This window comes from Cryptomeria japonica, chromosome 6 (genome assembly GCF_030272615.1).
Source record: "Cryptomeria japonica chromosome 6, Sugi_1.0, whole genome shotgun sequence".
Classification (NCBI taxonomy): domain Eukaryota; kingdom Viridiplantae; phylum Streptophyta; class Pinopsida; order Cupressales; family Cupressaceae; genus Cryptomeria; species Cryptomeria japonica.
In genome coordinates this window covers 604,903,395-605,047,573 of record NC_081410.1, presented here as the reverse complement: position 1 = coordinate 605,047,573, position 144,179 = coordinate 604,903,395, and the positions used below count along the sequence as shown (strand labels likewise).

Below are 144,179 nucleotides of genomic sequence, written 5' to 3'. Positions count from 1 at the left end.
TTTTCATGTTTATGCAAATGACTTCAGGATTTCTGTCCCAATTATACTCTGTTGCTTTTCATAACTGATTTAGAGGAGGTCGAGTTTTTAGGGAGACCTCCTCTATTCTAAAAACTATAAATTAGACTAAGATAGAAGGAAGAAGGGTTAGATTTTGGTTAGAATTTTGTTGGTTTTTACTTAGTTTCTTTATGGTTTGAGAACTTTTGTTTTGTTGAAGGAAGTCATCGGACTTTAAAGATCTGGAATTGAAAAGGGTTTTATACATGTATTGATTGTGTCTTTGTTACATAAGATATATATATATATATATATATATATATATATATATATATATATATACATATATATATATATATACATATATATATATACATATGTATGTATATATATATATGTATATATGTATATATATATATGTATATATGTATATACATATATACATATATATATATACATATATACATATATATATATACATATATATATATACATACATATGTATATATATATATATGTATATATATATATATATAAAGGATCGTATTGTTTTGGGAGAAAGAAAACCTTTGAGTTTTGAATCTGCATAGTGATATATCTTTGCATATGTTGATCTAATTAAAGGACAGTGATCGGCTTTCTAGTGCAGAATATTATTATTTTTCTGAGATTCCTTCCTATGAGTTTTTAAAAGATACATGTTTGAAAAGAGATTTTGACTCTCTTATCTAATTTTTTTTATGAATTGTAAAAATGGCATTCTGAACTTTGTTTCAGTCACTTCTATTTCTCATATTGAAGCATTTAGAAAACTTTTTTTTCGTTGAAATATGTGTAAATCATTAGCCTCTTATCTAAGAATGAAGTAGGTAGCCTTATGTGCTTTCAGGTTAAAATTACACTAATTGAAATTAATTAGATTATTCCCTGAATAACTAATGGAGGGAGTTGTACCTATCAAAAATTCAGAGGGAAGTAGTATATGTTACACTTACCCAACTGTATAGTGAACTTTTGTCTTTTAAGGAAGGCGATAGAGTGTGAAATTCACTAATTTAAAGAAAGGCAAAATCTGTTCACTAACATAGATCCAGCAAGATTTTGAACCATTTGATTGAGGCGAAAAGGATAAGGTCCGAATTAGGGTAGAATCAACAAACTATTTTCGAAAGCCTATATGATGTGTGGATGATCTGTGGATCTTGTAATTGTGTTGTAAGCATTATTTGTATCTTGGACTGTGATCCAACATCTAGCATGTGTAACTCTTCAAATTGTAATAATATTTATTCAAGTTATTTACCAGTTATGTGTTCTCTGTTATTACTAGTTGTTCTTGTTGTTGTTTTGTTACCAGTTACTAGTATATCATGCATGGTTTATGTTTTAGGCTGCAAGGATGGGATGTCCTTCATTGGATGTCCCTACCTTGAATGTGACACTTTACCTCTTAATTGATAGGTGGTTCTCATGGTTAGGGGTCATCCTTCCGCTTAACCTATGGACTATGAGGGCATCCCTTTCTATTGTCACCACTAATTTTTTACTTTACATTTGGATTTGGCTTGCTCTATGGGTCATTGAAAGAGGATTTCTACTTGCTGGAGTATTGCTTTTGATGATCACTTAATAATTGCAAATATGGCCTCTTCTATGGATGCCTCTTCTCAAGATTCTAAGAGATGCCTTGTTAGGGAGCCTCTTGTACCTTTTGTGGTTAATTCTTCTTGTTTATCTCATCCTATAAAGCCATAGGCTATTGTTCTTTCTCTATTAGTAGTTGATTTCCTCTCACCCTCTCCTTCTTTTGTTCCCCTTTAAATAAATGCTTGTCTCCCTAAGTGAGGAACTCTTCTCCCCCCTCATGGGAATTTACAAGATATCATTTCTTGGATTTTTTTTGGTGGATGGAGGAAAGGTCCTAGTACTTCTTCTCTACCTATTACAATTATTCGAAAAGAGTGCCTCTTTTTTTAAGGTCATGACCCTTCCTCCACATCAATTATTAGCTCCAATTTAAAATGTTTTGTTTTTTGGTTGTTTCACCCCTCATGAGACCCCTCGTTACTTCTTGGAGGGTTGTTACATATATGAGTTTAGACATAATTAGCATGGAAAGACATAGTTTTATCATTTGTCATCTGTCATAAGATTATGTAGAATGTTCATTATATGTATTTTTTTTTAATCTTAGGTATAAATTGAGTAGATTCTAGCAATGAAACATATCTTTTGCAAAAAAGTACATCCACATTTTTGTTGTAATCACATTGTTTTGTACATATTTCCTAAAATATTTGTTCAATATTGTATCAATGACATTTATTTGTTCATTTTTCTAACAAATTGTTAAAAATTCAATGTGTTTTTTTGTATTTCAAATCATATACATTTCTTTTCTTTTAAAATATGCACCAAGAAATAAAATTAAGGAGAGACATTAGTGAATGACTACACCTATTTATTTTCTATGGGTAGGGAATGATAAAATGTTGATAACTTGGTTCCATATATTAAAGAGTGAATTTAATATATAATATATCAGACTAACTAATGGAGGCTCCTCTTGTAATATTAACAATAAATTATTCATTTTATTAGTATTGGAAGATAAAAGTAAAAGTACCAGCCTTAGGGAATCTTAGAACCAATTTCATATTTTTGAAAACAGAACAACGAATATCCCCAAAGTCTATTGTTCACCATGTCTTGATGTTACAAGATAAAATTAGTCCTTAAATAAGAACAAATATCTAAGGGTCTTTTTTGGAATCCTAATACATGTAATTTAAGGTGAGCTTGAATCTTAGGTTTACAAGATAAAATTAGTCTTTAAATAAGAACAAATATCTAAGGGTCTTTTTTGGAATCCTAATACATGTAATACAAGGTGAGATTGAATCTTAGGTTTGTAATAATGAAAACCTAAGAAAAATATGTGGAATTCAATGCTAGTATATCAAATCCTAACCAACATATACACTTGATAGAGTAACAAGTACTTGTAAGAATACAAATTGAATATTCTATAGTGCTCATAGACAAGAAACTATCAATAATAATTGATAGAGTCACTCAAGGACTGAAGTTCCTAAGATCACCAATAAAAATCAAACTAACCTTCTATAAGAGAGAAAAGAAAGAGAAAAAAAATTGTGATAATGGATGCAAAATATATTAGATCAATATGGTCAATGAAGTGCATATGCAATGTATGCAATCAATAAAATGTACATATGACACCTTTTTTATATAGAAAAGGTCAACGAATAGGACAAACTAAGATGATGATAAGTGTCTTTATCCTATGTCATATGAAAACTAGAGAATAAGATTGCATGTCCACATGAGACTTCTAGAATTATTCCTCTCACTATGTATATTTAATATGTCAATATGTATGAAAAAGTACTAACTAGGAACTACTTAGATAATGTGCCTTTTTGACATTATAGAGCAAGTAAATAGATAACAAAAACCCATATTCACATCAACACCCCCACTTAAGTGCAACTTAGAGAGCATGATGAACAAATACAAATGATACAAAGATGCAAAGTTGGGTCTTGACTAGTAGGTTAAGTTATGTACCCATGTATAAATTCAATCTCTAATAAATAAAGAAGTGGAGAAAACCTAATAGGACAACACTCTTCCTCAAAAGATAGAAAAGACTAAAAAAATGCTCCCATAAGATGTAAAGGAAAAAACACCACGTGAGGGAAATTTTCTTCCCATAAGAGAGTAGAAGAGATGTCATGAAGTCGTTCCTCAATGTAGGATCAATACCAATTATAGATTATAAAAAATGGATTTAGAAGATGGTTTATGGTCATCAAACAATATTCCTTCCATTAGATAGAAATAAAACCAAAAGTGTATAAATAATATCTTCTGATTTTTGAAAGAAATATGTAGGAAGACAACTTAAGATGTATGAAGTCTCTGGAAATTGCCAAGTGTTTCCATTTTTATGATTAAATTTTATCCTTCCAAATCAAACATGTTAAGCCTTTGATGAAATAGATAATAGACAATCTAGTGAAAATATATGCAAAACAAGAAAATATATGCAAAACAAGATTGAAAGACTTAGACATCTCCTCCAAATAATGCTCAAAAATATCCATGCTCATATCAAACTATCGTTAATGATCATGTAGAAAATGAAGAAGAGAATTAGCATGTCTCACGTTAACTACAAAAGAATCATCTCCATCAAAACGAAGATAAATATATAATTATTTTGATGTCTCCCAAATCTTAAAAAATGGAATTTCGTGTTTATCAAATAGTCATCTCATGTCAGTGTATTTTGAAGACAATGTATAATTTAACACATTGAATCATATAACTAATCATGACTATAGCCATTGAGAAGAACCATCAAAACTCGAATGAATTCAAATTAGCATGGGTTGACCCACACGTATAAACTTATTCTTTATGGGCAGACCTTACATAGTGCTGGACTAACGTGCACGTCTCTATCACTAATAAATAAAGAAAAAGATGAATCAAAGTTGATCAGATTTATAATTTCTGATCTATCACTAATAAATAAAGAAAAAGATGAATCCCGAAATGCCAATGGACTAACGTGCACGTGCTCCTCCTTTCACAGACTCCACCAGAAAACGCCATTCATAGCCATTTAAAGAGTCTTTTAACCCGTCGTATTTATAGCCATACAAAAGCTTTAGCTAAATTTATTAGGACACCGCCGTGCGAGAGGAGATTATATAGCCCATGTTATAAAGGCATCAGCAGTAAGAAGAATAAAAGAAGATTGGTTGCTAGAGCTTCCTTTCTGATCTCAAAACTTTACATATAGATCTGTATGTTGTCTTAAGTTTTCTGAAAAAGGCTTAAATCACACACAAAATTTATATTTTTAGGTTTAAAAGTATTACTGTAAAATGTGTCCTTTCTATTATGTTGAATAACGATAATAATAAGTTATATTCATAAAAAAGTGGCTGGAAAAGTTATAATTTATATAGAGAACACTAAAACTAAATAGATTTAATTGAAAAATGAAGGGACAATTGGATATGGTAATATTAGGTTGAAAATAAAAAAAGGTTGTCTAATGGAGGCTAATAATGCACTAGCAAGGAAAACAATAGCAAAGTGATGCAATATTATCATGAGTGTTTTCATTATTATGATTATTATTGAGCTAAGTGATGTACCTTTTTTTTTTTTGATAAAAGTGGATAGAACCACTGAACTATATTAATTTTTAAAAGTATTTTATAGTGTCTAGTTCAAAAAGAACTGAAGGGAAAGAACTAGTAAGAAAACCCTTTATTATTGCTTAAGTAACACAAGCCTATTCTACCCAATACCAAATGCCCATTGGCATAGTACATCGAAAAACCCATCCCAATTACATAAGCCACATTAGAAATAAAGGAAGCCGCCAACAGAAGCATATAGAAGGAAGATTAAAGTATGATCACAGAACGATGCATATCCATTGCTGCCAAAAACTACCAATCTAAACTACCCCTGTCTATGAAACACAATTCTCCAAACAATTGGTTAGGATGATACCACATAGAAGAAAGAAAACCATAATCAAAGACCCTGTCAAAATAAACATTGTGATCAAGCATAGCAGAAACCACACCAAAAAAAAGCCACACCAAATAAGGAGGTTGGTGAAGACTACAACTATGCCCTTCTTTACTTCAAATATTTTAAAACCGAGGAAGGGATCTCATCCACGCTTACCCCCTGCATATTAGCATCACTGTCAATGGCTAAGTTAGCCAAGAAATCTACAATCTTATTCACTTCCCTATAACAGTGGGAAATCAAGAAGGAATAAAAAAAATCTAATTTTTGCAAAATATGATCAAGTATATATTGTAATTGCCAACAATTCGACTTCTTTTTCATGACACTTTTAATAATAACCATAGAATCATCCTCAATTATCAAGTCCTTAATTCCCAAAGATATAGCCATATCCAAACCAAAGGACAAAGCAAATAATTCTGCACAATTATTAGACTTGAAACCAATCGCATGACAACGAGCCTAAATAAATCTTACCTTATGATCATAAATTACCATACCTGCCCCTGCTAGGCTAGGGTTCCCATGAGAAGCACCATCAAAATTCAATTTAAAGTTCCCTTGTGGGGGAGGTTTCCAACAATCGAAATTCCTCTTACTTATAACATTAGTCTTATTTAAAATAGATCCATGAGAAGGTAAGACTGATAACAATCTCCAAACACTGTTGGTGTAAATAAATATTTATTATGAATATTATTACACTTTACTTAAGTTAACTTAGGATAATGCATCTCTTTGTAGTTTGGATTTGAGACACTTTGGGTAGTGTGCACATAGGGATAGAGCTTGTAGGAGAAATTTCACCTTTTGTGGTCTTATTTTGCTATTACACTCTACATTCGGTGGGTCATCCACCTCTTGTCGAATATTATATTATTTCTCCTATCTACCCCTACTATTTTTTACCTACCATTGTTTCTCATTGAGCCACATGTCATGATTGTGTGCATGTACATGCATATGGTCTTGCCTATATAAGCAGACCTATATTCATTGTATTAGCGAATCCTACATATTGATGAGAATACAGTTTGTTCTTGTCATTCTTTTGTCTCTCTTTTATACTTTTCATTGTGCCCTTGATCTTGGCAAAATATCACATGGTATCAGATCCACTGGAGCTTCATTGATTGGTTTTTTGAGACATCATTGAAGGCTTCTAATTTTGGATTTAAGGAATTGCACATTTTGGAGGCATCTTGGAGCATTTTTTTACCTCACCATTGCGTCTGGGAGGCCATTTCTATAAAAATTGAGAATAAATTTGACCTATTTTGGTGAAAATCGATTTTTGGGTGTGGAGGAAATTTTTTGCCCAATTCGAGTGATACGGTACGAAATTTTCAGATACTTTTAAAAAAAAAAGAATTTTTTTTTTCTGAAAATTATTTTCCAGTTTTAAAAGATTTTTTTTTGGAAAAAATAAAAATAAAAATTTGAAAATTGTTTTTGGGATCTATACCTTCTTCCCAGTCAGCAGCACATAGTCAGTGCCTAGTCAACACTTAGTCAAGATTTTCTTTGGAAATTTTTAGACCCCTCTCCATTGAGCAGTTTGGATTTTTGGGTCAACTTTGGATGCCCATAACTTGCTCAATTTTTTGCTCTTTTTTGGGTGCAATTTTGTTTTAGTTGGGCTAATTTTTGGTGCTCTTTGCAGTGGTGTGGTTATTTTCTGTGTAGGGGAAAAAGCGAGACTAGGTTAACATGCCCTAATCCTACCTTTTGACACACATTACGGAATACGAAAGAGCCTAGAGATATCGCACAATTGGCTACTTCTTTTGGTGAAAGAGAGAGCCATGGGATATCTATTAGGATTTCTATTCCCTTGTTGAAATTGAAAGCTAAAAGTTCAAACCCTAACCTCGAAATGTAAGTATGAACTAGTAACAAGTTTGCAGAATTGAGATTAAACAATGAACAGCTGTAAATGTAAGGATAAAATAAGAATGCAGATATGTACCTGGAGTCGAAATCAGACTGAAAATGTTCGGGATGGGGGCGCGGGCGCCACTGTCCTAAAAACTGCACTGGAAACCACTGTTTTGCACCCTGAAACACTATCTGGAAACTATCGGAAAGCTGTCTGTCCGGAGGACCAGGGCGCCCAGCGCCTCTGTCCCAGGGACCAGGGCACCTAGCGCCCCTGTCCTGGCAGGACCAGGGCGCCCAGCGCCCCTGTCCCAGTCTTCTGAGCTGCAATTGCACACAGAGTTCTGTCTCAGTCTCCTCTTTCCGGATCTGTGTCCTGCGGCGTCGTCCGAATCCCGAAACCTGCAATAATATCTGAAAAGGGGGAAGGGCGGCTATATAGGGTTTTGCCTTAGTCAAACCCCCACTTTGGTGATTTCCACCTCCACGAATAGCCAAGTTGTTTTGTAAAATGTATTGTGTGTGCAGACCTAGTGTGTGTGCAAGGTCCAAAATGCAAGAAAGCAAACTAGAGCAACCTAGAAAGTAAACCCTAATTGCTTGTAAATGATAATGCAAATGCTCTAAATCAAGATGCAATGTGATCTAAAGCATGAATAAATGATATATCAAAGCTTATGTAAGGACATGAAAACAATATGAATTCATACCCAACCCTCAAGGGAGGAGTACAAGCCAATCTTCAGTCGGTAATCTCCTATTGTTCTTCAATGTCTTCCAAGCCCTAATTGGATGAATGAATGAATTTGATAGATGCTTGATAGAATGATGTTGAGTGTTGTTGAAGTCTTCAAAGATCTGCTCTTTCGCTGCATATCAAGTTCCTGGAAACAAAAATGGGATCCCTTCAAATGAGGAAAGAGAGCTTTTCTGTATGAAACCCTAGGTCGTAAATTCGTATTTTGGCCGACCTAGAGATTGAATATCCCACCAATTTCTTGGGGTTAAGCTTTATTTTATGATTGGATCGCGCTCCCAAAATTTCGGGAAAAATGTTCGGGACCATGTTGCACGGGCGCCATGGTCCCGACAACTTTTCACCAAATTTTCAGGGCCGTCAGATATGATGATTTTAGAGAGAATCCCGAAGTTACAGGTGATTTCGAGATGTTTTGACCCCCGAAATCAAGGCCCCAAGTTCAAAATAGGACCTAATTAGGGTTTTTGATTAAATGATGTATTGGAAGAATAAAATGAAAGGGGCACACTTTAATGAAAGGGCCCAACTTTATGATATGGGAGATGATAAAATAGGACCTTAGACCTAATTAATTTAATTAATTAAGTGCTAAAGGGGAAATGCAATGCAAAATGCAAAATGCGCCAAGGCGGGTGCTAAACTAGGTGTGAAATTGTACCACCCTAGCAAGTGCGTACAATTTACGACGCTACATTTAGCCCCCACTTTAGCGGTCATATGAACACTGCATGCATATGCAAGCTAAAGTACATAAAAGTAAACATTATTTGAAAAAGGATATATCCATAAGTCTGTCAAACGAAGCCCCCAGCGGTATCTGCAGTACACAGTTAGGAACCACACCCTACAAAACACACGTTAGATCACAAAATCACCTAATGCTTACTAAGGAAGGTGATGAAAATTCGAGGGTAGCTATATGCCCCCCCCTATTTCGGCTTGCTAATTTTAGTGAGTTGAAACAGGGTATCATGTTTACCACTTCGAATTGTTAAAGAATATTGATGACAAATGCTCACAAGAAGATTTGATATGAGATCAAAAACTAATGGAGAATCATTTGGTAAGAAAGAGGACTAAATCTCAATTTCAACACAACAAAGAGTGTGAGGATTTGAGAGTTCTCTAACACAAGATGAAGGATGTACATGGAAACAAAATGCAAAGAGAAGAAAAAGAAAGGAAAAAAAAGGCATGAATACACACATTGGTGATCCATGAGTTAGACAAATATAACATCTTCTAGAATAAGACAAAGAAGAGAATAAGAATGCAATACTTCCTTCTTTTGCGAGGTGAAAGTGATTCTTAATGAAGGATGATGCTCCTTTTAACGCAATTAGGAGAGTGAATTCATTATAGATGTATTTTACCAAGTGCAAAAGAGGTTGTAGTCAAGGACTTACACCTCTTGTAAGAGAGAATCCTTGAACAAACAACAGCAAACGCATACAAGGAATAACATCAAGTAATAAAGTTCACACCATCCACGAAATAGGAAAAAAAAGTGGATCCTTAGATAAAAATAAGGAAAGATCATTGCCTCAATGAGAAGGACTTACACAATCTTCTAGGGAGAGATTTGGACATAAGCAAAAGAAGAGATATATGAAATCACTCTTGTCCCCATAGGAACAAGAAAATTAGGCTATTATGTTGCTTCAAAAAATATGATTGCACTTGAAATTGTACCATCATGAATGACAATGAGCCCCCAATAAATGAGCTACCAATGTCACATAATGATGAGCAACATAATAGCCATTAATGTTATTTAAAGACATGATAGATTGAATGAGGTATTTGAATATGACATGCTAAATGCTCAACTATAAGTGAGATCAAAAACATGTATAAAATTGAAGAAGAAAAATCACAAGAACTCTTAGAAGAGGGATGAGTGTAATTTATTAGAGCCTTATCCCTGGAGGAAAGGACTTTATGATGAATAGGAGATAAAGATTCATAAGTGGATTTAGAAATTTGAGGGGATTCATAAAGAGATTTGTTCATCGCCAAGATTTCCTTATGAAGGGAATGAGAGTTGATAGAAGTAGAAGATGATTCGTCACTACTAAATATAGCATTCACATTAAGAGATGGTCTTTTAGATGCTTTAGTGCGTTTGCAGGGATTATAGCCGAGTCCAAAGGCATAATTGTGAAAATTAGTCTCTAGAGGAACTTTTATCCCTTGTTCATGAGCGCCACAACCATTTCCATGATACCCATGCTTAGCAAAAATGCGAAAACCATGACCATAACGATCAGCCATTTCAAGAAGAGAAGGTGGTTTTTCATAAGACAAAGAATCAAACTCTTCATAATTAGAGGTGTGAGGAGAAGAAGTTTGAGAAGTGGCCACAAAATTATTGCTCATAGATTCAGGTAAGACTGATTGATCTCTAGTTTCTTCCTTCTTTTTACCTTTAAGATCTCTAGGAGGAACCCTATATTCACCTACAAAGGTGGGATTAAAATCAAGAGATCCCCAATCGTCTTCCGCGAGAACCTTCTCAGGATCAAAAGCCTTTTCATGTGTAGACTCAAGTCCAGAAGGATCTTCTTCAGGAGCTTTAGGCTCATCCAAAGAATTTTGATTATTAGAGGGTGATGATTTATCCATAGGTATCTTGTTCAAAGAGTCATTACTAGAAGAGGAAGGCTTAGAAGAACTCCCTTTGGAAGTAGATGTTTGCAAACAAGCCTGAAGATTAGTATCGCCTATCAAGGTATATCTCTTATTGTTATAAATAAATTTAACTTGTCTATGCAATGTAGAGGGGACAGCTTGCATACTGTGAATCCAAGGTCTCCCTAATAACAAGTTGTATGTTAGATTTCCAGACATAACATGGATAGGAGTAGGCAAAGTAACAGGTCCCACTGTGACGGGTAAGGTGATAATACCTAATGAAGACTTAGCCACATTATCAAAGCATCGAATGGGATGAGAGTCAGGCTCAATAAGGGATGTATCCACATTCATCTTATGCAATAGATTAATGCTACACACATTAAGGCCAGAGCCATTATCTACCAATGTTCGTCTTATAGCAGTGTCATTTATGATAACCACAATCATCAAGAGATCATATTGTTGTTGAATTTCACTAGTAGGCAACTCATCTTGGGTAAACACAATTTGAGCTTTAGGATTCATCACAGAGTTAACCAAAGACACTATATTACTAGATATATTAGGTGGAGGAACATTCAAATCTTTCAAGGCATCTTGTAACATTCCATGATGAGCAGAAGAAGTTTGGATCAAATCCCAAAGGGACATCTTAGCAGGGGTAGCTTTAAGTTGTTCTATGAGATCATAGTCCTTACTAAGCATTTGTGAAATACGAGGCGCTTGAGGAAGAATAGGTTGGGAAGGAGGAAGTGAAGTGGGGATAACTGGAGGAGGACTAGGTTGCCTATTGTTTCTTGTGTTATAGGTATGAGCAACCGCATGATAACTCTCTCTAGTTAGTTGCTTAGCATACTCATAAGGGCTCTTAGATGAATAACCTCCTTGCACAGTAATAATGGGTTTCTTAGGAGTGCAAAAAGAATCATTAGCATAACCACCTTGAACCACTAAGATAGGCTTATTTAAAGGTTGAGAATTTTGAGAAGGACAAGCACCTTGGACAATGAAGAGAGGTTTGTTAGGTGTCTCATTCACATGTATCAAATTGATCGAGGATGGTTTAGAGGAATGAACAAAAGTGTTGGAAGAATTATTGATAGTCTTCTCTTGCACTAAAATCTTATCACGGATTAAATCAATTTTAGGAGAGAGACAAGGGGTAAGCATTGATGTTCTAGTAGGAAGAGGAAAGGTCATATCATCCTCTATCATCAAAGGATCTACATGGGGAATAAACTCTCTAGGAGAAGGATCAACACTACTCTCTAAAGTCTCACTTTTGAAAGGGAGATCTTTGAAAGAAATGTTAACCATCTTGCTTTGAACTAGGGTTTCCTTATGAGTAGAACCAAGTTGAGGAAAGGGAGAATAATTGAGATTCAAGGAAGGTGAGAAATTATCAAGGGAGAGAGAATAATCTACACCTTCTTCTAATGGTTCATCCCAAATAGTGAAATGGTTGAAAGGAATGTTTGAAGTATTGTCAATTTCGGGAGAGGAGATAACACTGTTTATTAATTCCTCATCCTTAGAAGGGAGAGCATCAATAGATGTGTTAAACTCATCCTCTTTCCTCAAAATATGTTCAATATGATCTTTAGGGGAGAGAGAATTAAGGAAAGTGCTTATTATTTCATCTTCTTTCTCTAAGGGATGCTTATGGGTAAGACCAACTTTAGGAGAAGGGTGAGCATTTATCATTAATTCATCATCTCTAGTGGGAATTTTGTTGGAAAAGGAAAGGCCATCACTAGGAAATGTAGGGATAATGTCATCTTCTTGCACACAAGGATCCTCATGAAGGGAGCATTTTTTAGGAGACACAAAGGCATCAAGGGCATCATCCCACAAAGCATGATCATATCTATTAAAAGGTTTATCTTTTGATTCAAAAGGAGATAATTCCTCATAGAGGGGATTATTGAACACAACCATGTTACTAGATTCAGTGGAAGAGTTGATAGGAATGTACCCTTGAGAGGAACCATTTGACTTATCTTTCTCATCACATCTAAATGGCATAGTAACAAGGTTTATGAGTTTTTGGTAAAATGAAGCTTTGGTACATTTAGGTTTCAAAAATTCATCTAAAGCTTCATCTAACTCATAATCATCACAAATATGATCATCTTGCAAATAAAAATCTAACATTTTGAAATTGCATAAAATTTAAACACACAATGCAAAGAAACACACTTTTTTTTTTTTTCTTTTTAATGAAAATGAAATGAAAACACACTAAATCTAGATCTAGATCTAACAAATGCAATGTAAGAGGAAGCAATGATAGATTCACGTCGGGTTCACCAAAATGTGTAGGGGAAAAAGCGAGACTAGGTTAACATGCCCTAATCCTACCTTTTGACACACATTACAGAATACGAAAGAGCCTAGAGATATCGCACAATTGGCTACTTCTTTTGGTGAAAGAGAGAGCCACGGGATATCTATTAGGATTTCTATTCCCTTGTTGAAATTGAAAGCTAAAAGTTCAAACCCTAACCTCGAAATGTAAGTATGAACTAGTAACAAGTTTGCAGAATTGAGATTAAACAATGAACAGATGTAAATGTAAGGATAAAATAAGAATGTAGATATGTACCTGGAGTCGAAATTAGACTGAAAATGTTCGGGACGGGGGCGCGGGCGCCACTGTCCTGAAAACTGCACTGGAAACCACTGTTTTGCACCCTGAAACACTGTCTGGAAACTATCGGAAAGCTGTCTGTCCGGAGGACCAGGGCGCCCAGCGCCTCTGTCCCAGGGACCAGGGCGCCCAGTGCCCCTGTCCTGGCATGACCAGGGCACCCAGCGCCCCTGTCCCAGTCTTCTGAGCTGCAATTGCACACAGAGTTCTGTCTCAGTCTCCTCTTTCCGGATTTGTGTCCTGCGGCGTCGTCCGAATCCCGAAACCTGCAATAATATCTGAAAAGGGGGAAGGGCGGCTATATAGGGTTTTGCCTTAGTCAAACCCCCGCTTTGGTGATTTCCACCTCCACGAATAGCCAAGTTGTTTTGTAAAATGTATTGTGTGTGCAGACCTAGTGTGTGTGCAAGGTCCAAAATGCAAGAAAGCAAACTAGAGCAACCTAGAAAGTAAACCCTAATTGCTTGTAAATGATAATGCAAATGCTCTAAATCAAGATGCAATGTGATCTAAAGCATGAATAAATGATATATCAAAGCTTATATAAGGACATGAAAACAATATGAAATCATACCCAACCCTCAAGGGAGGAGTACAAGCCAATCTTCAGTCGGTAATCTCCTATTGTTCTTCAATGTCTTCCAAGCCCTAATTGGATGAATGAATGAATTTGATAGATGCTTGATAGAATGATGTTGAGTGTTGTTGAAGTCTTCAAAGATCTGCTCTTTCGCTGCATATCAAGTTCCTGGAAACAAAAATCAGATCCCTTCAAATGAGGAAAGAGAGCTTTTATGTATGAAACCCTAGGTCGTAAATTCGTATTTTGGCCGACCTAGAGATTGAATATCCTGCCAATTTCTTGGGGTTAAGCTTTATTTTATGATTGGATCGCGCTCCCAAAATTTTGGGAAAAATGTCCGGGACCATGTTGCACGGGCGCCATGGTCCCGACAACTTTTCACCAAATTTTCAGGGCCGTCAGATATGATGATTTTAGAGAGAATCCCGAAGTTACAGGTGATTTCAAGATGTTTTGACCCCCGAAATCAAGGCCCCAAGTTCAAAATAGGACCTAATTAGGGTTTTTGATTAAATGATGTATACGAAGAATAAAATGAAAGGGGCACACTTTAATGAAAGGGCCCAACTTTATGATATGGGAGATGATAAAATAGGACCTTAGACCTAATTAATTTAATTAATTAAGTGCTAAAGGGGAAATGCAATGCAAAATGCAAAATACGCCAAGGCGGGTGCTAAACTAGGTGTGAAATTGTACCACCCTAGCAAGTGCATACAATTTACGACGCTACATTTTCTTGTTTTGTTGCACAAGTTTTTCGGAATTTTCTAATTCTCTTAGCTGTACCTATTCAATCCTCAATTTCGCAACTTTGAAGGCCTCGTTTGAGCTCATATGACCTCCTTTTCAGGTGTCATTTTTTTTTTAAGTGCATGTTTTTTCATCTAGTTTCATAATCTATGATCAGATTTCAGATATTTTTAGTGGAAATTGTACTTTCCGATATTGGTCTTATTTGGCCTATTTGGTACTTGTAAATTGCTTGGATCTTAGTTTAAACCTCTTGCACTATTATTTTGAGTCTCTTTTGGCCTTATTGAGGCAATTGTAAAATTGAAATCAGAAGTCCACTTTGTCATTTTTTGCAAGTGGCCCATTGTACACGCACTAAGTATAAAGTGTCAAATCATCACTTTCTGGGGGGGGGGGTTCTTTAAATGAGTGAATTTGGGGGGGTGTCTTGTGTGATTGTGCCTCTCTTTCCTTGTGCTCTTTCATTTTTGTTGCAATGAGTTCTCATAAATTTCCAACTTTAACTCCACAAAATTATGCATCATGGAAAATTAAAGTATGGAGCAAATTAATAGAAAAAGGTCTCATGCATTACATAGATGGAACAATAGCAGCACCACTTGATCCTAAGGTTGATCCTAATGCTCAGTTAGAATGGCTCACTAAGAATTGCATGGCTCTTGGAACTTTGCGCAAGTATGTATCAGATGACCTCATCTTTCATATTGAGAAGTGTACTGCAATCAAAGATTCTTGGGATATGTTTTAGAAATTGTATGGTCAAGTTGATGAAATCAGAGGTTATAAGATTGACAATGAGCTCACCAACTTGGATCGCAAGAGTTTTGATACAATCCAAGATTATGTCACCAAAGCAAATGAGCTACAAGCAAAGCTTGAGGATTGTGGAATTGACAAAAAGGATGCTCAGTTCATATTGAACTTGTTGGACAAGCTTGCACCAGAATATGCAGCATTTGTGTCTAGCTTCCAAACTCATCATTTGATAGTGGGGAGTTCCTTTGTTATGCCTTCATTTGATGCTTTCATAGAAATGTTGATATTGGAACAATCTAAGTTGTTGAACATGGGGCTTCTCAAGTCTTCAAAGTCCCAGGCTTTGGTGGCTAATCAAGGGAATCAAGGAAGTCAAGGCAAAGATTCCAATAAGAATAAGAAGCAATCTAAGTCAAAGCTACAATAGGAAAAAGGACAATCATCCTCTCCATCAAAAGGTAATTTTTCATCATCTTCCAAGAAGGGGACACCACCTAAGAAGGATAAAGCAACTTGTGCATATTGCAAGAAGTATGGTCATGATGAGCATCGATGCCACACAAAGCAAGTTGATGCGTTAACTAATCTTATTAAGAAAAACAACATCAACTTGACATCTACCTACACAAAGAAGGATTCATCTCCTTCCTCTTCCTCATATTCTAAGGGAAAAGGGCAAGCATTTGTGGCTACAACAGGTTCTTCACAGCAGTGGCTACTTGACTCAGGTGACTCATATCACATGGGTTCTACAAAGGAGTAGTTTTCTTCATTGGAGCCATCTAAGGTACCTCACATTTACATAGGTGATTATACACAAGTAGAGATTGAACAGAAAGGTTCAGTTGACATGGATGATGGAACATTTGAGAATGTTCTCTATGTTCCTAACTTGTCTACCAACCTTCTCTCTATCTACCAAGTCACTCACTATGGGAATGGGAAAATGGTTGAGTTTACACTAGATTTAGTGGTGGTAAAGGAACTTGATGACGATGCCTTGGTAGAAGTGGGACAAGTCAATGACAACTCAAGGCTTTATTCATTCTCCCACTTTGTACCAAGTTCTCCTTCTAGAGCCTTGCTTACTCATTCAAATTCAGAAATTAAGCTATGCCATGAGCAGTTTGGTCACCTCAACTACCGCTATCTTCAGCACCTCAGCACTAAAGACATGGTCATAGGTTTACCTTGAATTAGTTTTTCAGAGGGTGTATGTTCAGGGTGTTCCATGGGCAAGCATCTCGAGGAGAAGTTTGATAAGGGGAAAGCTTGGAGAGCTTTGGAAGTTCTTCAACTTGTTCACAGTGATGTAGCAAGTCCATTTCCAGCACCTTCATTTAGCAAGGCTCGCTATGTCCTCACCTTCATTGATGACTACTCCCGCTTCACTTGGGTCTACTTTCTCATTCATAACAGTGAAGTATTTAATAGATTTGAGGACTTCAAGACTCATGTGGAGAAGCAATGCGGGAAAGTGGTCAAGATTCTTCATACAGATAATGGAAGGGAATATGTGAACAAGAGACTTGAGGATTTTTGTACATTTGAGGGGATTGATCTTCAGCATTCTATTGCATACACTCCACAACAAAATGGAGTTGCAGAGCGCAATAATAAAACTCTCAAAGAAATGGCTAGTTGTATGGTACATGTGCGTTCTCTTGATCCCACCTTTTGGATAGAGGCTATCAATTGTGCCACACACATCCAGGATCAGGTTCCTCACAAAGCTTTGCAAGGTATTACTCTTTTTGAGGCTTGGGCTGGTAGGAAACTGATTGTCTGACATTTCAGAGTCTTTGGGTGTCCAATATGGGCTCACATAACTCTGCACAAATGCAAGGCATTGGAACCTCAGAGTCGGCCTTGCATATTTTTTGGATATCCTTAGGGTGTTAAGGCATATAGATTGATGGATCCTCAGACACATGAGGTGTTCATTGAGAGGAGTGTTCACTTAGAGGAAATCTCTCCTAGCTTAGCCTCTCTACCTCCTCCACCTTCCTCCATTATGGATAGTGATGCTAGTGATTCAGGTGATGAGACTCCTTCAACTCTGACTCGCAGGGTTACACCTCCATAGGGTCCACTTGTAGTTCAGGAGCCTCATTCTCCACCTCCACCTAGACCTCATTGGGCCTGACATACACTTGATTCTACGGGTTCTCTTGTTCGGGATCCTTCAGATACATGGAGGACTTGATCACAACATCAAGATCTACCACATGCATTCATTGCTACCGCTTCTAATCCACATACATTTTAGGAAGCATTAGGGGTTCCTAAGTGGGACCAAGCTATGGAGGAAGAGTATAGTTCCTTGATAAGGAACAACACATGGGATTTAGTCCATCTCCCTAAAGGGAGAAAGATGGTTCAATGTAAATGGAGCTATCGAACCAAGTTTGCACCGAATGGTAGTGTGGATAAGTATAAGGCTCAACTTGTTGTGAAAAGTTTCTCTCAGGTTGCAGGTGTTGACTATACTAAGACCTTTGCACCTGTAGCTAGGATGAACTCCATTCGCTTGACACTTGCTATTGTTGCAGCTCATGGTTGGGTTGTACATCAAATGGATGTTAAGAGTGATTTTCTTCATGGTGACCTTCATGAGGAGATTTATATGGAGCAGCCACAGGGATTCATCTAGGATACTTCCTTGGTTTGCAGACTAAGGAAATCTCTCTATGGCCTTAAGCAGGCCCCCAGGGCTTGGTATGCCAAGATGGATTCCTTTCTTCTCTCAGCAGGGTTCACTAGGTGTCATTCTGATCCGAATGTCTACATTTTGTGACAAGATGACTCTTACTTGATACTTGTGCTCTATGTTGATGATTTGATCATTACAAGGAGTACCACATCCATCATTAGCGGGATCAAATCTACTTTGCATGAAACATTTTCTATGACTGACTTGGGTCTTTTGCACTACTTTCTCGGGATAGAGATTTCACAGTCACCTTTCAGGATTACACTATCATAGCCCAATTATGCTCTTGATCTACTTGCACACTTTCATATGGCTGATTGTAAGCCTGCACTGACTCCCTTTCTTTTAGGAGTCAAGATTGAGGCTTTGTGTTCTTCTCCACTAGTTGATGCCACATTGTATCATTAGCTTGTGGGTAGTCTAATCTACTTGACTCATACACACCCTGATATTTCATTTATGGTTGGCATGGTTTCCCACTTCATGTAGGAACCACATGAGCTTCATTGGAAAGCTACCAAATGCATCCTTCATTACATCTAGGGTACACTTCACTATGGGATTCACTATGCAACAGGCACAGGACTTCACTTGGTTGGTTACATAGACTTCGATTGGGTTGGCAATCTTGATGATCGTAAGTCTACTTCAGGTTACAGTTTTTACCTTGGTTTAGGCCCCATTTGTTGGTAGAGCATGAAGCAACATGCTATTTCTCTCCCTTCGACTGAAGTTGAGTATCAAGGAGCTATTAACGGAGTGCTTGAGACAATTTGGCTTCAACATATTCTCATCAAGTTTGGGTTCATCACACCATGACTGATAGTTCTACATTGCGACAATCAGAGTGCTATTGCAATCTTGAAGAACCTAGTCCAGCACCAGTGAACCAAACACATCGAGATTCATATGCACTATATCCAAGAGCTAAAGCTGCTCTACCATCCCAATGAGAAAAAGAGGTAAGGGTTTCTAAATTCTTATAGATAAAAGACAAAGTAACTTCAAAGATGGAAGATTCAATCCTCAATAAAACCTCAACCAAGGAAGAACTTGTTTGTTTAAAAATCCTATTATTATTCTCTAACCAAATATTCCAAATCATAATAGATGGAAAAATAATCCAAATAAATTTATAGAAAGATGAGGCAAATAGGAGAGGCCAGGTTCTAAAGTGGGAAAGGAGATACTTACCAATAACAAAGGATAGATTAAGCTTTTCAAACAACCATTGCCGACAAGCATAGGCAAACTCACAGTGAAGAAACAAGTGTGTAGAGGATTCTAAATTTTTATTACAAAAGACACAAGAAAATACTGCAGTAATACCCAACCTATCCAACCTCATTCGTGAAAGGACCCTATCCTACAATGCTAACCAACCAAAAAAACTATCCTTTGGGAGGCAAGCCATATGCCAAAACAACTTGTATGGCCAAGTAGATAAATCTTTAGCAGCCAAGAGAGAATTATAGCCATCCTTAACTATGTACTTACCAGAGATACTCCTTGTCCAGATAAGGTCATTGTCAGCATTAGAAAGAATTATTACTCTCTCCCCCAACATCTTTTCATATTCCAATTTCACATTTTGATCAATATCTAAACACTCAATTGATTTCCATTTTGCCACCTTAAGATTCCTACTATACTCAATTTTAAAATAATTAGCCACAAAGACACCCCAAAGGGAAGAAAGAGTGGAAATTAAAGGAGACCAATCCCTCAAGTTCACCAAAGGGGGATGTCCATTCAAAACTTCCTCCCAAAACTTGACCTTTCTACCATTATGAACAATCCATGAGAGATGAGGCAAAATCACTAATCTATATTTACATAGAAAATTCGAAATAGTTGAACCGGACGATAAATTAGAAACTTGAAAAACATACTCTCTTGGTCCGTTATTTAAATATTTAGAAAACATAATCTATGCCCAAAAAGAGAATGGTCTCTCATATAATTTCCAAACCAACTTAGCACCTAAGGCTAAATTCTGACTTTCCAGAATCCTAATGCCTATGCCCCCAAGGTTTTAAGGCAAACAAAGTTCATCCCATGCTACCAAAGGGAGTTTCTTCTTACCATCTTTATTATTACTCCAAAAGAAGGACCTAAGAGTATCTTGCAAACTAACAAGAGCCGCTTTCAGAGACTGCAAAACAAACATGAGATAAATAGGAACATCATTTAGGATAGACTTAATAAGAAAAATCTTACCAGCCAAAGATAACCATCTATGATTCTAGGATAGGATCCTTCTAGAGATAACTGAAATGATCTTATCCCAAAACTCAACTCTATCCTTCTTAATGAAGAAAGGTATACCAAGATAAGAACAAGGAAGATTTCTAGATGCAAATCCCCAAAAAATCTTCAATCTATCTTGAACCAATTGTGAAGCATGAAGGAAAAGGATGCATAATTCTATACTATCCCCTTTATCACTCTTGCCTCACCCAAAGAAGCCTAACCAAATAACAAGGTATCATCTGCAAACAAGCAATGTGAAATTATTTTTGGAACATTCTGAATCCTAATTCCCTTCGAAAGCCCTCCCAGCTTAGTGGCTCTTATAGCCCAATTAAACATTTCAGCTAGAAGAATGAGCAAGAAAGGAGACAAGGGATCCCCCTAACTCAAGCCCCTAGAAGACAAGAAAAAACCACAAGGGGAACCATAAATTAGAACTGAGAACCTTGTAGAAGAAATACAAGCATGAATCCATTTGACCCATGCCTTGGAAAAGCCCAATTTAAGTAGAACAACACACAACACCCCCCATTCTACTCTATCATATGCTTTCATCATATCTGATCTGAGGATCATGGTTGGGATTCTTTGAGTAGAAATAGAATGCAGATGCTCATGCGCCACTATAGCTCCCTCAGTCATCTCCCTTCCTGGAACAAAACCACCTTGTTCTAAAGAAATGATGCAATATTATCATGAGTGTTATCATTATTATGATTATTTTTACTAATATAATGAATATTGATCTATTACTGTAAAGTGTGTCATTTATATTATGTTGAGTAAAGATAATAATAAATTATATTCACAAAAAAGTGGGTGGAAAAGTTAGAATCTATTTATAAATTATATAGAGAACACTAAAACTAAATAGATTTAATTGAAAAATGAAGGGACATTTGGATATGGTAATATTAGGTTGAAAATAAAAAAGGTTTATCTAATGGACGTTAATAATGCACTAACAAGGAAAACAATAGCAAAGTGATGCAATATTATTATGATAATTTTTAGTAATATAATGAATATTTATCTATTACTGTTAAATGTGTCATTTCTATTATGTTGAATAAAAATAATAAATTATATTCACAAAAGGTGGGTGGAAAAGTTATAATCTATTTATAAATTATATAGAGAACACTAAAACTAAATAGATTTAATTGAAAAATGAAGGGACAATTGGATATGGTAATATTAGGTTGAAAATAAAAAAGGTTGTCTAATGGAGGCTAATAATGCACTAACAAGGAAAATAATAGCAAAGTTATGCAATATTATCATGAGTGTTGTCATTATTACGATTATTTTTAGTAATATTATGAATTTTTATCTATTACTATAAAATGAGTCATTTCTATTATGTGGAATAAAGATAATAATAAATTGTATTCACAAAAAAGTGGGTGGAAAAGTTATAATAAATTATATAGAGAACACTAAAACTAAATAGATTTAATTGAAAAATAAAGGGATAATTAGATATGGTAATATTAGGTTGAAAATAAAAAAAGGTTGTCTAATGGAGGCTAATAATAGCATTTTAGCATTTTGCATTTTAGCACTTTGCATTATGCATTTTAGCATTTTAGCATTTTGCATTTTACCAATTTAGCATTTAGCATTTTTTATTTTTCATTTTGCATTTTTGCATTTTGATTTTTGCATTTTAGCATTTTGCATTTAGCATTTTTTCATTTTAGCCTTTTGCATTTTGTATTTTGCATTTTGCATTTTACATTTTGCATTTTGCATTTTAGCATTCTGCATTTTTGCATTTTTGCATTTTAGCATTTTCGCATTTTTGCATTTTGCATTTTAGCATTTTGCATTTTAGCATTTTAGCATTTTGCTTTTCCATTTTAAATTTTTGCATTTTTTATTTTTGCATTTTAGCATTTAGTATTTTACATTTAGTATTTTGCATTTAGCATTTTACATTTTACCATTTAGCATTTTTGCATTTTTTCATTTTTTCATTTTTCCATTTTGTATTTTTGCTTTTTGCATTTTGCTTTTTGCATTTTAGCATTTTGCATTTTGGATTATGCATTTAGCATTTTACATTTTAGCATTTTTCATTTTTGTATTTTAGCATTTTCGCATTTTAGCATTTTAGCATTTTGCATTTTAGCATTTTGCATTTTAGCATTTTGCATTTTGCATTTTAGTATTTTAGCATTTTTCATTTTAGCATTTTAGCATTTTAACATTTTGCATTTTAGCATTTTAGCATTAAGCATTTTTTCTTTTGCATTTTGTAGTTTTGCATTTTTATTTTTGCATTTTAGCATTTTTCATTTAGCATTTAGCATTTTGCATTTTAGCATTTTGCATTTTTGCATGTTTGCATTTTTTAATTTTGTATTTTTTAATTTTGCATTTTGCTTTTTGCATTTTAGCATTTTGCATTTTCCATTTTTCATTTTTTGTTTTTCATTTTTCATTTTTCATTTTTCATTTAGCATTTTAGCATTTTGCATTTTTGCATTTTAGCATTTTTGCATTTTAGCACTTTAGCATTTATCATTTTAGCACTTTGCACTTTGCATTTTAGCATTTTACCATTTTGAATTTTAGTATTTTAGCATTTAGGATTTTTGCTTTTGCATTTTAGCATTTTAGCATTTTGCATTTTTGATTTTGTATTTTGCATTTTTCCATTTTGTATTTTTGCGTTTTAGCATTTTGCATTTAGCATTTTAGTATTTTACCATTTTGCATTTTGCATTTTACAATTAGCATTTAGCATTTTAGCATTTTGCATTTTTGCATTTTAGCATTTTGCATTTTAGCATTTTGCAATTTAGCATTTTGCATTTTGCATTTTACATTTTAGCATTTTAGCATTTTGCTTTTGCATTTTGCATTTTTGCATTTTTGCATTTTGTATTTTTGTATTTTATCATTTTTAATTTAGCATTTAGCATTTAGCATTTTGCATTTTATATTTTGCATTTATCATTTATCATTTTTTCATTTTTGCATTTTTCATTTTTGCATTTTGCATTTTAGCAATTTGCATTTTGCATTTTGCATTTTGCATTTAGCGTTTATCATTTCAGAATTTTGCATTTTAAAATTTTTGCATTTTTGCATTTTAGCATTTTAGCATTTTTGCATTTTTGCATTTTAGCATTTTAGCATTTTTGCATTTTAGCATTTTGAATTTTAGAACTTTGCATTTTGCATTTTAGCATTTTGTATTTTGTGTTTTAGCATTTTAGTTTTTTGTATTTTTTCTTTTGCATTTTGCATTTGTTCATTTTAACACTTTTCATTTAGCATTTAGCATTTAGCATTATGAAGTTAGCATTTTTCCATTTTAGCATTTAGCATTTAGCATTTAGCATTTTAGCATTTTGCATGTTTGCATTTTAGCATTTTTAAATTTTTCCATTCTTGCATTTTAGCATTTTTGCATTTTGCGTTTTAGCATTTTAGAATTTTGCATTTTAGCATTTTAGCATTTTTCATTTTTACTTTTGTATTTTGCATTTTTATATTTTGTATTTTTCCATTGAATCATTTTGCATTGAGCATTTTGCATTTTAGCATTTTGCATATTTTAAAATTTGCATTTTTGCATTTTTGCATTTTACATTTTTACATTTTGCATTTTTGCATTTTTCATTTTGCTTTTTTCATTTTAGCATTTTGCATTTTGGATTTTGCATTTAGTATTTTGCATTTTAGCATTTTTCATTTTTTTTATTTTAGCATTTTTGCATTTTAGCATTTTAAATTTTTGCATTTAGCATTTTTGCATTTTTGCATTTTGCATTCTAGCATTTTAGAATTTTGCATTTTAGCATTTAGCATTTTTTGTTTTTTATTTTGCATTTTTGCATTTTGAATTTTTGCATTTTTGCATTTAGCATTTAGCATTTTGCATTTAGCATTTAGCATTTAACATTTTTCATTTAACATTTAGCATTTTAGCATTTAGCATTTTACCATTTTACCATTTTGCATTTTAGCATTTTTTGCATTTTAGCATTTTAACATTTTAGCATTTTAGCATTTTGCATTTGAGCATTTTACATTTTGCATTTTTACATGTTTGTATTTTAGCATTTTTTGCATTTTAGAATTTTTGCATTTTTGCATTTTGCATTCTAGCATTTTAGAATTTTGCATTTTAGCATTTAGCATTTTTACTTTTTTATTTTGCATTTTTTCATTTTGAATTTTAGCATTTTTGCATTTAGCATTTAGCATTTTTCATTTAGCATTTAGCATTTAACATTTAGCATTTAACATTTAGCATTTTAGCATTTAGCATTTTACCATTTTACCATTTTGCATTTTAGCATTTTTTGCATTTTAGCATTTTAGCATTTTAGCATTTTAGCATTTTGCATTTGAGCATTTTACATTTTGCATTTTTACATGTTTGCATTTTAGCATTTTTGTATTTAGCATTTTGCATTTTGCATTTTAATATTTTAGCATTTTGCATTTTTGTATTTTAGCATTTATCTTTTTTGCTTTTGCATTTTCCGTTTTAGCATTTTAGCATTTTTTCATTTAGCATTTAGCATTTAGAATTTAGCATTTAGAATTTTGCATTTAGCATTTTGCATTTAGTATTTATCATTTAGCATTTAGCATTTTCCATTTTATCATTTTTCCATTTTGGTCCTTGCATTTTAGCATTTTAGCATTTTGCATATTTGCTTTTACATTTTGCATTTTTGCATTTTACTATTTTGAATTTAGCATTTAGCATTTTGCATTTAGCATTTTAGCATTTTGCATTTTAGCATTTTGGATTTTAGCATTTTGCATTTTTGCATTTTAGCATTTTTGCATTTTAGCATTTTAGTATTTTAGCAATTTGTATTTGAGCATTTTGCATTTTGTATTTTAGCATTTTAGCATTTTAGCATTTTACATTTTAACATTTTAGCATTGTATTTTTTATTTTGCATTTTGTATTTTTGCATTTTGCATTTTTGTATTTTATTATTTTGCATTTTTGCATTTTGCATTCAGCATTTTTGCATTTTTGCATTTTGCATTTTTGCATTTTTTATTTTTGCATTTTGCATTTTGCTTTTTGCATTTTAGCATTTTGCATTTTGGATTATGCATTTAGCATTTTACATTTTAGCATTTTTCATTTTTGTATTTTAGCATTTTTGCATGTTAGCATTTTACATTTTTGCATATAGCATTTTTGCATTTTTGCATTTTTGCATTTTGCATTTTAGCATTTTTGCATTTTGCATTTTAGCATTTTGCATTTGAGCATTTTGCATTTTGCATTTTTGCATGTTTTCATTTTAGCATTTTTGTATTTAGCATTTAGCGTTTTGCATTTTAGCATTTTGTATTTTAGCATTTTTCATTTTAGCTTTTTGCATTTTAGCATTTTGCATTTTAACATTTTGCATTTTGCATTTTAGCATTGTACATTTTAGCATTTAGCATTTTGCATTTTCACATTTTCGCATTTATCATTTTTGCTTTTGCATTTTCCTTTTCAGCATTTTTGCATTTTACCATTTTACCATTTTGGTCCTTGCATTTTAGCATTTTAGCATTTTGCATATTTGCTTTTGCATTTTGGATTTTTGCATTTTGAATTTTTGCATTTTACTATTTTGCATTTAGCATTTAGCATTTTTCATTTAGCATTTTGTATTTTAGCATTTTGTATTTTAGCATTTTGGATTTTAACATTTTTGCATTTTAGCATTTTTGCATTTTTGCATTTTTGCATTTTAGTATTTTAGCGTTTTGTATTTGAGCATTTTAAATTTTTCATTTTAGCATTTTAGCATTTTACATTTTAACATTTTAGCATTTTTCATTTTTGATTTTGCATTTTGCATTTTCCATTTTGCATTTTGCATTTAGCATTTAGCATTTTAGCATTTTGTATTTTTACATTTTAGAATTTTTGCATTTTTGTATTTTAGCATTTTAGCATTTAGCATTTTAGCATTTAGTATTTTGCATTTTAGCATTTTGTATTTAGCATTTAGCATATAGCATTTAGTATTTTTGCATTTTTGCATTTTTGCATTTTGCATTTTAGCATTTTAGAATTTTGCATTTTAGCATTTAGCGTTTTTGCTTTTGCATTTTGCATTTTGAATTTTAGCATTTTTGCATTTACCATTTAGCATTTTGCAGTTTTGAATTTAGCATTTAGCATTTAGCATTTAGCATTTTGCATTTAGCATTTTAGCATTTTAGCTTTCTGCATTTTAGCATTTTTTGCATTTTAGCATTTTAGCATTTTAGCATTTTGCATTTGAGCATTTTGCATTTTGCATTTTTGCATTTTTGTATTTTGCATTTTTGCATGTTTGCATTTTAGCATTTTTGTATTTAGCATTTAGCATTTAGCATTTTAGCATTTTGTATTTTAGTATTTTGCATTTTAGCATTTCACATTTAGCATTTTAGCATTTAGCATTTTAGCATTTTAGCATTTAGCATTTTGCATTTTCACATTTTAGCATTTATCGTTTTTGCTTTTGCATTTTCCATTTTAGCATTTTTGCATTTTATCATTTTACCATTTTCATCCTTGCATTTTAGCATTTTAGTATTTTGCATATTTGCTTTTGCAGTTTGCATTTTTGCATTTTGCATTTTTGCATTTTACTATTTTGCATTTAGCATTTAGCATTTTGCATTTATCATTTAGCATTTTAGCATTTTGCATTTTAGCATTTTGGATTTTAGCATTTTGGATTTTGGCATTTTGCATTTTTGCATTTTAGCATTTTTTCATTTTTGCATTTTAGCATTTTAGTATTTTAGCATTTTGTATTTGAGCATTTTACAATTTGCATTTTAGCATTTTAGCATTTTACATTTTAACATTTTGGCATTTTGCATTTTTGATTTTGCATTTTGCATATTTTCATTTTGCATTTTTGCATTTTAGCATTTTGCATTTTAGCATTTTGCATTTAGCATTTAGCATTTAGCATTTTTTCATTTTTTCATTTTGCATTTTAGCATTTTTATATTTTGTATTTTGTTTTCTGCATTTTTGCATTTTGCATTTTAGCATTTTGTATTTTGCATTTTGTATTTTAGTATTTTAACATTTTGCATTTTAGCATTTTAGCATTTTTCATTTTTGCTTTTGCATTTTGCATTTTTTCATTTTAGCATTTTTCATTTAGCATTTTAGCATTTTGCATTTTTGCATTTTAGCATTTTTGCATTTTGCATTTGTGTATTTTAGCATTTTGCATTTATCTTTTTGCATTTAGCATTTTTGCATTTCAGCATTTTGCATTTTGCATTTTGCATTTAGAATTTTGCATTTTACAATTTTGCATTTTTGCATTTTTTATTTTTTCAATAAAAGTGGATTATTCCACTAAACATTTTTATTAATTTTTACACAGGATTCAAAGAGCATACTGGAGGAAAGAACCCTGTAAAGAAAACTTCTGGTCATAGCTCATAAAATAAACCTACAGTATCTAAAAGATCAGTTTATATACCCTACCCAAAACCACATACAAAATGCGGTCACAACACATATAATATCAGTTTTGCATAGAGCCCATATGACAATTTGCCAAAAAAAACCCATCAGATAATTTTCAAATGTAGACTCCACAACTTCTATCAATGGAAGAAGACAAAATTTTCCAAAGCCTTGTGCCAAATCCCATGAGCCCAAAACCTTCCTGCCAAAAAATAAATAATCAAAAAACCTTCAAAAAAAAACTATTGTATCAAATACCATGAGCTCAAACTCTCCTCCAGACAATGAACATGAATACTTGAAATGAAAGGTGAAAGTGGGAATAATTATTATCATAAAATTTTACATCAACATTACTCAAGAAAATCACATAACTATTGCTGCAAACCTTCTCATACCCTACAAGGAATTTCATCAAAACCCACCTCTCGTTGATTAGCATTGCTATCAATGCCTAAATTTGCCAAATAATCCACAATCTTATTAACTTCTCTGCAACAATGGGATACCAAGAAAGATTCAAACAATTCTATTATTTGTAAAATGGGATCAAGTATATACTGCAAATTCCAACAATTCAATTTCTTTTTCATAACACATTGAATAATCACCATAGAATCACCTTCAATTATTAAGTCCTTAATTCCCAAAGAGATTGCCATATCCAATCCAAAAGATGGCATGAATTCCACATAATTGTTAGTTTTAAAACCAATAGCATGATACTTAGCTTGAATAAAATTTGCATTGTGATCATAAATTACCATGCCTACCTCAGCCGGCCCAAGGTTACCACGAGATCCCCCAGCAAAATTCTGTTTAAAGTGCCCCTGCAGAGGAGGTTTCCATCTAGTAGAGCATCTCTTACCTATTGTATCACTCTTTTTTAAAATTGAACCATGAGAGGGTAAAACTGACATCATCTTCCAAACTCTAGTAACTCTACTATCCCAATGCGAAAAAGAAGTAAGATTTTCCAAATTCTTATAAATAAATGACAAACCAACCTCAAAGATTGAAGACTCAATTTTTAATAGAACCTCAGACACAAGAGACCTTGTTTTTTAAAATATCCTATTGTTTCTCTCTAGCCAAACATTTCAAATCACAATAGATGGAGATATGATCCAAAGGCATGCATAAAAAGATTAGGCAAACATAAAGGGCCAAGATCTAAAATGGGAAATAAGATCCTTACCAATAACAAAGGATATATTTAGCTTCTCAAACAACCACTGCCAGCATTCATATGCATAATCACAATGTAGGAACAGGTGTGAAGAAGATTCCAAATTTTTGTTACAAAGGACACAAGGGAAAACATCAGTAATACCAAGCATGTCTAGTCTCATACCTGTAAGGACTCTGTCCTAAATTGGCAACTAGGCAAAGGCTCCAGCTTTAGGAAGACAAGCCGAATGCCAAAACAACTTATAAGGCCAAGATGATAAATATTTAGTAGCCATAGGAAAGTTGTAACCATCTTTAAGAGTGTACTTACCAAAAATATTCTTTTTCCAAATAAGTTCATCCTCAAAATCAAAAAGAAATACAATTATATCCCCCAAAATCTTCTCAAAATCTAATTTCATACTTTGATCATCTAAGAAATCAATCGACTTCCATCTACCTAGCTTAAGGGGTCCACTAGTCACAATTTCAAAATAATCTACTACAAAAACACCCCAAAGGGAGGAAAGAATAGTGATTAGAGGAGACCAATCCCTAATATTCACCAAAGGTGTGTGTCCATTCCATACTTCATCCCAGAATCTGACCTTCTACCATTATGAACAATCCATGAGAGATGAGGCAAAATAATTTATCTACATTTACAAAGGAAATTCCAAATAGCAGAACCCGAAGGCAAATTTGAAACTTCAAAAATGTACTCTCTCGGTCCATTATTTAAATATTTGGAAAACATAATCTATTCCCATAAGGAGCTAGGCTTGTCATATAATTTTGAAACCAACTTAGCACCTAAGGCTAAATTTTGATTCTCTAGACTCTGAATTCCTATTCCCCCAAGTTCGTCAAGCAAACATACCTTATCCCATGCAACTAAGGGAGTTTCTTCTTGCCATCTTTATTATTGTTCCAAAGAAAATCTCTGAAAGTATCTTGTAAACTAACAATAGCTACTTTTGGAGACTTCAAAATAGACATGAGATATATGGGAACAATATTCAAAATAGACTTGATGAGAACAATTTCACCTGCCAAAGTTAACCATCTATGATTCCATGAGAGAATTCTTTTTGAAATGACCGAAATAATCTTATCCCAAAAACCAATCTTATCCTATTTAAAAAGGAAAGTAATCCCAAGGTAAGTACATGGAATATTTGCAATTTAAAATTCCCAAAAGGATTGCAACCTATGGTGAACTAGTTGTGATGTAGTAAGGAAAAAAATCTTTGATTTATCACAATTCACTTTTTGACCAAAAAATGATGCATAATTCTATATTATTCCTTTAATCACTTTTGCCTCAACTAACGAAGCATGTCCAAATAACAAAGTATCAAATGCAAAGAGACAACGAGAAATACTTTGGGGAATATTTTGAGTCCTTATACCTTTCCAAAGCCCCCCCACTTTAGCAGCCCTAATAGCCCAGCTAAAGGTTTCAGCTAGGAGAATAAACAAAAAGGGAGAAAGGGGATCTCCCTATCTCAAACCCCTAGAGGAAGTGAAAAAACCACAAGGAGAACCATTAATTAAAACCGAGAATCTTACAGAAGAAATACATGCACAAATCCATTTGACCTAGGCCTTGGAAAAACCTAACTTCGCAAGAACAACACATAAAGCCCCCCACTCTACTCTATTGTAAGTCTTCATCATGTCTAGTTTAAGTATCATGGCCAAGGTTCTTTGGGTGGAAATAGAATGCAGCACCTCATGTACTACAATTGCACCCTCTATCATCTCTCCTCTGGGAACAAAACCACCTTGCTCCAATGAAATGATCCTAGGTAGAATTTTTGCCAACCTAAGGGAAATTACCTTCGTAAATATCTTATACAAAGTGTTATGTAAAGCAATGGGGTGGAAGTTAGCAAAAGTGTTAGTATCCTCTTTTTTAGGAATAATTGCAATCATTGTAGTATTAAGTTCTTTGAAAATAGACCTATTTCTCCTAGCTTCATCGAGAGCCAGTAAAACATCATTTCCCACAAAATCTCAACATTTTTGAAAAAATAAAAAAGTAAAACCATTTGGTCTCAGAGCTTTATCTGGATTCATGGAAAAGACAACACTCTTAACTTATTCTAAGGAAAAGGGAGACATCAACATCTTATTGTCTTCCAAAGATACTAAAGGAGGAATATTAGATATAATATCATTGCTAAGATTTCCATTTTCCAAAGATAATAATGACTTAAAAAACTTAACTGCCTCTAAAGCAATGTCCTCTGGCTCTATCAATAAATTCCCATTCTAACACTGAATACAAGATATCCTATTCCTACATCTTTTAATCTTAGTTGAAGAATGAAAAAAAATTGTGTTCTTGTCACCATTTGAAAGCCATAACTCTCTAGATTTTTTTCTCCAATAGATTTCCTCTCTAGCTAACACCTCCTCAAGCACGTGAGTATTAAGACACTCAATCAGATCTTGGATCCTTTGTTTCTCCTGAAAAATGTTCTTAAAATGCAAGATAATCCATTCCCTAATATTCAATTTCAAATAACTCAACTTCTTAGCAATCTAAAACATACGGGACCCAAAACAAAAAGGAGGAGAATTCCACCATTTAATAAGAAGAGGCAAAAAGGAAGAATCCCTAAACCACATGGGCACAAATTTAAATGGAGACTTAAAAAAAATCCCTATCCTCAATAAGTGAAAGGGAAATTGGAAAATGATAACCCGAGACCGGTAGAATAGAGGAAAAGAATTCAAAATCTGAATCAATCCAATTCTCAGATAACAAAATCTGATCTAATCTCTCAGCAATCTGAGAAAAATCTCTTCTCATGTTTGTCCATGTGAAAGCCCCATTCTAAGACTTACAATAAAAAAGGCTCATAGCAGAAATGAAATCCCCAAAGTCATCCATAATCCTTTTATTAGGGAAAACGCCTCCTCTTTTCTCATCTAAATCAGTGATATCATTAAAATCACCCCTAAAGATAATAAAGAAACCATGTTTTAAGGGAGAAGAAATCCTCTTTAATTCACCCCATAACTTACTCTTCCCTTGAATTCTTGACAGAGCATAAATGTTAAAAAGCCAGAATTTAACCTTCGAAATCTTGCTTATAACTAAAGACAACATCCAATTTGTAGCAGATGCCACTAACTATACCTCAATATTATAATTATTCTAAAGCAATGCCAAACCTCGTGAAGCACCACAAGCCAGAGAAGAAAGAAAATTCCACCTTCTCCAAGATGAAAAAACCAAATCAGCAGACTCCTTTGATAATTTTGTTTCTTGCAACATAAAAATATCACACTTAATTAAGTCCATTTGGGACTTAATTAAGTGCCACTTGTTAGGGGCATTTAAGTCCCTAACATTCCAAGAAATAATTCTCATTATCCTTGAGGGGAGGTCAAAGCTCCCCTCTTCCCATTAATCGGAGAATTTTTGCTTTCCCCAAAGCAACCTTGCAAATTATGTTTCACAACCCCTGATCTTGTCACAGGAGGACTAGTCACAAATCTTTTACTCCTATTTCTTTTTACACTTACAAGAGTTAGGCATATTTTCTTAGGCCTACCAAGAGAGACCAAATGCCTCCCTTGCCCACCAGCAGGAGAAAGGGACAAAGTCTTTTGAATTCCAGCATCAATTTCCATTTGAGTCTTAAGATTATTTGGAGGACTACCTCTCCTAGGAGAAACCACCGATGGTGAAAAAACTGGAGTTGTTTGGACAATTCGCAAACTCTTGCATGACTTTGGAGAAGCCAGGATAATTGGATTATCTTCAAAACCCAACTCTGTTGTAGCCAAAACCACAAAAGGGTTAGTAGATGCAGAAATTGGAAGGGTAGAGTTTATACCCCCCAAATCATTCTCAATTGAACAAACAACTCTATCAGTAATAACCTCATCCATTTGATGTGCATGATTGTTAAAAATATCATTTACTTGCTGAGCCAGATTCTCATCTAACATAATAATAGGGACAACCTCTGACAGATTACTATTCCCTAAGGAAGATTCATTAGCCATATTAATTTAACATTAAGAGGGGATTTATTAGACACCAAATTTTTAATTTCTTGAACTAAAGAAGCATCATTAGAAAAACCTATGGTAGGTACCTGTTTATTAGTTTCCACACCAACCACTGCATTTTTATCTAAATTCGCATTCTTTGAAGAATCCAAAACCTCCTTTTGAGTGCATGAAGACAAATTGTCATCCTTACCCTTTGTGTGATTATTTGTCATCTTAGGGAAATATATCATCAATGGATGAACTCACATATTTTATAACGCGTAACTTACATGGAGATGATGAAGATGTCAATAAATGCAATTAATGTATAAGTACTTTGCATGATGCAAAAATAGTGTACCTTACATCCAAGATTAAGCAAGATTTATTCCTACCACGAGAATAATTAATTATAGAGTCACCGGTTCCAAAATAATAATTAGTTTAGACAGACAAATTTGGGGTCAAATCATAATAATATGACTTAATTGTTTTAAAAGAACCTAAATTTACCGACCAAGTAACACAATAATTCCAAATGGATTGAGAGATTCCAATTGTATTCCTTAATTTAAATTATAAATTTATTACACAAAAATCCTAATTGTTTATGAATTTTTTTTTTTTTCTAAGTTTAATTTACTTAAAATTTAAGCTAAGGCAATTATTAATCCCTAAGTTTAATTTTACTAACTTAAATTTATAACAAATAAACTTAAAATTTAACTAAGCAATTATTAATATTTCTTAAATTGCAATTTAAATAAAATTAAAAACTAAATAACTAAAAAGGGGTATGAGGTTTGTTGAATTTAATGGGGAGTGGAGTGGGGCCCATGGATCCCATCATCACTGTGGACCTAGGGGTGCAAGCCTGTAGTGATGAGGGCACTATTGTGGTCCCCTCCACTACCCTGCGGTCACTGTCGTAGCAGTGACCATAGGGTAGTGGGGGGTACCACTCTCGACGGTTACCGCCTCCTCTGCACGCTTCCCTATTCAAAATACATTCAAAAATGCTTTACGATATTCATTTTTATTTTGGTATAAGTTTAATAATATGTATATATATTCATTTCAGTATATGTTTGATAATATATATATATATATATATATATATGTTTATATGTGGGTTTTTTTTTTCTTATTTCCAGTTTATTTAAAAATATAAAGATATATAAATATGAATAAAAGAAATATGTACAAAAGGAATATTAATATGGGGATATGAATTTAATGACAAAGATGAAATAACACAGAGGGATTAATACTTTTTAGCAATGTACAGATAACCAAAAATTAGATGATTATGTTGAGATAACAAAGCTTTCAAGAAGATTTCCAGGAGCTAATATTCACGGAGGGATTTATATTTTATTTCCACAGAGATTAATGGATACAGCCAAGTTTATTTCTAGACGTTTTCCTATTCACAGAGAAGTAGGACCATTCTTAAGGAATTAAGATTTATGATTGCATCTTCATTCAAAGAGAGAAATGGATTTTTGCTCACAGGAAAAAAAAAAGAAATATTTAATTAACTTTATATGCAGAAGATCAAACTTGTATTTGCACAGAGGTATGATTATTCATAGGGAGGTAAGATTTAATTAAAGAAAATGAGATTTACATTTTGTTTTCCAATCCAGTAATGAATTTAAGAGAAGAATAACAAGGATAAGATTCATACACAAATTGCTATCATTTAATCATATAGGGAAGATTTTTTTAATCTCAGAAAAAGAATTTTAAATAAAGGAAATATGATTTTTGCACATATCTAGAATCTTTGGAAAGAAAAATCAAGATCATATGTATATTTTTCTAAAGGAAATAAAATAAATAATAAAGCTATATTTTACATGCATTATGTTTAAGTATTTTATCAATATTTATTACTAAATAAGAAGAAAATATTTACAATAAAGGAAGATCTAGAAACTATATTTATTTGATAATGCAAATTTCTCATATGTAAATGAGAGATGACAAAAGGAGAGAACCTGGCTTATTGAAACTTGATGTTGAATCCTCTAGCTATCCTTTTTAGATCCTTCCTTGCAACTTGAGAGAAATCTTTAAGAACAACTTAACAATCCTACAACAAAAAATGAGACTACCAAGAAGATGCTACTACTAACAACAAGGAAACTTGGAATTTTTTTTCAAAACATAATCAACCTCCTCTTTTGAAAACTTGCATACAATATATAGGAAAAATCCTTAAATTCCACTATCTAGATAAATTAATTAAAAATGAGATTCTTTTCTCATATTGGACTCATGCAAATTGATTAAAACTTAGTGGGGGAGTTACATGCAAGGTATTGAAGATTCCTCTAGAAGCTTCTAATTCCTCCTACAACATATGCCATAATTGAGTGGAAAAATAAAAATAAAAATAATTATATTCTCCAAGTGTGTGTCTGTGTCCATTTTTATTCTTTTATATTATTTATTCAATCATTTTCAATAGCTCAACCAAAAATTATATAATAGAATTGTATGAAATCAAAAAGTGATAAGGGAGGGTTGTGACATCCTCCCCCCCTTAATTTGTGCATCATCCCGATGCATTTATTGAATGTATCCAAAAGAGTCTATAGTTCATGATTAGTTTAAAACAAAAAGGAAACAACTATTTCAACTCCTTAGTATCTTCCCACGTGGCATTCTTTTCATCATACTGGTTCCATTGTACTTTGCATTGAGCAACCTCTCTGTTGTGCAATTGGCACTGGCATCTCTCCAAGATTTTGAATGGCTCTATCATTATTCCCCCCATTTCCTAGACCTGTAAAACATCCCAATTCAAAATATGTTTCTCATCAGGTACATACTTTTAAAGAAGAGATACATGGAAGAAATCATGGATTTGGCTCAACTGGGGAGGTAAGGCCAACCGGTATGTAACTGGATTAATCCTTTCCAATATTTCAAAAGTTCCAACATAATGAGGTGCAAGCTTGGTCTTTTTCCCAAACCTTATGGAACTCTTGTGTGGCCTAACCCTTAGGAATACTTTCTCTCCCACCTCAAAATTCCCTTAGTGTCCTATTTTTGTCTGCATAAGCTTTCTGCCTATCTGAGTCTTCCTTCAACCTTTGCCTAATTTCTTTAGTTTTCCTTTCCATTTCCTTCAATATATCTAGTCCAACAATTACTCTATCTTTAAGATTATCCCAACTCAAAGGTGTTTGACATGGTCTACCATACAATGCTTCGAAAGGTGCCATTCCCAAAGATGTTTGATATGTATTATTGTAAGCAAACTCTACCAGAGGTAGGTAATCTTCCCATTTCTTCTATTGGTCCATGCAGTACATGCAGAGTAGGTCTTCCAAAATCTGATTTGTCCTTTTTGTTTGATCATCCATTTTAGGATGGTATGCAGTCCTAAAATTTAGATGAGTTCCCAGAGTTGTTTGAAGAGTTGTCCAAAACCTTGAAGTGAATCTAGCATCTCTATCTGATATGATTTTCTCTGGCATTCCATGCAACCTAAATATTTCCTTAACAAAGCGCCTAGCCAAGGTAGGTGCATCATCCATCAGATTCCCCAGAATAAAGTGTGCCACCTTAGTGAGTTTGTCAATTACCTGGAATAAGGGACATTATGAGCCTCTGACAAGACTACTTCCCTTAAGTCTCTTGAATTAGGAATATAGATTCTATTATTGTATATGAGCAACCCATCTTCGTCTAATGTATGCCCTTCAATCTTAGGATCAGTTGGATCATACTCTAAAGTCAATTTGACTTGTCCATACCATGGGTCATGTTCCTGCTCATCCATTGCTTGTCTTTTGAAAGAAGTTTTGAATGTTGCTATAGTCATCAAGTGTCTCCTCCTACTCAAAGCATCTGCCACCCTATTTTCCTTCCCCTTAATATATTCAATTTTAAAATCATATTCACTTAGAAACTCTAACCACCTTCTTTGTCTAGCATTTGAGTGGAGCTGGGTAAAGATGTACTTTAGTCCTTGGTTATCTGACTTTAACTCAAAGGGCTTCCCTAGTAAGAAGTGTCTCCATTTCTGTAGAGCATGCACAATCGTTACTAACTCTAAGTTGTGGGGTGCATAGTTAACCTCATGATTCTTTAGCTTCTTGGATTTGTAAGCTACTACCCCTTCATCTTGGATAGGTACTCCTCCCAAACCTTCGATAGAAGTGTTAGTTACAATTGTGAAGTGTCCATTCGGATCTGGTACTTTTAGAATGGGTGCTGAAGTTAGTTTCCCCTTCAAAATTTGGAATGCCTTATCACTTTGTTCTGTCCACACAAACCTTTTACCCTTCCTCTATAATGAAATGATGGGGTTTTCTATCTTAAAGAATCCTTCCACAAATCTCCTATAGTACCTTGCTAGCCCCATAAAGCTTCTACCTCCGAAACATTTTTGGGGATCGACAATTCTACTATTGACTTTATCTTATCTAGATCAACTACTGTTCCTTCCTTTGATATTATATGTCCAAGGTAGTGAATCTTTTCCTTGAAGAAGGCACATTTTGACAATTTCCCATATAACTTATGTTCCCTCAATATTTGCAAAATAATATGTAGGTGTACTAAATGTCCCTCCTCATTCCTAGAGTAAATCAATATGTCATCTAGAAATACCAAAACAAATTTATCCAAGTAGTCATGGAGTACACTATTCATTAGGTTCATAAATGCAACTAGGGCATTGGTTACACCAAAAGGAACTACTGTGAATTCATAATGCCCATATCTAGTCCTGAAAGCTGTCTTTGGAATGTCCTCCTCCTTAATTTTGAGTTGATGGTATCCTGAATGGAGGTCTATCTTCGAGAAAACTGTTGCTCCTTTTATTTGGTCAAAAAGATCCTCTATTCAAGGTAAGGGATACCTATTCTTTATTGTGACCTTTTTCAACATCCTATAGTCGATGCATAGTCTTAAGGTTCCATCCTTCTTCTTAATGAATAAGACTAGCTCTCTCTATGGTGATACACTTGGCCTTATTAATCCCTTAGCTAAGAGTTCCTCTAATTGCATCTTGAGCTCTTGTAATTTAGTTGTGTTCATTCGATAAGGTGCCCTTGACACTGGTTTAGCTACTGGTAGTACGTCGATAGAAAAGTCAAACTTCCTTTTAGGAGGTAAGGTGGGTAATTCTTCTGGAAATACATCCTTGAATTCTTTTAAGAAAGGGGTATTTTCAAAAGTTGGGGTATTTTCCTCTTTTCCTTCATCAATTTCAACCATATAGATTTGGCCTTCTCTTCTTCTTTCCTTCTTTAATTGCATGGCTAATATGGTTTCTATATTAATGGGGATAAATTTTCCCTGGATTTGACACTTTTCCCCCCATAATCCAAGCATTCAACAACTTTGTTATAGCAATCTACATTAGCTTGATGATCTGTTAACCAACTCATTCCAATAATTACATCATATAATCCTAGGGGTGCCACATAGAGATCTACCTTTGTTTCAAACTCAGGAAATTGTACCCTTTCTCTCGGTAAACACTTAGTTACTTCCCTAGTTGCCTTATCCCCATACTGAACCATCCATGATAACTCTATTTGATTAGCTTTTAATGCATATTTTCTTACTAATTCAGGTGAGATGAAACATTCAGATGACCTTGTGTCAATTAGAATTGAAATTGGTTGTTCAAATAGTGTACCTATAGTTTCCACAGGAACATTCTGGTATCTTCCTCTTCGGTTCCTAACTGTTGCATGAATCCTTTGTTGGGGCCCTTGTTGGAGTTGATTGGCACTAATCTAACCTTGCATCCTGGGACACTCTCTACCAAAATGGTTTCCTCCACACATAAAGCATCCACCTGGAGGACCCCTCCTACCTTGATTCCTAGAGGGATCATTCCTTGTTTCATTGGCCCTAGGTGGATAAGTTATCTTGTTCTGTTGGTCATTCATGTTATAGTTGCCTCTATTATTATTATTTCCATTCCTCTAATATTGATTAGGGGGTGGCCTTCTTTCAGAAGAATTATTCCTTTTACTTTTGTTGAAGTTAGTGTTTCCCTTGAATTCCTACTTTCTTTTAAAAGAGTGGTTCCCATTATAGTTATGCCCTACTAGGGTTTGAATCTTCCTCTATTGCCTTAAGGATTTTTCAAGTACTTCGTTCATGTTTTGGGTCCATGCATGTCAACCTCTGCCCCTATGTTGGTATTTAGTCCCAAAATGAACTTCCTCACTTGGCCTTCTTCATCTTTCTGGTACATAGGTACATACTTAAGCAATTTGGCAAACTTATCCCAATATTGTTGGACCGATAGGGGTTCTTGACGTAGATTATGGAATTTTGTCACCTTCTCATCAAAGAACAATTAAGGGAGCCACCTTTTTCGAAAGTGATGAACAAATTGATCCCATGTGATTGTATCCCTACTATACCCATTTTACTCCTTAGTGTTGGTCCACCAACTAGTCGCCTCCCCTGTGAGTTGATAGGAACCCCATAACGCCTTGGTTGTTTTGCTAAAATCTCTTAGCTCAAAATACTTTTCCATTTCATTTAGCAAATTCTCAGCTCCTTCACCAATTTGCCTCCCATCGAACTTAGGAGGGGTGATTTTCTTTCAGTCCTTAGAGTGTTCCAATATGTTACTTTCTTTTCCATTTCCCATCATATTCTCTTGATTGCTACCAGGGTTTCCATTTTCAGTACCACTTTGATTCTCAATGTCATTCTGCCTTGCCCTAAGGTCCTGCATTGACTATTCCAAGAAGTTGATGTTATCCCTTTGTTCGGTTAGAAGGTTGATTATAGCCTCTACCCCATCTTCGTTATTCCTTGGGTTATGTTGATCCCCTTCATGGTCTTCCTCATGGTTTTCTTCATGGTTTCCTTCATGATTTTCTTCATGATTAGCTTCCCTTTGTCTCCTAGTGGTAGCACATTTTCCATTACCCCTTCCTCTTCCTCTTCCTTTTCCTCTAGCCATTTTGGGGTTGTACCTAAAAGTTAAATTATGTAGTTATTGGTTTAAGATTTTTAAAATTTAGTTTCTACCATTGTAAAACATTCCCTTAGTTATGTAAAGTTAAGTGAGCACAAGGCCTAGATTTGAACCTTTGCTCTAATACCATGTGTAATACCCCACCATGCTTAACCCAACAAATTTGACCATTCTTTTTTTTTGTTTAATTTAATCATTTGTGTTTGATTCAATCACATACTTTGGGCATCCATCCATTAGGATTAGGCATTCATCCATCTGGGATGAGTATCTAACCATATGGGTTAGGCATCTATCCATATGGGGAAGGAGGTTTCATCTATCCAATACGGGATAGACATCTACCCATATGGGGTAGGCAACTATCCAATAGGATAGGGGGTGCTCTTTCCAGAGACTTAGACTCATTAGGACCATTCGGGTCCTAAGCCACTCACTAAGTACCACACTCTTCTAATAGGAGTACACTGAGGTCATCGTCCTTAGGAGTAATTAAATAACATAATACAAGCTTGAATTCCACCTCAGAATTTGGCTTAAAGCCTCGGGAAGTCAAGTGAATCCATACGGGATTCCTTCCGAGTATGCATCAAATTACATTTTCCTTTTTAATTACGATTATCTTCCAAATTATGATTCTACTCAATCCTTCATCTTACCAAACCTAGACCCCACCCACGAATACCTGTGTACTAGGGACAACTCCATCCCAAGACTACCTACATGCCCATTTCAGCATGAGATCAAGGCGCAAAGTATGTAGTTCTATTTTCTACTTTATGGTTTCATGTAAACTAATTAGTAGGTATGCAACCCTTTCTAGGGTCAATGTCCCAAACAGTTTCTCTGCGGTTGCTACCCACGATGGTAGCACTTAAGCAAAGGCTCAAGATGGCCTATTGCTTGTGGCCTAAAAACAACTAGCTCCTAATACCTATCATAAGCATCACCCTTGACCAAATTGCCAATCGCCAATATCTCTTCTAGATTAAGTCAATTTCATAAAAGTATTTCATTCAATCAACCCTAACAGAGATTTACTATGGTTTAACTCAACAAATGCAAAATCATTTAAGGATTATCTTATTACATTATCAATCCAAGGGGGATTACCTACCCCTTAGATTTTAGCTTCCAAGTGTCCCTTATTACTCCATAATGATTTATAGGGATGATGCCATAGACGTCGTTGATGCAGCTTTATTAGGCATTAAATACAAAAAGTAAAATGCAAAATGCAAAAATACAAAATACAAAAATGCAAAAATGCAAAATGCTAAAATGTAAAATGCTAAAATGCAAAATGCTAAATGCTAAATACTAAATACTAAATACAAAATGCTAAAATGCAAAAATGCTAAAATGTAAAAATTCTAAATGATAAAATGCTAAATGCCAAATGCTAAATGCTAAAATGCTAAATGATAAATGCAAAATGCAAAATGCTAAAATGCTAAAATGCTAAATTGAAAATGCTAAATGCAAAATACTAAATGCAAAATGCTAAAATGCAAAATGCAAAAATGCAAAATGCAAAAGAAAAAATGCAAAATGATAAAATGATAAAATGATAAAATGCAAAATACAAAGTGCTACAATTCAAAATGCTAAAATGCTAAAATGCTAAAATGCAAAAATGCTAAAATACAAAAATGCAAAATGCTAAAATATAAAAACAAAAAATGCTAAATGAAAAATGATAAATGCTAAATGCAAAATGCAAATAATGTAAAAATGCAAAATGCAAAAATGCAAAATGCAAAAGCAAAAATGCAAAATGCTAAAATGCTAAAATGCAAAATGCTAAAATGCCAAAATGCCAAAATGCTAAATGCAAAATACAAAATGCAAAATGCTAAATGCAAAATGCAAAATGCTAAATGCTAAATGTAAAAATGCAAAAATGCAAAAATGCAAAATGCAAAAGTGCAAAATAGAAAAGAAAAAATACTAAATGCTAAATGCTAAAATGCAAAATGCAAAATGCTAAAATGCTAAAATACAAAATGCTAAAATGTAAACTGCAAAATGCTAAAATGCAAATTGCTAAAATGCAAAATTCTAAATGCAAAATGCTAAATGCTAAATGCAAAAATGCTAAAATGCTGAAATGCAAAAATGTAAAATGTAAAACTGCAAAATGAAAAAGCAAAAATGCTAAATGCTAAAATGCTAAAGTGCAAAATGCAAAATCCTAAAATGCAAAATGCAAAATGCAAAAATGCAAAAATGCAAAAATGCTAAAATGATAAAATGATAAAATGCAAAATGATAAAATGCTAAAATGCTAAAATGCAAAATGCTAAAATGCAAAAATACAAAAATGCAAAAATGCAAAATGCTAAAATGCAAAATAAAAAATGCAAAATGTTAAAATGCAAAAATGCTAAATGCAAAATGCTCATATGCAAAAATGTAAAATGCAAAAATGCAAAATGCAAAAGCAAAAATGCAAAATGCTAAAATGCTAAAATGCTAAAATGCTAAAATGCTAAAATGTTAAATGTTAAATGCTAAAATGTAAAATGCAAAAGTGTAAAATACAAAAGCAAAAATGATAAATGTTGAAATGCTAAATTGCAATGCTAAAATGCTAAAATGCAAAATGCAAAATAAAAAATGAAAAAATGAAAAATGCTAAAATAAAAAATGATAAAATGATAAAATGCAAAAATTTAAAAATGCTATAATGCAAAAATGCGAAATGCTAAAATGATGAAATCCTAAATGCAAAATCCAAAATGCAAAATGCTAAAATACAAAAAGAAAAATGCAAAATGCAAAAATGCAAAATGCAAAAATACAAAAATGCAAAATGCTAAAATGTAAAAATGCTAAAATGCAAAATGCTAAATGCTAAATACTAAATACTAAATACTAAATACTAAATACAAAATTCTAAAATGCAAAAATGCAAAAGAAAAAAGAAAAAATGTAAATTGCTAAAATGCTAAAACATGCAAAATGCTAAATTCTAAAATGCAAAATGCTAAAATGCAAAAATGCAAAAATGCTAAAATGCAAAAATTGTAAATGCTAAAATGCTAAATGCTAAATGCTAAAATGCTAAATGCTAAATGCTAAATGCAAAATGCAAAATGCTAAAATGCAAAAATGCTAAATTGAAAATGCTAAATGCAAAATACTAAATGCAAAATGCTAAAATGCAAAATGCAAAAATGCAAAATGCAAAAGAAAAAATATAAAATGATAAAATGATAAAATGATAAAATGCAAAATGCAAAGTGCAAAGTGCTACAATTCAAAATGCTAAAATGCTAAAATGAAAAATGCTAAAAATGTAAAAATGCAAAATGTAAAAATGCAAAATGTAAAATCAAAAACGCAAAATGCTAAAATGCTAACATGCAAAATGCTAAAATGCAAAAATGCTAAAATGTAAAAATGCTAAAATACAAAAATGCAAAATGCTTAAATATAAAAAGCAAAAATGCTAAATCAGAAATGATAAATGCTAAATGCAAAATGCAAAAAATGTAAAAATGCAAAATGCAAAATCAAAAATGCAAAATACTTAAATGCTAAAATGCAAAATGCTAAAATGCAAAAATGCTAAAATGCTAAATGAAAAATGCAAAATGCTAAATGCAAAATGCTAAATGCTAAATGTAAAAATGCAAAAAATGCAAAATGCTAAAATGCTAAAATGCAAAATGGAAAATGTAAAAATGCAAAATGCAAAAGCAAAAATGCTAAATACTAAAATGCTAAAATGCAAAATGCAAAATGCTAAAATGCAAAATGCAAAAATGCAAAGTGCAAAAGCAAAAATGCTTAATGCTAAAATGATAAAATGTAAGATGCTAAAATGCTAAGATGCTAAAATGCAAAATGCTAAAATGCAAAAATACAAAAATGCAAAATGCTAAAATGCAAAATAAAAAATGCAAAATGTTAAAATGCAAAAATGCTAAATGCAAAATGCTCATATGCAAAAATGTAAAATGCAAATATGCAAAATGCAAAAGCAAAAATGCAAAATGCTTAAATGCTAAAATGCTAAAATACAAATTGCAAAATGCTAAAATGCTAAAATGCAAAAGTGCAAAAATGCTAAAATGAACAAATACTAAATGCCAAAATACTAAAATGCAAAAATGAAAAATGCAAAAGCAAAAATGCTTAATGCCAAAATGCTAAAATGTAAAATGATAAAATTCTAAAATTCTAAAATGCAAAATGCTAAACACTAAAATGCAAAAATGCAAAAAAGCGAAATGCTAAAATGCAAAATGCAAAATGCAAAATGCTAAAATGCCAAAAAGCTAAATACAAAATGCTAAAATGCAAAAATGCAAAATGCAAAAGCAAAAATGCAAAATGCTAAAATGCTAAAATGCTAAAATGCAAAATGGAAAATGCAAAGTGCTAAAATACAAAATGCTAAAATGCAAAAAGCTAAAATGCAAAAATGCAAAAATGCAAAAATGCAAAAATGCAAAATGCAAAAGCAAAAATGCTTAATGCTAAAAAGTTAAAATACAAAATGCTAAAATGCTAAAATGCTAGAATGGAAAATGCTAAAATGGTAAAATGCAAAACTGCAAAAATGCAAAAATACAAAAATACAAAATGCTAAAATGCAAAATGTAAAATGCAAAATGCTAAAATACAAAAATGCTAAATAGAAAATTCTAAAATGCAAAATGCAAAAATGCAAAATGCAAAAGCAAAAATGCAAAATGCTAAAATGCTAAAATGTTAGAATGCAAAATGCAAAATGCAAAGTGCTAAAATGCAAAATGCTAAAATGTAAAATACAAAAATGCAAAAATGCAAAAATGCAAATTGTTAAATGCAAAATGCTAAATGCAAAATGCTAAAATGCCTAAACAAAAATGGAAAAAGCCAAATGCAAAATGCAGAAAATGCAAAATGCAAAAATTCAAAAATGCCAAAATGCAACATGCTAAAATGCTAAATGCTAAATGCTAAATGCTAAATGCCAAATGCAAAATGCTAAAATGCAAAAATGCAAAAATGCAAAATGAAAAAATGCAAAATGAAAAAATGCAAAATGAAAAAGAAAAAAATGCAAAATGGTAAAATGCTAAAATGCAAATGCGAAATGCAAAATTTAAAGTGCTTAAATGAAAAATACTAAAATGCAAAATGCTAAAATGCCAAAAAGCAAAAACGCAAAAATGCTAAAATGCAAAAATGCTAAATGTTAAAATGCTAAATGCTAAATGCAAAAATGCTAAAATGCAAAAATCCAAAATGCAAAAATATAAAATGTAAAAGCAAAAATGCTTAATGCTAAAATGCTAAAATGCAAAATGCTAAAATTCTAAAATGCTAAAATGCAAAATGCTAAAATGCAAAAATGCAAAAATGCAAAAATACAAAATGCTAAAATGAAAAATGAAAAATGAAAAATGCTAAAATGGAAAAATGCTAAATGTAAAATGCGAAAATACAAAAATGAAATATGAAAAAATGAAAAAATGCAAAAGCAAAAATGCAAAATGCTAAAATGCAAAATGCTAAAATGCTAAAATGCAAAATGCAAAATGTTAAAATGCAAAATGCTAAAATGCAAAAATGCAAAATGCTAAAATGCAAAATGCTAAATGCAATATGTAGAATGCATAACTCTAAAATACAAAAATGCTAAACGCAAAATGCTAAAATGTAAAACTGAAAAATGCCAAAGCAAAAATGCAAAGTGCTAAAATGCTAAAATGCAAAATGCTAAAATGCTAAAATGAAAAATGCAAAATGCTAAAATGCAAAATGCTAAAATGCAAAATGCTAAAATGCAAAATGCTAAAATGCAAAAATGCAAAAATGCAAAAATGCAAAAATGCAAATGGTAAAATTCTAAATGCTAAGTGCAAAATGCAAAATACAAAATGCTAAAATGCAAAATGCAAAATGCAAAATGCAAAAATTCAAACTTCAAAAATGCAAAAATTCAAAATGCTAAAATGCAAAATGCAAAATGCAAATTGCAAAATGCTAAATGCTAAATGCTAATTGCAAAATGAAAAAATGTAAAATACAAAATCAAAAATGCTAAATGCTAAAATGCTAAAATGCAAAATGCTAAAATGGTAAAATGTAAAATGCAAAATGCAAAATGCTAAAACGCAAAATGCAAAATGTAAAAATGCAAAATGCTAAAATGCAAAATGCTAAATTGCTAAAATGCAAAAATTTAAAAATACTATAATTCAAAAATGTGAAATGCTAAAATGCAAAATGCTAAATGCAAAATCCAAAATGAAAATTGCTAAAATATAAAATGCAAAATGCAAAATGCAAAAATGCAAAAATGCAAAATGGAAAAATGCAAAATGCAAAAATGCAAAATGCGAAAATGCAAAATGCAAAAATGCAAAATGCAAAAATGCTAAAATGCAAAATGCAAAATGCAAAATGCTAAATGCTAAATGCTAAAATGCAAAAATGCAAAATGCAAAAGAAAAAATGCAAAATGCTAAAATGCAAAATGCTAAAATGCTAAAATGAAAAATGCAAAATGGTAAAATGCAAAATACTAAAATGCAAAAATGCAAAAATGCAAAACTTTTAAATGCTAAAATGCAAAATGCTAAATGCAAAATGCTAAATGCTAAAATGCAAAAATGCTAAATGCAAAATGCAAAAATGCAAAAATACAAAAATGCAAAATGCAAAATGGCAAATTGCAAAAGAAAAAATGTTGAATGCTACAATGCTAAAATGCAAAATGCAAAGTGTTCAGATGCAAAATGCTAAAATGGTATTATTAGCCTCCATTAGACAAATTTTTTTAATTTTCAACCTAATATTACCATATCCAATTGTCCCTTCATTTTTCAATTAAATCTATTTAGTTTTAGTGTTCTCTATATAATTTATAAATAGACTGTAACTTTTCCACCCACTTTTTTGTGAATATAATTTATTATTATCTTTATTCAACATAATAGAAATGACACATTTTACAGTAATAGATAAATATTCATTATATTACTAAAAATAATCATAATAATATTACATCACTTAGCTCAATAATAATCATAATAATGGCAACACTCATGATAATATTGCAACATTTATTTAGAACAAGGTGGTTTTGTTCTAGGAAGGGAGACGGCTGAGGGAGCTATAGTGGCACATGAGGTTCTGCATTCTATTTTTACTCAGAGAATCTCAGCCATGGTCCTCAAATTAGATATGATGAAAGCATATGATAGAATAGAATGGGGGGTGTTGTGTGTTGTTCTACTTAAATTGGGCTTTTCCAAGGCATGGGTCAAATGGATTCATGCTTGTATTTCTTCTGTAAGGTTCTCGGTTCTAATTAATGGCTCCCCTTATGGTTTTTTCTCCTCTCCTAGGGGTTTGAGGTAGGGGGACCCCCTATCTCCTTTCTTGTTCATTCTTCTAGCTAAAATGTTTAGTTGAGCTATAAGAGCCGCTAAGCTGGGAGGGCTTTGGAAGTGAATTAGGATTCAGAATGTTCCACAAAGCATTTCACATTGCTTGTTTGTATATTATACCTTGTTATTTGGTCAGGCTTCTTTAGGTGAGGCAAGAGTGATAAAGGGGATAATACAGAATTATGCATCCTTTTCTAGTTAGAGAGTCAATGTTGATAAGTCAAAGATTTTTTTCCTTCATGCTTCACAATTAGTTCAAGAAAGATTGAATATTTTTTGGGGATTTGCATCTGGAAATCTTCCTTGTTCTTATCTTGGTATACCTTTCTTCATTAAGTAGGATAGAGTTGAGTTTTGGGATAAGATCATTTTAGTTAGAGTGCAATATTAGGATAGAGTTGAGTTTTGGTTAGAGTGCAATATTAGGATTTTTAAACAAACAATTCCTTCCTTGGCAGAGGTTTTATTGAGGATTGAATCTTCCATCTCTGAAGTTGCTTTGTCTTTTATCTATAAGAATTTGGAAACCCTTACCTCTTGTTTTCATTAGGATTGTAGGGTAACTCGAGTTTGGAGAATGTTATCAGTCTTACGTTCTCGTGAATCTATTTCAAATAAGACTAATACTATAAGTAAGAGAAATTTCGCTTGCTGGAAACCTCCTCTACAAGGGCACTTTAAATTGAATTTTGATGGTGCTTATCGTGGGAACCCTGGCCTGGCAGGGGCAGGTATGGTAATTTATGATCATAAGGTAAGATTTATTCAGGCTCATTGTCATGTGATTGGTTTCAAGTCTAACAATTTTGCATAATTCTTTGCTTTGTCCTTTGTTTTAGATATGGCTATATCTTATGCAATTAGGGCAGTTACATGCTTGCACCAAACCGGTGAGAAGCTAGGACTGTAGAAGGTCACAAACCCTACGATCAATAAGTTAATCAATGCATAATTTGATGGTAGATCGATGAGGATCAACACAATTAAAGACGACGATGTGAATTTTTCTATAATGGTCATTGGATATAAGGTATATCAGTCTATCAACTAAATTGAGTATTCGACATAGCCATCCATGTAGCCTATAATATGGTTAAGGAAGATGCACACTATGATCTATCCAGTGTCATGCTGGAGGAATTAATAATCATTTTGAAGAAGATTAAGCAGGGCAAAATGCAAGTTTTCAAATTTAGTTTGTTGGTTATATGTTTGGTACTTTTCTTTTTGAATCAGATGCCTAGAATTGGTAGAGTGCACTGGGCATTTGACAGACTAGTGGCCCAACAGATTAAACAGGGTCTTGATAGGCTTGGAAACAAAGACAACCAAAATGCTTCTTTGTGGGCATTTTTCAAGACATTTTAGGTTAAGATGAAGGAGATGGTCAAAGTCCCTAAGGAGATTGTTGGAAAATATAAAGGGACAATCTATTTTATGGTGAATAAAGATGAATTTTTAATGGAGGTGGTTGAACCCCAGACGGTGTAGATTTTGCCGATGGGCTATGAGGTTGATGCAGGAACTCTATATTCTTATGCATGACACCTACTGAAAGCTTTGAGAGACACAAAAGAAGAGAGGTTTGAAACTTGTAAATAAAAATCCATGGAACTTCACACCAAGTTCACTAAAATGGCAAGGAAAAATAAGGCCACTAAGATAGTGGAGGAAATTCTCGTTCAGGAAGGTCACCCGAGAGAGAGAGTCAGAGTTGAAAGAGCTACAAGAGATGCAGTAGAAAAGGAAAAGAAACAAAAGAATACACCAGCTCTAGCCAAACCTAAGGTGACAAGGTCTTCTTTGGCTCTAGTGAAGACACCTCCAGCTCAGTCAGAACCCTCTGGTTAATTTTCTAAGGGAAAAGATGTTCCAAGGAAGAATCAAAAACTATAGAGGGAGTATGTAGCAATTTCCCCAGTGGCATCTGAAACAGAGCAGATGCACAGATTCAAAAAGGCCCTAAGAAAGGAGAGTTTGCAAGAGTGATCCCGAAATCTCAATCCAATGAAGAGAAGAAAGGGCAGAAGGAGAAGAAAGGAAAATCTGATCCTGTTCCGACCAGTAGACCTAAGCGAAGAGGGACAACCAAATCAGACCTAGATGAGGCAATTGAATTTGGTAAGATAGAGTCTGCTAAAACCAAGTATCATATTATTCCTCCCTTATCTGTTGAAGAGTTAATAGATGAAATCATTAAAGATGGAAATTTGAAGAATATTTTTGTATATTATGAGAATTTAGATGACAATGACAAAAGGAAGATTGAAGAAGCTATAGTATTGTATATGGATGTATTTAGTAAAGATTCAATTAAATTAGAAAGATATCTTCCAAAAGATCTATATAGTCTAATTGATGCTAGAAGAAAATCTGCAAGTTAGATGGATAAGGAAATAAAAGAAAGTGAATTGTTCAATCAGTGCACCAGTATCACTATTGAAGAAATTGATAGGTCTATTTTGCAAGCAAATCAAAAGGAATTTAGGAGCAAACACCAGGTAAACAACCTTATGGTTGGTAGAGTAGAGGAAATAAGGAGAGAAACTATTCAGATATGCAAGAAATTTCTCAATGACAACTGACTAGTAGAATCTGATTCATAAGATGGAGCCACTCAAGCAGAGAATCCTTTGATGCATGATGTAAATAAGGTGGAGGACACTCAAGATGTTGTAGGGCAACAAATTTTGGATTCAACAAAGGTTGAGGCAGATAAGGAACATGATAAATTAGCTAAGGTAGAGGTTGGTGCACCAAGTGGTGAAACCGATGCACAGGAGGCACCCATAGAGGTTAAAAGTAATGCAGGGTAGGAGGTACATAAAAAGGAAGAGGAAAAACAAGAGGAACAGATCAAAGGGAAAACTAAAGTAACTAAAACAATAATCCTCATGGAAATTTAATATCAGTTTTGACAAGCCTTTCAATCAAATATCTCCAGCTGAAAGGATGATTGTTGTTGTTGCTTCTCTTCAAGCTCAAGCTAGTCAAGAGTTAGCACAATTTGAGTCCGAAGAGAATAAGCTTATTGAGAAATCTGTTAAAGGTTTAGAATAGGTGGTACCAGAACTGCAACTTGATATTGATACCAGTTCATCTAGTAAGCTTCGACACTTAATAAATCATATATCTACTCAATTTGATTCTTTGACCAAGGTATTAGCCAACATGCTATGGATAAATTCAAAGATTCCAAAGTACAAATATTTTTGCAAATGATTGATAGTGATAAGGCCCAGCTTGACAAAGAACTAAAACTAATTGATGAGGCCTTAATGGAAGGTGGTAATATTTTTAAGTCTTGTCTAGTTTTGACACACTTTCTATTGAAATAGACAATCAGATAGATAATTGCAGAGGTCAGTTAGTTCATGTTTCCCAAGCTTATGACCCTACGACTAACTTAATTGGTAGTAATGAAGGTCAAATTTTGATAATTATGGAATAGATTAGGAATTTTGAGAAGGAGAAGGAGAAAATGGTAAGGTGGGCAGGTGAACTCTGGAACCCAATTGGTCCTTGATTAGACACCTTAGTATACCATAAGATGGACTATATTCAAAATATGTCTCAGGAGACTCCAACTAACTTGCCAAACATAGAATTCCATGCTTATGTTTTGAATAGTTTTGTTTCAATTTTGGAGAAATTGCGAGCAGGGTGGAACACCTATTTTGGGTTCCTTAAGGTTGCATATGAATATGTACTTAAGTATTTATAGATCTAGTCATCTAATTTGTATATATATACAAAATATTTTGCTTGACACACTATCTTTGGCATTTCTGTCAAAGGGGGAGAGATAAGGTGAAAAATGTACAAATTGGTTGTGTATGGAGTGTACAATTCGATGATGTAGATTTTTTGTGTTTTTGATCTAAGGGGGAGCCTTATAATTCTTTATTCTTGATCCAGTGTACATGTTTCATAGGTTTCAACACTTATCCATTTTTCATAAGTGTTGCAATCAATGCCAAAGGGGGATATTGTTGGCAATTGACACTCATCCAGTGATGTTTGATGCTTGATTAATGGTTTAGTCTTGTCATTGATGTCAACTCTTCTTGGAGATTCGATTTGGTCTAGTCGTGATTCCTCTTATCTAGAAGAAGGAGTTAACCGATAGGTATTTAACTGGTAATTCAGGGCTATCTAAGTAATGTTTTGGTCTAGAAAGATTTCTGGTGATTGCGGTGATCTTGGTGATTGCTTTTGTGATCTCGATGAGCGGGAAGATCCTTAAGAAGCATGTGATTATACTCTTTTGGTCTGGTGCTATGTTTTGTTAGAGATTAATGATGACTTGAAGCTACAAGTTACACTTCAAGGTGACTTTGAGGAGATTATTTTTTATGACTAGATATATATGACTAAATTGGCAATTGGTTTTTGGTGTGATATAATTGTGGTGATTCATTTTGGTGTTATTGAGCACAATTTCATGTGCACATTTGGTTCATAGATAATCTAGTAGCTGACTAAGACAGAAACAGAGTGTTTGCAAAGTGAGTATAGTCAGAGACTTAGTGCTTAACCAAAACTCATTCATGCATAGTCAAATGCTACTTTAGAATTCATTTCACTATATTTTTCCATTGTAATTAAATTGTAAGTCAGTGCAGCTTCCATGAAGTTTGTATCTTTTTGGGTTATTGTAATTCAGCAATGAGCTCTAGACAGTGAGCCTGAATGCAAGTGCATTCACCATATAAGTAATATTTATGTACTCGTGGCCATAGTATATGAACATTGTGGGTTCCAGCCCCACCATGGTTTTTCTCTTTCTGGGTTTCCACATAAAAATTTCAGTGTTGTGGATCTGTGGTGTATTTATTGCTTGTTTTTATTCTTTACTGTTATACATTGCTAATCGGTGGATAAAGAATAAGTTTGTGAATTTGATTTCCGATACATCATTGATTCATCACACCCTCTCAGTGATCCCTAAATCTACTCAACGACCTAGAAACCCTTTTTCTAAAAAAAGTTGTGGAAAAATTGTAATGGGAAAATCTTGATATTTTTTCATTTTTTGTACTATTTTTAGCTTCTTTTTTATTTTAGTTTCTAATTTTTTTTTAGCAAATCTTGGTAAACTAAGAGTGACCTAGATAGTTTTCCAAGGCAAATAATAGAACCCAATTTTATTCTTTTCCAAGATTAGCTGATTTTTCTCATCAAAGTTGGATCTCACATAAAATGGATAGTAACCTAGAAAATAAAGAGCTCTAATATGACGTTGGAGTTATTTGTTCAATCCCATAATCTCATGAATCACTTGCAAGAAAAATGTCTATTATATTTGAAGATAAGAAGCCATGATTAGTATTGTGCAAGCTGGAGAGAGATTGATGTTGGCATTGTGTTGTCATTGATGTCAACTAGTATAAGATGGTAATAGGTGTGGGAGATCACTGAGCAGTATTGTCATTGATGCATACCAAAAAAATTTCCATTAATGTCAACTAGCATAGTAGGTCACCGGTAAGGAAGAGAATGTCATCTAGCATAATGGTCATCGGAGTCACGAATACACAAGTTAGTGTTGACTTGTGTTGAAGACATGTATTGGAGACTGGTATGGTATAACAACCATTAAGTGGTATGCTAGTATTGCATTGTTGCCAACTGGAAAGTGAGCAAGCAAGGGGAGCTAATACAGAAGTGCTAACCAGTGTGTTGTTGGATATTTGGGTGTGAAACAATAGGACTCCCACCTGATAAAGATGTAGTCACCGAATGAAGAAGATATCACAAGATGAAGAGAAGACTAATAGTGAGTGTTCCCAACTAGATCACATGTGCCTGATTGAAGATGTATATGCTTAATGTCAGCTAAGGTATATCAATGCAATGACAGATGCAAAATGAGATGACAAAGATCCACTCCCACCGGTAAGTGGAACCTATCCCCTAACATGCATGAAATGCATTACATCTCTCTGGGATTGGTTGCCAAGAGTGAAAGGAATGTGATTGAAAGCTCACATCGGATGAACCAGTGAAACACTAAGTTGCCTTAGGTGCATGAAATTAGAGATGTGCACTGAATCAATAAGGGTAAACATGATGAGTTGCCAGTACAGAGAAGGAAGGATAGGTTTGTCACTTTGATAAACTAGTTGATAGGAGAAGTAGTCTATTTGATGAAGAAGCCAATGGTGAGTAGCTCCAGATGGAGTTTGGTGCCACCGGTATACATGGTATGTTACCTATATATATATAAAATATATTACGAGTATAGCTGTCCACTGGTGAGCAAGCAAAAGTGCAAAAGTGAAAGGCTCCCATCTAATGAAGATGTGCATGAGGTGGCTTGGTAAGTGTGATGACTTGTAAAGGTTTTCCACCAAAAGATCAACAAAGTGAAAGTATGAAGATTACTGGTCAAGGTAGAATCGGCTGGGTTACAGAACTGGTGGATGAACCGAGTTATGTGTTTGGTCAGTGATCTTATCTACTCTAACAACAAAAACTTAGTAGAGGTGAATTCGAACAAGAATGACACATAGGAGATTGGTGTCCTACATGCTGTGGTTTGTGAAATGTTGTCGGTGTCATAGGTGGTGACTAGTTGACATTAATGTTGATTGCGTGAATCATGGATCAAGAGCAGAAGGGTGTGGCTCGAGATAGATCTGAGCTCAAAGATTGGATTCATTGGCATAATGATCGATGTAGTATTTTCAGGTGTTGGTCGAGGTGGGTGAATCTATCTACGTGATTGCTTAATGGTGTTTGACAAGTGCACGTTGTTGTGTTTTTCAAATATGGCAAACGTGCTCTAGACGTAGCTAGATTGGTGGAGTTTAAATGATCTATTATCGGTGGTTGATCTCTGGAAGGAGATCTTATTAGATTTGGTTTGTGTCAAGGTCGATGAAGGTACCCTAGCATGCTAGAAGTTTGAATGTCGGTCATGGTAGGAAAGCTCGGGTATAAATATGTCAATTCAAGACTGAAGAGGATTGATGATGCTGCAAGAAGACTAAGTGTCGAATGTTGAAGAGTGCAGTGTGAAAGAGTGGTAGAGAGCCTACTTGTCAGAGAGTTCACTAAATATCATATAGACTATGTGTTGGAGGTGCAACTAGTGAGAGGGTTTAGCAGAGGCTTAACCGACAAGGTTAGAGAAACCAATAAAACTGCAAGCACGCATTAGTGAAGACAACCAGTCATGGTAGAATCAGTAGGAAGATCGCTGAGAGTGAATTGGTGGAGAATGAGTGTCAGACAAGAGTTGACTTATGATAAGAAGAGCAGAAGGAGAAGAGACAGAGAGAACAAGCAACCAGTGACTAGTTGCAGAGACAAACAACTGGTAGAGTCTGAACTGGTGTATTCGCAGTAGTAGCTAAGTGTAAGTAGATAAAGAAAGTAAGAATAAGAAATGAGAAGACATAAAACCAACTAAGAACACAATAGAGGCAAAGTGACATAAGGAAGAGGAGAAGTCAACCCGTAAGACAGAGGAGAAGTGAAACTAGCAAGGTGAAGTGTATGCAGTGGTTACAAGATTCATTTGTAATTGGATTATTATTTTTGTATTTGATAATGTTTATTATACATCACTGATTTGGAGCTTGGTGTAGGGGTTGGTGCTCCTTGGGTTGGTGCCCTAAAAGAAGGGTTGGTGCCCTAAATGTTGTAACTAGTGTGTTTATTGTGTGGCCGGATTGGAGCAGTAGACTCTAGTAGCATTTCTCACTGAGTTTTTTCCCATCTTGGGTTTTCCTCATATATATCGATGTTATGTAATGTCCCCCTTGTGTGGTTGAGTTCTATTATCTTATTTTATCTTATCGGTAGGTTTTCTTGGTCCTTAGGCTGGTAATTGATAATCTCTCTTTGAGTTATCTCCTAAATGCCATTAGAAACATCAATTTATCACTTAGGAGATTAAAAGAGAGATAAACCACCATCCTATGGTATACACAAGATCATCACAATCATATACTCTTTAGTTCCATGCTTCTAATCCTCATATGCATATGATATCATCATTAGCATCAACACATTATATTGAGTGTAGACATCAGACACCAAGAAGGTGGACATCCACAACATAGAGCATATGCAACCATCATCCATTTGTACTCAATATTGATGATAATACCAAACAACAATTATCAACAATCTCCCAATACTCCGATAATCATCATGCTAGTCTTATAATTAATGATGAGACATAATATGGATGTTGACATCAATGACAACAATAACTACCAATTCTTTATTCTTGATCTGGTGTACATGTTTCACAGGTTTCCACACTTATCCATTTTTCATAAGTGTTGCAATCAATGCCAAAGGGGTATATTGTTGGCAATTGACACTCATCCAATGATGTTTGATGCTTGATTAACTGTTTAGGGTTGTCATTGATGTCAACTCTTCTTGGAGATTCGATCCGGTCTAGTTGTGATTCCTCTTATCCAAAAGAAGGAGTTAACCGGTAGGTAGTTAACTGGTAATTCAGGGCTATCTAAGTAATGTTTTGGTCTGGAAAGATTTCTGGTGATTGCGGTGATCTTGGTAAGCGCTTTTGTAATCTCGATGAGTGTGAAGATCCTTAAGAAGTGTGTGATTATACTCTTTTGGTTTGGTGCTATGTTTTGTTAGAGATTAAAGATGACTTGAAGCTACACGATACACTTCAAGGCAACTTGGAGGAGATTATTTTTTATGACTAGATATATATGACTAAATTGGCGATTCGTTTTCAGTGTGATATAGTTGTGGTGATTCACAGATAATCTAGTAGCTGACTAAGATAGAAACAGAGTGTTTGCAGAGTGAGTATAGTCAGAGACTTAGTGCTTAACAAAAAATCATTCATGCATACTCAAATGCTACTTTAGAATTCATTTCATTGAATTTTTCCATTGTAATTAAATTGTAAGTCAGTGTGGCTTTCATGAAGTTTGTATCTTTTCGGGTTATTGTAATTCAACAATGAGCTCTAGGCAGTGATCCTGAATGCAAGTGCATTCACCATATAAGTAATATTTATGTACTCGTGGCCATAGTATATGAACATTATGGGTTCTAGCCCCACCATGGTTTTTCTCTTTCTGGGTTTCCACATAAAAATTTCAGTGTTGTGGATCTGTGGTTTATTTATTGCTTGTTTTTATTCTTTACTATTATACATTGCTAATCGGTGGATAAAGAATAAGTTTGTGAATTTGATTTCTGATAGATCATTGATTCACCACACCCTCTTAGTGATCCCTAAATCTACTCAACGACCTAGAATCCCCTTTTCTAAAAAAGGTTGTGGAAAAATTGTAATGGGGAAATCTTGATATTTTTTCATTTTTTGTACTATTTTTAGCTTCTTTTTTTCTTTTTTATTTTAGTTTCTAATTTTTTTTAGCAAATCTTGGTAAACTAAGAGTGACCTAGATAGTTTTCCAAGGAAAATAATAGAGCCCAATTTTATTTTTTTTCCAAGATTAGCCGATTTTTCTCATCAAAGTTGGATCTCACATAAAATGGATAGTAACCTAGCAAATAAAGAGCTCTAATATCACGATGGAGTTATTTGTTCAATCCCATAATCCCATGAATCACTTACAAGAAAAATGTCTTTTATATTTGAAGATAACAAGCCATGATTAATATTGTGCAAGCTTGAGAGAGATTGATGTTGGCATTGTGTTGTCATTGATGTCAACTAGTATAGGATGGTAATAGGTGTGGGAGATTACTGAGTGGTATTGTCATTGATGCATACCAAAAAATTTTCCATTAAAGTCAACTAGCATAGTAGGTCACCGGTAAGGAAGAGAATGTCATCTAGCATAATGGTCATCGGAGTCACCGGTACACAAGTTAGTGTTGACTTCTATTGAAGACATGTATTGGAGACTGGTATGGTATAACACCGGTTAAGTGGTATGCTGGTATTGCATTGTTGCCAACTGGAAAGTGAGCAAGCAAGGTGAGCTGATGCAGAAGTGCTAACCAGTGTGTTGTTGGATATTTGGGTGTGAAACAATAGGACTCCCACCTGATAAAGATGTAGTCACCGGATGAAGAAGATATCACAAGATGAAGAGAAGACTAATAGTGAGTGTTCCCAACTAGATCACATGTGCCTGATTGAAGATGTATATGCTTAATGTCAACTAAGGTATATTAGTGCAATGATAGATGCAAAATGGGATGACAAAGATCCACTCCCACCGGTAAGTGGAACCTATCCCCTAACATGCATCAAATGCATTACATCTCTCTAGGATTGGTTGCCAAGAGTGAAAGGAAGGTGATTGAAAGCTCACATCGGATGAACCAGTGAAACACTAAGTTGCTTTAGGTGCATGAAATTAGAGATGTGCACTGAATCAATAAAGGTAAACATGATGAGTTGCCAGTACAGAGAAGGATGGATAGGTTTGTCACTTTGATAAACTAGTTGATAGGAGAACTAGTCTATTTGATTAAGAAGCCAATGGTGAGTAGCTCCAGATGGAGTTTGGTGCCACCGGTATACATGGTATGTTACCTATATACATGCAAAATATATTACGAGTATAGATGTCCAGTGGTGAGCAAGCAAAAGTGCAAAAGTGAAAGGCTCCCATCTAATGAAGATGTGCATGAGGTGGCTTGGTAAGTGTGATGACCGGTAAAGGTTTTCCACTGAAAGATCAACAAAGTGAAAGTATGAAGATTATTGGTAAGGGTAGAATCGGCTGGTTTAGAGAACTGGTAGATGAACTGAGTTATGTGGTTGGTTAGTGATTTTGTCTACTCTAACACAAAAAACTTAGTAGAGGTGAATCCGGACAAGAATGACACATAAGAGACTGGTGTCCTACATGCTGTGGTTTCTGAAATGTTGTCGGTGTCGTAGGTGGTGACTGGCTGACATTAATGTTGATTGCGTGAATCATGGATCAAGAGCAGAAGGGTGTGGCTCGAGACAGATCTGAGCTCAAAGATTCGATTCATTGGCATAATGATCGATGTAGTATTTTCAGGTGTTGGTCGAGGTAGGTGAATCTATCTACGTGATTTCTTAATGGTGTTTGACAAGTGCACGTTGTTGTGTTTTCCAAATATGGCAAACATGCTCTGGACGCAGCGAGATTGGTGGAGTTTAAATGATCTATTGTCGGTGGTTGATCTCTAGAAGGAGATCTTATTAGATTTGGTTTGTGTCAGGGTCGATGAAGGTACCCTAGCATGCTAGAAGTTTGAATGTCGGTCATGGCAGGGAAGCTTGGGTAAAAATATGTCAATTCAAGACTGAAGAGGATTGATGATGCTGCAAGAAGACTAAGTGTCAAATGTTGAAGAGTGGAGTGTCAAAGAGTGTCAGAGAGCCTACTTGTCAGAGACTTCACTAAATATCATATAGACTATGTGTTGGAGGTGCAACTGGTGAGAGGGTCTAGCAGAGGCTTAACCGACAAGGTTAGAGAAACCAATAAAACTGCAAGCACGCATTAGTGAAGACAACCAATGGTGGTAGAATCAGTAGGAAGATTGGTGAGAGTGAATTGGTGGAGAATGAGTGTCAGAGGAGAGTTGACTTACCATAAGCAGAGCAGAAGGAGAAGAGATAGAGAGAAGAGGCAATCGATGACTAGTTGCAGAGACAAACAAGTAGTAGAGTCTGAAATGGTGTATTTGCAGTAGTAGTTAAGTGTAAGTAGATAAAGAAAGTAAGAAGAAGAAATGAGAAGACATAAAACCAACTAAGAACACAATAGAGGCAAAGTGACAGAAGGAAGAGGAGAAGTCAACCCGTAAGACAGAGGAGAAGTGAAACTAGCAAGGTGAAGTGTATGCAGTGGTTACAAGATTCATTTGTAATCGGATTACTATTTTTGTATTTGATAATGTTTATTATACATCACTGAATTGGAGCTTGGTGTAGGGGTTGGTGCTCCTTGGGTTGGTGCCCTAAAAGAAGGGTTGGTGCCCTAAATGTTGTAACCAGTGTGTTTATTGTGTGGCTAGATTGGAGCAGTAGACTCTAGTAGCATTTCTCACCTAGTTTTTTTCATCTTGGGTTTTCCTCATATATATTGATGTTATGTAATGTCCCCCTTGTGTGGTTGAGTTCTATTATCTTATTTTATCTTATCGGTAGGTTTTCTTGGTCCTTAGGCTGGTAATTGATAATCTCTCTTGGAGTTATCTCCTAAATGCCATTAGAGACATCAATTTATCACTTAGGAGATTAAAAGAGAGATAAACCACCATCCTATGGTATACACAAGATCATCACAATCATATACTCTTTAGTTCCATGCTTCTAATCCTCATATGCATATGATATCATCATTAGCATCAACACATTATATTGAGTGTAGACATCAGACATCAAGAAGGTGGACATCCACAACATAGAGCATATGCAACCATCATCCATTTGTACTCGATATTGATGACAATACCTAACAACAACTATCAACAATCTCCCAATACTCTGATAATCATCATGCTAGTCTTATAATTAATGATGAGACATAAGATGGATGTTGACATCAATGACAACAATAACTACCAACATAAATATAAGCATAAAATGTAAGAAACTTATAATAATTTATTAACTTTTTATGAGGCATTATTTTAACCTAAAATATTAAATTATATGAGTCTAAAGTATTGTACTCAAATGATCTACTACTATGTTAACCATTTTATAATATTTGTGTCGATATTTACATGGAATAAGAAGTCATTCTTTAAAACTAGAATCTCAATCATCATTGATTAGGTCTTATAGAAAATGTACATGGTCCCAACTCCATATTTTATCACATTAGTTTATTTTGGTCCTTGCATGATAAATAAATTTACATTTCCTTACTACATATTAATCACAATTTTATAGATTGTTCCAATGTCTATTAGTATCATTTTTTTAGCATCTCCTTGGCATATGTTGTCTCCTACAGAAGTTGTTGACTCCCTCATCTCTTTTTAACCCCTTAATTTTTAATCCATATTTTATTTTAATATGGGAAACCCACATCTCCCTTCACAAATCATGTCTATATGAGAAAAATTTATATTAGATGTTTATCCCTATTAGAGAATATATAGCTATTAGTCGCTAAGTTCTTACAACTAACACTTTTTTTTTCTTAAGTTCACTTAGGAGTTCTTATTATAGGTTCTCACCTAGTTTAGCTTTTATGCATCTAGTTTAGCTAAAGTTGAGCTTCATTTATCTCCTCATTCTTTCACTTTATTTCTCCTAAATTTAGCTTTGTGATTTCTTTATAAGGGCCTTATTGTATAATTGTAACTCATCCTATAATTTTGTATTCTTTGCTTTTGAGTACTATAGAATTATTTTGTGCAGCTCTATCTTGTGGATGGTTTTTTTGCTAAATCCATTTGATCTTGTCGGTGCTTGTATTGTAAAATTTAACATTGTATTAGAGGATAGATTCGACAAGCCCCTTCTCAAGCTTTAAGGGTTTTCACTACTTATAAGCGTTGCAAGGTCACAAGTAATTTTTATAAATCTAGTGGTGGGATTTATTTTTTATATCAATTCTAAGGTGAAACCGACATCACCATCGCATACACAATGTCATAAAACCCTAATATTGAGTATGGTGAGTTTGGGGCAAAACTAACATTACCAACGTACTTGGAAGACCCCAAAACCCCTAAAAGGCTTATAAAATTGTCAAATCTAAGTCAGAGAAAATTTTGAGCAAGTCTTTTTGAAGGTTGACTTTGTAGTATGAAATTTTGTACAGTCCTATGGATTGTACCAAACTACATAATGGCAACATGAATTTGGTAAAAATTTTCCCATCATAGAGATTTTTGTTGCATTTTTTTTTATAATGGTGCTTCCTTTAAAATGGCTAGGTTAAAGTCTTTTATAAAAGGATTTGATTTTCTTTTATATAGCAAAGTTTTTGTTTTCAAAAAAAATTGAAACAAAAAAAGGGAAAAAAGAGGTTTCTATGTAGACTAGCAAATTAGTGCTTGTATAGGCATAGCAGTCTACATCAACAACCCTTTGACTTTTTTTAAAGGATTTTGGTAACTTTAGCAATTTCCTTATATTTAGTGAAGATCCCCAATTTTAGCACCATTAATCCTGGAGAATATTTTACTTTGGCAGGGGGAGGTCAATTTTTTATACAAGGAATATTCTCTCCATAATAGTACTGCTACATCATCAAAGCCCACATCAATAGAGCACCACATCAGGATAGTTGACTAGTTTGACTAACTTTGACCAGTTTGACCTCTCAAGCCATAAAAAGTTGCCTTCGGGTTTTTGCTCATAAGATGGTCATACGAGTTCTATTTTTTTACTTCCACATATCATCCAAAATATCATTTCAGTGCCAATTTGTACATTGTGGTATCTTTATCAAATTCTTCTCCAGTTGTCTGCTATAGACCTCCAAAGTTAGACTTGTGTTTCATGCTTCCAAGGCCATAACTTGGGCAAACTAACTCTTCTTGTCAACTTCTACACATCATTGGAAATCTCTTGGAGTCACCAATTCAGATTTATAGGTATATTTTCCAAGTATATTTTCCAAATTCATGCTCAATTTCTCAGAGGAAATTATTTCTTGATTTTAGGCTTTATCTTCATTCTCATTGCACTAGGGTTTGTGGTTTCTTTTTGTGGGGGAATCAATTTGTCTTTCTCAGATCCTCTACACACCTTAGCCCTATTTCAGACTATGTTGTTCATCTTGCACCCCATAACCATGTCACACTGAGAAGGATCAGATGACAAATTTGCTTATATGTCCAAGAATTTTTGGTTTACTATTGATGAGACCCAACCCATATTGGATCATTCATTTGAGGTTTTTCAGCACAAAAAAAGAAGGATGAGTCTATGGGATTGATTTGCATACATGTTTCTGACAATCTCCTAGTTCACCTTGAGTTGTGCACTACTCCAGGAGCCATCTAGACTAAGTTCAAGGATCTTTTTGGGAAAGTTAATGAGTAGTGAGTGATTCAGCTAGAGATGGAGTTGACCACATTGGTGGCTGATTCATTTCCCACTATTGAGGAATTTCTAAAGAAGTTCAAATATATCAGATCTTTGTTGAAAGGTTCTGGTAAGGAGAAATTTAACAAAGAGTGTGCCTACTTGATATTGCTTAAGCTTCAGAGGCCTTTCCAGGTCTTTGCATCTACATTTTATGCTTCCATGGATTATTTGCGTACAACCTTCACTTTTTCCTCTTTTGAGGTCTTTTGTTTGAGGTCTTTTGTGAGTGGTTGACACAAGAGAAGGCTTTGTTGACTGAGTTTGATTCACTTTCACGATCCTCCTCCCAAACCTTCGATGCTCAACCATTTAAAGGAAAACAAAATAAGAAGTCATAGCCTAAGATGCAATCTTCATCATACATTTAGAGTTCCTCTAATCCCCATCTTTAGTTATATTAGAAGTCCAAATCCACTCCACCATAGGTGCTAATTATTCTAAATCAAGCGAGTCTTCCTCCAAGATGAAGAAGAATTCTGGTGAACCTTGCGGTTTTTGGGGCATGAAGGGAGATATTGTTATTAGTTGTTGGAAGAGACTAGAGGCTTTAGAGGAGTCTATGCAACAATATCACATTTAATCCCCTGAGTTTTCTTCCTGAAACAAAGGAAAAGGCCAAGCTCTTTTTGCATGGGCCGTGTCTATAGATGCTACTTGGATACTTGATTCAAGTGCTTCTCACCATATGACACACTCTTAGGATCTAATTGATTCTCTTTTAGATTCTAGCACTACACAAATTGCAGTGGGGGATTCTACTCATCTTTTAGTTATTAGTTCGAGCCTTATTCAACTTGAGAATTGGTTTCTTTAGAATGTAATTGTGCTTGAGATTTATAACAACCTTCTCTTAGTGTATCATATTTATCATTCTGGGATGAGAAAGATAGTTGAGTTCAGACCACATGATGTGATTATCAGAGACCTCCATGATCTTGATGTTGTTGTGGCCACTAGGAGTGTTGATCATGCATCTTAGTTATACCCCTTTGATGGTTTTGAGAGTGCAACTCCTATTGGTTCTTCCTTCATGGCTTTTGCAGATTCAATGAGTAAGATTTGGCATGAACCCTTTGGTCATGTCAACTATAGGTATCGACAACAAATGAGAACTCAGTCATTAGTGTTTGGGCAACCTTAAATTTATTGCAATAATGGTGTTTTCTTAGGTCACGGGAGCTTCACTTGGTATGAAATATTATATCACGTGCATTCATATTGGGGGGTTTAATATCCCAAAAATGAGGGTAGAATATATTTCCCATTGATGAAAATAGGGGGCTTTTAAATCCAAGCTATGAAAAAATACAATATCTAGTAAAAATATGGAGACTTTTAATTTAGGATGTGTATTAGGACGGGGTGACAAAAAGGGAGTTTAGGGCTCTATTTTTTGAAAATAGGGGGATTCTTTAGTATGCCATGAATGCATGATCTATAACCTAGGTTCACTAAGTGAAGTCCTCATGGGCGAGGTTGTGTGCTTGGTAAGTATCATAGGGATTATTTTCCTTCAAGTATATTTCATCATGCTAAGGCACCCTTGGAGTTAGTGCATAGCAACCTCATGTCCTTTCCAACTCCATCTTTTTTGGGGGAAAAGTATGTGCTCACATTCATTAATGACTTCTCCAAGTGTACATGGGTGTATTTTTTAAAGTACAAGAGTGATGTCTTTTCTTTCTTCGGGAGGTAAAAGGCATTTGTGGAGAAGCAATCTAGTCTTTCTATTAGGTAGATACATGCAAATAATGGGGGCGAGTATGTCAATCAGGCATTCTAGGACTTTTGTATTGAGTATGGCATCCTTCATCATCTTATAGTTCCTTATACCCACCAACAGAATGGTGTTGCAAACAGGAAGAGGAAAACTCTTTGAAAGATGGCTAATTGCATGATATAGTCTCAGGATAAGGATGCAACATTTACGGTTGAGGCGATGATTTTTTCTAATTATATTTAGAATTGGATTCCTCACAAGGCATTCCAATAGATGATTTCGAAGGAGACTTGGTCCCATGTCAAGATTGATTTGTCTTCATTCAGAATTTTTGGGAGTGTTGCTTGGGCATTTATTTTAGATGCATAGAGGAAAGCCATGGAGAGGAAGAGATAACCACTATTTTTTTTTTGGCTACTATGAGGATTCTAAGGCATACAAGTTGTTTGATCTTATTTCTAAAGAGGTATTGTTTTTGTGAGATGTCTAGTTTGATGAGCGTTATCCTCTAATGGAGTCTCCATCACTAGCTTCAGTGCCACTTCTTATGCCTCCTTCTTCATTCCTTAAGGATTCTTTGCCTTATGAGGATTAGGAAGATGTTCCAATTCATCCCCCACAACTTGTCCCACCACTTCCTAAGTGGACACGTAATACTATTAATGCAGTTGGAGATTAGCTAGGTGATCCTTCCAATTCTCATTGCACTCATTCACATAGTTCTAAGGTCTCTCTTGCAAGTCAAGCTATTTCTAGATCCTTATAATTTTATAGATGTGAAAATTATTCCATAGTGTGATCAACCTATGATAGAGGAGTATTCTTCATTGATGGAGAACCACACTTGGGATCTTGTTCCTCTTCCCAAGGGAAGAAAGTTGGTGCAGTGCAAGTGGGTGTATCATATCAAGTATGTTGTAGATGGTTTCATTGATAATTATAAGGCTCATCTTATTGCAAAGGTTTTTTCATAGGCTAGGGGTATTGATTATTCTGAGACTTTTTCTTCTCTTGCCAAGATGGATTCTATTGGCCTTTTACTTTCTTTTGCAATTTCACAGGGATGGTTAGTTTATCAGATGGATGTGGAGAGTTCCTTCTTGCATGGTGATCTTCATGAGGAGATCTATATGGATTAGCCATGGGGTTTTATTTAGGAATATTCACTTCTTTAGATGGTTTGACATTCATTATATGGTTTCAAACAAGGCCTCCAAGCTTGGTCTAAGAATATGGACACATTCCTCCTTTCTACTGGTTTCACATGTTGGCATTTTGATCCTGTAGTTTACACTTTGTGTCCGGAGGGAGATATTTTGATATTGGTCTTCTATGTAGATGATTTGATTCTTATTGGCAGTTCTTCTTTCATGATTCAAAGTGTTCAAACAACATTGATGAAGTAGTTTCACATGATAGATCTTGGTCTTTTGGTTTACTTCCTTGGTCTTCAAGTTAATCAATCTTTGGAGGGGATTCCCATTTATCAGTAGAAGTATGCTCTCAATATGCTTTAGAGATTTAGAATTCTTGATTGTAAGTCTACCTCCACACCATTTTAGTTAGGGGTTGTGTTGTCTTCGAGTTGTTGTACTCCTTTAGTTGATGCTACATTGTATAGGTAGTTGGTTGGCAATATTTTGTACCCAACACACACTTGTCCTAATATTTCCTTTGTGGTTGGTATAGTCTCTTGCTTCTCTCATGATCCATATGAGATTCATTGGAAGGACTCCAAACATATCTTGAGGTACATTTAGGGCACATTGGTATAGTCTCTTGGTTCTCTCATGATCCATATGAGATTCATTGGAAGGCTTCCAAACATATCTTGAGGTACATTTAGGGCACATTTCACTTTGGCATTCACTTTACATCAGGAGACTCTATGATTGTTGGCTTCATTGGCATTCATCAATGTTTTCCATCCTAACAAGAGAAAAAAAATATTACATTGATTTATAATTTCTCAAGTGATTTCTCTCCTGGATCCCATCATTATAAGATTTTTATCATTCTAAGATAATCATGCCACATCAATTCTTATGAGCTAGATCCTAATTTAATAATGCTTTAAATAAGGTATCATTTTATTTAGATGACTTTTACTGTATTTTTTAGTTATTATAAGTATCTATTAATCATTGATCCAACCAAAATTCTAATAGACCAAACTTCATTCTTCAATCCAAAACCTATGTCCTCTAGCTAATTTCCATCATCATAGGGCACTGAGTGTAAATAGAAATTGTCTTAGCCTAAACCTTCATAACTAGATTTTTTCCTTTAAAATATTAGTCCCTTATTTTAACTTTGTCATTCTTATTTGGTTTTTAAGAATAAGTTTTAACATCTAGGCATGCTACCCACCTATTCAATGTGAATGCACACCACTTTAACTATGCTTGTAAAGACTGTATCCATAACAAAACCCTAAACTTTCTTAGAGGTTATAAAACTCATTTTCATCATGTATAATCATCCTCTTCCAACCTATAAAACCATGATTTTATCAAAATCCTTTTTCTAAACAAACCCTTTCTTGCACCCCCAATTTACTTATATAGCTTCCAAGAACCCTGGAAATAGGTTTGGAAGGTTAATAAAATAAAATTACTCAAAGATTAGTCTATTTTCATCAATTAGTGAATTAATATATGCTAATCTTAGCGAAGACTATATTTTTTTATCAAATTATGAAATAAAACAATATTGAAGATCATGGGCACTTCTCTTGAGGAAAACTATCCCATCATAAAATTCCTCTCTAGTTATATTCATTTGATTATCAAATGGTATACTATGATTAAGAAGAAATAGACTTGAATCTCACTTGTCACATCTCAAACCTATTTAGAATGGTTTACCTTAAGATGATGACATTGGTTGATAGTGAACTTGTCCATGATATCTCCTATTGGCTATTTCATTAATGTAAGATCTAAAAGAAGAACATAATATAGGACATCTAGGTAGTTAATTAGTACATGAAATTATTTTGATTCCACTAAGGGAAGTGTGCATGTCAATGCCACATCTTAGAGGTTAAATCTTAGATGTAAGACCCAACAAAAATAATATAAGGCTATAACTAATTTTATGTATAAGTCCTTTGGACATATTGTAAATCCTTTTTTCTATAAATATTTCAGTTGTAAGGTCATTCTACTATGTAACCTATGAGCACTATGCAATGAGCTTGAAATAGGCTACTTTGAGGAGCCTTGGGCTGCAACAAAAACTTCATAAGACCTCACTAAAAAAAACCATTTTTCAGTCATTAAGATTATAAATTATGAGAAGATAACTTTCATATAGTTTGAAATACATGTTCTTGTTTATGATGTATTTTTGTGTCTCAATTTATCATTGTAAAAAAGTACCTACTTTTCTAGTTTTAGAAATTGACATGTGATGAACCCTCTTAACATTAAGGTGGAATGATAATATAAAAGGGTGATTACAACATACTAAGTTTAAAGAATTTATCCTAAATAGTTTTGTACCATTGAGATTTGGCTAATTAGAGATAACCTTCACACCATAGATTATATTTAGTTTGTGTATTCTTATAGACACTTAAATGTAGATTTCTTTAACATAATCTTAATATCCATTTAATTATACACAAACTTGCATATAAATTCTCTCCATATGACATTGAGTTCAAAATATCAACCATAAAATCTCTTTCTATTTCATAGAGATTCTATTCCCAAACTTGTAGCTTGTATATTAGTTATTATTACTGAAAAACAATACCTACAACTATTTTGGTGTCATCTTATACAAGATGGAATCATACTTAAATTTCTTTAAAAAACTAACTATATTCAACAAATTGTGATTATTAGTAATTGTGAGGAAGTACGCCTCAGTAAAAATAGATGCAGACAAACAATCACAAGTCCAAAAGACTTTTGAAGTTGGTTTGATGGTCCTGGTAGGGCATACATCTTATTGGAAAGCATTTTCCAGAATGCTTTCAATTGTATTTTTATTAGTGTTGAAATCACAACTCACTGTTCAATCTAATGCTTAAACCTTCAAATGACATGAGGTTTGAATAAGAAGAAGCAAGACTGAGACCGGAACGCTAAACGAGATTAAACCCAAAATTCCAATGGCAACACCAGGCCTGCTGTTAAGTAGAATGTTCTGCAACCGTAAAAGGAATGAGCAAACATCTGAATGATATGTGGGATACCAGTTTTTCTCCCATCGCATCCAATGTTGGGGAGGAATATAATTTATTTCCTCCCTTCTTAACTTATGAATCCGACATCTCAAAACTATCATATCTTCATCTCCAAAATCCATCCGTCCTGCAAGATAGGCCTTACATGAGAAAAACTTAATGGAATTGACAGTCAAATATAAATATTGATGTTAGACCTTAGAAATGACCAAATAGTACAATGGAACTGTAATAAAGGTATAGCAAATATTTAGTCACGATACTACCTGAGGCATGAGAGAAGCAAGCTTTAACAGCCAACTTTCTTTCATTCTTCTTACTGCGAATACAGTTATAGCCTGGGACGTTGTATAATATCCTCTTACACCGCATCACACTAAGAGATTGAGCATCCATGACTGTAAAATCTTGAGTCTTCCAGATTGTTTTTGTATAGTGATAAGGATCCGAGTTTAAGAAAACCTAATTGCAAAATACTTGAAGTGAATGTACATTAAATAGACTTAGTTTGACTGGTCGGTGGAGGGAGGGGAACGCGAACTTAACGCGAAGAAGGGGACGTAAGGTCTTATCACCACCATATTAGCATTTAAGTCAACGTGGGAGGAGAATGTTTACTACGTCGACAAAAACTTTTGTGGCAGATACATTGTATGGTATTTACAATTCTCTTTAATAATTATGAACAAAGGTGTACACGCATAGAATATTTTGAAGTTTGTACAAATTCAATGAACACTATAAAAATGAGAATATTTAGTCTTTGATGGTTGAATAAACCACATTTTTAGCAAGTGTATATTTTCACAATCTCTGAAAAGATTCTTATAATGGTAATAGTTAAGATTTGGATAAAATATTTTAGTAGGCATAAGTATACGAAAGATAATATATTAGGGAAAGGGATATTAGACAAGTTTTAGATGCATAATTTAAATCTATTGATTATAAATGAAAAATAGAATTTATGTTTCAAGAAAATAAATAAATAAAGAAGTAAAAAATTATTCTTAAAAGAGATAATGTATCAAGTAGGAATATAACAAGAAGGAAAAGATTTATAGTTCTATCATTTGTCAAAGGTTATAAGATTATGTAAAATGTTTACTATAGGAATTAATTTTCTTAAATTAGCTATAAATAACTATCAAGAAAGTCTATTATTCACCATTTCTTGATGCTACAAGATAAACTTAGTTATAAAATAAGAATAAATAACTATGGGTTTAGTTGGAACCCTAATACGTGTAGTACAAGGTGATATTGAATCTTAGGTTCATAAGAATGCAGAGCATAGACAAATATGTGGAATTCAATGCTAGTCTATCAAATCCCAACCAACATCTTTACATGATAGGGTAACACAAATAATATTTGTATATATTGGAGTTGAGGAAAAATCAGCTCTACAGCTCTCAAAGATCACCTACCTGCATGCAAACCTGTCACAGAAGGAGAGAAGCAAAAAAGGTATGGAGGCCAGAATTCAAAGATCCAGAAAAGAGGAGTCATATTGATTGTGCAACAAGAATGTAACTCACTAATTACAATTGTTATGAAAATATAGAGAGAGAATCCTTATAATAGGATACTCAAAACCCTAAAGGAGAAAATCCTAAAAAATTATAAGATTCCCAAGTTTAGCTTAAGCATAGAGTATAATAGACCAATAATTAAATAAATAATTATTAGCTAATAAAAGATAACTCTAACACACATCCTTAAGATGAACTTAGGGAGTAGCTAAAAAACAACTAAGGACTAAAAAAGCATGTAAAAAATGCAAAAAAGCAACAATGGGTCTCGGTAAATAGGCCTGATGAGGTACCCAGGTACAATAAAATATCTATAAAGTGGAGAAAAATGAGAAAACCCTGTGAGAACAAAACTCCTCTCCAAGAAGAGATGAAAGCTCAAGTGAAGGACTAAGAAGCCTCCAAACAAGAGTGTTCCAGAAGATAGGAACAAAAAAAGTATGAAGAACACCACTGAAACATGAAATAGCTACAAACACTATCGAAGAGTAACTACTAATCTAAAGAACCTCCACCGAAATACAACATGACTAGGTAGAGAAGACTGTAATCTTCATGAGTGCCCTCAAATGACACTACTTGAATCAGATGGCAAACAAATGCAAACAACTGAACTCGAAGATATAAATGGCATGAGACTCCAAAGCCTAAAGAACTCATCAATCGAACCAAGGAAGTATTAGAACCAACAGGACAAATCTCCTCATAATGCTAAAAAGGGAGAGGGACAAGTACACTGAAAAGAACGGCCAACAAGACTTGCATGATGAAGAACCAAGAACATCAAAGGTGCAGAGAAAGTACATAGTTTTGTGGAAGGAACACTCACTTGAAACACATCATGAGGCTAATGTCATGGAAGGAACACTCACTTTGACAAAGGTAGATGGCAAACAAAAGAAAACATCAACCCCCCCATGGCACTTTATAAGTAGTGCATGTACAATAAGGCACAAGATGTGCAAGATCCCAAGTATACAATGCATGATGATACTTTATCTCAGTGTGTTTGCATAAATAAAATTCTATACAATGATCAAAAGAGACAGAAGACCAAAACCAGAAAGAACAACCAAAGACGAGACATCCTACTCAAAGAAAGAGAACCTAGGACCTTAAACATCCAAGATATTCTCTAGAGTGTTGAAAATAAAAAAAATTTAATAAAATATACCTAGAGCAGAATCTGGAAAGAACACAGAACAAGTTTTCCAACGATATAAAGTTTTCAAAAAATGAAGTTTAGATGCTGAAGTTATGTCTCTCAGAGTGCAAAAAAGAACCTCTGACTTTGACAATAGAAAAAACCATCAAAAAAGAAAAATCAAAATTTCAAACCTTTAGATCTGGATAGAAATCAGAAAGAGCTTTTCGACGATATAAGGTTTTTGAAAAAGCGCCTCTGTATGACCAAGTTACGGCTAAAAGAAAAAAACCCAGATCCAAAAAATAGGAGTCATATTGATTGTGCAACAAGAATGCAATTCAATAATTATAGTTGTTATGAAAATATTCGAAACCCTAAAGGTGAAAACCCTAAAGAATTATAAGATTCCTAAGTTTAGCTTAAGCATAGAGTATAATAGACTAATAATTAAATAAATAATTATTAGCTAATAAAAGATAACTCTAACAGTATATATAATGAATTCCCTATAGCACTTAGAGACAAGAATCTATCAATAATAATAGATAGACTCACTCAAGGACTGAAGATCCTAAGATCACCAACAAAAACCAAACTAACCTTCTACAAGAAAGAAAAGAAACATTTTTATTTTTTTTGATAATTGATGCAAAATATATCATATCAATATGGTCAATGTTGTGCATATACAAAGTATGCAATACAATAAAATGTACATATGATACCTTATTTATATAGAAAAGGTTGAAGAATAGGGCAATTTAAGACATTGATAAGTGTCTTTATCCTATATCATGTGAAAACTAGAGAATATGATTACATGTCCATGAGAGATTCTAGAATTATTCCTCACTCACTAAGTAAAATTAACATGTGAACATCTATGAAAAGGTAGTACCTAGGAACTAGTTAGATTATTACCTTTTTGACACTACAAAGTGGAAAAAATAGATTAAAAAACCCATATTCACACAAACACCTCCACTTAAGTAGAAGTTAGAGAGCATGACGAAGAAATACAAATGATGCAAAGATGGGTCTACACTGGTAGCCTAGGTTACATACCCATGTAAAAATTAAATCTCTCACAAATAGAGAAAATGATGAAACCTAATGGCAAAAGATTGTTCCTAAAAAGAGAAAAAAGACAAGAAAAATTGTCTTAAGAAGATGTAAAGGAAAAAACTCCACGTGAGAGAAAATTCCTCCCCACAATAGAGAAGAGGAGATGCCATGTAGCCCTTCCTCAAAATAAGATCAATACCAATTGTGGGTTATGAAAATTGGATGTAGAAGATGGTTCATGATCATGAGACAATATTCCTTCCATTAGGAAGAAATATGATGCCGGAACATCCCTTGTTCTTGGCAATCTTGCATCAACCAAAAATAATTACATTTCAGTTTAGTTTGGCTTTGAAGTTTGAACATTTCATTATGCATTTTTTTGCATTTGTTCATCAGATCATGTGGAGCTGAACTTTGTTTCGAGACATGTTCATCTACCTTATCCTAGGTCCGTGGGTCATTTGGATTTTTTTCCAGCAAGTTATCACTTCTGGAATGTGGGACAGTTTTATGACTTGTTAAGCGAAGCTGGTTGGCCTCTTTGCTAATGGAGAATCTTGCAGATCATTTGTGTAGCTTGCAGAGACTAATTTTGATATTTATCTCTTTTAGTAGGATTAGCCGCATCATAAGTATCATGTGTGGAATGCCTAAAATTAGAGTCCTAAGGATTTGAAGTAAGAGATTAAAAATCAAACAATACTTTGAGAGAAAAGAACTAAAAAATAGATAAACATGAGTAACTACAAGGATAATACTAATTAACCTCAACACTAAAAATAGAGGTACAAGTAGTTACATTGTGAAAGGAATAAAATGAATAGGTCCTATATGAATAATAAGTATTTACTTTTGTTCTTAACATAGAATTCATTATCATAATTCTTAATGTAGGTCACTCATGTTGCTAGAATTCACCTTCTTCTTAGTACCACTCTAGAGGAGCTCTATGATGGTAATAAAATTTAAATTACGTTGGCCATTTCTTCTAATAGGCTATTTCTCAACCTCCTAAATAAATGCAAATAAATACTCTTACTAACTAGGAGGCTATACCTAATGGATAGAAAATGAATGGATACATGAAAATATGTTGACCATGAGATACCCCATATTATTATTTTTACAGCTCTTGTTGCTTAATTACATTATTTTTCTCTGTAAATATCTATAAGCCCACATCTTGTGTAGGGTTTGGTTTATGAGTATTTTCATCCACCTTCTATTATGATATTTTGTATTTTAATTTATTCTTTTACCTAATATAGATTTCTATTTCATGAAACAAAAACTAAATTTCTCAAAGAAGGCTATGCTATTCTATAGCCCAAATCAAGCACTTCTTTTGTTGTTTCCACAAATTGTATGCGAAAATTCCAAGTAGACATGAAATGTGTCAAATTTGGTATAGAGTGTTATATATTGGATGCAATATTTTTCTATTGAGATATCCATCCAAAGTCTAGTAGTTCCAATGAAATCACAAGTGTGGTAAAATATACAAAAATAATGTTGTTATATCAAAATATGTAAATGCATAATAGTGTATATAAATATGATTCTATTTAATCAAATGATACTAAACTATAATTACTTGGTTGTAATGACAAAGGAGATATTGAAGAATACATAATATTATGACATGTATCTTAACCTTATGAGTTCATGCATATAGTCATAAGGCTCCCAAAATTCTCTAGGTCAACTTAAATAAAGCAATGTGAATAGGACCTAGATGATGAATTAGTTGTGTAAACCACTTTATTCCAACCAAGAAGTTGTACTCAGTATGACTTATAGAGAATGTGCAATATGCAATGATGCAAATATGGTCTTGACTACAAGGATATAGTACATACCAAAATATGAGTGAATCTCTCACAAATAGAGTAAAGGAGAGAAATTTGTGAAAAGACAATTTATTAAAGGAATAAAACTTAAAAACTATCTATATAATTTATATTTATGATGAAATAGAGATGGACAACTCTAGCTAGCAATTTAACTAGAACAAAAATCTCCTTCATAAAATTTTGAAATAGAAATAACATAGGTGTTATACTTAACTAACCCTTATGCAAATAGAGTCAAGCAACCTGGGCTCTATGTCTTTCTTGTGCTAAATACTATTTGATTAATTTATATGCAACCTAAATAGATCCTAAAAAATGCATAAATGATCATATATACTAATAAAATAGGTTGAAAAAAAACACAAAAACCTATAGAGAATTATGAAACTTAGATACAAAGATAAACATGGGACAAAAATTGGCATGAAATACTCAAACAAATGTGCTAGCATCCATAGTCTAGACAAGTGTCCAAGTGCAAACAAGTGTAAGATCTAGTAGATCAAAAGACTCCAAATTTTTAGGTCAAACTAGAAAGACTATGGCACTAGATGCCCCAGTCTACGATAGTTTTTCCACTTTTTGTTTACTAATGTTCAAGTCTCACATGTCTCAGTATTTGAGTACCTACAAACTAGACTGGAACTTGTGTCTAAACCTACAAATGCATAAAATAAAATTAAAATGTTGTTGTGTCTATATAGGGGCTAGGCATAGTCAAACCCATATTTTTGTGATTCCCATCTACATGAATAGCTATATTGGATCTAAAACAAAAGTATGTTCTCTAAATCCTAAGTGTGTCTAAGATTGTGGTGAGACAATAGAACATCAACAAGAATAAGAGCCCTACTCAAGTATTCTTTGAGTTAACTTTAAATGAGATAATCAAAGTTGATGCATATATCAACTCAAGAATACATGAATGAAATAAATGTATATTCAAAGAAAGCAGAAACATTAGATCTAAAGCTAAAACATTGAAATACAAGAACAACATGAAATGATATCCAATCCTTAGGGATAGGTAGAAGATAATCATGATCTTGGAGTTATTTTTTCAATCTCACATGCCCATAAATAACCTACAAGAAAAATACCTATCACATGTGAAGAGAAAAATCCATGATAAATGCAATGCAACCTTGAGAGGATTGGTCCAAAGAGGAATCTGATAATTAGATTAACCTATAATGACAGTGGATAGTTTAAAATAAATGAATTTATTTTATAGAAAAAAAAGAGGAAACTTATATAAAATTTGTTCAAAGAGATAAAGATGATCTCAACTAAGTGGAATCAATCTATAATTAGCCTAATTTAATAATATATTAAATCATTTAAGTTTAGCTCAAGTGAAAAATGAAATTAAAGAAACTAATTAATTAAATAACTACATAATATCATAATTACTCCAACACTCCCTCTTAAGATTGAATTAGGGATAAGATATGTTGAATAGTGTCAAAAGATGAGAGGGGGTGTAGAATCGACATATACAAAACCTTGATCACATTAAGTTACTTGAACAATGCTATTCATCCAAACACTTATGCATAAAATTAAGCCATCGAAACACCAAAATCATTCACACAAGAACACAAAGATTTTTAGATGGAAAACCCAAAATTGGAGAAACCATGGTGAGAAACTAACTCACAATATATATCAATAGTTTACAATGAATGTGGCTTCCTGCCAAAGAGTTCACTTCTCTAGACTTGCTGACTAAGGCACACAACCTTAGGAGAGACACAATAGTATTAATTTCTTGTTCTTTTCTTTCAATAAGACTTCTCTGAGTTTCAATAACCTTGTTTGCATTTACTATATCAAGTTGTAAGATCTGATTGGAATCTTCATAAGAAATTACAAGTTTCTTAAATCTTTTTACTTCTTGAAGAGCACAAAGAAGTTCTTCTTCGAGATTTACATCTTCTATTTCAACTTCAGAATCTGATTCAGATTTTACTGCAACTGGGTTTTCAAATTCAACTTTGGTCATGAATAGTGTTTCACAACCATCAACATTTGACTCATCAGATTCGTCTTCAGTCTCTTCTTTTGACATAAGACTCTTCTTTTTAAAATTGTTCAACCTTTTATTAGGATTCCAAGGTTTTTTAAATGATTTTTCAGATTTATCCTCATCTTTACTTAGATCTAAATACGGACATTTTGCTGCAAAGTGACCGGTTTTACCACAGCCAAAACATTTAAACTTTCCTTGAAACTTCTTCCTAAGTTTCCTAACCAATAAAGTTTCAAAAATATCAGATAATTCAGACTCACTCTCTTCCTGTTTCTCAATTTTAAAAGTTGTTTCCTTAGAGATAAAAGGGGTATTACCAATTCTCATCTCATAAGCAGTAAGAGTACTTTGAAGCTGATGCACAGTCATTTTAGAGAAATTTTTCTTCTCTTCAAGGGCAGATATTTTAGTTTCAAATTTGGTTAGTAATGTTCTAATTACTTTTGCAACCACATCATGTTCATCAATTTCTTCACCAAGACCTTTTCGAGCATTTACAACTTCATCAATACAAAGAAAATAACTTGCCACTGTCTCATCATTATTCATTTTCAAATCATCAAACTGAGTTTTTAACGTAATCAATTTTGATTCTTTAACCTTTTCATTACCTTGATAAATAGATTGAAGATTTTTCCATACCTCATTGGCTGATTTGAAGTACATTACTTTAACAAATACTTCTTTTGATAACCCACAAAGAATTGCAAAGCGAGCTCTCTTATCCAGTTCATATTTCATCCTTTCATCTGCATCAGTAGGTACAATAGATGGTACATCATACTTGTTAGAAACAACTTCCCAGATTCTGACATCCAGAGAATGAATAAATGCTTCCATTCTAACTTGCCAAAAAAATGTAATTTGTGCCATCGAATAAAGGAGCTCTAGTGAGCGAGGCACCTTCAACTTGTGACATGATAACTTCCAAAATAACCAGGATCAATCCTAGGACAAACCTATGAGGACCCTATGCTCTGATACCAATTGTTGGAAGTAACGAGTACTCTGAGAGGGGGAGGGGGTGAATCAGAGTACACTAAATCATTAAACTTAAAAGAACAGTTCTAAGATGGCCACAAAAATTGAAAACTAATAGTCCATTTGAAAAGCTTGCATCAACATGTGACTGTGAAAGGAACTTAAGGAAACATGAAATTGGTGTATCAGAGAACTAAACATAATTGAGAAACCAACACAATGACACAGTTTTTGTGCTGAGTGAAAACCCTCGAAATCCAACTAGATTTCATCATAGGGAAAAAACACTCCAATCAATTTATTAATTGTAACCACCAACCAATACATCCAATTTAGCAACCTTGCTGCAAGGAGCTTCGACCCCTACCCTTTTCAATAGTTTCTGAGTGGATTCATGATGACATATTTTCAATCTATTCTGAAATTGTTGTATCATGAACCTTTATTACAACACAAAAGTATGATATTCAGTGAGTTCGCCAACAACAGATATCTCAAAATATATAATACAACTTTTCTTTTCTTTCCCTCAAAAACAATGCCCTATGGCTTCTCCTACATTTACATATATATATCCCTAACTTTTGAAAGAGACACATACATGTAAATGTACTCGAAACATTAACAGAATCAGACAGTTACCCAAAAACTGATTTTGATTTTATTTAACAGACCACAACCCATGTAGGGTTTTTTTTTAATTAAATATCCACTTCTCAATAACGCTTATCCAACTGATAAGATCTTCTAAAGAAACCCTCGTATAGGGTAACCAACTGAATAGTCGTTAAAACTGGTTTAATAAATCTCGAAAATGATTTCCGAAAAATCCTGTAAAAACCCTTGATATAATCATAGTAACAAACCCATAAAGGGTTAACAAGAATCTTCAACATAATTTCACTAACTACCTTTGAAACTATAACAAACCCTTAACGATTTGATAAATTGTTTAAAACAATAAAAAACAGTTACTAAACTTTACAATGCCGGAAGATAAGGGAAGAACAAATAGTTATCTGCAACTAAACGAAAGAAGAAAAACACTTGCCTCATATTTCCTTACGACATTCATCATATTTCTTCAAAAAAATTTACTGTGCATACCTGTGAGTAAATGAATGGTAAGATTACCAGCAGCGAGTATGATCAGAGATCTAACCGAAGCAGTATGCATTTTTGTTTAGGAAGCCCATCAATGCCCAGAGAAAGAACGGGAGCAAGAAATAGAAGAAACCAAATATCTATAAAAACATTCTCCCTGTTTCAAATCACAGAGCAAGTGCAGCTGAGAGTGGTAAAACAACACTGGCTTCAACGAACTGGTGATTTCGAAATATCCCAAAACATAATAAATTCCTTTTTGACATCCGGAAGTAACTCATAATGCCAGCCACGTGAGTAAACTGACTCAAGGCAAACTCAACCATAATGCAAACGTGAGTTAAAGACTGTAGTGATTAACATGACGTGGTAAATAAGAAACCCGTATAATATCATCGAGTATGCCTTGTCATCAAGGACAAAATAGAAAAGTCAACAAATTTAAGACATTGATAAGTGTCGTTATCCTATATCATGTGAAAACTAGAGAATATGATTACATGTCCATGAGAGATTCTAGAATTATTCCTCACTCACTAAGTAAAATTAACATGTGAACATCTATGAAAAGGTACTAACTAAGAACTAGTTAGATTATTACCTTTTTGACACTACAAAGTGGAAAAAATAGATTAAAAAACCCATATTCACACAAGCACCTCCACTTAAGTACAAGTTGGAGAGCATGATGAAGAAATACAAATGATGCAAAGATGGGTCTACACTGGTAGCCTAGGTTACGTACCCATATAAAAATTAAATCTCTCACAAATAGAGAAAATGATGAAACCTAATGGGACAAGATTGTTCCTAAAAAGAGGAAAAAGACAAGAAAATTTGTCTTAAGAAGATGTAAAGGAAAAACCCCATGTGAGAGAAAACTCCTCCCCATAATAGAGAAGAGGAGATGCCATGTAGCCCTTCCTCAAAATAAGATCAATACCAATTGTGGGTTATGAAAATTGGATGTAGAAGATGGTTCATGATCATGAGACAATATTCCTTCCATTAGGAAGAAATATGATGCCGGAACATCCCTTGTTCTTGGCAATCTTGCATCAACCAAAAATATTTACATTTTAGTTTGTTTTTAGTTTAGTTTGGCTTTGAAGTTTCAACATTTCATTATGCATTTTTTTGCATTTGTTCATCGGATCATGTGGAGCTTAACTTTGTTTGTGGACATGTTCATCTACCTTATCCTAGGTCCGCGGGTCATTTTGATTTTTTTCCAGCAAGTTATCACTTCTGGAATGTGGGACAGTTTTATGGCTTGTTAACTGAAGCTGCTTGGCCTGTTTGCTAATGGAGAATCTTGCAGATCATTTATGTAGCTTGCAGAGACTAATTTTGTATTCTTCAATGTTCCTTGGTTTGTGTCCAATCTTTGCCAAGGTCCGCACATCATTCTATGTTGTTTCCAGAGGAATTATTTTCGCGGAGGCCGACTTAGTTGGTCTACATGTTACATCTTTATTCATCGGTAATTGTTCCATCTTGGGCCAACGCGGATCATCCTAGAGCTATGAATATCATATAAATCGCTGTAATTAAGAATATGGTAGACAAATCTTTAGATATAGAAGAATAATCAGAAGGTGAGGAGATTTGGAGTTGGTTCGTAGTCTTGCTTCCATTGGGATGCTGTATTTTGTACATATTTGTAATCAGGTATGGGTGCTGAATCTGAAAGCGGCATGTTGCCGACGAATTTGTATTTGAATTCCATGATATAATATAAGTTTGATTCTACATTGCCTCCATCACATTGTGTTGCCTCTATTATATTTCCTCTTGCTCCATGGTTTGGACTATTCTCCTCGACGACTCTCCTACCGTGACTGCTTCAAAATAAAACCAAAAGCATATAGATGATATCTTTTGATTCCTTAAAGGAATGTGTAGGAAGAAAACTTAAGATGTATGAAGCCTCTGAAAAATTCATCAAGTGTTTTCATTTGGATGCTTAAATTTTCTCTTTCCAAATCAAATGTTTTAAGCCTCTGATGAAATAGAGAATAGATAATCTAGTGAAGATTTATGCTAGAACGAGATCCAATGACTTAGATGTCTCCTCCAAATAATACTCAAAAATATCCATGCTCATGTCAAACTATGATGAATGAAGAAAAGAATCATCTCTATCAAAAAGAAGATAATTATAATCAATTTGGTATCTTCCAAATCTAAAACTGTAGAACTTCACAAAAATACTGCTGGTGTCTATCAAGTAATCATGGCATGTTACTACTTTAATGACAGTGTATAATTTGATACTTTGAATTATAACTAACCATGACTATAGAAATTGAGAAGATCCATCAAATTTTAACATTAAACGGCCAAAGCTCGAATGAATTCAAATTATCATGGATTGACCCACACAAGTAAACTTATTCCTTACGTGCCCATGAATGGTGGGCAGAAAACTCCTATTTAATGCTAAGATTTTGGCGTAGTGTAAGTATTCTTTAACTCATCGCATTCACAGCCATATAAAGAGGTTTTCTGCAGATTGAGCAGACACAGTCATGGAATAACAACTTTGGTTAAATTTATGAAGCTAATGCCATGTGAGAGAATATTATATAACCCATGTTATAAGGGTACTAGCAGTAAGAAGAATTAATCAAAGATTGATTGCTAGAGCTTCCTTTTCCGATCCCTCAGGTATGACCGTAGGACTGCAACTTAGATATATTTTTGTAGTTCAATTCTTTTATTTGCACATCTAAAAATTTTACATATAAATACTGTATCACTCGTTGTATTGTCTAGGTTAAATCTGTGTCGGAGGATGGATAGGTTTTGGAGATGAAAATGTGATAGTTTTGAGATATCGGATTTATTAAATTAAAAATGGAAGAAATAAATTAGTATAAAAGAAAAAAGACCATCAAATTTTACATGAGAATGGAAAGGGGTGGACCATCAAATTTTACATGAGAATGGAAAGGGGTGGAAAGGAGTCAAAAAGAAAAAGAACCATCAAATTTTGAAAGTATCTTGAAATGTTTTATAAGAGAAGCAATTACAAATAATCATGTATTCATATGAATGCAAAGGGATAGAAACGAGCCCAAAAAACTTTGGGGAAGATCTCAAACAACCAGAACAACTAGCTCCACCTCAATAGGCCCACTATCAATAGATGTAGACCCAGTGGGCACCACCCCAATGGGACCACATGGGGAGGAGGGGAGAAAGGGGCATATATAGAGACCCAAGAAGAAAACAACTCCTCCTAAACAAGAAAGAGACCAACTCAAAAGCAATCACAAAGGTAGCAGATCACTCTCTCGTTATACCCATGTAGTGTTACCAACCCCTAGTATGCCACCAACACCAATCAACTACTGTTGGAAGAGATCCCACTCCAATTAGGATGTCATTAACCTCATAATAACTATTAGAAATGTAAGTAATATTTAATATGTGTTAGTTATATTATGTTGACTAAAGATAACAATAGGTTATACTCATAAAAAGTAGGTGGAAAACTTAGAACCTATTTATAAATTATATAGAGAACACTAAAAGCTTATTTGCATTTGATTATAAACTAAAAGCACACTTAGATATGGTCAAATTAGGTTGAAAACAAAAAAATATTGCCTAATGGAGGCTAATAGTGAAAACTAACAAGGACAACAATATCTTAGTGATGCAAAATAATTCAACTAAAATGTATAATAACATAAAGGTCACCAAAAGTATTATAAAGTAAGTTATGGTCACATCATGAGTCTTGTAGTTCCTTCTTTAGTGGAAGACCAAAAAGGAATATTTGAGAGATATGTCCCCACATATGTTTAAGGTATGTTATTTTAGTACTATAATTTGAGAAGTAATATGTAAGGTTTATGATACGAATAAAGACATCCATTATTTTATCAAATGAAATGTAGAGACTATCAAAATTTGATATTTATCTCTTTTAGTAGGATTAGCCGCATCATAAGTATCATGTGTGGAATGCCTAAAATTAGAGTCCTAAGGATTTAAAGTAAGAGATTAAAAATGAAACAATACTTTGAGAGAAAAGAACTAAAAAAGAGATAAACATGGGTAACTACAAGGATAATACTAATTAACCTCAATACTAAAAATAGAGGTAGAAGTAGTTACATTGTGAAAGGAATAAAATGAATAGGTCCTATATGAATAATAAGTATTTACTTTTGTTCTTAACATGGAATTCATTATCATAATTCTTAATGTAGGTCTCACTCATGTTGCTAGAATTCACCTTCTTCTTAGTACCACTCTAGAGGAGCTCTATGATGGTAATAAAATTTAAATTACATTGGCCATTTCTTCTAATAGGCTATTTCTCAACCTCCTAAATAAATGCAAATAAATACTCTTACTAACTTGGAGGCTATACCTAATGGATAGAAAATGAATGGATACATGAAAATATGTTGACCATGAGATACCCCATATTATTATTTTTACAACTCTTGTTGCTTAAATACATTATTTTTCTCTGTAAATATCTATAAGCCTACATCTTGTGTAGAGTTTGGTTTATGAGTATTTTCATCCACCTTCTATTATGATATTTTGTATTTTAATTTATTCTTTTACCTAATATAGATTTGTATTTCATGAAACAAAAACTAAATTTCTCAAAGAAGGCTATGCCATTCTTTAGCCCAAATCAAGCACTTCTTTTGTTGTTTCCACAAATTGTATGGGAAAATTCCAAGTAGACATGAAATGTGTCAAATTTGGTATAGAGTGTTATATATTGGATGCAATATTTTTCTATTGAGATATCCATCCGAAGTCTAGTAGTTCCAATGAAATCACAAGTGTGGTAAAATATACAAAAATAATGTTGTTATATCAGAATATGTAAATGTATAATAGTGTATATAAATATGATTCTATTTAATCAAATGATACTAAACTATAATTACTTGGTTGTAATGACAAAGGAGATATTGAAGAATACATAATATTATGACATGTGTCTTAACCTTATGAGTTCATGCATATAGTCATAAGGCTCTCAAAATTCTTTAGGTCAACTTAAATAAAGCAATGTGAATAGGACCTAGATGATGAATTAGTTGTGTAAAACACTTTATTCCCACCAAGAAGTTGTACTGGGTATGACTTATAGAGAATGTGCAATATGCAATGATGCAAATATGGTCTTGACTAAAAAGCTATAGTACATACCAAAGTATGAGTGAATATATCACAAATAGAGTAAAGGAGAGAAATTTCTAAAAAGACAATTTATTAAAGGAATAAAACTTAAAAACTATCTATATAATTTATATTTATGATGAAATAGAGATGGACAACTCTAGCTAGCAATTTAACTAGAACAAAAATCTCCTTCATAAAATTTTGAAATAGAAATAACATAGGTGTTATACTTAACTAACTCTTACGCAAATAGAGTCAAGCAACCTGGGCTCTATGTCTTTCTTGTGCTAAATACTATTTGATTAATTTATATGCGACCTAAATAGATCCTAAAAAATGCATAAATGATCATATATACTAATAAAATAGGTTGAAAAAAAACACAAAAACCTATAGAGAATTATGAAACTTAGATACAAAGATAAACATGGGACAAAAATTGGGCATGAAATACTCAAACAAATGTGCTAGCATCCATAGTCTAGACAAGTGTCCAAGTGCAAACAAGTGTAAGATCTGGTAGATCAAAAGACTCCAAATTTTTAGGTCAAACTAGAAAGACTATGGCACTAGATGCCCTAGTCTAAGATACTTTTTCCACTTTTTCTTTACTAATGTTCAACTCTCACATGTCTCAGTATTTGAGTACCTACAAACTAGACTGGAACTTGTGTCTAAACCTACAAATGCATAAAATAAAATAAAAATGGTGTTGTGTCTATATAGGGGCTAGACATAGTCAAACCCATATTTTTGTGATTACCATCTACATGAATAGCTATATTGGATCTAAAACAAAAGTATGTTCTCTAAATCCTAAGTGTGTCTAAGATTGTGGTGAGACAATAGAACATCAACAAGAATAAGAGCCCTACTCAAGTATTCTTTGAGTTAACTTTAAATGAGATAATTAAAGTTGATGCATATATCGACTCAACAATACATGAATGAAATAAATGTATATTCAAAGAAAGGAGAAACATTATATCTAAAGCTAAAACATTGAAATACAAGAACAACATGAAATGATATCCAATCCTTAGGGATAGGTAGAAGATAATCACGATCTTGGAGTTATTTTTTCAATCTCACAAGCCCATAAATAACCTACAAGAAAAATACCTATCACATGTGAAGAGAAAAATCCATGATAAATGCAATGCAACCTTGAGAGGATTGGTCCAAAGAGGAATCTGATAATTAGATTAACCTATAATGAAAGTGGACAGTTTAAAATAAATGAATTTATTTTATAGAAAAAAAAGAGGAAACTAATATAAAATTTGTTCAAAGAGATAAAGATTAGCTCAACTAAGTGGAATCAATCTATAATTAGCCTAATTTGATAATATATTAAATCATTTAAGTTTGGCTCAAGTGAAAAAAGAAATTAAAGAAAATAATTAATTAAATAATTACATAATGTCATAATTACTCCAACACTCCCTCTTAAGATTAAATTAGGGATAAGATATGTTGAATAGTGTCAAAAGATGAGAGTGGGTGCAGAATCAACATGTACAAAACCTTGATCACATTAAGCAACTTGAACAATGTTATTCATCCAAACACTTATGCATAAAATTAAGCCATCGAAACACCAAAATTATTCACACAATAACAAAAATATTTTTACATGGAAAACCCAAAATTGGAAAAACCATGGTGAGAAACTAACTCATAATATATATCAATAGTTTACAATGAATGTGGCTTCCTGCCAAAGAGTTCACTTCTCTAGACTTGCTGACTAAGGCACACAGCCTTAGGGGAGATACAAAATTAGGACTTGCTCAACTAAATATCACCACTTTAGAGTAAGATACAAATTGTTATTTAGATACAATAGAAATAGTATATTGAATTGTATACAAAATAGCATCTCTCATAATGTTGATAACAATTCACAATTTGTACTCATCTATCTTCTTTGCACAATCGAGAAATCTTAGATCTACTTTTCACTTCCTTCACATCATCATGGCACACTCTTTTCATTCATCATCATCATATACCTTATATCAAATATAACCAATCTACCTAATATATACCAATCCGATCAAAATTAAATTTGCTAGTTCGATCAAAGGAAAATGTAATGTGTACATAGCATCAACCAAAATATATATCATCTAAAAGGTAGAGAAGACATGTGATGGTTCACACCAAGTTGACAGATGTTCCAATCACTCAGAAAAATATACATAAGTTGGTAAAAATCGATCTAGTAAATCCAAAATGTCTTAACCCGAACACAAATTTATAATAAGTGTTCCATCATAAGTACACCAGCTAAACAATAGTAACATTTAATCTATATAATAATTTGAATCATATCCAATGCAAGAATGCATTCTAGAGCATAACATAGTTTACTAGAGCAACCACCAAAGATAACATAATCAATTCTAAACTAGCTAAAGAACAATAGACTTCTAAAAGAACATTGAATAATCATTCCATATCCTCTAAATAACACTATATGAATCTGCAATCAATTACATAACATAATATCATAGGAACGGATATCTAGACCATCAACTAGATACACCATACTTCCACTAAACATTTTCATAAAAATACATCAAAATCAACAACAACAATTGGACCACATAGGCTGACATCGGTTTGACATCAATTCCAAAAAATATATTCATATGTTCAACAATCTCCCCCTTTTTCATTGATGGAAAACATTAAACTTCTTGACCAACCAAAAATATTTCTTTCTAGAAATATTTCTCCCCCTTTGACAACAATGACAAAGGATAACTGCTTAAACCAAAAAAAACATACTAAACAAAAGTGCAAGTCTCCCTAGCATAAATCTCTAGAATGAAAAGAAAATTAGAATACCTATCAAAAATTTCTACTCCAAATATCCTTGTATTGTTTCTTCAATCCAACAAAAGAAGAGTTACATTTCAAATGAATAGTTGCAGATAGAATTGTTTCCTAGCACTTACAATAAATACAAAAATTCACTACAACATCAAAGACATCAATATTAATCACACTCTACTCAAATTTTTGTACATTAGCCAATAATTCGAGAAAAGTAGACAACCATAATTCCATGGCATCCTTGTGTCCACAAAACAAGTTCACATATTCTTCTCTATGCTTCTGTCACAATGACAATTGAGAATGGATATCCTAGGCCTTGGATCTCATTGCACCATTAGCATCTTTGTAAATGTTTAAGGACTCGGATAACTTTGTAAGTTGAAACTCAATGGAATCTATTTATCTTTAAAATATTTGTAGTCATAGGCCACCTCAAGAAATACCTATACAACTATGCTACATTTTCCATCATTTTTTGTGATATTAATCAAATTTTGATTAAGAACTTTCAATGTTCCTTTAGGAACTTCCGTGTCATTTTCTTTGTCACATTTCCTTTTGTGCAAGGTTTAATAAAATCACTTGTTGTAAGCTTGAGAATAATGATCTATTGATGTGTTGTCATTGATGTCAACATGATTTGGTCATCATTAGTGACTGGTTGGTATAGTTGATGTTGAGTTTCATGTTTAGTTGTACTGAGAGATTTTTTATGCATATCTTCTATATTGTACATCTATTCATTCCATTTGCATGTATTGTTAATAAGTGTTTAGATATTATAGATTCAGGATTTCATGCCCTAGATTGCTATACTAAGAAATTGGTGTTCACTTGTGTGCGATAGTGTCTTGGTGCAAAATGCATGCTTTACATTTCTCTGCTATATGGTTTCTAATGTTGCAGTTTCAAGTGTAAGTTGATAATATACTTAGCTTAATTATATTCAGTTGGCATGAGTTCTTGGGCTTCAGAAGCATGGTTTCAAATTTCGACGGTGTTTAATCTAGAATTGGCTGACCTGGGATGTTTATGCCTCATATTAATGCTCCAATGATTATGGATCATTATCTAATGTATACGATGTAAATTTTGGTCTTAGATAAGATTTTTTGTGGTCCACCTTACATTATTCTCGATCACACCTGAATGTTTAATGCTAGCCTATTTTGAATTGTGTTTGATTAAGATTCTTAGCCGACCTTGGGAGTTTTTTCATATGTGTGGAAGATATAAATAAAGGATAATTTTTTGATGATGACATTGGTGAAGAGAGAATGGGTATTATGTGTGGAATGTGAAATAGAAAGGAAGTGAGTCATGCCATATGTGTATGTGATAAATATGTGTGAAGATGATCTATCTCCCTGAGCAATGTGGAATCTCATGTAGTAGCTACTGGAAGAAGTGAACCAAAATAATCTATAGATCTTATGGTTGTAGAGGTACATCATTGATGGATTCTTTATCTTTTATTCTTCTTCATCTACACAGTGAGTCCTCTGACAATGAGCCTCTCTTTATTTCTTTTAGGAAATGACCTTATTTTAATGAGTCTTTCTTTTTAAAAATCATCTTAACTGGTGTCACCCTAAGAGGTGTTCATATATTGAGAATAAAATTATTTGTGATTTTACCCTTAACAAGGTTTTCCATGTAAAATTTATTGTTTCCTTGTTCATATGCGTTCTTCTTTTCATGCTCATATCTTTATGTAGATTAAGTGATAAAGTTAAGCTACTGTGGATTTGATATAAGGAAAGTATTTTAGATTTGTTTGTACAACTGATTCAACCCCCCCACCCCCCGCGCCCCCCCCCCCCCCCCCCAACCCCCCTCTCAACTTTCTTGTGTGTAACAAGATTCAACAATTGGTATCAAAACTTTGGCACCTTGGAGAAGAGCTTAATTTCTTGATTAGATCCTAATGGGGCACAAAGTGACAATCTTTATTTTTGATAGATCTGACTATGGTTTTCATAAAGTGAAGATGCAATGCTACCAGATTTCTCTTGGCTATAAAGTTTGGAACTTTGTTACACAAAAGTATACCAAATTGAAAATTAGGGTGAACAATCTAGATGAGATCAAAGAATTTGAAGATAATGAAAAGGCAAGGTTTGTTATCTTTAGTCCTCTTTCTAAGATTGAATTAACAAAAGTATCTTTGGAATCTACTCAAGAGGTATGGAATAAATTAGAAAACACATATGAAGGAAATGATACAGTTAAAAAAGCTAAGTTGTAGAATACTAAACTAAATATGAATACTTGCAAATGGATGAAGAAGACAATATAACTAGCTACTTCCATAAGATAAATGATGTTGTAAATGATAAGAGAGGTCTTGGGGGTAAATTGTCGAAAGATGAAGTTTTGAAAAAGGTACTCATAACTCTTACTAAATCTTATAGGTCTAAGGTTTCAACAATAGAAGAATCACAGAATAAGAATAAGTATACTAGAGAATAATTATATGACTCAACTTTCTTTTGAGATGAGAGAATTTGGTACTACTAGTGCAAGGACAAAAATTGCATTCAAGGCTTCTAAATAAGTAAAAGATGAGGAATTTGATGAGGATAATTTTGATGAGATTGAGGTGAACTTTGTGAGAAGAATGAAAAAAGAAACCGAAAAGTACAAAGGTAAATTTCCCTTTAAATATTTCAATTGTGGAAAGATAGGTCATTATGCTTCTAGATGAACTAACAAAATTGCAAACCAAAAGAATAAGGAAATAAAACTAAAGTTAAATACGAAGGCTTATTATGATAGAGAAAGTCCAAATATTTTTGATGATGAACCAGATTATGAAGAAGACAATGAGTTTTGTTCTTGGTGATTAAGAAAGAAGCTTGTTCTATTAACCCTAGCAAAATTGTGAAAGAAAAATCTCCAAAAGATGCTACTAAAACTAAAGTATCTATTGTATCTATTTTTCATACTAAAAGAGATAAAGATTAATGGATTATTGATGGTGTATGTTCAAGTCATATGATTGGTGACATGAGTAAGTTTTTAAAGCTTGAAAATTTTGATTGAGGTGTTGTTAGATTTGGAGATGATCAGATGACTAGGATAGCTATAATTGGTTTTGTAAGTTTTTATGGAAAACATAATACTAGTTCTGTTTTCTATTTCAAAGGCTTAAATCATAGTATTTTGAGCATTGGTCAAATTTGTGGAAATGGATATAATTTTTTCTTTTAGGATGATGGGTGTGAGATCAAAAAAAGGTCAAGAACTATGATTACAATAGGAAAGAGGATAATGGGAATGTTTATCAATTGAGATCTAGCAGATATCATCTGATGGTGCATATCAATGAGATTTGGTTATGGCATAAGAGGATGTGTCACATTAATTTTGATGGCCTAGTGAGGATTAGTTTAATTCAAGTTGTGAGAAATCTTTTGGAGATTACAAAGCCTATTAATGCTCTCTCCAAGAATGACATCACAAATTTCATTCAAGCAAATAAAATAATGTTGAAGTCAACAATGCAATTTTATGATGATGTATAAAATATTTTATTAATTAAACTAACAAAATTTACAAGAAATAATAATAATTTTATTTTTGCTATGACTATTTCCAACATGAGCCTATAGAAGAAAAAAAATGACATTTATTAAATTATTAAATGAAAAAAACAATTATACACTATAGAGTTCTTACTCAATATTTTTAATTGTATATAATGATTGGTTGAACTAATTAAAATATTGGATGCAAATAATGCATTAGTATCCTACCTATGTCAGGAACTTAGTAAGTGTATAGTTTGACAATCTATGAAATGGTTCTTATAATGGTAATCATTGAGTTTTATAGTGTTTGAAGATTTGATTAAAAAATTTTAATAAGGATTACTATACAAAAGATGACATACTATGAAAATGGATATTAGCTATGTTTTACACAAATAATTTATGCCTACATGATTATAAATAGAAAATAGAGATATATTTTTCAAGAAAATCAATAAATACAAAAAAGTAAATTTTAAAAAATTATATATTTATCTAATTAAATATGCAATTTCAAAAAATCTTAGAAACTATGTAATTTATAAACTACCTACCTACTTAATGTAAGGAAGTTAAGTAGCGGAAACAACTTCCTACACTAACCTTGAGAGGAGGGTAATGCAAAACTTTTCCAGATCGTTACAACAATTACAGAAAAATAGAAATAGATATAATAGCATTCATACCACAACACAGTGATTTACGTGGGGAAAACCCTTTCGGGAGAAAAACCCCACACTCCAAAAGCAGCTCAATATTTTATTCTGCAATCAAAAACAAATTACAACATACTTGCAGAGCAAGCTCTTCGTAGGACTACCACTAATTAGAGATTCAGAGGCAACTCAATAGCCATAAGACTCTTACACACAACCTCTATCTCACACACCTCATAAATAGGAGATACAATACAAGAAACCGTCAAACGGTATTACAAAACCATGGGCTAAAACCACCCAATAAGGTGTAGCCGACCTTATCTCCCTTCTAGATGCCCTATGACATGTTAAAGCACACATCAACACATGTCGCTCCCTTTTACAGCTCATTTATGTATCCGATACAAATTATTTTTCCTATTTCAGGAGTACAAACTTTCGGAGGCCATAACTTGAGAACCGGGTGTCCGATTGACGAACCGTTTGAAGCGCCGGAAAGCTCGCGAAGTGCTCTATCACCTCGTAACCGGCTGTGCTGGTTACGGCCACTTTTCAGAGTGTTTCGGAGCCTCTAAAGCCCCCAAAAATAAGTTTAAACATTTTTTTGCACCCCTCCAAGACGAAAACTTTAATATCTTCAAAACTAGCTGTGACCTTGCGACGCAACTTTACCGGAATGCTTACCTAGCCAACCAGAAGCTTCAGGGAGAGTTTCGCACCATTTTGTGCTCAAATGAAAACTTACTATAAATAGTAACCTCGCATAAATGCAAGGTTGAGACACCATTTTTCCCAACAAATCTCCCACTTGTCGAACACCTTGCAGGAGTGGAAGGGAATGTCAACACAATGAATCAATTGCTAGGGGCCATAAGGCCCATAGACTCTGAACACCATCTGAACTTCTCTATGCTCACAGCCTTAGTTAAAGCATCTGCAACATTCATCAAAGTTCCACCTTAACCAGCTTCACCCTACCATCTTCGACCATATCTCTAACAAAATGATACTGAACATCAATATGTTTGGTCCGGGCATGAAATGTCGGGTTCTTAGCTAGGCTAATTACACTCTGACTGTCACAGTAAACTGCCACTGTACCTTGTTTTATTCCAATATCTGAACACAGTCTCTTAAGCCAAATGGCCTCTTTACAAGCATGAGTAGCTGCCATATACTCTGCTTCAGTAGTGGATAAAGCAACCACAGCCTGTCACTTACTCATCCAACTAATTGCTCCACCAAACAAAGTAAACACATAAGCACTGGTGGATCTTCTGCTATCAATATCACCTGCCCAATCTAAATCCACATAACCATGGATATCAAGGGAAGTCATGTCTCCAACTAAATTACCATGATAACACAAAGAATACTCTGAAGTACCCTTCAAATATCTGAAGACTCTTTTGACTGCATCCCAATGAACTCTACCAGGATTAGACATATATCTAGAAAGTACTCCCACTGCTTGGGCAATGTCTGGTCTAGTACAGACCATAGCATACATCAATCTTCCAACCGCACTCTGGTAAGGTACTCTGCTCATGTCTTCTATCTCCAATGGGGATGTAGGACAATATGAAACAGATAGTTTCATTCCAACTATAAAAGGAACACTCAATGGTCTACAATTCTGCATGTTGAACCTCTGTAACACTAAATTCACATACTTACTCTGGCCTAGCCATAGCTTTTTGTTCACCCTATCTCTTCTAATTTCCATCCCAAGAATGTGCTTTGCTGCACCAAGATCTTTCATTTCAAATTTAGCAGCGAGCTGAGACTTCAGTTCTGAAATCATACCTTTCCCTTTACCAATGAATAACATATCATCAACATACAATGCAATGAATAAGAAATGATCACCATCAGATTTATAATAAACATAGTGATCTGATTTAGAATGTTCAAATCCCAAACTCAACACATATGTATCAAATTTCTGGTACCACATCCCAGGACTTTGTTTGAGGCCATACAAAGATTTCTTCAATTTACAAACCAAATTACTTTTGCCTTTCACCACATAGTGCTCCGGCTGTGTCATATAAATATCTTCCTCCAAATCACCATGAAGGAAAGCAATTTTCACATCCATTTGCTCAACCTCTAAATCATAAGCAGTAGCAATAGAAAGCAAAAATCTAATGGACGTCATTTTTGTAACAGGAGAAAATATCTCACTGTAATCAACACCCTCAACCTGAGAGTAGCCTTTTGCAACCAACCTTGCTTTATACTTCTCAATGCTTCCATCTGAACCAATCTTTTTCTTGAACACCCATTTACAACCAACAGGTTTTCGTCTTTCAGGCAATGGTACAAAATCCCATATATCATTCTTTTTCAAAGCTGTCATTTCTTCCTCCATAGCAATCTTCCAAGATTCTGTATCATTCATACCTAATGCCTCTTCTACAGATTTCGGTTCATCCACACTAGTATTCAGAGCAAAAATACATCTCCAATCATTAGGTGAATACCTTTCAGGTGGTTGTCTATGTCTTGTAGACCTTCGAACAAGCTAAGTTGGAGGTTCTTCCTCCTCTTCTGAAGATTCAGAGCTAGACGATCTCTCCTCAACTTCTTGCCTATCTAGGGGTCTCGATTCAACTCTTTCAGGTGTAGAAGGAAGTTGAATCACATCTTCTTTTTTAGTCTGTTTTGGCTGCAATGTAATAGAAGGAGACTTAATTTCTCTAAAAATAACACTTCTACTGTGAATTACCTTTTGTGCAACAGGGTCCCAAAGCTTGTATCCTTTCACACCATAACTATACCCGATGAAGATACATTTCACAGCCTTGTTCTCCAACTTTGTTCGCTTCTCCTTTGGCACATGTGCATATGCCTCGCAACCAAAAACTCTAAGATGTCTCAATGAAGGCTTGTGACCTGACCATGCTTCCATAGGCGTTTTATCAACAAGAGCTGATGTAGGAGACCTGTTAATTAGGTAGCAAGCAGTGGCAATAGCTTCAGCCCAAAACTTTTGTTCGAGACCAGCACCACTCAACATACTCCTAGCCTTCTCCATCAGTGTCCTGTTCATTCTTTCTGCAACTCCATTCTACTGTGGAGAATACGGAGTTGTCTTCTACCTATTAATTCCACAGTCTTTACAGAATCTATCAAAATCATTAGAGCAAAACTCACCGCCATTATCAGTTCTCAAACATTTTATTTTCTTTCCAGTCTGCAACTCAACCATTGCTTTAAATTCTTTAAAATGACTAAAAACTTCAGATTTACTCTTTAGAAAATAAACCCATGTCCTTCTACTAAAATCATCAATAAATGAAACATAATATGTGGATTTTCCAATCGAAGAGACATCTACTGGACCAAACACATCATAATGGATAATATCCAAAACACCACAAGTTTTATGAGAACTCGAGTAAAACTGAACGCGGTTTTGTTTTCCATAAATGCAATGCTCACAGAAATCAAAGTCAAAATTACAATCATTCAAACCTTCAACAAGGTTTTTATTTTTCAAGGTCCTTAGACCCTTTTCTCCAATGTGGCCAAGTCTCTGGTGCCATAACATAGTCTTCTCTGCAGGTAACTTTGTTTTAGACGAAAGAGCACCCTTAGGTACCTAAAAACCATTTCCATCTGCTGAAGGTGAAACCTTCAAATCTTCCAGTGAAGTATCCGCAGATTTACTTTTTATAGAAGTGCTATTACACTCAACAGTGTATGCTTCAAGCTTATACAAAGTGCCAAACCTGACATCTCTAGCAACTACCATAGCACCCTTAATCATCTTACATCCTGCTTCAGAAAAGACTACCTGCACACCCGCATCTATTAGTTTGCTCACAGATAATAGGTTTCATTTTAATCCAGGGATATGCAGTACACCATTAATCTTTTTTATTCTACCATCAGAAAACCTGATTCTAACTTTACCTCGACCAACAATGTCTAGAGGTGAATCATCACCCAAGTACACCTTACCTCCGTTAAATCCTTCATATTCAGAAAACCAATCTCTATTGGAAGTCATATGAAAAGATACACCTGAGTCAATTAGCCAGGCATCATTACCTGCATGAGTCGCCAAAGCCGCAATAAACGCATCGCCATCTTCCTTGTCGGACTCAGAATCAGAATCGAACTTTTTCTTTTTCTTCTTCTTCTTTTCTTCTTTGCAGTCCTTACGGATGTGACCTGGTTTACTGCAGTTCTAGCAAATGACTTTGGACTTTCCAGGAGATTTTGATCTCCCTTTGGATTTGGACTTGTCACGCTTCTCATTCTTCTTGCCTTTCTCCTTAGGTCTTCCATGAACGGTTAGGGCTTCCTTTGAACTGATGGATACCTTCCTTCGTATCTCTTCACCGAGTAGGGCACCCACCACGTCTTCAGATTTCAAAACAACAGAAGTACTACCGATAGCCATAACAAGAGAATCCCACGAATCAAGCAAAGAACAAAGCAAGATCTGACATTTCTCCTCCTCATCCATCTTAACACCGACGAATACTAATTGAGCCACCAACATATTGAATGCTTCCAGGTGGTCTACAATTCGTCCACCCTCTTCCATCTTCAAGGAATACAATTTCTTTCTTAAGAAAATTTGATTTAATAAAGATTTCGCTTGATACATCTCACCAAGTTTAGTCCATAGCTTCTTTGCAGAGTTCTCTTCATGGACATTGATTAGAATAGAGTCTGCCAGGCACAGTTTGATTAGACCCTTGGCTTTTCGGTCCATAACATCATACTGAGCTGCCGCAGTAGGATCTGAGGGCCTTTGGACATTCGCATCAACAGCATCCCAAAGATCTCGATCTATTAGCAGATCTTCCATCTTCAGCTTCCACATCTCAAAATTACTTCCATTAAATTTCTCCACCTCTATTCTCCATGATGAACTCGCCATCTGAATATTCCTGCAACAAGATCAAAAAGTGTCTTCTGCACAAGCTCCCACTCAAATCTGGATTAGTTCAAAAAATCCAACTGCTCACAATTGAAACCAAAGGTGATCAAGCTCTGATACCACTTGTAAGGAAGTTAAGTAGCAGAAACAACTTCTTACACTAACCTTGAGAGGAGGGTAATGCAAAACTTTTTCAGATCGTTACAACAGTTACAGAAAAATAGAAATAGATATAATAGCATTCATACCACAACACAGTGATTTATGTGGGGAAAACCCTTTCGGGAGAAAAACCCCACACTCCAAAAGCAGCTCAATATTTTATTCTGCAATCAAAAATAGATTACAACATACTTGCAGAGCAAGCTCTTCGCAGGAGTACCACTAATTAGAGATTCAGAGGCAACTCAATAGCCATAAGACTCTTACACACAACCTCTATCTCACACACCTCATAAATAGGAGATACAATACAAGAAACCATCAAACGGTATTACAAAACCATGGGCTAGAACCACCCAATAAGGTGTAGCCGACCTTATCTCCCTTCTAGATGCCCTATGACATGTTAAAGCACACATCAACACGTGTCGCTCCCTTTTACAGCTCATTTATGTATCCGATACAAATTATTTTTCCTATTTCAGGAGTACAAACTTCCGGAGGCCATAACTTGAGAACCGGGTGTCCGATTGACGAACCGTTTGAAGCGCCGGAAAGATCGCGAAGTGCTCTATCACTTCGTAACCCGCTGCACCGATTACGGCCACTTTTTAGGGTATTTCGGAGCCTCTAAAGCCCCCAAAAATAATTTTAAACATTTTATCGCACTCCTCCAAGATGAAAACTTTAATATCTTCAAAACTAGCTGTGACCTTGCGACGCAACTTTACCGGAATGCTTATCTAGCCAACTAGAAGCTTCAGGGAGAGTTTCACACCATTTTGTGCTCAAATGAAAACTTACTATAAATAGTAACCTCGCATAAATGCAAGGTTGAGACACCATTTTTCCCAACACTTAATGTATTGTCTATGCAACAATTATCATTGTTTTTACAATTAATTATATTTAATTTTTTTGATTGTTTTTAATACTTCATTATTTTTTATATAGCTATTATTTATATAATATACAATACTTTCTTATTGTTTATAAAAATAAATAGATACAAATATTAAATCTATATAAAATAACTCTAACTAATAACAAATTTTACTAATTATACTTAATTTACTCTAATAATTATTATTTTTATGTGGAAGACATTCCATGAACCTTTCATATATGGAATCAAACTATTTATTGAATTTTGAACCTAATAAGCAATGTGACTAATATAGAACATCGAGAAAAAACAATTAGCTAGATGACCAACAATATACATGAATGCTTTATGTTTCCACTAGTCTAACTACAATGATCAACTATTCTACCTAACAATAACTACCATAACAAGACAAGAACTTGACACAATGCATCTCTCATTTTTATAATGTTCATTGAAATTGTACAAACTTCTAAATATTGTACACTTTTCTTTATAATTATTAAATAAAATCATAGATACTATACAATGTATCTAGCAGAAAAGCTTTACTCAACGTAGTAAACATTTTCTTTCCCCACGTCGACTGAAATGCAAATATCTTGGTCATAGGACATTAAGCGGCAGAGAAGACTTTACTTGCCGAAAATCTAGGCAGCTGATGTCTTTTACAAACGTAGAAAGACGATTTGTTTGCGAATAGAATTTTGACTTCACGTTAACTTCGCGTACTCATTTTGAATTCTGACAACTATACACAAACTATTTTGGAATTAGGTTTTCTTAAACCCGAATTCTTACCACTATACAAAAACTATCTGGAAGACTCAAGATTTGCAGTCATGGATGCTGAATCACTTAGTGTGATGCGGTGTAACAGGATATTATACAACGTGCCAGGCTATAACTGTATTCGCAGTAAGAAGAATGAAAGAAAGTTGGCTGTTAAAGCTTGCTTCTCTCATGCCTCAGGTAGTATCGTGACTGAAAAATTTGCTATGCTTTTTTTAACTGTCAATTCCATTAAGTTTTTCTCACATTGTTAGGTCTATCTTGCAGGACGGATGGGTTTTGGAGATGAAGATATGATAGTTTTGAGATGTCGGATTCATAAGTTAAGAATGGAAGAAGTTAATTATATTTCTCCCCAGCATTGGATGAAATGGGAGAAAAACTGGTATCCTACATATCATTCAGATGTTTGCTCATTCCTTGTACGGTTTCAGAACATTCTAGTTAACAATTAGTAGTAATCATAATTAATTTAATTGATTTAACTTTCTTTATTAAATTAAGTATAATTTATTGCTGTATAAGCTGACACCAAAATAATTGTAGGTATTGTTTTAAGTACTTATAACTAATGTACAAGTTGTATTAGGGGTTAAATTATAAGAATCTAGAATGGAATCTCTCTTAAATAGTATTATCACATTTTATGGTTCATATTTTCAATTTAATGTTTTATAGAGAGAATTGATATGCATATTTGTATTAAATTAAATGGATATTAAGATTGTGTTGAAGAAATGTACATGTGTGTCTATAAGAATATACAAATTAAATATAATCTAAATGTGTCAAGGTTGTCCCTAACTAGCAAAAATCTAAGTGGTGCACAACTATTCAGTTAGAAAAAATTCTTAAATATTTGTATGTTGTAATACATAAATACATATATATTTTAAGGGTATGACCCTTAATAAAATTATATAATCACTCCATCTTAATGTTAATAGGGATCATCACATGTCAATTTCTATTAACAGATGTAGTATCTTACTAATGTAGGTATTATTTGACAATCATAAATTCAGATACAATAATATATCATATAGAAGAACATGTATTTCAGACTACAAGGAATTTATCTTGTCATAATTTATAATCTCAATAATTCAAAAATGGTTCATTTTTATGAGGTCTTATTAAGATTTTAATGCAGCCCGAGATTCCTTAAAGTAGCCTCTTTCAGGCTCATTACATAGTTCTCATAGGTCTTATATATTAGGATGATTTTACAAGTGAAATGTTTATAGAGAAGAGCATTTACAATATGTCCAAACAACATACATATAATTCATAAAAACCTTATGTTATTTCTATTCAGTCTTACATATAGCATTTAACCTTGACAAGCACACTTTCCTCAATGGAAACACCTTAATGTCACACATTAATTAGCTTGGAGAATAAATTACCTACACATCTTATATTATGCTCTTGGTTTAGATCTTATATTTTAATGATCTATCCAATAGGAGCTATCATTGACACCTACAATCTCAATCGATGGAATCATCTTAAGGTAAATTATTCCATATAGGCTAAGATGTAACAATTGAGATTTAAGCCTATCTCTTCTTAATAATAGCATACCACTTGATAATCAAATATATATAACTAGAGAGGAATTTTATGATGGGAATATTTCCCTCAAGCGAAGTGCTCATGATCTTGAATATTCCTTTCTTTCATTTTTTGATAAAAATTATAGTCTTCGCTAAGAGTAAAATATATTCATTTACTAATCTATGAAAATAGACTCATCTTGGAGTACTTTTTATTTATGAAACCTTCAAAAACTTTTTCTAGGGTTCTTCAAATTTATATAAGTGAATTCGGGGTGCAATAAAGTGTTTGTTTGAAGAAATTAATTTTGATACAAACATAGTTCTACATGTTGAAAGAGGGCCATTCTAGTTGATTAGAATGACTCATATAACACCTCTAACAAAGTTTAGGTTATGTTATTGATAGGGTCTTTCAAAGTATATTTAAAGGGGGGTGAACTCACAATACTGGTTCCCACTTTTTGACCAACTTTGACACTTAGATGAATATTTTGAAAAAAACCTTCACTTTCTGACACCTATAACTTTTAAACCGTTAAGAATTTGAAGATGATACAAACTAGTGATTTTTAACATCTTGTTTGTAGATTCTAAATATATTTTTTTGCAAATTTGTTTGAATAAAATTTTATTGATTTTTCCATCTCCCTCAAAAAGTAGTTGTTTACAGCAAACAACATTTTTTAAGAGTGATGTGTATCCCGAAACGCATAATTTTTTTTCTATAAATGATAAAAACTTAATTCTTTTGAATTTTGGTTTGTAACATCAATACCCAGGGCATGCACTTGGTTTGATAGTGATATTTTGAATATTTTTTATTTTATTAAGTTTTGAAGTTCGACTAATTATAATTTGGATATAGGTTACGTTTGAACACATAACTTGTTCTATATATATCAAAATTCAATTTTCTTTTTTGTGTTAGAAAGAAAACACCAATACCTAGTGCATAGATATTTTTCAGAATTTTTTTGAATTAGTTTACTATTTTTCCCAATGCATTGAACAAAAAAGTTCATTTTCGGTGAAAAACCTACATTCATAAGAAATAAAATAAAAATATATTAATGAAATTAAATATATTGAAATTTATACTATTTGGAAAGCTTATAATAAGGAGTAAATACTTTAAAAAATAACTTTTAAATGAATTAATTTGACCCCCCAAAAGCTAATGTAAAATTGTTCTATCCAAGAAATTTTGATCTAAGAGCCTTTGATTTAACTCTCTTCAATTAATTACTTCAAATGGGACCTCTTAAAGCTTAAATCATTATATTTTTTTAAAAATGTATGATTTCAGCAAAAATCAGGACGTACCAAAAAGTGGGAACCAGCTTTGTGAGTTCACCCAGGGATGTGCATTTACATTGAATGGTTGTGTAGCATTCCTAGATGTTAAAATGAAGTCTTAAGAACCAAAGAAGACAAACAAAGGAAAAATAAGGGACTAGTATTTTGAAGGAAAAATTCTAGTTATGAATGTTCAAGCTAAGACCATTGATTTTTACACTTACTACACTATGATGGTATAGGTTTTGGATGGAAAAAGAAAGATTTATTTATTAGAATGTTGGTTGGGTGAATGATTAATGGAAACTCATAATAACTTGAAAAATATTTGAATCCATCTAAATAAACTAATACCATTATTAAAACCTTATTAAATTAGAACCTAGCCATTAAGAATTGAGGTATTATAAATCAACGCAATTTTTTTTTCCTTGTTACAAATGGAAAACATTGATGACTTGTGGTGTCAAAATGAGGTAAAGGTTAGACCTAATTACAAAGTTGATGAGAAAAAATGAGGAAATGATCACTAAATGTATAAAGCTACTATATTCAATTAGATATCATCTAAAGTATTTATTAGGATTACTACATGAAATACCTAAGTTATTTGGTATTAAAGTGTTGGGAATACTATTAAATTAATTTTAATCTGATTTTGTAGGAAAGATTAAGTTCCAATGGTCATCTTGGGATATGTGGCTAGTTGAATTTTTTTCTCATACAAACATTGTTTGGAAAGGGAGCTGCGAGTTTCACATAGTAAATAATATCTGGATGAAAAAATAAGGGGTAAGAAAGAGATGAGAGAGTCAACAACTTGTGTAGGAGATAACATATGCGAAGGAAAAAGGATAAAAAAATAACAATAATAGATATTTGGAAATATCTAAATGGTGATTAATATATGATAAGGGAATAAAAATTTATTATCATTCAAACAACAAAATAAGCCAATGTAATATGATATGGAGTGTGGATCATGTGCATTTTCTATAAGAGATAATCAATTATTTTTGAGATTTTAGTTTTAATTAATGACCTCTCTTTCCATGTAAATATCGACATAGATATTATAAAATGGTTAATGTAGCAGTAGGTTATAATTTGAATAGAATCCTTTAGACTCATGTGATTTATTATTTTTAAGTTAAAATAATACCTCATTTAAAGTAGAAAATTTATAGTAAATTTCTTACATTTTATGCTTATGTTTATGCTCTGGAGAATACATGCACAATATTGTAAACTTTATCATGCCCAAATTTTCTAAATATCAAAGTTTCCAATTATCATTAGAAATATTTAAATATCATAATGGATAAACGTTACATTTATTCTACCTAAACTTTAGAAGGATTATTAATCAATGGTATTTTGTAAGAAGGAATTTGACAAGAATTATAAAACATATTATTGAAGTTCTTTGACTACTTAACCATAAAGAGGTCAGACTTTTTTTAAAACCTACCATTGTAAATAATAAATATTGTTAAATAAAAAATACAAGAAGAATATTGAACTAGGATATACATACTTTTATCAAAAACTGATACAATATTTTGATTAAGTAAAATGGTAAGGGTCTGAACTCATATATGTAACAACCCTCCAAGAAGTAGAGAGGGGTCTCATGAGGGGTGAAACAACCAAAAACCAAAATATTTTAAATTGGAGCTAATAATCGATGTGAAGGAAGAGTCATGACCTTAAAAAAAGAGGTACTCTTTTAGAACAAATGAAATAGGTTGAGAAGAAGTACTAGGACCTTTCCTCCATCTACCAATAACAATCCAAGAAATAATATCTTCTAAATTCCCACAAGGAGGGGGGAGAAGAGGTCCTCACTTAGGGAGACACGCACTTATCTAAAGGGGAACAAAAGAAGGAGAGGGTAAGAGGAAATCAACTACCAATATAGAAAGAACAATAGCCAGTGGATTTATAGGATGAGATAAACAAGAAGAATGAACCACAAAAGGGACAAGAGGCTCCCCAACAAGGCATCTCTTAGAATCTTGAGAAGAGGCATCCATAGAAATGGCCAAATGTGCAATTATTAAGTGATCATCAGAAGAAATGTTCCACCAAGTAGAAAGACTCCTTCAACGAACCACGAAGCAAGCCAAATCGAAATGTAAACTAAAAAATTAGTGGTGACAATGGAAAGGGATGCCCTCATAGTCCATAGGTTAATCCCAAGGAGGACCCCTAACCATTAGAACCATCTATCCATTAAGAGGTAAAAAGATATCAACATCCACAAAGAATAAAGCATAGGAATAGTGCCCCATAGAATAAACCAACTCATCTATCTTCAAGAACTAGTCAACATAATTTTCTATTGCTTCATAGAAAATCATCTCCTAGAATTACAGGGGAAGATTAGGAAGTTGCACCCAAATAGGACACATGTTCAGTGGTTCAAAAATGGGGTTAAAAGTAGTAGACCAAGGATTAAGAGATAGGAGATGATCACCCCATGCCCAAACTCTATCGAAAACCATCATTCTCTCTTTTAAGGAAGTAAACAAGGAAATGAAGAAGCCTTTAGTATAGGGGTGGATACCAATCTCTCCTACTCCAATGGGGTACTAAGAATGTAGACCCCAAGCATGGAGACCTTGTAAAGAAGACCAAAACCTAGAAATATATAAGCTAGGTGACCACTTTGGCACAAGAATTTATTTTCCACAACATCTTGCCCACAGACCACCACAAGGGGTTCTTAGCACAAGGAAGAGAGAAAGGGACAATTCAAAGAGGAGGAGTGATATAGGAACAAGAAATCCAGCCAAAACTCATGGCAGCCCTACCAGGAGCCAAAGGACCTAACACCACTAACCCAACACCAACGACAAACACCATAGAACCTAAGAAACCAACGATCCCCATAGCACAGTCACCAACACCATAAATACTGAAGTGCACTTTGTTTCACGCCGTCTTTTCACTGGAACCTTTAAATGGAAGTGAAAGCTAATCATAAAAATCTTGAAACGCAGGAAAAGCATTCGTGCACTTAACAACTTCTATCTCTTGGAGGACAACTTCTAATCATAAATGTAACAATACAACGAACGGGCAGCAACAAGCTTGCAATAACAGAATAATATACTGTCCAAACACCAATTACAAGATCGTGCAATCAACATAAAAACATCATAACATAGAAGTTACAAGTTAATCGGCAAGATGCAAGAAACTGATTACAATCCAAACTATATTGAATAGTGTGTAGGTAAATGAGAAAAGAGAATCCCACCGCACAAACAAACCTCGTACTAATGTATGAACTAAGATTCAAAAAGAAGTCATCATAAAATCAATGACTCTTTCCAGTTAAGTACTCGTCGTCTTATATGAAAGATATTCAATAAGAACAAATCTTGTTGAATCTTGAAAAAAAACATTATCTCATGGACATATGGTAAACTATGCAAGACCATAAATGAATTTGGAAATTTCAACATGTTTCAAAACAGGAAATTGTAAGACTGCGTAAAGGACTGAACATCAGCAAGACGCAAGAAGCTGATTACAATCCAAACTATATTGAATAGTGTGAAAGAAAATGAGAAAAGAGAATCCCACTGCACAAACCAATCTCGTATAAATGTACGAACTAAGATACGCAAAAAAGTCATCATAAAATCAATGACTCTTTCTAGTTGCCTCCTCAACGTCTCATATGGAACATATTGATAGAGATTTATGACATTTATCGATAAGAACAAATATTGTTGAATTCTTAAAAGAAACATTTATCTCATGGACAAATGGTAAACTATACAATACCATAAATGATTTTGGAAATTTCAACATGTTTCACCCATCGACTATGCACTTTTGTTGAGAACATGTTTTCACTGGAAACTTTAAGTGGTTCCCAACGGTGGAAGTGAAAGCCATAGAAATATTGAAAACGTTTATCTGTTGGAGGACTATTTCTATACGTAAACGACAAAATAATGAGAATTGTTGGAACTCAGCAGCAATAAATGCATACTCACCAAAATCATTCTATTTATAGAATTTAGCATTATAGTCAACTTCTATCAGATCTCACCAATTTTATAAAAAAAATTATTGAGGATTTCTAATAATAAACAATTAATGTGGACTTGGTGAGGAAGAATATCATGATTGATCTTGTCTTTGCATGACTATGTTGAGGTACATATGGACCCGTATGTACCGTACGGTTGTTGCCTCCTACGTATCGTATGGTTGTTGCCTCCTACGTATCATATGGTTGTTGCCTCGTACATACTGAGTTAACCCGTATGGTAGTTGCCAATGTTGACCTATACGATGGTTCCAATGTCATATGGTGTGAATGGCGCACGATGACCGCGATGTAGTATCCATCATATGGTGGTGTCCGTATATAATTTGATGACCATCGGATGGACGAGTGACAAGGCTGAGTTAGTTGATCATTTGTGAAATGACAGTTGCAGTATCAAATTCCATAACGAATTGCGGGTGTATAAATTATGACAAGATTCATTAGGAATGAGTGATAGAAATTCGGTTTGATTGGAGCACAATCTGAGCTTGTGCAAAATGTCCGCTGTCAATTCTATGTAATATTGTTCATTGTAATACAAAGGAGACGCTCGGCTTTTTGGTGTGCGGGTTTTTTCCCGAAAGGGTTTCCCACAGTAAAAATCTTCGTGTTTATGTGTATGGTCTTTATATGTGCTATATTCTTCTACTTAAGTCATCTCAAGATTTTGCAATTTAGAAAGTAGAAAGATATTGTTACTTACATCCTATGCAAATTGGCATTAGGAGAGTGTTTCTGCACCGTAACTTTCCTTACAAGTGGTGTCAAAGCCTGACCAGTTGTTGTTATCCTTGTTGGGTAGGGTTGTTTTTTTGTATTGAGATGGCTGGCACGTCAAGGAGAATAGACATTGAAAAGTTTAATGGCACAAACTTTGAGTTGTGGAAACTTAAAGTTGAAGACATGTTGGTTGACCAAGATATGTGAATCGTTGTGTCTGGCAACAAGCCTCGAGGCATGAAGCAGGAAGATTGGGATCTAGCAGATTGAAAGCCCAGAGGGCTGATAAGATTGAGCTTTGCAGATTCTGTTCTGTTGAATGTCCATGAAGAGAAAACTGCACATTCTTTGTGGAAGAAGTTGGGAGACATTTATCAGAGCAAATCCTTGGTAAATAAGCTCTTCTTGAGAAAGAAGTTGTACTCTTTCAAGATGGATGGAGGAACGTCTGTGGCAGATCATCTAAATGCGTTCAATATGGTGATTGCCCAGTTAACTTTTGTTGGTGTGTCCATTAGTGATGAGGAGCATTGTATGTTATTGCTGAGTTCTTTGCCTGATTCGTGGGATCACCTTGTGATGGCCATCGGAAGTACTACTACCAAATTTAAAAAAAGGATGAAGTAGTTGTTGAATTCTGTCAGAGGAGATGCGAAGGAAATCCTCTGAGGCGGTTAAAGAGGCTCTCATTATCTGAGGCAGATCTAAGGTCAAAAGAAAGAAGGACACGAAGTCAAAGTCATAGGAGAGATCCGCTACTCCTAGTAAGAAGTCCAAGGCAAAGTGTTGGAATTACGAGAAGCATGTTGAGCAATGTTGGTTTGCTATAAAAGTTATGGGTTGAAGCAATGGATACAACGTGTTACTTGCTGAACTATTCTCCTACTGCAGCACTAGTTGACAAAATGCCTATGGAAGCATGGTCTGGTAAGAAGCCCTCATTGAGACATTTACATGTCTTCGGCTATGAGGCATATGCTCATGTACCTGATGTGAGCAGGTCAAAGTTGGATAACAAAGTAGTGAAATGCATCTTCATTGGTTACGACATTGGTGTGAAGGGATACAAATTGTGGAACCCTCTCACTGAAAAGGTGTTGTATAGCAAGAACATTATCTTCCATGAGATGAAACCTATGTCTACAGATATGCAACTAGGAAAAACAAAAAAAGGAAAAGAAGCAGTTGAAATCCCTTTCACTTCTAAAAGGGAGATATTACAAACCCCAAATGTGTCTGAGACTGAGGGCCCGAATATGCCTAAGGATTTGGAGAGCTCGAGTAGTTCTGCAAGTTCAGAAGAACATGATCGTGAACCTCATGTCGATCCTCATGAAGCCTTACCACAGGAAGTAAGGAGATCCACATGGGAAAGATGACAACCTGATAGGTACGGCTATTCACCAGAAAGGTTTAATTACTCAATATTGAATGTTAATTGTGCCTATTCTTTGCCTACTGATGTTGATGAGCCTAGGACTGCGAACTAAGCAATTAAAATGCCAGATTCAGATTCTTGGTTGGAAGCCATGAAACATAAAATGAAGTCATTGGAGAAAAATGGAACCTAAGATCTGTTACCATTGCCTAAAGGTAGAAAGCCTATGGGTAGTAAGTGGGTATTTAAGAAGAAGTATGGTCCAAATGGTAGCATTGACAAGTACAAGGCAAGACTGGTTGCAAAGGGGTATTCTTAAAATAAGGGATTGACTATGGAGAAATATTTTCTCCTGTAGCTAAGCTAACATCCATTAGCTTTTTGTTGTCACTTGTAGCAACACATGACTTTGAAATTCAGCAGATGGATGTGAAGACAACGTTTCTACATGGTGATCTTGAAGAGGAAATATATATGTCCCAGTCGGAGTATTTTGTGGAGAAAGGTAAAGAACACTTGGTTTGTAAGCTTAAGAAGTCTCTTTATGCGTTGAAACAATCATCGAGAATGTGGTATCATAATTACGATTCATATGTTTTATCTTTGGGTTTTATGAGGTTTAAATTAGATCATTATGTGTACTATAAAATTTAAGATGATCATATACTTATTATTGCACTATATGTAGATGATATGTTGTTTATAGGCAATAATAAGGGAATGATCTCAGATTTAAAATCTCAGTTGTCCTTGAAATTTGAGATGAAAAATTTGGGGGCAGCTAAATTTATTCTGGGGATGGAAATTAGGAGAGATAGGGCTAGTAGGAAACTTTGGCTCAGCCAGAGCAAATATATTACCAATATTCTTGACCAATTCAATATGACTGATTGCAAGAAGCAAGTAGTTCCAGTTTTACAAGGAACAAACTTGTCAGTTAATGACAGTCCAAATTCTCTGGATGAGGTTGAAGACATGAAGTGGGTACCTTATGCAAGTGTTGTTGGCAGCCTCATGTACGCAATGGTCAGTACAAGACTAGACAATGCCCAAGTAGTGGGAGTGTTGATTTGGTTTATGGCAAATCCAGGCAAGTTGCATTGGGATGCCGTGAAAAGAGTGCTTAAATATTTCAAGAGTATGACATAGTACTCTTTGTGCTATCAAGGTAACTCAGCTAGATCAAGTAGACCAGTTAGCATTCAAGGTTATGTGGTTGTTGATTGGGCAGGGAACATTGACAGAAGAAGATCCACCAGTGGATATGTATTCACAGTGAATGGTGGTGCCATCAGTTGGATGAGAAAACAACAAAGCATAGCCGCATTATCTACAACTGAAGCAGAGTACATGGCATCTACTCGTGCATGTCAAGAAGCTGTTTGGCTTAAGCGCTTGTGGTCTGATGTTGGTTTTGATGCAGGGAAAATCGCTATCTTATGTGATAGCTAGATTGCAATTTGTTTGGTGTATAATCCTACTTACCATGCCAGAACAAAACACATTGATGTGAAATATCACTTTGTACGTTACATGGTCGAACATAGGAAGGTGAAGCTAGAAAATGTTAGCAATGAGCAGAATGTTGCAGATGCATTGATAAAGCCAATGAGCACATTTAAGTTTAAATGGTGAGCAAGATCCATGGGGCTTAAAGCCCTTGACTCTTATTAGTCTTGTTGAGCAACTCTATGGATATCAGTATGTACCTCGGCAAGTGGGAGATTGTTGAAGTACGTACGGACCCGTACATACCATACGGTTGCTTCCTCATACGTACCATATGGTTGTTGTCTCATATATACTGAGTTAACCCATACGGTAGTTGCCAATGCTGAGTCGTACGGTGGTTCCAATGGTGTACGGTGTGAATGGCGTATGATGACCACGGTGTAGCATCCATCGTATGGTGGTGTCCATACATAGTTTGATGACCGCTGGATGGATTAGTGACAACGCTGAGTTAGTTGACCATTTGTGAAGTGACAGTTGCAGTATCAGATTCCATAACAAATTGCAAGTGTATAAATTGTTGCAGGATTCATTAGGAATGAGTGATAGAAATTCGGGTTCATTGTAGCACAATCTGAGCCTATGCCAAAAGTTCGTTGTCAACTGTATGTAATATTGTTTATTGTAATACAAAGGAGACATTGGACTTTTTGGTGTGTGGTTTTTTTCTCGAAAGGGTTTCCCACAGTAAAAATCTTTGTGTTTATGTATATGGTCTTTATATGTGCTCTATTCTTCTGCTTAAGTCATCTTAAGATTCTACAATTTAGGAAGTAGAAAGATATTCTTGCTTACATCCTCTGTGAATTGGCATTAGGACACCATTTCCACACCGTAGCTTTTCTTACAGACTCTAAGAATGAGGAGGAGAAGATATTGGAGAGAGAAAGGAAAGAGGGTAGTTCAGGGGAGAGAAGTTCCACTAGGCTTTGTGCAAAGGAGAAGAAAAGTGAGCCAAAAGTAAAAGATATGACTGCCAATCTTGAGGAAGCCTTTAACCTTGAGGAAATAGAGGAAATACCAACTAAAAACTCAAAGGATGAAGAGTTCCAAGAAGAAGATGAGGAACAAGATGAACAGTACAAAGAAGAAATGGAATAGGAAAGCGAGACAGAGGAGGAATCAGAGAATTCTGGCCAGAATTCACCACCTCCCAACCCTCAGCAGGATGAGAAGATGGTTCCCTACTCATCGGGATTACTGTCAAACAAATAAAGTAGAAAATATTTGGAGGAATAGATAAAAGAGCTCAAAGAGAAAGTCCTCAATTTGGAAGGGAAAAATAAAGACTATATGTAGCGTTTTGATAATCTTTGTGAGGCATTTGGCTCACTCTGCGACATTACTGATGGTGTAATGAGAAAGGCTATCATAGGAGTGGTGTCAAGATAGAGAAATATAAAGAAGAAAGCAAGGTGGCTGGAAAAGAAAGGGAAGAGAGAGAAGGGTAGTGAAGATTGGGAGGACAATCAAGAGGATACCTAGGCAAATTAGGTCGACAAGCTCCAACATAACTAGAACATGATGAACAATGATTAGGTAGTCTTTTCTAATTTTTGTTATGTGGAATACTATGCATAGGATTGATGTCGATACATAAACTAGACTTTAATTTTGAAGATGTTTGTTGTTACTATTATTAATTATGTTGATACTCTTAATATACTTATTATGATAGGTAGATGGTGGTTAGTAAGAGTTAGTGTGTTTAGTTAAAGGGTCATGCTAATTTTTTATTATTTCTAAGGAACAACTATGGAAAATTTATGGAAAGTCTACTTGATGCTAGGGATTTTGTTGTTGTACTCTAATTTTGTTGTTTTGTAGGTTCAAAGCCTTCTCCCTGTTTATATAATAAAAAATAATCAATGTGGCTACATATCCATCCAATTGAAATTCTATCGAGTACAATATGATTCCATCTAATAATTTTATTTCTCTTATCACTACACCATTATTACCAACACTTTGTCATGCCTACAAGGATTTTGTAGAGTTTAAGTGAAGACTCTAGGAGTTAGGAATTATTTGTCAACCAAATTCTTTCTTAAATTTGTCCTTGTCTTTTGTATTTATTATTGTACAATTTTAGTCGCTGTTAACTTCGGTACATGGGATCTCATCATTTTAGTTTTAGCATTCTTATTTTCATTTTACCTTATTGAAGTTATACTTGTCATTTCTTTGTTAGGTGTTATACATATAGGATAGAAGTAGATACACTTTATTCAAGCATAATTGCAACTAGTTTTTCGAGAGAGGCTACCCGTCAAAATCCCATTATAATTTGTTAAGATTTGTTACTTGTGTTTGGTCGCATCCTCCTAGATTGGCCCTTTAGTAGTCTTAACTGTTTTCTTAGAGTCATGTGAAGGTTAGTTGGGCAAGTTCTGATAAATTTCATTGCTCCGAACTTATCATCTCTCTAGTTTCCTTGCAAAACCCTATCAAGGAGACTCTTGAAGTGGAAGACACCAACACTAGTTGGAAGCTTGTTGATGGCATCAATCTCACTAGTGTATGGGGTTGTAATCTTAATGATAAATATTCATCTTTAATAATAATGAAATAATAGTTGCTTAATGTTGTTATATTCATCTTTGTTCTAGACTCTACACAAGTACACTTTGTTGGTGTATCTTTCTACCACCTTACCTTTTTTTGAATATTGTATTATTTTTATTCAAATTTAAAGTAAAGCAGAAATGTTCATATAAAAATAGTTCATAATTTTGGTTTGATTCTTTTTTAATATATGATGATGTATTATTTTTTAACAATAAAAAATATAACACTATATTATTTATTAAAAGGGTTAGTATTAAAAAGGCATATTTTTAGAGTTTATGAAATTATTTTGAACAAGGTTAAATCTAAGCATCAATAAATATAAAAAATCCTTAAGAACATAGAGCAACCTTAATAGGAGGAGGATCATGGACAGGTCGTAAACTACATGACACCAATATAAACGATTTTAGAAATTTGAACATGTTTTAAATTTGAAAAAAACATCAGCAACTATGCACTTTGTTTCACACCGTCTTTTCACTGGAAACTTTAAATGGAATTGAAAGATAATCATAAAAATCTTGAAATGCAAGAAAAGCAATCATGCACTTAACAACTTTTATCTCTTGGAGGACAACTTCTATACATAGTTCTCTCTTTAGTTTCTCCTTGTCTTTTATTTTTGTTATTGTAGACTTTTACTTGTTAGCTTTGGTACATGGATCTCACCATTTCAGTTTTAGCACTCTCATTTTTTATTTGTCATTTATTTGTCGATTCTTAGATAGATAGGATAGAAGAAAGTACAATTTATTCAAGCATGGTCATAATTACTTTGTCAAGAAAGTTCGTTATTATACGTGTCATGACAATTTACAAAGATTTGTTATTTATGGTTAATCATAACCTAGATGGCACCTTCAATAGCCTTATCCCTTTTCTTAGAGGGATGTGAAGGCTAGACAACCAAGTTCTCCCAAGTTTCCTTGTCTTCAACTTTTCATCTCTCTCATTTACCCACAAAAACCTATAAACGAGACTCCTAAGGAGGAAGGCATTATCACTAGTTGGAAGATTCTTGACGACAACACTCTCATAAGTGTATGATATTTTAATCTTGATGATAAAAAAATATTTTTAATAATAGTGCAAACATAGTTGATTGGTGTTGTTTTTTAATATGTTAGTAGGGAGAAGGCCCTAAACCTATAGAATAAAAAAAGTACAAAACAACAACAAAACCCTTTCCCCAAATAGCCAGACAAAAAGAGATAAAATCAACTTTTAGAAATAGTCAAATACAACCATGTTCCTGTACCTAAATCTAGTAATTCTAAGCAATTACAATCTACCTACCATAATACAAATATACTGAATATCAACAAAATTAAACATAGTAAACATATTCACCATTGGAATAAAGTCCAGATTAAAAGGCATGCATGTCCAATATCTTATAACCATAATCAGAAAAACTAACCTCCTATACCTAGAAAAGCATTTAACAAAAAATGAAGGGGACAACTTAATCATTCTTAATCAGGTTCCATTTGCACTTCAACTTATCAACCTAGATGCCCTAGGTGTCCTCCTCCATGTCCTCCCCATCTTCCACATCCATCTCTTTCTTTCCCTATTTACTCAATTTCTTGTTTTTCTTCTTTATTTTTCTCTATCTAGACACCACTCCCATAACCACCTTGTTCATCACACCATCAGTGATTTCAAAGAGGGAACTACAAGCCTCACACAAATTATCAAATTTTTGTTTATAGATTTCATTATTTTCTTCCAGACTAAGAACTTCCTTGAGCTGATTTATCTCCTCTGCCACATCATTGTTGTTTTGTTTATCCAAAGACATTTCTTGAGAATAGGGAACCATCTCTTCATCTTCCAAATTGTTGAAGGGTTGTGGGCTCTGGTCAAAATCTTCAGAATCTACCTGTACACTTTGTTATTATTTTCATCTTTAAAGTAGACTTTCTACCAGTACACTTTGTTGGTGTGGCTTTCTACCTCCTTACCTTTTTCTAAATATTGAACAATTTTTTTATTCAAGTGTAAAGTAAAGTAGAAATATTCATAAAAAAATTAGTTCGTAATGTTGTTTATTTTTTTTTATAAATAAGGACTTATTATTTTTTAAGAATAAAAAAGATGACAATATATTATTTATTTAAAAAAGGTGGAGGGTGAAAATTCATACTTTTGGACTTTATGAAATTATTTTAAGCAAGGTTAAATCTAAGCATCAATAAATATAAAAAATTTACACAATTAGAGAAACACCAATAGAAGAGGGGATCACAGTCATCTAATTTACCTCATAGACCAACAAGTGTCAAACCACCATCTATTGTTGAGGCTTTAAAGAATATAACTTAGCAAATTTCATGTGGTACATGCTCATTATTTTAGTGAATAAAATTGTCATCCTTGCATTCAATTTGAGGAATTATAGTGCTTGCATTTTTTTTATTTCTCAAATTTACCTCTCAAAATATGGATGTGTGTTTCATTATCTTAGATAAAATTGTGAATATGATTTCATCTCCTTGAGATAATTGGTAGTATGATTCTATGCATATTATTGAAATTCATTTCTCACTTTCACATAGGTACAATAACATCCCACGTGAATGCTATATGTTAGCCTATAAAAAATGACACTAATGAGGAGTCAACAGAATGGAAGAAGGATAACCTTAATGAGACAATCTGTATGGTTCACAGACCCAACCGGTAATCATTGATTCCAAAGATCCTTACACAATTGCCAAGTCAAACAATGATTCAATGACACCAAACAACACCTTGGACAACCCCAAGGCTCCACTATGTCCACTTACAGACAACTAATACTTCTCAAGTTTTTGTGTGGCTACACACACACACTAGCATTCATGAGTGGCCTACTACTAGGATTAAGGGTTTGAATGGCCCACTTAACCAATTCAATACAACAACCCTTGGAGGGGTGTCCTCAGAACACTTGAACACAAATGACATAGGATTTCATGGGTTAGGTCCACTGGAACATTAGTCTTGACTCATTCACCCATAAACCTGAAGCGATTGCTATTAGGCCTCCTTTTGAAGGAATTAGGTGATAACTTTTGACACCCTGAGGATCTAGACAAACAAGTTATGTTTTCGGATACCGATTTGGGATTTATAAACAACATCTCATTTTTCGGTACCGAATCAACTTGCAGATATCTCAATCGGTACTACACTAATAGACTTAATAGGGTTATTTGACCTTTTTGACTGAACGCCTTTCACAAATTGGTTAGCCTCTCCTAATGGATGACCACGTTTGACCATGAAATATTATGAAAATTTCCAAAATAGTATTCTACCACATTCAAACCCTTTCCTAGTGCTCTACCTCTCAATTCTCATGCACTGCACTCATCAAACCGGTCTGTCACATAGAGATGCCAGACATAGGGTTACTTCTTTGTCCTCTTCACCCTGTTGTATCCTCTTAATGGATTTTGGTACTGATATATGATATGGTGGCCTATCATCTCTTATAATAGTAGAGTGTTTAGTTAAGTATTGATAGGCCAAAACCTATTATTGCAGACAAAACCTAGGGGTTTAAGGGTTTAGGCTAGACCCAGTAAAGATTTTCTTGTAGAAATGGGAAGAAATCACTTCAAGCCTCCACACTGAATGAAAAACAAAGGTAAGACAATCTAATTATGGGATCTATGCCATGATCATTCTTACCAATCCACCTTCAGTATGTAATCAATAGAAATTAGATAGTTTCTTCGAGTTTCCAACAGTTCTTGATGTTTCAATTTCATTCCAAATAACCAAAACTCAACTAGCATACATTCTTTGGTGTTTGGGGTCTTTAAAGGTATTTCCCAAATGACCACAACCTCCTCCAACTATTTTTCAAATTGATTGACTATTGGAGAATCTCTATTTACAAAAACTGCAAAATTGTCATGACAACAAATTGGCAATATGACAACTTTTGCATAATTCGACCAACTTAGACTCTAGACTGTCCTATTCCCCCAAAATGATTACATTTGATTTCAAAACATCAAAAATGACTCAAATAGACTTGTGGTAACTTGATCCCTCAATATAGACCATTGTGATCCTTATTGACTCAATTTGCTCTACCAGACCCCAGATGACAATTTGATCCAAACATGGACAAACTTGTCACACTCCTAGGACATTTAAAAAAAGGACCCATAGGGTCTTATTATATTACTTATAAATAATATAAAATATTCTTGTTCCTAGCTCATGCCTTCATCGGTAGGTGCTCTTGCACCATACTCCCCAAGTGAAATTTGTCTCAAGTCCTCTTAGAGACTAACTGATACAAACCACCACCCTACATTTTAATATTTGCTTCCAGCATCCAGGTAGCTTCTGAGTTAGGAAGGCCCTACCATTTGACTAAGTGCTGAAAATAGGTCTTGTACCTTGTTTTATTGGCTTCCCTGCTATCCAAAATGCACTCCATTTTAGGTGGTTCCTTAGGTGGTAAGTGTTTTATCCATTCTTCACTTTCTTGAACAAATTCACCTACACATTCTTCTGCACTAGGAATTCTATACAATGTTAGATCAAAATCATTAAATATAGGTGAAATAGCAACATCATCAGGGAGTTCAATTTTGTAAGCATTAGGACCATATTCATCCAAAATTTTCAAGGTCCAATTTTTTGCATCTTCAACTTGATATGGATTCCCTTAGGAAACTTGTCCTTGCTAAGATGAACCATTATTGTGTCACCCACTTGATACTACATGTCTCTCCTTCTTTGATCCACTCTTGCTTTAACCTATTGACTATTCTATTGTAAGGTATCTCTAACTTGCTGATGCACCTCTTTCATAGCGTCTGCAAACTCATTAGCATGTCCACTCCTCTTGTCCAACCCCTGCACATCTCTCAATTCAAAGACTCCTCTTGGATGACTAACATAGACTATCTCAAAAGGACTCAGACCTATACTCTTGTTTATTGAATCATTATAGGCATAAGCTATCTGAGGTATCACTGCATCCCAACTACTTCGATGATCCTTTTTGAAACATCTAAGAAGATTTCCCAATGACCTATTCACAACTTCACTTTGGCCATTGGTCTTAGGGTGATAGCCTGAGCTAAAAGACAAATTTGTACCCAACCTTTTCCACAAGGTTCTCCAAAAATGCCCTACAAACTTGTTATCCCAGTCACATACAATACTCAAAGGCAACCAATGGATTCTAACAATTTCTCTGAAAAACAATCCTGTAATATAACTAGCATCATTTGTGGTTTTACAAGGAATAAAGTGAGCCATCTTACTATACCTGTCTACCACAGAAAACACACTGTCATGACCTGTCTTTGTCTAGGGTAATCCCATCATAAATTCCATACCCAAACTTTCCCATGGTGTAGTTGGTAAAGGAAAAGGCTGGTATAGTCCTACATTGGTTGAGACCCCCTTTTCTCTCCAACACACAATACAACTCTCCACAAACTTTTTGATATCAGTCTGCATTTTCGGCCAAAAGTAAAATCTCCTAACTAGATCTAGAGTCTTATTTAACCGAAATTGACCTCCTAAACCACCACTATGTTTCTCCTTTACTACATTATCCCTCATTGAACATCTAGAGATACACAATTGACACCCTTTGAACAAAAGACCATCCCACAAGGTATAGTCATAAAATTTCCCATGAAAAGAATTTGCAAACTCATAGCATAGCTTATATATTTCCTTGAAATATTAGTCCTCCTCATACAATCATTTGAATTCTTCAACACCCCATACTCTGCAATTGTACTTCTTGTATTGTCAACACCCTCCTCCTTAGAGCATCTGCAACCTTATTGCCTACCCCTTTCTTGTTCTTGATGATGAAGGTGTATGCTTGAAGACTTTCAACCCATTTAATATGTCTATGACTGAGTTTCTCCTATCCATTCAAAAAACTAAGAGCATGATTGTCAGTATACATAATAAACTCCTTAGGAAGTAAGTAATGCCTCCACTTTTTTAGAGCTTGTACCATAGCATACAACTCTAAATCATATGAGGAATACTTCCTCTTTGCTTAATTTAGTTTTTCACTAAAAAAGGCCACCGGTCTCCCCTCTTGGCTCAATACTGCTTCTATAGTCAAACCACTTGCATCACATTCAATGGTGAAAATGATGATGCTAAAAATGTAGTATATAAGAAGGCATACTAGTGCAGGAGTACCTAAGCACCAAGAGGCTACAAGAAGATAAAATACAATTTATGAGTAAATTCAATCACATTTGAGTTTTTATGTTCATTTTAAGTCATGGTGAATCAATATGTAAGGCTAATTAGAGCCATTTGTTAAAAAATGTCAAATTGTCCTAGTTAAGGTCTTAATTGGTCAAATGGGTTAAAAACTTGTGAAATGACCCTTGAAATGGTAAAAAGCATGTAGAATATTGTTAAATGGTCATTTGGACATGTATTGAAGGTTTTTATAAAGCCATGAAGTCATTTGTGCAAAAGTGTAAAAGCTGTCAACTTCACAACAAAATGTTGTCAAGCAAAGTTGCAAAAAAGCAACAAAAGTTGCAAAAGGGGTTAAAAGTTGGTTATGAGAGGTATTTTTAAGTTTAAAACTGACCAAGATTCAATAAAAAGTCATTGTATGGTTGTTCCAAATGAGAAAGGGAAGAAAAGGAAGAAAGGAGAACATTCTACTATTGTCATTTTGATTGGCTTTCCAATTTTTATGTTGGTTCCAAGCCTTGTACAACCATTTATGGCTTGGAAACCTTTGCATATATATAATGGATAGTTATATATTTTAACTACCTTTCGTTTCCTTTTGGTTTGGATTTATTATCTTTAGAAATGAAGAAGTTATAGAATTTTTGGTGAGAATTGTTGATTGCAGATTTGAGGTTTCCTGAGAACAGTCATGTTGTAGCATATGGTATGAAATAATATGGAATTATTATAACCTATAAATAGATTTATTGGAACAATATGTGAATCCTCTTTCTTTTCCTTTTGGTCTGAGTCATTTTTGTTTATATTTGTGGAAGTTATGAAGACTTTGGTGAAAACTGGTTTTAAACTATCTTCAATGGAGTTGCAGGCAATGGTTTGTCTTTATATAATGATTAAACCATTGAAAAAATTAATGGATTACATATTATGAAATTAAATCCATAAAGGGTTCATTTTAAATTTGTTTGGGATCATTTTGGCTTTTTTTGTGAAAGATATTTGAGGCCCTAGGCAGACTGGGCATGCACATGATTTGTTTGGGGACAACAAAAATGGGTCTCAATGCAGAGGTCATAACTTTTAATCAAACCATTAGATTTGGATAACTTTATGATATATTGTTTTTAATCCAGTTATTCAGGATCGAACCAAAGGGATTGAGGTGTTTACATCGGGTTTGAAAGTTATAAGCCTCTATGTATAGGTCTATCCACAGGGACAGCAAGTTGGCAAGTTTGATACCTAGATTAAGTTTATGTTTTCTTGATTGATTGATTGTTGAAAAATGATGAAATATGCCTCTAACGAACTGTTATCATGATTAAAATATGGATGGATCAACATGATCCTAGAGTTGTGATTGGTTTTCCAAGATTCTCTTCATCACATACACATATAATGAGACAATAAAACATAAATGAAAAGCTTAATTGAAAACTAGATTAAAAATGCAAACCATAATCCTTCCTTTAAATGTCCCACTTTCCTCTATTCTTGAGGACCTTGAAGGTGTTGGATTGATTGGCTCTCAGCAGAGCAATGACCTCCAAAGTGGCAACTCAAGAGTTGAGTAGCTACTTGATCATGATTGATTATGCAAATGATATAAAATGCAATGCTATGATTAATCTAAAATGCTAATTACTAGATGATTGAAATGAAAATTGCCTATAGTAATGATGTTAAAGTTATGAATGCAAGGGATCCTTATTGCTCCAAAATGGGGGATAATTATAGGAATTCCAAGGCCAAAGCTAAGGTGGTAGGAATCAATGGTCCAGATCTCATCTAAAGATATCAAGGGCCAAGATTGAGGAAGTTGAAGAAGAGGTTGGAGGAAGAGACACTTTTCATCCCTGTGGTGACAAGTGTCAAGGAGCCTTGCTCATGAGAGGGAAAGTGTCCAAGGGGGGAAACATGTGGCAAAAGTGTTATGTGTGTCAAGGGGAGAATATCCACACCATGGGAGGTTAGGATAAGGAGGTTAGAATGTGCAAGATAGGATATGGTTAGTTAAACCCAGGGTTAGGTGGACTGGGTTAGGTTAAGTGGTTAAAAGTTAGGAGCCATATGCTCATTTGAATTTAGAAATTCAAATAATTGAAAAATCATAATTAATCTCAACAAAATTGAGTTTGTTAATTTTAATTAGCGATTAGAACAATTGATTTATATGGAGGGACATTAATTAATTTAGAATTAATTAATCAAAAGGGGATATGAAATGAACTATATAAATAAATCATGTAGATTTATGTACTAGTAGATGAATAGAGAATTTAATCAAATTTCTTGTGAATTCAATTAATTTGGAAGGGGAATTAATCAAATAATTGCGTATTTAATTAACTATCTTCAGACCATTTTTAAGTGTATACATTTTTCCCCTTTTTGAAGCAATGTGTGACAACACATTGGTTCAAAGAAAACTCGATTGATGATGTTGCTGATATTGAGATAGGATGCAGATTTGATCTTGATTTGATGGGGATTTGGTTTCGATATGATACCAATTCGATTTTGAGATGATGAATCTCGATATGATGTGGATTTTATGTGGTTTCAATCTTTGAGATGGTAAATCTCGATATGATGCCCCAGACATTGACAAATAGATATTGATGTGAGGATGCCCCCTCAAGAGATAAATCGAATAATTTTTGAATGTTTTTTATTTTTTCGTGATTTTTTTGAAATTTTTTAAAATTTAACAACTTTTATATTTTTAATGATTTTATGATATTTAGAGATTTTCAGAGTCGAGCCAAGTCATTTCCCGATACAAAATTTGAAAATGCTACCTTGCCAGGTTGATTAGTTGGTTAGATGATTAGAAATCAGTGGAATAAAAATCCCACTTAAATGCCCCATTGTTAGTTGAAATAGGTGAATTCCTTTTACCACTCTTCATTTGTGCCCTTCAGTTGTTTGAGAAATTTGCTCTAGAGGAAGAAATGGTGATCCCGTACCACCAACATAGGTTTTAGAAAGTTCGGTGATATGAGTGTCCTCCAGCATACGGTCCACTGGTATGTACTCTGAGAAAACACAACTTTGTTAATTTTTAGTTGATAATTGAAGAAAAAAGCTATTTGCATAAAAAATCATTTTTCAGCATTTTCGTCAGATGGGTCTGTTAAAAAATTACATTTTTGAGCTGGGTTTTTGGATTTACAAAATGGGTTTTTAATATTTTTCAAAAAAATTTCAATTCGCATCCCAAAAAAATAAATTCATTAATGCATTTATCACATTTTTTGCGAAAAAAATACCATTTTTTGTTTTTGGGGGGCGATGGTGCTACCATGGGGCCCATCGACGCGCAGAGTGGCACGCACCAATTTATGTGATGCTAAAAATGTATTATATAAGAAGGCATACACATATAATGAGACAATAAAACATAAATGAAAAGCTTAATTGAAAACTAGATTAAAAATGCAGACCATAAGCCTTCCTTGAAATGTCCCATTTTCCTCTATTCTTGAGGACCTTGAAGGTGTTGGATTGATTGGCTCTTAGTGGAGCAATGACCTCCAAAGTGGAAACTCAAGAGTTGAGTAGCTACTTGATCATGACTGATTATGCAAATGATATAAAATGCAATGCTATGATTAATCCAAAATGCTAATTACTAGACGATTGAAATGAAAATTGCCTATAGTAATGATGCTAAAGCTATGAATGCAAGGGATCCTTATTGCTCCAAAATGGGGGATATTTATAGGAATTCTAAGGCTAAAGCTGAGGTGGCAGGAATCAACGATCCAAATCTGATCTAAAGATATCAAGGGCCATGATTGAGGAAGTTGAAGAAGAGGTTGAAGGAAGAGAAACTTGTCATCCCTGTGGTGACAAGTGTCAAGGAGCCTTGCTCATGAGAGGGCAAGTGTCCAAGGGGGAAGACATGTGGAAAAAGTGCCATCTATCTCAAGGGGAGAATATCCACACCATGGGAGGTTAGGATAAGGAGGTTAGAATTTGGAGGATAGGATAGGGTTAGTTAAACCCAGGGTTAGGTGGAATGGTTTAGGTTAGGGGATGGTTATGTTAGGTGGTTAAAAGTTAGGAGACATGTGCTCATTTGAATTTAGAAATTCAAATAATTGGAAAATGATAATTAATCTCAACAAACTTGAGTTTGTTAATTCTAATTAGGGATTAGAAGAATTTATTTATATGGGGGGACATTAATTAATTTAGAATTAATTAATCAAAGGGGGATATGAAATGAACTAAATAAATAAATCATGTAGATTTATTTGCTAGTAGATGAATAGAGAAATTAATCAAATTGCTTGTGAATTAGATTAATTGGGAAGGGGAATTAATCAAATAATGATATATTTAATTAACTATCTTTAGACCATTTTTACGTGTATACAAAAACCATACTGAAATCAGGCAATACTTGGAATGGGAACTTGGCAACTTTCTATTTTAAACGCTCAAAACTCTTATCTACTTCTTTGGTCCACACAAACTTCACCTTACCACCACTCTTAATGGTTTGTAACATAGGTGCATGAATATCACTATAACTTCTAATGAATTTCCTATAAAATGTTGCAAAACCATGAAAACTTCTTGCCCCTCTGGCTATCTTAGGTGTAGGCTAGTTCAAAATAGCCTCCACCTTGGAAGAATACATCTTTAAGTCACCCTTAGAGAAGAAAAAGATTAAGTACACCAACTCCTACTTCATGAAGTCACACTTTTCTAAATTTATCATCAACTTCTGCTCCTACAGCCTCTTCAAGACTATGTCCAAGTGTTTCAAGTGCTCCTCCTTGCTCTTACTAATCACCAATATGTCATCAATGTAGACTACCACAAATTTCCCTATAAACTCCTGCAACACTCCATTCATTAGTCTCATAAAGGTGCTAGGGTCATTGGAAAGACCAAAAGGCATCACAAGCCACTCATACAACCCTTCATTGGTTTTGAATGCAGTTTTCCATTCATCCCCCTCTCTTATCCTTATCTAATGGTACCCACTCTTGAGATCAATTTTAGAGAAATAGGTAGCTCCCCCTAAATAATACATTAGGTCCTCTATCCTTGGAATAGGAAACCTACATCTGATAGTTATCCTATTGATGGCTCTAGAATCAGTGCAAAGTCTCCATTTCCCATCCTTCTTTGGGGCTAAAATAGTGGGTACTGTACATGGGCTAAGGCTCTTTCTTATCAACCCTTTATCTAGGAGCTCTTGAATTTTCCTAGCTATCTCTTCATTCTGCTATGGGCTCATTTTATATGTTGCCTTGTTAGGAAGTACTTCTCTTGGTATGAGGTCAATCTGATTACTAATATCTCTGATAGGTGGTAGTGAATCAGATATATCTTCCACAACCACTCCCTTGTACCATTCTAGCAGTTACTTGACCTCCTTAGGTCCTACCTCACTCACACCCTTCTACCTTTCTTCCTTGGGCTTCACAATCGAAGAAAAACCTACTCCACCCTCTTCCTTTAATGTATCAAGGAATTCTTTTTCTCCTACCATCATCACACTAGATCCTACATGTTGTGGGTCCCCTTCTACCACTGACTGTATCCTAAAGATCACACCATCCTTTTAGAAGGATTAAGCAATCTTTTCACCCTCCTGGTGAGCCTTTATGTCAAACTACCATGGTCTACCAAGCAAAAGATATCAGGTATCCTTCTAAAGGACGTCACACAAAATTTTATCCTTATACCCCCTAATACTGAACTCTACCCATGCTTGTTCATTTATGAGTATATGTTGCCCTTTCTTCAACCAACTAGCTCTATATGTAAAACTATGGGGTATTCTCTCCAAGTTTAACTTATTTACTGCTTCCAAAGATAGACTGTTATTTGTAGATCTTGAATCTATGACAATTTTACAAACCTTACCTTGAATCTTGCAGTTGATTCTAAACAAAGCCTTCCTTTGGGGTGGCTCAGTATTAACTGTTTCCTTGTCACACTCCTGACCATCAGGTTCTCTCCCATCTCTGATGTCCAATTAACTTCAGCAGATGTCACACTCCTTGCATCTTATTGAGTCAAAGTGGTTCTCCTCTAACCACCATGAGAAGTTGAGGCCTTCTCTAGACACTTGTAGGTCGGGTGCCCCATCTAATTGCAGTTATAGCATCTCATACTAGAGAACTTGGATCCTCTCCCTGATCCATTTTTTCCACCTCTTCCATTAGGTCTTTTCCCAAAGTATCCTACTCTACTAATTGAGTCCCCAACTTTCTCTCCTTGGCTAGAATCACCACTAGACCTTTGGTTACAACTTCTTCCTCTAAAAAAGCCTCTGCCTCTGAAAATTCTTCCTCCTTTACCTCTATTACTCTACTCACTTCTTCTCTTTAGTTTCTCTCCTGCCCTTAGGGCCAATTGAAAACACTTGTTCACTATCTCTGGTACCAAGATGTTGATCTCATCTTTGATGTTCATCCTTAGGCCGTTCAAGTACCTAGCCACTTTCTCTGACTCTTCTTGTTATCTCTTTGATCTGAGACTGAGTTTATGAAACTCCACTATATATGCATTCCAATCAAGGTCTCTCTATCTGAGGTTCTACAATTTTTTATACATATACACTTCAGAGTCAATGAGCATGAATTGTGCCTTGACTTTATCTTTCATCCTTCCCCAAGAGGTTATCATAAATTTTCCCTCCTTAACTCTCTCTCCTTGTACATAGTTCCACCATGTAAGAGAAGACCCCTTCAATGCTGCTTTTTCCATCTTAACCCTCTTAGCTTTAGGTAATTATGTGTAGTCAAAATGACTGGTCAATGCCTCAATCTTGTCTATCACCTCTTCTTCTTGAATACTTCCACTATATATAGGCAACCCATCAATGGTGTCTCTATTAAATCACCTCAAGGCATCTACAAATGCCCTTTGACCTAAAGGTATCTCCTCTACCCACTTAGAGGATTCCCCATCTTCTTTATCCCCTTCATCATCAGTGTCACTTCCATCTTCCTTATCCTTATTCTTTTTCAGTTCTTCAAGCTTGGACTCAAGCATCTCTTCAATTAACTTCTTCACCACATCTTGTGACATAATCTTAGGACGAATTTTGTCAACCCCTATTTTAGTCTATTCCTCTAACATACACTAAGACCAAACAACCCAAGTGATCTTCAAAATCCTTCTTTGATACCAATATGATGAGGAGGCAATAGACCGGAAGGATTAAAACCTTAACAAGGCAATCTCTAAGGTTCACAGACCCAACCAATAATCCCTAATTCTAAAGATCCTTACACAATCACCAAGTCAACCAATGATTCAATGACACAAAAAAACACCTTGGAGAACCCAAAGGATCCACTATGTCCACTTACAGACAACTAACACTTCTCAAGTTTTTGTGTGGCTACACACACACACTAGCATTCATGAGTGGGCTACTACTAGGCTTAAGGGTTTGAATGGCCCACATGACCAATTCAATACAAAAACCCTTGGAGGGGTATTCTCACAACACTTTAAAACAAATGAATTAGGATTTCATGGTTTAGGCCCACTGAAACATCAATCTTGACTCATTCACCCACAAACCTGAACTGGTTGCTATTAGGCCTCCTTTTGAAGGAATTGGGTGATAACGTTTGACACCCTGAAGATCTAGACAAACAAGTTATGTTTTTAGATACCCTTTTGGGATTTATAAACAATATCTCTATTTCTGGTACAAGATCAACTTCAAGATAAACCAACTGATACTACACTAATAGACCTAATAGGGCTATTTGACCTGTTTGACTGAATGCCTTTCACAAATTGGTTAGGCTCTCCTAATGGATGACCACCTTTGACCATGAAATATTATGCAAACCTCCAAAATATTCTTCTACCACATTCAAACCCTTTCCCAATGATCTATCTCTTAATTCTCATGCACTGTTGTCATCAAACCGGTTGTCACATAGAGATGTCAGGCCTAGGGTTACTTCTCCATCCTCTTCACCCTGATGTATCCTCTTAATTGATTTTATTACTGATATATGATATAGTGGCCTATAATCTCTTGTAATGGCAGAGTGTTTAGTTAAGGATTGATCTAGGCCAAAACCCATTATTGCAGACAAACCCTAGGGGTTTAAGGGTTTAGGCTACTCGGTAAATATTTACTTGTAGAAATGTGCAACAATCACTTCAAGCCTCCACACTGAATGAAAAACAAAGGTAATACAATATAATTATGATATCTATGACATTATAATTCTTACTAATCCACCTTCAGTATGCAATCAACAGAAATTAGATGGTTTCTTCATGTTTCCAGCAGTTCTTGATGCTTCAATTTCATTCCAAACAACCAAAAGTCAACCAAAATACATTCTTTGGTGTTTGTGGTATTTAAATTAATTTCCCAAACAACCACAACCTCCTCCAACTATTTTTCAAACTGACTGACAATTGGAGAATCCCGATTTACAAAAAGTGCAAAATTGTCATGACAACAAATTGACAATATGACAACTTTTGCATAATTCGACCAACTTAGACTCTAGACAATCTTAGTCCCCCAAAATGATTACATTTGATTTCAAAACAAAAAAAAAAACTCAAATAGACTTGTGGTCACTTGATCCCTCAATTTAGACCATTGTGACCCTTATTGACTCAATTTGCTCTACCAAACCCTAGATGACAATTTGATCCAAACATGGACAAATTTGTCACACTCGAAGGACATTTATAAAAAGGACCCATAGGGTCTTATTACATTTCTTCTAACTAATATAAAATCTTCTTGTTCCTAGCTCATGCCTTCATAGGTAGGTGCTCCTGCACCAGACACACCTTTTGATAGGGATATTTTTAGTGCAAACATTTTTCAAGTGGAATATAGTTGAAATCATATAATCAAAATTTGGATAAATTTACTAGGTTTAAGACAACTATAATCACCACATTAAAAAAATAGTCATCTAAAAATTTCTAGGGAAATTTTTTTATAATTTTAAACTCGATTGTTTCACTATAAATTATTTGAATAATTTTGATATAAAATTAGATTTTATTTGCCTAAACTTTTTATGTTATTATACAAATCTAAAATAATTTTACATTATTAATACAAAGTCATGGGCTAGGCTAGCGATGCTTAGATCCTTACACTTTAAGTTATACTTCATGTATATAGTTTCAAAACATTCAAGAATGGTTTTAAATTTCTAGGAGTTAAATGCCAATTCTATGTTTTGGAGGGTCCTATAATTTCTTAAACATAGTCAAATTTTAGTAATCTGTAAGCCCTTATTATTTTACAATCATCTAGTATTAGAAATATCTATTTAAAGAATCATCAAGACTCACCTTGAAAACAGGAGGATCCATTATTATGCAAGAGACCTCACAAGGAGTTCAAGCAAAAAACTAATTCAAGTTCAAGAAAGTAGCACTTCAACATATTTTCAAAATAAAATCAAGCATAACAATTTATTGTCTATTTTGTGATGTACCATTGACCTCACTTCTGAAAAATATTAAGCTATTAAAATTATTGCCTTCAATTTATTAAAAGTTTAAAATATGAAACTACATTAGGAGTTATATATTTCATTAAATTTATATTATTTAAAATTTTAAAGAATAAATATCACTTCTAGGTGGTTGAAGTTTAAATTTTGTTTTTATGTTGATGATTTCTTTTAAAATAGTGTCACACAGTTTTCTACTTTCACCTAAATAGAAGTTGGTTTTATTTAATTTTAATTCTTTCAAATTGATTAAAAATTGAACATGGAATTAGAATTTAGTGTACAATGAGAGAATTGTGCCTGTTGTAGATTTGTCTTTGGAGTATGAGGTACAAAGTAACTAATGCAGAATGAATTTAAATCTCTAAAGGCCAAGATTGAGGGGATCAAAGATTGCCAATGGTGTGAATTTTTGTATGATACAAAATTTTAAAAGGACTCTAACGTCCAATATTTTGGTCGCTTATAACACTCCAAATTTTAAGGCATGTGTACAAAAGTCAAATTTGGACCTATTATTTGCATGCCTTGTGGAATGCTTACCAAGGAATGAATCTTGAGTTGTTGATTGATTTGACTCGATGTGAAGGAAGTGACTAGCAATTGTGAATTGTAACCCAAACCATAAATTTTGAGGTTTTTCAAGTTGCATCTTATAACCAAAACCTTGAAGTTTTAGCTATATAGTTTAGACTCTAAAGTGTAAATTTATTTCAAGTTGGACATTAAAGTTTGAGCTATGGTATGATTTTCTTATTTGACCCATTTTTCAAGATGCAAGAGGTTTGTGTTAGGCAAGCTACAGGGGTTCACAATTGGGCTTGCAAACCCTAACTCACCTCTATATCTCATTTTAGTTTTCTGAGCATGTCTCTTTGTATTGTACATTGACATATGAGTCAAATCTATCATTTTTTGTTGCATGAGACCTTGTGTGTAAAATACTACATTTTAACTTGTTGCATGTCACTCTTGTATTATTCAGCTTATTTTTAGACATATATTTTGGTTTTAGTCGTGAAACATTACAATCATAAATGGTGATCTTTAAACATATTACCACTTCATGCAAATAATGAAAATGAAAATCCATTATAAACAAATGTATGATACAAAGATTTACTTTATAAAAGTTCTACAATTGAATACATTTTATAATTTATTCTTCAAATCTTTATAAAAATTGATATAACAATATTTTATATACAAGGTCTTTACTATTTTCTTCAATAGTTTTAGTGTATATGTCAATGAGAGAAAGATTAAATTTCAAAAATATTTGCTCAAAGAAAAAATTAAAATATTTTTTATATTGAATAAATGTAAAAATAACAATACAACGAACGGGCAGCAACAAGATTGCAATAACAGAAAAATATACTGTCCAAACACCAAATTACAAGATCGTGCAATCAACATAAAAACATCATAACATAGAAGTTACAAGTTAATCGGCAAGATGCAAGAAACTGATTACAATCCAAACTATATTGAATAGTGTGTAGGTAAATGAGAAAAGAGAATCCCACCGCACAAACAAACCTCGTACTAATGTATGAACTAAGATTCAAAAAAAAATCATCATAAAATCAATGACTCTTTCAAACCTCGTACTAATATATGGACAAATGGTAAACTATACAACACCATAAATGATTTTGGAAATTTCAACATGTTTCACCCATCAACTATGCAATTTCGTTTAGAACATCTTTTCACTGGAAACTTTAAGTGGTTCCCAACGGTGGAAGTGAAAGCTAATCATAGAAATCTTGAAACGCGGGAAAATAAATTATTCACTTTCAACGTTTATCTCTTGGAGTTGGTGGACTATTTCTATACGTAGATGAAAAAATAATGAGAATTGTTGGAACTCAGTAGTGATAAATGCATACTCACTAAAATAATTCAATTTATAGAATTTAGCATTACAATCTGATAACTCAATGATGAACCACTAGTACCAAACCGGTACTGAGAGGGGGGGTGAATCAGTACAGACACAAATACAGTCCAAAAATCGGTTTGACAGCAAACACTCACAATGACTAATAAATAGAGATACTGGTAAAACAAAGTGCAACCGGTAGCATCCAGAATAACTCAATCAGTTATGAACCGGTCACTTACTAAGCTTTTCACTTAGCTCAATACCACATTATCATAATATTCTCATGCATGAACTAGTAGACCTAACCATCAAATCTTCACAACAGTGAGTTCAATATGTTTTATAAACAGGCATAAAACATAGAAACTTCATGTGCATAACAGATAAAACAAAGCATCACAAGACAAAAGCATTTCTCATGACACATATATTTTTCACGTGCAAACCCAACTGGGAAAAACCATGGTGGGGATGAATACCCACAAGCTGCTTTTTGAACTCTTTAGAAGTCCGCTCTGTTAGGAGCCTTGTCCGGTTAAGAACATTACAATAGGTTCTGGTAGGAACCGATCCTATTAGGGATCACTCGGTTAAGGGATACCCAGTTAAGGGTTAAACCCGGTAGGGTCACCTTGTTAGAGGATTTTAAGAACTCAATAGCTGAAAGGATCTCCTAAGCTTCTCTAGCTTCTCAGAACTCATTAGCTTCAAGTTACCCAGTTAAGGGATTTACAGCAAGCCGGTTAAGACCACCCGATTTAAGGGATTTTGAATCAAGCTAGTTAAGGCTACCCTGTTAGGGGATTTTGCAACTGTTGAAGTGGTTAGAGATCAATAGGTATTACAATGATCTATTAACAGTACTTAATACTAATACAGATCCGTTTAGGCTCCTCTTTTTCTTCTGCACATACACTTTGCAAGTATCTCTTTTCTCCTATGGTCTGGCAAGAATCTTGTATCACTTTTGTTGGATACACACTCACAACTTTTTGCCAACAACTTTAGACACAAACCTAACATCGACCTTATAGGGAACATACAGGTCGGTAGCAAAAACCCTAAACCCTGAACCTCTTAGGTTGAGCAATTCAAACGGTTCGATCCGAACTATTGAAACATACTGCATTGAGTGCACCAGTCTTGAGTTGATCTCAAGACATTCTCCATCGTCCATTATCCACCGTTTTCATGGCGACTAATAACCCATCACGTGTTATCACTATTTGATAGACTTCATACATCCCGAGGTAGATAGGAATAGTCTTCTTCATGCAAGATCCTTCACGCGCACAGAGCTTATGTGGCAACAAAATCTGTCCTCCATCATACTACTAACTCATCACACAAAGATCACCGATTGAGTCACACAGACTTGAGATACTCCAACCAAAAACCTCGAAGTGGAAGCTACCTTACCAACTGGTAGTCATATAGTGCTTCCATGTGCCGGTTCCCATAACTGTATGCCGGTTCACTTTGAACAAATGTGCCGCTTCACTTTGGCATATACCGGTTCACACATATGCTGGTATCTCTTTCTTCACTTATCTCATGTGCCGGTTCACACTATGTCTCATATTGACATCAATGACAACATAAAATATCATTATGTCTTCATGCCAGTTTACATAAGGCACATGCCGGTTCACATAATGCCAACAATCTCCCCCTTTGGCATTGATGGCAATATACAAAAGATATCTTCTCTGCTTCACATCTTCTCCCCATTTGCTGCAGATATCTTTTCACTTCACTTCTTCTCCCCCTTTGACAACAGTGCCAAAGTGGAGGTACAATCACCACTGTTTCCTTCTGCTGCTCCCCCTGAGGAGTAGCATCCTTAAACACACCAATCAACCAAAGATTTGTCTATCCAGTACCTGACTAATATGGAACAACCACTTTTAGTTCACTTCATGAAGGGGCAATACCTCTAATTCACCTCTCAAATGCACAAATGGTGTCTTTGGGAGAGGCTTGGTGAATATGTCTGCTAACTGCTTCTTACTAGACACATGCTCCAGTGCAATCTCTTTATTCTGAAACTTTTCCCTCAAGAAATGATACTTAAGCTCAAAATGCTTGGTTCTAGAATGTAAAACCGGATTCCTTGATATATTGATAGCACTTGTGTTATCACAAAATATACTTACCGGTTCAGGTACAAGGATCTTGAAGCCTTCCAGTACATGCTTCATCCAGATTGTCTGAGTATAGTTGATGAAAGCTGCAACATACTCTGCTTCCGCTGTAGACTAAGATATGCAACTCTGCTTTTTACTCATCCATGAGACCAGTCTACCACCGAAAAAGAATGCACCACCGGTTGTCCTCTTCCGGTCATCCACGTTACCGACCCAATCAACATCGGTGAATACTTTTAGATTGAAATTATTGTTGTATGGGTACCACAATCCATAGTCAATTGTCCCCTTCAGATACCTAAGAATTCGCTTGACTGCACTCAAGTGAGATTCTCTTGGACTCTTTTGGAACCCTGTAGTGATGCTAACTGCATGTGCAATATCCGGTCTGCTATGCACTACATAGTGCAACTTACCAATCATTGATCAGTATTCCTTCTCATCAACCAGTGTGGAATCATCTTCCTTTGTCAATTTGCAACCGGTCACCATCGATGTACCAACTGATTTGCTATCTTCCATGCCAAAAGTCTTCAACACCTCTTTGACATATTTGGATTGACTGATGAAGATTCCATCTTTCATCTGCTGGATCTACAGTCCAATGAAGAACTTAGTCTCCCCTATGAGTGACATTACAAACTCTTTCTTCATCTCATCAGCAAGCTCATGACTCATCTTGTCATCTCCACCAAAGATGATGTCATCAACAAAGACTTCACAGATCAGGATCTGATCTTCTTTAGACTTCAAGTTGATATTACTATCTTCACTTGTTCTCTCAAATCCAATCTTCACAAAATGGGAATGTAGGCACTCATACCATGCCCTAGGTGCTTGCTTTAGACCATATAATGCTTTGTGTAGCCTACATACCATGTCACTATCTTCAGATAGGGTAAACCCATCTGGTTGCTCAATATATACCTCCTCTTCAAGTACACCATTTAAGAATGCAGATTTTACATCCATTTGATACACCTTGAATCTCTTAAAAGATGCATATGTAAGAAGCATACGAACTCCTTCCAATCTGGCTATAGGAGCAAAGGTTTCCCCATAGTCTTCACCTTCTTCTTGAGCATATCCTTTGCATACCAGTCTGGCTTTATTCCTAATCATTGTGCCATCCTCATTCAACTTATTTCTAAACACCCATTTGGTGCCAATGACATTCTTATGCTTTGGTTTGGGTACCAAGGACCATGTACCATTTTTCTATCTGGTCAAGTTCTTCTTCCATTGCCTTGATCCAGTCTTCATCATTATGAGCCTCTTTGAATGATTTAGGCTCAAATTCAGAGATCATGCATATGTTTTCTTTGATCTTTCTTCTGGTAAGGATTCCTGCATCCTTATCACCTATGATCTACTTGGGATCATGATTCAACTTGACATACCAAGGAATGATCTTAATTGGTTCTTCTTGCTTTTCTTCTTCATCCTTATCTTCATCAATATCAACATTCACCGGTTCAGGAACACTGTTACTGGTGCTCGCTTGACTGACAACCGGTTCATTTACAACTTGCTCACTGCTGGTTTTCTCAGTCTTCTCAGAGGATTCATCAACTCTTATATTGATGCTTTCCATAATTCTCTGAGTCCTATTGTTGTAGCACTTAAAAGCTTTACTCTTGGTGGAATATCCTAGAAATATTCCTTCATCACATTTAGCTTCAAATTTGCCCTGATATTCACTCCTCTTGATGTAACATTTGCTACCAAAGACTTTAAAATAATTTACCACAGGGGTCTTACCAGTCCAATACTCATAAGGAGTTTTATCCTTGCCCTTTTTGGTGAGTACCCGGTTCATAGTGTAAACTGCACACTTGCTCACCGCTTCTCTCCAAAAGGTGTGAGCAACCTTTCCTTTGATCAACATAGTTCTAGCTGCTTCAACCACAATCTGGTTATTTCTCTCTGCTAGGCCATTCTGCTGTGGAGTCCGGGGGGAAGACAGTTGTCTCTTGATGCCAAATTCTTCACAGTACTTTTTGAATTCACTAGAAGTGAATTCCCCTCCTTGACCAGTTCTGAGACACTTGATCCTTTTACCACTTTCCTTTTCCACTAATGCTCTGAAAGCTTTAAATTTCCCAAAAGCTTCAGACTTGTCTTTCAAGAATGTGACCCACATCATTCTTGAGTAGTCATTAGTGAGAATCATGAAGTACCTATCACCCTGCACACTTCTAGTTTTCATAGGACCACATAAATCAGTATGCACAAGATCAAGCAAGTTGTCAGCAATGAAAGTTTTACCTTTAAAAGTTGAGGAAGACATTTTCCCCAATTGACATTCTCTACACAAGGTATTATCCAGTTTGTTCAGCACCGACAACCCTCTAACTGCCTTGATCTTACTAGCCTTCACAATGTTGTCAAAGTTCACATGGTAGAATCTCCTATGCCATATCCAACTATAATCAAGCTTAGCCATAAGACATGTACTTATATTAGCATTTAGATGAAATAGGTTACCTTTAATTTGCATGCCGGTGGCTACCAATTTAGCATCTTTACCTTTGATTCTGCAAACTCCATTCTTGAATTGTAGAGTGAGTCCACTATCATTTAACTGGGCAACACTTAGAAGGTTGTGTCTGAGACCATCAACCAAATACACATTGTCAGCACTACTCTTTCCATTCAAGGAGATGGACCCTCTGCCTTTGACCATGCATGGTGCGTCATTGCCAAAGCGAACCACACCACCATCATACTCTTCTAATGATAGAAACTTGCTCCGGTCACTAGTCATATGGTGAGAGCAGCCACTGTCAATGATCCAGTCATTGGAATCATCAAACCGAGAGACAAGAGCCTTCTTATTTGTCACATCTTCCTTTATAGCAATGAACACAATGTCTTCATTTTCTCCATCTTCAGATTCCTCATTTGTGACACCTTCATCAACTACCACAAAATAATTTCTCTGGTTTCCTCCTTTGAATTTCTTGAACCTTTCTGGTTTGTCCTTGTTGTCACTATTAGGATAGTTCATAGCAATATGTCCTATCCGGTTGCAGGAGAAACATTTCAAAGGTAGTTTACCTTTGTATTGACCAGTTCCTTTTGGGAATCTCCTAGCCAAAAGAGTTTCAAATTCCATCAGAAACTCTTCATCCTTCATCTCTCTATTCTGACTAGGTTCCCCATTAGTGCTAGCCTCTTTTGCTTTTCTAGTTGGTATAGCAGAAGCTTTAAAAGTTGATTCTAACTTTTGAACACTACCATCAAAGCTATTTAGCTCATAGGCTGTCAAATTGGCTATGATGGAGTCCAAGGATGCCTTAGACTTGTTTATTGATCTTAGCTCCTAAATAGCAGCAGCCCTTATTGCATAGACATGCAACAGGGATCTCAGGACTTTACTTACCATAGTGGAATCTTCTATTTTGCCACTTGCACTTTTTATTTCTCCAACAACTGTTTTGATTCTTATTCCATACTGCTGAATGGTCTCTCCTTAAATCATTCTCATGTCTTCAAACTTTCCTCTCCAGCTCTCTTCCTTGGCCTGTTTTACATGCTCATCACCACCATAGATATTTTCAAGAGCATCCCATACTTCTTTGGGATTTACCTTGTCCTGAACATCAATAAACTCAATGTCAGATAGACTACTGATGAGGGCTTCCATGACTTGCCCATTTTCTTGTATCTCTCTCTTTTGGTCATCGGTGAGAGTATCGGTAGGAACAACATATACATTTTCAACATAACTCCAGTGTTGAACACCCATACTTTTTATGAATATCTTCATCCTATCTTTCCATATACCAAAGTTTTCCCTATTGAACTTTGGACCTTCCCTCTTCATCATTTGGCTAGGATCTTTTCCTCAAGTAGTTAAGCTTACAACATAGAGGACCTGGAGCACTTTGATACTAATTGATAACTCAATGATGAACCACTAGTACCAAACCAGTACTGAGAGGTGGGGGTGAATCAGTACAGACACAAATACAGTCCAAAAACCGGTTTGACAGCAAACACTTACAATGACTGATAAATAGAGATACCAGTAAAACAAAGTGCAACTGGTAGCATCCAAAATAACTTAATCAGTCATGAACTGGTCACTTACTATGCTTTTCACTTAGCTCAATACAACATTATCATAATATTCTCATGCATGAACTAGTAGACCTAACCATCAAATCTTCACAATAGTGAGTTCAATATGTTTTATAGACAGGCATAAAACATAGAAACTTCATGTGCATAACAGATAAAACAAAGCATCACAAGACAAAAGCATTTCTCATGACACATATATTTTTCACGTGGAAACCCAACTAGGAAAAAACACGGTGGGGATGAATACCCACAAGCTGCTTTTTGAACTCTTTAGAAGTCCGCTCTGTTAGGAGCCTTGTCCGGTTAAGAACATTACAATAGGTTCTGGTAGGAACCGATCCTATTAGGGATCACTCAGTTAAGGGATACCCAGTTAAGGGTTAAACCCGGTAGGGTCACCTTGTTAGAGGATTTTAAGAACTCAATAGCTGAAAGGATCTCCTAAGCTTCTCTAGCTTCTCAGAACTCATTAGCTTCAAGTTACCCAGTTAAGGGATTTACAGCAAGCCAGTTAAGACCACCCGATTTAAGGGATTTTGAATCAAGCTAGTTAAGGCTACCCTGTTAGGGGATTTTGCAACTGTTGAAGTGGTTAGAGATCAATAGGTATTACAATGATCTATTAACAGTATTTAATACTAATATAGATCCGTTTAGGCTCCTCTTTTTCTTCTGCACATACACTTTGCAAGTATCTCTTTTCTCCTATGGTCTGGCAAGAATCTTGTATCACTTTTGTTGGATACACACTCACAACTTTTTGCCAACAACTTTAGACACAAACCTAACATCGACCTTATAGGGAACATACAGGTCGGGAGCAAAAACCCTAAACCTTGAACCTGTTAGGTTGAGCAATTCAAACGGTTCGATCCGAACTATTGAAACATACTGCATTGAGTGCACCAGTCTTGAGTTGATCTCAAGACATTCTCCATCGTCCATTATCCACCATTTTCATGGCGACTGATAACCCATCACGTGTTATCACTATTTGACAGACTTCATACATCCCGAGGTAGATAGGAATAGTCTTCTTCATGCAAGATCCTTCACGCGCACAGAGCTTATGTGGCAACAAAATCTGTCCTCCATCATACTACTAACTCATCACACAAAGATCACCGATTGAGTCACACAGACTTGAGATACTCCAACCAAAAACCTTGAAGTGGAAGCTACCTTACCAACTGGTAGTCATACAGTGCTTCCATGTGCCAGTTCCCATAACTGTATGCCGGTTCACTTTGAACAAATGTGCCGCTTGACTTTGGCATATACCGGTTCACACATATGCTGGTATCTCTTTCTTCACTTATCTCATGTGCCGGTTCACACTATGTCTCATATTGACATCAATGACAACATACAATATCATTATGTTTTCATGCCAGTTTACATAAGGCACATGTCGGTTCACATAATGCCAACAATCTCCCCCTTTGGCATTGATGGCAATATACAAAAGATATCTTCTCTGCTTCACATCTTCTCCCCATTTGCTGCAGATATCTTTTCACTTCACTTCTTCTCCCCCTTTGACAACAGTACCAAAGTGGAGGTACAATCACCACTATTTCCTTATGTTGCTCCCCCTGAGGAGTAGCATCCTTAAACACAGCAATCAACCAAAGATTTGTCTATCCAGTACCTGACTAATATGGAACAACCACTTTTAGTTCACTTCATGAAGGGGCAAGACCCCTAATTCACCTCTCAAATGCACAAATGGTGTCTTTGGGAGAGGCTTGGTGAATATGTCTGCTAACTGCTTCTTACTAGACACATGCTCCAGTGCAATCTCTTTATTCTGAACCTTTTCCCTCAAGAAATGATACTTAAGCTCAAAATGCTTGGTTCTAGAATGTAAAACCGGATTCCTTGATATATTGATAGCACTTGTGTTATCACAGAACATACTTACCGGTTCAGGTACAGGGATCTTGAAGCCTTCCAGTACATGCTTCATCCAGATTGTCTGAGTATAGTTGATGAAAGCTGCAACATACTCTGCTTCCGCTATAGACTAAGAGATGCAACTCTGCTTTTTACTCATCCATGAGACCAGTCTACCACCGAAAAAGAATGCACCACCGGTTGTCCTCTTCCGGTCATCCACGTTACCGACCCAATCAACATCGGTGAATACTTTCAGATTGAAATTATTGTTGTATGGGTACCACAATCCATAGTCAATTGTCCCCTTCAGATACCTAAGAATTCGCTTGACTGCACTCAAGTGAGATTCTCTTGGACTCTTTTGGAACCTTGTAGTGATGCTAACTGCATGTGCAATATCCGGTCTGCTATGCACTACATAGTGCAACTTACCAATCATTGATCAGTATTCCTTCTCATCAACCAGTGTGGAATCATCTTCCTTTGTCAATTTGCAACCGGTCACCATCGATGTACCAACTGATTTGCTATCTTCCATGCCAAAAGTCTTCAACACCTCTTTGACATATTTGGATTGACTGATGAAGATTCCATCTTTCATCTGCTGGATCTACAGTCCAATGAAGAACTTAGTCTCCCCTATGAGTGACATTGCAAACTCTTTCTTCATCTCATCAGCAAGCTCATGACTCATCTTGTCATCTCCACCAAAGATGATGTCATCAACAAAGACTTCACAGATCAGGATCTGATCTTCTTTAGACTTCAAGTAGATATTACTATCTTCACTTGTTCTCTCAAATCCAATCTTCACAAAATGGGAATGTAGGCACTGATACCATGCCCTAGGTGCTTGCTTTAGACCATATAATGCTTTGTGTAGCCTACATACCATGTCACTATCTTCAGATAGGGTAAACCCATCTGGTTGCTCAATATATACCTCTTCATGTACATCATTTAGGAATGCAGATTTTACATCCATTTGATACACCTTGAATCTCTTAAAAGATGCATATGTAAGAAGCATACGAACTCCTTCCAATCTGGCTATAGGAGCAAAGGTTTCCCCATAGTCTTCACCTTCTTCTTGAGCATATCCTTTGCATACCAGTCTGGCTTTATTCCTAATCATTGTGCCATCCTCATTCAACTTATTTCTAAACACCCATTTGGTGCCAATGACATTCTTATGCTCTGGTTTGGGTACCAAGGACCATGTACCATTTTTCTATCTGGTCAAGTTCTTCTTCCATTGCCTTGATCCAGTCTTCATCATTATGAGCCTCTTTGAATGATTTAGGCTCAAATTCAGAGATCATGCATATGTTTTCTTTGATCTTTCTTCTGGTAAGGATTCCTGCATCCTTATCACCTATGATCTACTTGGGATCATGATTCAACTTGACATACCAAGGAATGATCTTAATTGGTTCTTCTTGCTTTTCTTCTTCATCCTTATCTTCATCAATATCAACATTCACCGGTTCAGGAACACTGTTACTGGTGCTCGCTTGACTGACAACCAGTTCATTTACAACTTTTTCACTGCTGGTTTTCTCAGTCTTCTCAGAGGATTCATCAACTCTTATATTGATGCTTTCCATAATTCTCTGAGTCCTATTGTTGTAGCACTTAAAAGCTTTACTCTTGGTGGAATATCCTAGAAATATTCCTTCATCACATTTAGCTTCAAATTTGCCCTGATATTCACTCCTCTTGATGTAACATTTGCTACCAAAGACTTTAAAATAATTTACCACAGGGGTCTTACCGATCCAATACTCATAAGGAGTTTTATCCTTGCCCTTTTTGGTGAGTACCCGGTTCATAGTGTAAACTGCACACTTGCTCACCGCTTCTCTCCAAAAGGTGTGAGCAACCTTTCCTTTGATCAACATAGTTCTAGCTGCTTCAACCACAATCCGGTTATTTCTCTCTGCTAGGCCATTCTGCTGTGGAGTTCGGGGGGAAGACAGCTGTCTCTTGATGCCAAATTCTTCACAGTACTTTTTGAATTCACTAGAAGTGAATTCTCCTCCTTGACCAGTTCTGAGACACTTGATCCTTTTACCACTTTCCTTTTCCACTAATGCTCTGAAAGCTTTAAATTTCCCAAAAGCTTCAGACTTGTCTTTCAAGAATGTGACCCACATCATTCTTGAGCAGTCATTAGTGAGAATCATGAAGTACCTATCACCCTGCACACTTCTAGTTTTCATAGGACCACATAAATCAGTATGCACAAGATCAAGCAAGTCGTCAGCAATGAAAGTTTTACCTTTAAAAGTTGAGGAAGACATTTTCCCCAATTGACATTCTCTACACAAGGTATTATCCAGTTTGTTCAGCATCGACAACCCTCTAACTGCCTTGATCTTACTAGCCTTCACAATGTTGTCAAAGTTCACATGGCAGAATCTCCTATGCCATATCCAACTATCATCAAGCTTAGCCATAAGACATGTACTTATATTAGCATTTAGATGAAATAGGTTACCTTTAATTTGCATGCTGGTGGCTACCAATTTAGCATCTTTATCTTTGATTCTGCAAACTCCATTCTTGAATTGTAGAGCGAGTCCACTATCATTTAACTGGGCAACACTTAGAAGGTTGTGTCTGAGACCATCAACCAAATACACATTGTCAGCACTACTCTTTCCCTTCAAGGAGATGGACCCTCTGCCTTTGACCATGCATGGTGCATCATTGCCAAAGTGAACCACACCACCATCATACTCTTCTAATGATAGAAACTTGCTCCGGTCACTAGTCATATGGTGAGAGCAGCCACTGTCAATGATCCAGTCATTGGAATCATCAAACCGAGAGACAAGAGCCTTCTTATTTGTCACATCTTCCTTTATAGCAATGAACACAATGTCTTCATTTTCTCCATCTTCAGATTCCTCATTTGTGACACCTTCATCAACTACCACAAAACAATTTCTCTGGTTTCCTCCTTTGAATTTCTTGAACCTTTCTGGTTTGTCCTTGTTGTCACTATTAGGATAGTTCATAGCAATATGTCCTATCCGGTTGCAGGAGAAACATTTCAAAGGTAGTTTACCTTTGTATTGACTAGTTCCTTTTGGGAATCTCCTAGCCAAAAGAGTTTCAAATTCCATCAGAAACTCTTCATCCTTCATCTCTCTATTCTGACTAGGTTCCCCATTAGTGCTAGCCTCTTTTGCTTTTCTAGTTGGTATAGCAGAAGCTTTAAAAGTTGATTCTAACTTTTGAACACTACCATCAAAGCTATTTAGCTCATAGGCTGTCAAATTGGCTATGATGGAGTCCAAGGATGCCTTAGACTTGTCTATTGATCTCAGCTCCTAAATAGCAGCAGCCCTTATTGCATAGACATGCAACAGGGATCTTAGGACTTTACTTACCATAGTGGAATCTTCTATTTTGCCACTTGCACTTTTTATTTCTCCAACAACTGTTTTGATTCTTATTCCATACTGCTGAATGGTCTCTCCTTAAATCATTCTCATGTCTTCAAACTTTCCTCTCAAGCTCTCTTCCTTGGCCTATTTTACATGCTCATCACCACCATAGATATTTTCAAGAGCATCCCATACTTCTTTGGGATTTACCTTGTCCTGAACATCAATAAACTCAATGTCAGATAGACTACTGATGAGGGCTTCCATGACTTGCCCATTTTCTTGTATCTCTCTCTTTTGGTCATCGGTGAGAGTATCGGTAGGAAAAACATATACATTTTCAACATAACTCCAGTGTTGAACACCCATACTTTTTATGAATATCTTCATCCTATCTTTCCATATACCAAAGTTTTCCCTATTGAACTTTGGACCTTCCCTCTTCATCATTTGGCTAGGATCTTTTCCTCAAGTAGTTAAGCTTACAACATAGAGGACCTGGAGCACTCTGATACTAATTGATAACTCAATGATGAACCACTAGTACCAAACCAGTACTGAGAGGTGGGGGTGAATCAGTACAGACACAAATACAGTCCAAAAACCGGTTTGACAGCAAACACTTACAATGACTGATAAATAGAGATACCAGTAAAACAAAGTGCAACTGGTAGCATCCAAAATAACTTAATCAGTCATGAACTGGTCACTTACTATGCTTTTCACTTAGCTCAATACCACATTATCATAATATTCTCATGCATGAACTAGTAGACCTAACCATCAAATCTTCACAATAGTGAGTTCAATATGTTTTATAGACAGGCATAAAACATAGAAACTTCATGTGCATAACAGATAAAACAAAGCATCACAAGACAAAAGCATTTCTCATGACACATATATTTTTCATGTGGAAACCCAACTAGGAAAAACCACGGTGGGGATGAATACCCACAAGCTACTTTTTGATCTCTTTAAAAATCCGCTCTATTAGGAGCCTTGTCCGATTAAGAACATTACAATAGGTTCTGGTAGGAACCGATCCTGTTAGGGATCACCCGGTTAAGGGATACCTAGTTAAGGGTTAAACCCGGTAGGGTCACCTTGTTAGAGGATTTTAAGAGCTCAATAGCTGAAAGGATCTCCTAAGCTTCTCTAGCTTCTCAGAACTCATTAGCTTCGAGTTACCCGGTTAAGGGATTTACAGTAAGCCAGTTAAGACCACCCGATTTAAGGGATTTTGAATCAAGCTAGTTAAGGCTACCCTGTTAGGGGATTTTGCAACTGTTGAAGTGGTTAGAGTTCAATAGGTATTACAATGATCTATTAATAGTACTTAATACTAATACAGATCCGTTTAGGCTCCTCTTTTTCTTTTGCACATACACTTTGCAGGTATCTCTTTTCTCCTATGGTCTGGCAAGAATCTTGTATCACTTTTGTTGGATACACACTCACAACTTTTTGCCAACAACTTTAGGCAGAAACCTAACATCGACCTTATAGGGAACATACAGGTTAGTAGCAAAAACCCTAAACCCTAAACCTGTTAGGTTGAGCAATTCAAATATTTTGATCCTGACCATTGAAACATACTGCATTGAATGCACCAATCTTGAGTCAATCTCAAGACATTCTCCATCGTCCATTATCCACTGTTTTCATGGTGACTGATAACCCATCACGCGTTATCACTATTTGACAGACTTCGCACATTCCTGAGGTAGATAGGAATAGTCTTCTTCATGCAAGATCCTTCACGCACATAGAGCTTATGTGGGAACACGATCTGTCCTCCATCATACTACTAACTCATCACACAAAGATCACCGATTGAGTCACACAGACTTGAGATACTCCAACCGGAAACCCTGAAGTGGAAGCTGCCTTACCAACCGGTAGTCATACAGTGCTTCCATGTGCCGGTTCCCATAACTGCATGCCAGTTCACTTTGAACAAATGTGCCACTTCACTTTGGCATATACCGGTTCACACATATGCCGGTATCTCTTTCTTCACTTATCTCATGTGCCGGTTCACACTATGTCTCATATTGACATCAATGACAACATACAATATCATTATGTCTTCATGCTAGTTTACATAAGGCGCATGCCAGTTCACATAATGCCAACACAATCAACTTCTATCAAATCTCAACAATTTTACAAAAAAGTATTGAGTATCTCTAATAATAAACAATTAATGTGGACTCGATGAGGAAGAATATCATGATTTATCTTGACTTGCATGACTATAAGAATGAGGAGGAGAAGATATTAGAAAGAGAAAGGAAAGAGGGTAGTTCAGGGTAGAGAATATCTGCTAGGCTTCGTGCAAAGGAGGAGAAAAGTGATCTGGAAGTAAAAGATACAACTGCCAATCTCGAGGAAGCCTTTAACCTCAAGGAAACAAAGGAAATATCAATTGAAAACTCGGACGATGAAGAGTTCCAGGCATAAGATGAGGTACAAGATGAATGGTACAAAGAAGAAATGGAAGAGGAAAGCGAGACTAAGGAGGACTTATAGAATTCTGACCAGAAATAATTGCCTCCCAACCCTCAAGAGGATGAGACGATGGTTCCCTACTCACCGAGATTGATATCAGACAAACAAAGTAGCAAATATTTGGAGGAATAGATAAAAAAACTCAAAGGGTATGTCCTCAATTTGGAAGAGAAAAGTGAAGACTATATGCAACGTTTTGATAATCTATGTGAGGCATTTGGCTCACTCTGCAACATTACTGATGGTGATAGGACAAAGGAAGATAAAGAAGAAAGCAAGGAAGCTGGAAAATCAAGGGAAGAGAGAGGAGGGTAGTGAAGACAATGAGGACAATCAGGAGGATACTTGGGAAAATTAGGTCAACAGGCTCCAGCATAACTTGAACATGATCAACAATGATTAGGGAGTCTTTTCTAATTTTTGTTATGTGGAATAGTAGGCATAGGATTGATATTGATATTGGTAGTGTTTATGCTAGTATTAAGCATACACGCCACTTAAACCCGACTTTAATTTTGATGATGTATGTTGTTACTATTATTAATTGTGTTGATACTTTTAATATAGATGTTATGATAGGTAGATGCTGGTTAGTAAAAGTTAGTATGTTTCTAAGTTAAAGGGTCATGTTAATTTTTCTATTATTTTTGAGGAACAACTCTGCAAACTTTATGGATTGGATGCTTAATGCCAGGGATTTTGTTGTTGTACTATGATTTTTCTATTTTGTAGGTTCAGAGCCTTCTCCACGCTTACATAATAAAAAACAATCAATGTGGCTACATATCCATCCAATTGAAATTCTATCCACTACAATCTGATTCTATCTAATAATTTTATTTCTCTTATCACTACACCATTGTTACCAGCACTTTGTCATACCTACAAGGATTTTGTAGAGTTAATGTGAAGACTCTAGGAGTTGGGAATTATTTGTCAACAAAATTCTTTCTTTAATTTATCTTTGTATTTTGTATTTATTATTTTAGAATTTTAGTAAATTTGTTAACTTTGGTACATGGGATCTCATTATTTTAGTTTTAGCATTCTTATTTTCATTTTACCTTATTGAAGTTATACTTGTCATTTCTTTGTTAGTTTTTATCCACATAGGATAGATGTAGATACACTTTATTCAAGCATAATCGTAACTAGTTTGTCAAGAGAGGCTACCCATCAAACTCCCATGATAATTTGTAAAGATTTGTTACTTGTGTTTGGTCGTAACCTCCTAGATTGGCCCTTTAGTAACCTTAATCCTTTTCTTAGAGTCATGTGAAGCTTAGTTGGCCAAGTTCTGACAAATTTCATTGTTTGCAACTTACCATCTCTCTAGTTTCCCTGGAAAACCCTATCAAGGAGACTATTGAAGTGGAAGGCACTATCACTAGTTGGAAGCTTATTGATGGCATCACTCTCACTAGTGTATGGTGTTGTAATCTTAATGATAAATATTAATCTTTAATAATAATGAAATAATAGTTTCTTAATGTTGTTATTTTCATATTTTTTCTAGACTCTACACAAGTACACTTTGTTGGCGTATCTTTCTACCGCCTTACTTTTTTTGAATATTGTATTCTTTTTATTCAAATTTAAAGTAAAGTAGAAATGTTCATAATTTTTCTTTGATTCTTTTTTAATATATGAGGATGTTGTTGGCACTGTGTTGTCATTGATGTCAACTAGTATGGGACGTCAACCAGTATGGGATGTCAACTGGTATGCAAGTTGATGTTACCGGTATGCAAATTGTTGGCATGTTGATGTCAACCAGTAAGGGAGTAGAGAGACAAGGTTGAAGACTTCCACTAGTAAATGATGAAGACTATGGTTCGTGGTTTGGCAAGTGTGGTTTGGGATAACATGTCCTAATCGACAAAACAAAAAATTGCACGATATGAAGGTTAACCATTTAGCGTATACCAATAGCATATTCGATCAGTGATTGAGTTTGAACCAACATAATCAAGTGAGCTGGATACTGACAGAGATGTCACGTGGACTCCAAGTGGTGAACATGCAGTGGTAGGTGAATGGTACATCAGTGAGGTAGTTGGCAAATAGGTCGGTATTGAATGAAGACTATAGAAATCACAGATCGATTGCAGAGGATTGTGGCTCAAAGTAGATCGAAAGGAAGATATTTTATTCTTTGATATTATGATCAAAGTAGGACATCTGATTATCTTGTGTATCTGGAGAAGGAAACTCCTAGATCATTTATTGTGATCAATAAAATCAAGACCAATGAACAGGGTCATGTTTG

The 144,179-nt window shown here is 34.3% G+C and overlaps 1 protein-coding gene across 1 annotated transcript; it reads right to left on the bottom strand.

The window, feature by feature from the left end:
• Window positions 1–68,143: 68,143 nt before the first annotated feature.
• Window positions 68,144–68,958, bottom strand: LOC131855895 (uncharacterized). The gene is made up of 2 exons (XM_059207059.1): window positions 68,780–68,958; window positions 68,144–68,640 (listed from the first exon to the last, which is right to left on the bottom strand). The coding sequence occupies exons 1-2, from the start codon at window positions 68,907–68,909 to the stop codon at window positions 68,354–68,356; spliced, it is 417 nt and encodes a 138-aa protein (XP_059063042.1). The 5' UTR covers window positions 68,910–68,958; the 3' UTR covers window positions 68,144–68,353.
• Window positions 68,959–144,179: the final 75,221 nt, after the last annotated feature.

Bases quoted from the DNA above. Each gene is read 5' to 3' on its own strand.
- LOC131855895 (XM_059207059.1), bottom strand. From the start codon at position 68,909: ATGGATGCTCAATCTCTTAGTGTGATGCGGTGTAAGAGGATATTATAC. The intron at 68,641-68,779 runs GTAGTATCGTGA...CCTATCTTGCAG, and splicing joins TTGCTTCTCTCATGCCTCAG to GACGGATGGATTTTGGAGAT.